Source organism: Homo sapiens, chromosome 6, assembly GCF_000001405.40.
Source record: "Homo sapiens chromosome 6, GRCh38.p14 Primary Assembly".
Classification (NCBI taxonomy): Eukaryota; Metazoa; Chordata; class Mammalia; order Primates; family Hominidae; genus Homo; species Homo sapiens.
In genome coordinates, this window is record NC_000006.12 from 137563756 (window position 1) to 137685651 (window position 121896).

General features: G+C 39.0%; 2 long non-coding RNA genes across 2 annotated transcripts, besides 15 other annotated features; one reads left to right on the forward strand and one right to left on the reverse strand.

The window, feature by feature from the left end:
- Nucleotides 17599-17788: an enhancer, noted in NCBI's record as "active region_25141". NCBI's record gives its function as "activates an Ori minimal core promoter by ATAC-STARR-seq in GM12878 lymphoblastoid cells {active_cell/tissue: GM12878}" and the evidence as "EXISTENCE:reporter gene assay evidence [ECO:0000049][PMID:35858748]".
- Nucleotides 25367-25994: an enhancer, noted in NCBI's record as "H3K27ac-H3K4me1 hESC enhancer chr6:137910259-137910886 (GRCh37/hg19 assembly coordinates)". NCBI's record gives its function as "activates a minimal SCP1, AML or CMV promoter by ChIP-STARR-seq in naive H9 embryonic stem cells {active_cell/tissue: H9 hESC(naive)}" and the evidence as "EXISTENCE:reporter gene assay evidence [ECO:0000049][PMID:30033119]".
- Nucleotides 25367-26011: a biological region, named in NCBI's record as "Sharpr-MPRA regulatory region 13388".
- Nucleotides 25717-26011: an enhancer, noted in NCBI's record as "tiled region #13388; HepG2 Activating DNase unmatched - State 8:EnhW, and K562 Activating DNase matched - State 12:CtcfO". NCBI's record gives its function as "activates a minimal TATA promoter and a strong SV40 promoter by Sharpr-MPRA in HepG2 and K562 cells {active_cell/tissue: HepG2 | K562}" and the evidence as "EXISTENCE:reporter gene assay evidence [ECO:0000049][PMID:27701403]".
- Nucleotides 50494-51713: an enhancer, noted in NCBI's record as "POU3F2 HCT in OLIG3-TNFAIP3 intergenic region, chr6:137977079-137978298 amplified region (NCBI36/hg18 genome assembly coordinates)". NCBI's record gives its function as "activates a mouse minimal Fos promoter in transgenic zebrafish G0 embryos {active_cell/tissue: midbrain}" and the evidence as "EXISTENCE:transgenic organism evidence [ECO:0001131][PMID:20363979]".
- Nucleotides 50746-50961: a conserved region, noted in NCBI's record as "conserved region; HCT with multiple POU3F2 binding motifs". NCBI's record gives the evidence for it as "EXISTENCE:sequence alignment evidence [ECO:0000200][PMID:20363979]".
- Nucleotides 62260-62429: an enhancer, noted in NCBI's record as "experimental_90427 CRE fragment used in MPRA reporter constructs". NCBI's record gives its function as "activates a minimal promoter by MPRAs in K562 erythroleukemia cells, with activity observed for both the introgressed and non-introgressed 6:137947237 variant alleles {active_cell/tissue: K562}" and the evidence as "EXISTENCE:reporter gene assay evidence [ECO:0000049][PMID:34662402]".
- Nucleotides 70645-70754: an enhancer, noted in NCBI's record as "active region_25142". NCBI's record gives its function as "activates an Ori minimal core promoter by ATAC-STARR-seq in GM12878 lymphoblastoid cells {active_cell/tissue: GM12878}" and the evidence as "EXISTENCE:reporter gene assay evidence [ECO:0000049][PMID:35858748]".
- Nucleotides 73569-73628: a silencer, noted in NCBI's record as "silent region_17583". NCBI's record gives its function as "represses an Ori minimal core promoter by ATAC-STARR-seq in GM12878 lymphoblastoid cells {active_cell/tissue: GM12878}" and the evidence as "EXISTENCE:reporter gene assay evidence [ECO:0000049][PMID:35858748]".
- Nucleotides 77817-77866: an enhancer, noted in NCBI's record as "active region_25143". NCBI's record gives its function as "activates an Ori minimal core promoter by ATAC-STARR-seq in GM12878 lymphoblastoid cells {active_cell/tissue: GM12878}" and the evidence as "EXISTENCE:reporter gene assay evidence [ECO:0000049][PMID:35858748]".
- Nucleotides 84358-84407: a silencer, noted in NCBI's record as "silent region_17584". NCBI's record gives its function as "represses an Ori minimal core promoter by ATAC-STARR-seq in GM12878 lymphoblastoid cells {active_cell/tissue: GM12878}" and the evidence as "EXISTENCE:reporter gene assay evidence [ECO:0000049][PMID:35858748]".
- Nucleotides 84428-84517: a silencer, noted in NCBI's record as "silent region_17585". NCBI's record gives its function as "represses an Ori minimal core promoter by ATAC-STARR-seq in GM12878 lymphoblastoid cells {active_cell/tissue: GM12878}" and the evidence as "EXISTENCE:reporter gene assay evidence [ECO:0000049][PMID:35858748]".
- Nucleotides 86971-87140: an enhancer, noted in NCBI's record as "experimental_90442 CRE fragment used in MPRA reporter constructs". NCBI's record gives its function as "activates a minimal promoter by MPRAs in K562 erythroleukemia cells, with activity observed for the introgressed 6:137971948 variant allele {active_cell/tissue: K562}" and the evidence as "EXISTENCE:reporter gene assay evidence [ECO:0000049][PMID:34662402]".
- Nucleotides 89190-89706: an enhancer, noted in NCBI's record as "NANOG hESC enhancer chr6:137974082-137974598 (GRCh37/hg19 assembly coordinates)". NCBI's record gives its function as "activates a minimal SCP1, AML or CMV promoter by ChIP-STARR-seq in primed H9 embryonic stem cells {active_cell/tissue: H9 hESC(primed)}" and the evidence as "EXISTENCE:reporter gene assay evidence [ECO:0000049][PMID:30033119]".
- Nucleotides 101891-110799, forward strand: LINC03004 (long intergenic non-protein coding RNA 3004). Its single transcript, NR_125867.1, has 4 exons — nucleotides 101891-101984; nucleotides 108265-108343; nucleotides 110190-110369; nucleotides 110633-110799. It is a non-coding gene; the product is annotated as a long intergenic non-protein coding RNA 3004 (long non-coding RNA).
- On the reverse strand, nucleotides 107937-109526 carry LOC105378018 (uncharacterized). Its single transcript, XR_943058.3, has 2 exons — nucleotides 109400-109526; nucleotides 107937-108554 (listed from the first exon to the last, which is right to left on the reverse strand). It is a non-coding gene; the product is annotated as an uncharacterized LOC105378018 (long non-coding RNA).
- Nucleotides 117238-118437: an enhancer, noted in NCBI's record as "MED14-independent group 3 enhancer chr6:138002130-138003329 (GRCh37/hg19 assembly coordinates)". NCBI's record gives its function as "activates an origin of replication core promoter dependent on BRD2, BRD4, P300/CBP and CDK7 cofactors, and independent of MED14, by STARR-seq in HCT116 cells {active_cell/tissue: HCT116}" and the evidence as "EXISTENCE:reporter gene assay evidence [ECO:0000049][PMID:35650434]".

Here is a 121896-nt window from a genome sequence, read left to right on the forward strand (position 1 = left end):
GTCAGGAGTTCAAGACCAACCTGGCCAACATAGTGAAAACCCGTCTCTACTAAAAAAAAAAAAAAAAAAAAAAAAAAGGACTTAAATGTAAGGCCTCAAACTATAAGACTCCTACAGGAAAACCTAGGAAACTCCATTCTGGACTTGGGGAAGAATTTGTGACTAAGTCTTCAAAAGCAATTGCAACAAAAACATAAATTGACAAGTAGGACCTAATTAAACTGAAGAGTTTCTGCAGAGCAAAAGAAACTATCAACAGAGTAAACAACCTACAGAATGGGAGAAAATATTAGCAAACTATGCACACAACAAAGGTCTAATATTCAGAATCTATAAGAAACTTAAACAATTGAATAAGCAAAAACCACACAATCCCATTACAAATGAGCAAAAGAAATGAATAGACATTTCTCAAAAGAAGGCATATAAGCAGCTAATAAACATAAAAAAAGATCAACATCACTAATCATCAGAGAAATGCATATCAAAACCACAGTGAGATACCATCTCACACCAGTCAGAATGGCTATTATTAAAAAGTCAAAAAATGACTTGTGCTGAAGAGGCTGTGGAGAAAAGGGAACACTTACACACTGTTGGTGGGAATGTAAATTAGTTCAGCCACTGTGGAAAGCCATTTGGAGATTTCTCAAATAATTTAAAATGGAACTACCATTTGACCCAGCAGTCTTATTACTGGATATATGTCCCAAAGAAAATAAATCATTCTACCAAAAAGACACATGCACTCACGTGTTTATCACAGCACTATTCACAATAGCGAAGATGTGAAATCAACCCAGGTGCCCATCAACAGTGGATTGGATAAAGAAAATGTAGTGAATATATACACCATGGAATACTATACAGCCATAAAAAGTAATTAAATCTTGTCCTTTTACAGCAACATGGATGCAGCTGGAGACCATTATCCTAAGCAAATTAATGCAGGAACAGAAAATCAAATATCACATGTTCTCACTTCCAAGTAGGAGCTTAACATTGGGTACTCATGGACATAAAGATGGCAATAATAGACACTGGGGCTTAGTAGAGTGGGGAGGGAAGGGGAAAAGGGTTGAAAAACTAACTGCTGAGTGATATACTCACTATGTGGGTGACAGGATCATTCATATTCCAAACCTCAGCATCATGCAATATATCCATGTAATAAACCTACACATGTAACCCCTTAATCTAAAACAAAAGTTGATTTTTTTTTATTTTAATTTTTTTTTTTTTGAGACAGAGTTTTGCTTTCATTGCCCAGGCTGGAGTGCAATGGCGTGATCTCGGCTCACAGGATCCTTGGCCTCCCAAGTTCAAGCGATTCTTCTGCCTCAGCCTTCCGAGTAGCTGGGATTACAGGCATGCGCCACCACGCCAGGCTAATTTTTTTTTTTTTTTTTTTTTTTTTGAGACGGAGTCTTGCTCTGTCACCCAGGCTGGAGTGCAGTGGCGCAATCTCGGCTCACTGCAAGCTCCGCCTCCCGGGTTCACACCATTCTCCTTCCTCAGCCTCTGAGTAGCTGGGACCACAGGGGCCCACCACCACGCGCGGCTAATTTTTTTGTATTTTTAGTAGAGACGGGGTTTCACTATGTTAGCCAGGATGGTCTTGGTCTCCTGACCTCATGATCTGCCTGCGGTGGCCTCCCAAAGTGCTGGGATTACAGGTGTGAGCCACTGCACCCAGCCTAATTTTTGTATTTTTAGTAGACACGGGATTTCTCCATGTTGGTCAGACTGGTCTCGAAATTCCAACCTCAGGCGATCCACCCACCTTGGCCTCCCAAAGTGTTGGGATTACAGGCGTGAGCCACCGCACCCGGCCAAAGTTGAATTTTTTTTAAAAAAGAATGCGTTTGTCCAAATCTCATCTGGGGAGGATTTATGATTATTGGGAGCATCATCATACAGTCTATCTGGAATAAGGGTTTCTTCATTACCATTAGGTAATTGGACTTTGTCTTTGAAAAGCTTTGTAATTTGTTCTCTGTTTAATTTTTCTGGTGAAATTTACATCTATTAATCGCTACTCAATTTATAACTCATGAATTTTCTATGAGTAGACAGAATGTGTGGGAGAAGTTGCTCTTTTTTTCCCAGGTACTATTCCCATCCACTGATTGTATTTCACCCATTTTGTATCAGCAGGTGATTCACCAGATCTACATTCATTTATTTAAATTTTTAATTTGATTTTATTTTCCTTTAAGTTCTGGGATACATGTGCAGGACATGCAGGTTTGTTACACAGGTAAACGTATGCAATGGTGGTTTGCTGCACCTATCAACTCATTACCTAGGTATTAAGCCCTGCGTGCATTAGCTATTTATCTTGATGCTCTCCTTCCCCCACCCCCCCTACAGGCCCCAGTGTGTGTTGGTCCCCTCCCTATGTCCGTGTGTTCTCATTGTTCAGCTCCCACTTATAAGTGAGAACATGTGGTATTTGGTTTTCTGTTCATGTGTTAGATTGCTGAGGATAATGGCCTCCAGCTCCATCCATGTCCCTGCAAAGGACATGATCTCGTTCCTTTTTATGGCTACATGGTATTCCATGCTGTATATGTACCATATTTTCTTTATCCAGTCTATCATTGATGGGCATTTGGGTTGATTCCATGTCTTTGCTATTGTGAATAGTGCGGCGATGAACATACACCTGCGTCTATCTTTATAATAGGATGGTTTATATTCCTTTGGGTATATACCCAATAATGGATTGCTGGATCAAATGGTATTTCTGGTTCTATAGGTCTTCTATAGTGGCTGAACTAATTTACATTCCCACCAACAGTGTAAAGCGTTCCTGTTCTCCACAGCCTCACCAGCATCTGTTGTTTCTTGACTTTTTAATAATTGCCATTCTGACTGGCATGAGATGGTATCTCATTGTGCTTTTGATTTGTATTTCTCTAATGATCAGTGATGTTGAGCTTTTTTCATATGTTTCATATGTTTGTTGGCCACATAAATGTCTTCTTTTGAGAAGTGTCTGTCCATATCCTTTGCCCACTTTTTAATGAGGTTTTTTTTTCTTGTAAATTTCTTTAAGTTCCTTGTAGATTCTGGATATTAGACCTCTCTGTTAAATTGATAGATTACACAAACTTTTCCCCATTCTGTAGGTTGTCTGTTCACTCTGATGATAGCTTCTGTTGCTGTGTAGAAGCTCTTTAGTTTAATTTCATCCCATTTGTCAGTTTTTGCTTTTGTTGCAATTGCTTTTGACATTTTTGTCATGAAATCTTTGCCCATGCCTATGTCCCCAATGGTATTGCCTAGATTTTCTTCATCCATTTATTTGGCAAATATTTGTGGAGTGCTCACTATGTGCTGACTCTGTGCTAGGTGTTAAAGAAAACCATGTAAAGGTTGTCAGATTTAGCACATAAAAATATTGCACAGGACATAATTATACTAAAAAGGTATTTGTTGTTTCTTTGAAATGCAAATCGATCTGGGCATCTGCTTCTTATCTGGCATCTCTAAATCATGGTCTTTGTCTTCCCATGGTTTTCACTGAGTCAATAAAGGACACAGTCAAGTATCCTTCAGGTGATCACAACACACTGGTGAGAGCCATAAGTGAGTCCAAAGTGGAGAAATGTATCCCAGAAAAGTGGTGTCTAAGCTGAGATGTGCAGGTGAGTAGGAGTTAGCCAAGCAAATATTCTGCCTGTGAAAGGTTTCAGGCAAAAGGATCAGTCTTTAGGAAGGTTCTGAGGTAGAAAATGGTTTGGCAATTTTGTTAGATTGCTGCAAAATTGAACAATTTACATAAGGGTGAGGGGAGGGTACCTCAGGAGGCTCGGCTGCATACCAGTCCCTGATTCCTTCTGTTTCTGCCTTATTCTCCCAGCCCTCTCCTTCTTTGACTTAAGCCAGCCTGAGTGCCTTTTAATGATTTATAAGTAGAAACAATCCTAATCAATAAAAGTTACCACTTAGTAAATAATGCAGTGAGCATAAGTGGTGGAGATTCTGCTCTTCTGGAGAGAGGAGTGGTCAGATTATAGAGTTAATTTACAATGAGAAAAATCTCCCATTGTTAAAGTTTTCTTTGAACAATCTCTTGGATGATCTGCCAAGGCATCCACTGAGAGGCATTCAGGAGGGAGACAGCCTGGAGAAGAGAGGCCTAGCTCCCTGTCCTGCTCACCCCAGGGCGCAGATTGTGGTTGGAATGTCAGGGGACTGACAGTTTACATTTGTGCTTCTTCCATTAGCCAATGGTATATTGCTGAATTTGTGTCGAATGTATTTATGTAAGTTGAATGGGAATTCATTGATAGTGAATAGATGGAGACTGTTGTGGTTAGAGACAGAGTGGACACACACACACACACACAAATTTGGTTTGGATGGCAAGACTGCTGATGCCACACATGTACCAGAGGGAATGAAAAGGTTATGACTTACAGAATGAGGCTTTCTGGGGAGAGTGGGTAGGCTCCCAAGCAGGTCCACAAATGGCTTGAGAGAGCAGTGAAAGCAAATGACTTGGCTTTTCTTGTGGTTAGGGGATGGGGTTGGCATAACGGATCTTGGGTGCAGCTGAAGCTTGTGTGATTTGAACCAAAAGAGAGATCACCCAGGCTTTCTTACCAGCTTGTCCAGATATGGGGCAAGAGGGGAAGGGGGAAGACTGGGGATTGAAAGTTGTTTGCAAACATCAAAAATGGAGTCAGACTCTTTATTACAAAGAGATTTTCTGATATTTTATTTTTCTGCTTCTGATTGATGATATTTTCAAGGATCCTGTACATTAGTGTGCAACTTTGCACTAATGTATACATTAGATCTATCAAACACGGTCTGGCAGGAAAGCGTTAGCATACGAAAATGGGGTAGTTTGAAGAGAGTTTAACAAAGGGGCAATTAGCAAAAGTGTGGGTAAAGTATCAGAAAACAACAAGGGATACTGCAATGTCCAAGGATGAATAATAACATCTGGGGCTCCATTAAATACTCACTTTTGATGGAGAAGGCAAAGGAGAGGTTGCCAAAACCCGGACAGTTGTCAGAACCCAGAAAAGGAGGAGGAGAAGGAGGGGAGGGGGAGGAGGGGGGAGAGAGAGAGAGATCGGTATGGAGAGGGCTACCTAACAGGGGCTGTGCCCTTAGGAAATCAGCCACCTACAAAGATCCCCTCCAGAAAGGTCACAAGGAGCCCATAATACCCCAACTTCACTTTCTTTCCTCCCTCTGATCTGCCATTACCCCCCAGTGGCCAACTCAACCAGAAGTCAGAGGGCAAGGCTGCCGGCTGAAGCAGTTTGTAAAGTCTACCTTTCAGGATACAGAGAGGTCTCGAGAGGGATTTGCAGGGGCAGGAGAAGATTTCCAGTTTAGGAAGCTTCACTGGGTTTTACCCTTTGGCGATAGGATGGAAGCCTGAGTCTACCCATAGACAATTTGGTGAAAGTAACTGTTCCCCTGTTCTCCACTCTTCTGGGAAGGTTAATAGGTCTTAGCATATAACATACAAAAGTTCTTGTATTTTAAATGGGTGGTTTTCATTACACATGGAGTGGTAATTTGGGATATGTAAAGAAATATGTTTTGTGCCTTCTTTCTCTTGCTTTCTTTTAAATAAATGTTAGAAGTTCAGAGAAAAGAAGAGCCAGGACAGGACAGCATAGAAAGTATATGGTAATGTGCACCAAAGCCTTGGGCATAGTGATAGGTCAAGTGCTTACTCATCAAGCTATCTGCAAAATCCTATCAGAAAACCTCCCATGAGAAATGTGACGAACAAGATTGACTTTGCAGGGACTGTCTTACGATGAGTACTTCATCTTGTCTATCTCGTCTGTATCAAAGTTTAATTCCTTTATCCAAGTTCTTAATAAAGGAATTAATTCTTTTATCCCATCTGTGTGCCACACACCCTATGCTAATTAATTAAAGTATATGGGAGTTCGTACACACAGCACAGGAGTACTGAGGCTAGCTGAGCCATAAAGCAGTTGTTTGGTGTTCTCTGCTTCTATTCCTACCCTTTTCCTATGGAGTCAAAATTTAACGCCAGCACACATTGATAACAACACAGCAGCTTTTCTGAAATTTATTTTCCATTCTAAAATGCATTTGCATTTCAAGTACTTATTTTGGCCTTCATTTTCATGCAATTTTGTTTATAGCACTAGAAATAGGGCAGTGTGACTTTTTGTTCCTTTTATTACTCCAATCTGATACCCAAAGAGATGAAGTCAAAATCATTAAGCAAATGGTAGGAAGCAATCAATGTTTCTAAATAAAAGGTCACACAATAAGGAAAGATGAAAGTGAAATACAGAAAATAACTCACTGATTTGGCTCAAAAATCTTTACATTTTTATCGATCTACAAGTAAAACATTGAAATGAAAAATAAAGCTTCATTTGGCATTCCTTGGTAACTATGACATTTCTATTGAGCAATGGACTGAGTCGATACATAGCCATTTTTGGAAACTCCTTTGGGTTAAAAAAAAATAAGAATAGGAAAAAACTGAGATCAGGCATGAGCTTTCCTTATAGGTTGACTAGCAAGGCTTCCCAAACTATGAATGCTTCAGGCGTTTATTCTAGCACATGTTCAGGGTAGCTACAATCGGTGCAAAAAGGAAAAATTTTTTAAATAGACAGTGGAGATGTGTTCTGGGAACAGAAATGAATATGTCCTAAGGTGTGGCCCTGGAGCCAGGAGCCATCCTGCAATGTCAGGGAAATGCAGTTAACGACCTCCAAGCTTAGTTGTTAAGACGATGATCACGGGCATGTTTGGTATATTTTTCCCCCCAAGTTTGGCAAGCAGCCTAACTAAATGAAACCTCTCAGTGTGCTGATGTTTATAGTACTCGATTAGTGTCAGCTCAGAATGAAATAAATACACGTAGCAATGCCTTTTGCAGAGGCAGCTTCACTTGAACGTGTTGACACAAAATGTTTGCTTTCTGTTACATACATATTGGACTCTTTAAAATGCTCTTAAGTAAAACGATACACCGAGTAGAAAAACTGCACACACACACCTCAAATACTAACTTAGTCTGGGAAATCATATATGATAAACAATTCTATGTGGTGGCTGCCAGCGTACAGTCCTCTGAGACAGAACATTGGAAATAATCGTAACACCAATTGCAGCCTCTATTTGACTGTCTCTAGTAATTTTTTTAAGTTTTTGTTAGTAGGGATAATGTGATGGAAAGTCTAGAAATGTGGGTTCCCAAGCTCTAAGTTTTGAAAGCATTCTCTTCTTTCTACCTTACAAAAACACATTTTTATTTAAAAATACATAGTCATTGTTTAAAGCATATTGGAAACACAAATAACAAAGACACTTGATGCTTTTCATTCATATATTCTTTTTATTCTTTTTTGAAAGGAAGATTAAAATCCCTTATATTTTGTGAACTTAAAAAAAATAGCTCTCTTTTCTCCTCCTCCTGCTCTACACACACACACACACACACACACACACACACAGCCCATAAGCAGGGGATATTTAGTATTGTTTTTCATAGGTGAATGAAGCTAATGTCTGATAAGAGATGACTTCAGGTTGTTCTCCACTGCAGTTGATTGTTGGCTTCTGTGGAACAAAGGCCCATAAAAAATTAACTCCCCATAGGCAGAGACTAAACTTTAAGCAAGTAAATTTCTTCTGCAAATTTACTGGGTTTAGATCAAGGAGATACTATGCAGTGCTCATGGATTATAAGAGTTTCTTGTAACGCTTTTACTGTAGTCTCCTAAGAGGTTTTCTGAATTCTCTTCTTTCTACTCCATCTGATCCTACAGAAATTTTACCCTGAATGAAGGAATCTGTTACAAGATTTGGACTATATTTATGCAGAAAAGGGAGAGAAACTGGTCTACTTTATCTTTTGTCATCTGACATTTAGGAGGAAAAACCTAAAAGTTATCTGAAAGAATCAGGAAAAAGCGGGATACAGAGAACCCAAAAGACAGTGACATATGCTTAGAGCATCATAATGTCTCCTCTAGTGGAAAAGATAACTAGAGATAAAGGAAGTGTTGATAGATACCAGTTGATTATAGAGGATGGGGCATACATTTTTGTGTAACTGGTCTTTTTTTTCTTATATTATTCTGATAAGATGTTTTAAGTAGAGGTAATATGTAAAAAGGTTAATTAGTATTTTCCAAATATTAATACTGTTCTGCAAATTACCATATTTTTGTTTAAAAATTGAAAATTAGTCTGGATATAATTTTAATCTTCTGAGTTGTTCATGCCTGAACCTACAGATGACCTGAAAAGTTTCCACTGCACCTGCTGGTGGACTCTGGAATTGCAGAAAGAGTGGCTAAGGTGCTGCTACCTCTCCTGGAAGACATGCAAATTCTAATTCACTTCAATAAGCACAATTACTGTAAGTCCATTTCACACTTTGGGCTTCCACAACATATGGGATTTACCAAGCAGTAATTATATTTTTATTAAGGATATGCAACTAGTTGTTTTCAATACTTTTTCACCATGTAACCTGTGCCACAACTAGATGCTAGAGATATAGAGATAAAATCTCTTATTATTAGAGTATTAGATGCCAGGAATGCAGACATAAAGCATATAATGAAAGAACTCATATTCTCTGATGTAGAAGACACAGATGACTATAGCACAATGTGTTCTTTCTTGGGATAGAGGTAAGTCTGAACTGATCCTTTAAATTAATTCAATGAACAAATGCTTGCTAAATGCCCATTGGTGCCTTGCACTGCTCTAGGAGCTGCTGAATGAACAGTGTCCCTTCGTATGTAATAAATACTGGGAAGGGAAACATTGAGAGTTTGCTGGGAGCATTTAAAAATGAATATTTTATCCAGATTTACAGAATCAGGAAATCTGGCTGGCAAAGGTGATGTGTAAGCTAATACTTGAAGATGAACAAAGGTTAGGTCTGGGGATAAGGCACAGAGAGAGGAGCATATGCAAAGATCTTGAAGTATGGATCTCTGGGGAGCTGAGAGAAGTTCTGTGAATGGAGATAGAGCAAAGGTTGGTAAACTTGTTCTGTTGGGTTTGTAGGCTAAGAGTCCTAACCTCTTCAAGCAGCTGTTCTTGCTGAATGGCATATTGTCTTGCTTTTTGTTTGTTTTCATATTTATATTTAAAAAAGTAAAGACTATTCTTAGCTTGCAAGCCATACAAAAATAGTCAGTGGGTTGGATTTGGCCAACAGGCCATAGTTTGCTGACCTTGAGCACAGAGTGAAAGGAACCTTAAGAGTCTGGGCTTAGGGCAGATGTGAGGGAATAAGACAAATGGTCTCTAGATGCTATTAGGCTTTAAACTCAGTCTTGAAGGCAGTGAAGGATCATTAAAAAGGCTTATATGGGAGTGCTGGTATTTTTTATTTTGGCTTTGGAAGATCACTCAGTACACTCAGGCAATGTACTATATGGGCAAAGAATTGAATGAGGTCAGGAGATATGCTATGGGACTATTGCAGGGACCTAGGCACAATAAAAGCTTGATTTAGGGAACTCAAAGTTGATATATGAAATATATTTGAAAGGAAGCACAGTTTGTAAGACTTAGTGATTGATCGAATGTGTGGACTAAAGGAGGAGAAATGATTTATTTCTGGTTTGAATAAATAATATTGAGGGTTTCTTTGAGCTAGGAGACCCAGCGAAAGCAGAAAAGTTAAGGGGAAAGCAGTAAATTCCATTTTTCAGTATACTGAGTTTCAGGCTCTTATGAAGCATCCACAAAAGATTCCCTGTGATAATAATTATTATTGTTATCGTGGTAGAAAACATTGAGTGAACCTTAACAAGTACCAAGTACTGTTCTAAGTACTCATTTGAATTAACTAATTTATTCCTAACAGTAAACCCAAGGATAGGTACTATGTTCAGTCCCATTTTATAGATAAGAAAACTGAGGCACAAGGAAGTTAAGTAACTTGCCCAATTTGGAAAATTATGTGTGTGACTGAGAAGATATTTGCTTGGGAATTATCAGCATATAGACCTCGTATAAAGCTATGCGAGGTAATGAGAACACCCTGGGGCAGCTATAGAGTCAGAAAAGATGAGAGGTCCTGGAACTACATCCAGAGGGACAGCAACACTTCAGGGAAGAAAGAGGAAGGACAACCCCGAAGACTGAACAGCAGGAGAATCAGGAGGCACAGAGGCAGGGCCACAGGAGGAGGAGATTGGGAAGGGGGAGGGTCCAAGAGGAGCAACGCTGCTAAGCAGGTGAGGAAGAGATGGGAATGTTTCCTTTGGAGTTAGCAACATGCAGTTTGTGAATGTCCTTGGCAAAAGGAGTTTCTGTTAAGGTGGTAGGGTTAGAGTGCTACACAATGTTAAGAAGGAAGTTAAGCCAGGAAGGGCTGCTAGGTGGGGAGAAATCAGATAGAATCAGGTGGGGCAGAGGAATACAGGTCCTGATGAAACCATAGCTCAGGAAACAAGTCAGAGAGTGTAACTAGAGGGTGGACTTTCTGAATTATTAATTCAGAGATGCAGACATTCCTGGAAATTACAGGGTCTATTTTGCATCCACGGGAGTGTGACTTTGAAGTCTGCAAATGGAGGGTGCGAGTCATGAGAGCTTAAGAGGACAACATACTGGACTTTAGGGTTTTAGATGAGCCTTCTTCATTAACAGAGTGGTAGAGAAGAAAGCTTTGAACCAAGTGCTAAAGTCTTCAGTGAAAAGGGGAAGAAAGAGTAGATGTTAGCAAAAAGGATGAGTGAGAAAGAGTGGTATAGACAGCTCCTCCAAGCAAGGATTTTCACACCAAAATGGAAGATCCAAGGTCTAGAGGGGCTGTGCTGAGTGAGATAGATGAACAGCCTCTCGTTGCCCTTGCAGCATGTGAAATGGGGAGAAATGAGCAGCTTTTTTGAGAGGTTGCAGCATTATTTCCTGGGGTGAGCCAGGGTTCTTTCAAGGCAAGGGTGCCAGAGTGAGCATTCAGTGACAACCTCGAGGACATATATAAATCTGCTACTTATGGAGCAAGAGTTCCACAGAGCAGAATGGGAAATTTTGGGAAAGAAGAGTGAAAAAGGAAGTCGATTCAGGAGAAAGGAAGGGGATATATTCAAGAGGAGCTTGGATCTTGGGTAGCGATCAAGGAATATAGAGATATATATAAAGTATGGCAAATTTGGCTGCATATAATTTTTTTAAATAATTAGTATTTCAGTCTTCTGATGAAAGTCTTGGAGTCAGAAGTAGAGGACCACCATGCCTCATGGGAGTCAGCCTTGACCTGGTTGGTTACACATCCAAGGAGATCTCATGTCTTGGCTGGGTAGAAGAAGTCGGTCGGTGATGGGTGGATCAAGGCTTTGGCTCAGGCTAAAGTACTGCCAGTGAGTTGCTGGTGAAAGCCTGCAAGGCTGCTTAGCAACAGGTGCCCAAGGCCAGAACAGGGCATCTAACTTGGTCAAGGAGGCAAAAACAAAGGATCTGCATCCTCAAATGCATTTCTTTCTTCTAACAGTGTACGGTTATGACTTAGTATGGTCTGAGAAACAGCACACCGCAATTGGAAGTTACTGGAGAAATTGTGTCCACTAGGTCTTTCAGCCTTTAATCTGCACCTTCCGTCTCTGTCTCAAAGATAACAAGCTGTCAACTTTTCTGCATCATCCAGCCATGGGGGTTTAAAAATTTTGTTGTTGATGGTCTAAGCAGTCCTTTTGCAGAGATTTATTAGCCAGCCTGGCTAACTCTTTAGCCAGAAACCCCTTAGAAGACTTCTTCTGAAAGACCCACCTTCCCCAGCCTCCTTGATCTACAGGTACTTGACCCTGGCAGGGTCCTCAAAGCCGGAAACACAATAGTGGATGCTTTCCTAGTGCATCTCTCAAGCTCTCATTTGTATCCTTCTGGGGGCCCCCTTAAAGGCACACAAACATCTGCATTCTCCACACTATGGAGGCAACACAATGCTTTAAAGCCTCTCAGAAAACCTACAGGACAGTTAATATGATTTAAGCCTATATTTAAATTTTATGAGACTCATTTTCAAGGCTAATAACCCAGTTTACTGTGCACAATATCAAATGCAAATTTTATTACTGACGTGGTAAAAACCAAGACGATCATCATTAGCATATCTCCCTGCATCACCCTTTTTAGCCAAAAGGTGCACCAGGAGTAACAGTGGGGATTTTTATATGTGTTGTAAATTATAGTTACTATCTCATTAGATAAACACATTTAAAATCATGTTATCATTCACTTATATATCAGAAAGTTGTTTGTTCAATTGCAGCTAGTCTCATATTCTAACATATGGTGCATGAAATTCTTAGACTAATAAAATTTCAAGGTACAGGGAGCTGGTGTCTTGGATAAAACTGTTTCTGCTCCACGAATGGCTCGATATAATCTGTAATTGCTTTGAAACAATTATGCAGCAGGCTGTTTTGTACTTAATAGTATTTACATTCTTGGTTTTATTAGCAACAAAATGTGAGTGGAACTTGTGAAAGAGAAATTAATTTTTCCACTAAAAGATGTAAACTTTTAAATAGAGGCTCTAGCAGATTGGAGAAACTACAAACACGGGGGGTGGTCAGGTCCCAATTTCTTCATTTTCTTTTTATTATGTCACTTCCTATTTCTCATTAACACACCAGACCATTTATGCAATTATATATATATATAATTGCATATATATATAGCATATAATTATATATATATATATAGCATATAATTATATATATATATATTTCACAAACTCTAGGCTTCTAGCTTGAACTTATATTTTTAAAGATGTGCTGCCTTCTAAAGCTTGTAGTGTGCTCTTCATATTGTCAGAACTGGATTGGCCCTGGAAGGCTTACTGCAGGAGGATTTTGTATACTTTTATCTAAGAAGAAAAGCACAGGTAATGTCTAAATGTGGATATTCTTCTATGTGAACTCAACTCCCATCTCAAAACAGACAAAAATCCTCACTATTTTTTTAACCTATGGAGCTATTATTATGGACATTATGTAAAGATAATTTCTTCTTGTTAAATCATTGTCATGATGTTTTATGAATCTTAGAACTATCCTGGCAATGCTGGGTGTTAGAAAGCACTATGAACTTCAGCTCATTTATCTGTAAAATAAGGACATGCATACTAACCTCACTGGATTTTTGTGAGAATTCAATTGATTGCAATTAAAAGCAAAGAGCTTTCTAAGTGCTAAAGCAGTACACAAATGGTGGTCATCACAAATGATTCCTGGTAAGTTTTGTTTGAAGTCATGTCCAGGTTTCAAAGCAAGTGCAGGATACTTACAGGTGTTTCTATTTCACCTGGTCTTTCCAGATAGATTTTTATCTTTGTCATGATCCACTTCTAGACATCTACTGATTTGAAACAAGATTGCCTTTTGATTTTCCATTTGTGTTACGTGTTTGTCAAATGATACATTCTCTAACATTCATACTGAAGTAGAAAAAAAAATTGATAGCTTTTATTTTTTTCCTTAAGTATATAGTGTATGTTTGTTATAGAAAACAAAAAGAAAAAATTCAAGAATTTGATGTATTTTCTTTCTTAATTTATATATGTATAAATATATCTGTTGTACATGTGTAAAACATATGTTCCTTTTTATATGATTAAAATCACATTATACTTAATTATAGAGCTTGCCTTTTCACTTAACATTATATAATGAACATTTTGATATGCTGTCTGAAATTATTTGAAAAGATTCGTTTTGGTGACTGTGGACAATGAACAAAGTGCAAAACTTTGTCACAAATGAGAGTATTTTAAAACTGAATTTTAATTGTGAGAGATTTAAACATCCAAAACATAGAAAGTATAATACAATGAACACCAACATACCCACCACTCAGATGGAAGAGTTGACATAATCTGGTAGCTGTGTCTACATAGAGAGAAAGAGAACCACTGTGAGATCGGAACATTTTCCGAGATGCCTGCTCTACTGATAGGACAATCATTTCACATGTTTGTTAAAAGAATAATCCAGTTACATTTGGAAGCTGGACTTCCCTCCATTCCACCCCCACCCAGCCGAGGGCCTTGAGAGCTCTTTTGTAGAGAATGCAGCTCTTCTGTTACTCCTGACCTGACACCAGACCACCTCTACCCAGGAAGGGGTATTTTCAATGGGGCCATACAGTTTTGCGAGGGCCTAATTTGGAGGGTGATGAATAGAGAGGCACACTAACTGAGCCAGTAAATTTAACTAAACCCATCTCTCCTGTCCATGGGATGTATGACAGGTGTGGCTGTAAAGCCACTTGAGCCTCCTTATCATGCTCTGTGTCTTTGGGAAGACTCAAGGCCCCTGGTTTTCATTTCATCACTTTTACACAGCAATTGTTTCACTAGGACTGAATTTTTCAATTTGAAATGACACTGAGGCTATTATTAAGAAACTTGGATAGAACTATTTTATTGCCTAAACACATGCAGTAAAAACCAAAAATGTTTTATCATTTATCTGCATTTCAATGTAAAAGCACAGAATTCTGTTGATCACATGTTGTGCAAAGACACACACCACTTCATTCTTAATTATTAGGAAATCATTTTCATTTTTCTAATTGTAATGTCAGACACTATTTAAAACAGAAAACAATTGCAAAATGGCAAGTAAAATCAATGTTAAGGGACACCAAAGATCCCCAAAGTTAACTGAAGACTAATTTCTAGACATCCATTCCTGTCCTAGGTCTTTTAGAAGGATTTGTGCTTTGAATTTTTAAAAATGATGTCAATTTCCTCCTAGTACAGTTCTTCTCAGTGTCTTTGTTGCTCCTTGCATGTAACTTAAACATCTTTAGAAGTTCTACTGAGTCCTTAATGCCACTAGTCTATCACTTGGTATATTACCACTTATATTCTACCATGAAGCACCTATATGTGTATGTATATGAAAACAACTATCAGTTAATGACCTGTAAAACTTAGAGCAATTCCCAGGGGGGAGAACTTAAATAAAAAACTAATTAATAGAACTCAACTTAGGTTAACCTAGTTTTAAATAGTATCCAGTTAACATTTTTACAAAGATGCCAAATAGTATAAAATCTTTTTGTCAATTCTTCTGTTGTGATATGGTTCACCACAGTAACCCTGCAAATATATTTCACTATTTTTGCGCGGAAAGAACATTTAATATTAACAAAACAGTTCTGTTTATATTATGGCAGTGACATGCCAGTAAATATTTAACAACCATCTCTGGAGGCCCAGAGATTTTTAGTGGGTGCTGATTTCTGCAGTTTAACACTTCCAACCATGGATGATTTCAAAGCAATGAATCTAACTTCACTAAGGCTAAATTGAAAATACATACACACAATCAGCTCTTGCAAAGCATTTCAAGCCAGCTCCAGAACACCCCTGCATTATAAGTTTTACTTAGCCTGCACAAGCCAACAACAAACAAAAATCCCCTCAATTTTGGGTTCATTTACATTAACTCCATTACTTGGACCCAGGATAAACTATTTTTTAATCTAATAATCCCACATCTGTTTTAAAACTTTCATAAAAAGTATTTCATCTGAAAGGCTTTTTTACATCGCCAAAAGCATCCTTAATGATGAGTAAGGTAGAGAGTTTCAGCAGAGTGTGAGCCTATAGCATATGGGATTTCTAGATTTCACCATTTGCAAAATGAGACAGAATCATCCTCCTAATTCAAATACAATGTGAAGATTAATAGAAAAACATGTTGTGTTCTTCTATTGTGTCTGTGATTTAAAAAACAAAGTTCTTCCAGTTGGTTTTCTATTATTAACAAAATGACATTTTGTACAGGACAAGGAAAAAGAGTTTTGGTGGGTGGGAACAAGTGCATGGTCACCAAGGGAAGCAACAACTGCGTTGAATCTGCAGCTCAATCTCCTTTGGGCAGCTCTTCCCTTGAGAAAGGGAAGAGGCTGCAGTTCCTTGTCTGTGTCAGTAATGTGAGCTTTCCAGAGGAGCATGGTCAGTTCCTTGGACAGTGTGATCAGTACCCAGGTACTGCTGTGATCTGTCCTGAGCAATGTCGTAGTGTGGGTATGTGCATGTGTGTTTGTGTGTGTGTCTATTCACATTTTTGGCTAGGAGCCAATATATGTGACTTAGGTATAAACAGATACAATGTTTATATGCATATAATCATATATGCATACATATATACAATTCTATATAATATATAACATTTTCATATGTATACATTTCTACAATTCTCATACACAATTTTAATACAGTTTTGTATAAATTTTTATACAATTTTCATACACAGGCATATATATGTATAATATACATGCATACTTGACAGAAAGACATTTTATTCTCATTTGTTTCCATATTTGAAGAAGAAGAAGAGAAAACTATCTGAACTAGATACTCTGAAATTTAAGCTCATCCATAATGGCTAACCCTTTTTCCAGATGGTCTTTTGGGAGGTTTTCTGTGACCCAGTGATGCTATGCAGCCTGGACCCCTGTGCCCTGCAAACCAGTTCTTTGCCAATTTTCGTGGAGAAGCCTCAGGCCCTGCATCTAGCCTGCCAGTGCCTGCGGGAGGAGGGCTCCATACTGCCTGGCTCCCAGATGAGACAGAGGCCTTTTTCTAGGAAGAGGCTGACAATCCCTTGAGATCTTAGTCTCTTCCCACTTCTTGCCATTCTGTCTTTACTTTTTTTCCTCTTTATAATATTCTTAATATTTACCTTTTGTAATCTCGGTGCTTTTGGTTCTTCTTTTCTTTTAAAAATAGTTTTTTTAATCTTCTTAATTCTTGTAGATTTATAATTTTTATTCCTACACTACCAGTACTTAATTTTTATCTTTAACCTTTAATCTCGTTTACTTTAAATTTTAAAATGTTTATCGTATTTGGGCCTTTTAGCTTAAATCTTTCATCATTTTATACTTTTAACCTTTTATCTCATTGGCTTTTTATATTTGCTTTTACATCTCATCAATTTTACCTTATTTTTAAGGTCAACTTTTATCTTAGAGAGATTTTAACAAAAACTTTATTCTTGTCTATTTTGCAATTTGTATTTATAGAAACAGTAAAGAGGTATAGCTGAGGGCATTTTGGAAATGGAGAGCATCATTCTCTAAATAGTGGAGGCTCAGACCTTCCCTGAGGATGCCCCTGCAACCAGCTACTTAGCCAGGTGAAGCAGACTGGTCAGACTGAGAGACATGTATGGATTAAATATGTTCAAGATTATAATGATTTCTGTAGACAGAACATAACAGATTCATTGGAGTAGTATTGCTTCCTTATATCTTAAACCAGAGGTTTGCAAACTAGGGCCCCTGGGCCAAATCCAGCCCACTATCCACTTTTGTATAGAAAGTTTATTGGAACACAGCCATGTCCATGTCCATGGCCATGACCTCTTCCCTAGGTCAGCCTTCTTGCTTCAATGATTGTTGTTAGCTCAGTGTTGTCTGTGTTAGCCTCCAGAAACAGAAACTTAACAGTTGTGGTCTCTGAATTTGAGGAACTCACTGTCAAGTAGGACATAGGCATGTAAAATAGAGTCTCAAGTGAAAAGAACTATCAGCCTTTGGGTCAGGAAAGGCATTTTTGGAAATGTAGTACCTAGATTGGAAGCTAAAGATAATTAGAGTTTAGTCAGGCAGAAATATGGGGAGTAGGGTGGGAAGAGGTGATGGCTGAGATAGAGCCTTCTAGGCACAGAAAACACGTGTGCGTTGGCCCAGAAACAACAAGAACTGAGATGCTCAGTTCTGCAGCAGCACAAGTGTGGGGAGAGAAGAAAGAGAATAAAGCCAGACAGCAGCACTGGCCTGAATAACAATGACCTTGAAAGCTTCAGGGAGGAATCTAGATTTTATTCTGAGGGTAATGCGGAGCAATTAAAGGTATTTAAACAGGAGTGACACAATCAGATGTTCACTTTTGATATTACTTGAGTTGGGAAGGAATGTTTAGTATATATTAAAATTTGACCCAAGAGAAGGATATTAAGAGAAGGAAGTGCCTTTGCCTATAAAACTACCTTGATAAATGCTTCATGAGAAGGTGTCACTCTGAGCATGGAGTGGTCAGTTGCCAACCTCCAGAGAAGAGATTTTTAAAAATAGTTTGGCATAAGATCAAAGATTCATGTGTTGCTTTGGGTGATGCAGGGATTGTGGGGAGTAGTGAGAGCAGGGAAAGATGAAGGGAGTAGAAGGGCTTGAGGCTGAAGGACTAGATAAGCCTGTCAGAGTAAGACAGTAATCAGGCACTACTTTCTTATTGGAAAGCTGAATTAAAAGGTAAATAAAGAATACTTGTGACCATTACTTCTGTCACTATTATCACCACTAAAAAATGTAAGCATCACTTGGAATGGAGTTCTCCCACCTTTATTAATTTGTTCATTTCATTACTTGTAAGTGAACATATAGTCCTGCAGTTTGTATCTGCAGTGTAGTTTCTCCCATTTTTTTTTTGTTTGTTTTTGTTTTTGTTTTTAGAGATGGAGTCTCGCTCTGTCGCCCAGGCTGGAGTGCAGTGGCGTGATCTCAGCTCACTGGTTCATGTGATTCTCCTGCCTCAGCCTCCCGAGTAGCTAGGATTACAGGTACGTGCCACCACACCCGGCTGATTTTTGTATTTTTAGTAGTGACGGGGGTCTCACCATGTTGCCCAGGCTGGTCTCGAACTCCTGACCTTAGGTGATCCACCCACCTCAGCCTCCCAAAGTGTTGGGATTGCAGGCATGAGCCACTGCCCCTGGCCTAGTTTCTCCCATTTTTAAAGGTAGCTCTTTATTTTAAAACAGGTGCTCTGATATATTCCTAGTGCTAATATGAACTCTAGAAAGCAATTTAACAAAAACAAAAACAAAAAGGCCCTCACCTAGTAATTTACTTTTAGAATTCTTTGGACTCTATCGTAAAGAAATAATCAGAAAAACGGTTATATATTTACATACAAAGATAACCAAAGCATTATAATAGTAGTGATACCTGGAAACAAAAGTAAGTTTTTAAGAGTGGAGAATGGCAAAATAAACTATAGCCTGTGTCTGTGTTGGATTATTTGGTACATATTAAAAATGCTTCCAAAAATAATAATTACTTAGAGAAAGGCATGTAATATGCTTGGTGAAAAAGATGTTAAACATAACCACATAACATATGCACCACATTTTACAGACTCCAAAATGTCATTGAAGGTGAGAACAGACAGGGAAGGACTCTAGGAACTTGGACTTTGAGTCTTAGTCTCCACTCTTGAGAGAATAAAATGGTCACTAGCTCATCCATTTTTTTTGACTCTTAGCTCTGTCCTATTACAGTCTGTCGTTAACTTCTCCAGCAAAGTCTTCTCTATTTTTTGCCTGCTCTCTAGATCTTCTTTTAAACACTTCAGGGACTGCTTGAGCCTTTTGGCTGAACATCTTGTGGCATTCCATGGTAACATAACCGCACCTTCATTAAACAGTGCTTAATGCGCACCATACTCCAGACACTGTTCTAGGCTAAAACTGTAGCTAATACCATGTAGAAGACTGAGTGGTCTCTTCCCTCACCTTAAAAGCTAGGCAAATATAGGGAAAGGAAGTCTTGCTCTCTGATGTTGATCATTTCAATGAGAAGACAAATAAAAAAACAGCTAGGCTACAATGCAATCACAATGTGATTAAGAAACAACAAATGGGCTGGGCGCAGTGGCTCACACCTGTAATCCCAGCACTTTGGGAGGCCGAGGTGGGTGGATCACTTGAGGTCAGGAGTTTGAGACCAGCGTGGCCCACATGGCGAAACCCTGTCTCTATTAAAAGTACAAAAAAATTAGCCAGGCGTGGTGGTGGGTGCCTATAATCCCAGCTACTCAGGAGGCTGAGCCAGGAGAATTGCTTGAACCCGGGAGGCAGAGGTTGCAATGAGCTGAGATCGCACCTCTGCACTCTACCCTGGGTGACAGAGCAAGACTCCATCTCAAAAAAAAAAAAAAAGAAAAAGAAGAAACAACAAATGTACAGTAAACAGAAGTGTCACCGGAGTTCAAATAAAGGGAAAGTTAATATGGATCAAAACCGCCTGAGATGGGGGTCATCAACTTAGTAACATTTAAGTGAATCATAAAGGATACAGAGATGGTCTTATTTAGAGAGAGGAAAAGAAAAGGGCATTCCAGTTTGCCGGGAACAACAAAAAGAAGGACTTAAATCAGAAACTTTGTATGTCGTCACCCTTCAGCTCTGCTCCTTTACGTCTTGCTTTGTCCCTAGTTGGCTGTAACACCTGTGGAATATTACCAACTAAGCCCTTGCTTAGTTGCAAGTGGGATTACAGGTGCACGCCTGTAATCCCAGCTACTAGGGAGGCTGAGGCAGGAGAATTGCTTGAACCCGGGAGGCGGAGGTTGCAGTGAGCCGAGATCTCACCATTGCACTCAAGCCCGGGAGACAGAGTGAGACTGCATCTCTTCAAAAGCAGCATGAATTCCCAACTTTTCAAACAAACTTTTCTCTATACAGTGGAATTCGAGACTCTAGAAAATGGTCTGCATCATCTTTGAGATTTGCTCAAGGATATCTTCCTTCCCCATCCTTAACTGTGCCCCCAGGGAGAAGCTCTGCAGGGAGGCAGAGCAGTGAAATTATCATGTTGCTAATGTGAATTGAGTGTTTTCATTCTCACAACAGCTCTCCCAGGTGGGTTGCTTCACATCTGAGGAAACCGAGATCAGAAAAAGTAAGTTGTTAACCCCTACACGGTGGAGCCGGGTCTCAAACGTGGTCTGGCTAACTGTAGAGCCAGGCTCTTCAAGATTCTGTACATGAGGCAACCACTCTAACTATCCTGGGCCGCTCTTTTCTGCATGATGAATTCTTTTTTGATTTTAACTTTTTTTACATACTTATAAAAATACCTTTTTATATTTATACAGTTAATTTAAACTTTTAATATACATATAGAAAAGTACATTACCATATGTGAACTGATCAATTAATTTTTAGAAATTGAGTACAGATGTAACACAGGGAACCAGCATTCAGATAAAGGAACAGAAAACGGCCAGGCACATTGGCTCACACCTGTAATTCTAACACTTTGGGAGGCTGAGGCAGGTGGATCATTTGAGGTCAGGAGTTCGAGGCCAGCCTGGCCAACATGGTGAAAGCTCGTCTCTACTAAAAATGCAAAAAACAAACAAACAAACAAACAAAAACCTAGCCAGGCATGGTGGTGCACGCCTGTAATCCCAGCTACTAGGGAGGCTGAGGCAGGAGAATTGCTTGAACCTGGGAGGCGGAGGTTGCAGTGAGCCGAGATCTCACCATTGCACTCAAGCCCGGGCGACAGAGTGAGACTGCATCTCTAAAAAAGAAAAAAGAAACAGAAAACAACCAGTACTCCAGAAGCTGTCCTTATGTGTCAATTATGACTGGACTGTCTCTCTCAAAGTTGTATGTTGAAGACCCCATTCTCAGTGTGACTGTATTTGGAGACAGGGCCTTTAAAAAGGTAATTAAGGTTAATGAGCTCATAAGGATGGGATCCTAATCCAATAGCACTGGTGTCCTAATAAGAAGAGAAAGAGACACCAAGGATGTGTGTCAACAGGTCACAGGCCATGTGAAGATGGAGCAAGAAGGCAGACATCTGAAGCAAAGGAGGGAGGCCAGAAATAACCAACCCTACCTGCACCTTGATCTTAGAGTTTCAGCCTCCAGAACCGGGAGAAAATACATGTCTGTTATTTAAGCCACCTAGATTAATATTTTGTTATTGCAGTGCTAGCAGACTAATATAACGTCCTTAAAAGGGCTACACCTGCCCCAGGGGAACCACTATCCTGACTTCCAAGAGCATTTGTTTTTTGTCTGTTTTTGTACTTTACATCTATTGGAATCCCACAATATATCGCCTTGTGTCTGACTTCTTTTGCCCTATAATAGCTATAAATTTCCCTTTAAGCATGGCTTTAGCTGCATTCCACAAATTTTAAGATGCTATCAGCCTTTAATTCAAAATATTTTAAAATTTTCCTTGACCTGTGAGTTATTTAGTAGTATGTCCCTTAATTTGTAAATACTTGGGCTTTTTTCCAACTATCTTTTGGTTATTGATCTTTAATTCTATTGTGGTCAGAAAACATACACTGTAAGATTTAAATCTTTTTAAATTTATTGAGATTTGTTTTATGGGCCAGAATATGGTCTATCTTGGTGAATGTTCCATCTGCAACTGAAAAGAATGTTTCTACAGCAGCCATTGAGGTAGTGTTCTAAAGATGCTAATTAGGGAAAATTGGTTGAGAGTTGTTCAAATCTTTTATATCCTTCCTTACTGGTTTTTTTTGCCTACTTGTTCAAGTAATTACTGAGAAAAATGTAAATTTGCACTGTAACTGAAGATATGTCTGTTTCTTTTTTTTAAGTCTCTTTGGTTTTTGCTTCATATATTTTGAAGCTCTTTTATTAGATGTATACACATTTAGGATTACTGTCTTCTTGATGAACTAGATGTCTTTCATTGTTAAATATCCCTCATTATTGCCACTAATCTTCCTTGCTTTGAAATCTACTATAGCCACTCCAGCTTTTAAATTATTAGTGTTTGCGTGGCATACCTTTTGCTTTTAATCTATCTGTGTCTTTATATTTAAATATCTCCTACAAGCAACATATAATTGGGTCTTGTACTTTAGGCACTGTTAATCAATGCCTACAAATAGTCATTTCATACCTTCTGTCTGTTTTTATAGCTATTTACTATGGGATAAGTACAATGCTCATCATTCCATTACAGATGGAACCAAAGCTATAATTTCTTCTTTTTTGAGTACGTTTTTCTTTTGTGTGTGTGTGTGTGGTGGCTGTATGAGAGAGAGACAGAGAGAGAGAAAGAAAGAGAGAGAGAGAGAATCACCCTTTTTCTCTTAAGTAGCTGGTGAAGGAATGAGAGGGTGTCCTTTTCTTTTACAGGCAGTATGGATTAGAGGACACCTGCATCAGAATCCTTAAGCTCTACTCTGTTCTGCTGAATCAAACTCTCTGGGGGATGGAGCCTAAGAATCTGCATTTTAACAACTCTCCATGTAATTTATGTTCTATAAAACTGGAGAGCCACTGCCTTGTAGAAAAAACTCTTTCTTATCTTCCCTGAGTTTCAGCAGTCAGACTGGTAACTTGGAGGGCCAGGAATATAACGTGGGTGGCGCGCGAGTGGGTAGGGAGGGGGCATAAATGGGAAAGGCCCTGAGAAAGTCCTCACCCACTCTCTGGTGCTTTTGCTTCCATGTGATCCAGCTCAGCTCACCAAGTAGGAAGAGAACAGAGAGAAATTTGGAATCAAAGCCATAGCAAGTACGGGGCTTTTATCCTGGAGTTACAAGTGACGTATATGATAAAATAACTGGTATATTGTGTAGTCATTTAATAATTCTAGCATTTAAGCCGGGCACGGTGGTTCACGCCTGTAATCCCAGCATTTTGGGAGGCTGAGGCAGGTGGATCACCTGAGGTTGAGAGTTCATGACAAGCCTGACCAACATGGAGAAACCCCATCTCTACTAAAAATACAAAATTACCTGGGCATGGAGGTGCACGCTTGTAATCCCAGCTACTCGCGAGGGTGAGGCAGGAGAATCGCTTGAACCCGGGAGGCGGAGGTTGTGGTGAGCCGAGATCGCGCCATTGCCCTCCAGCCTAGGCAACAAGAGCGAACCTCTCTCTCTCAAAAAAAGAGAAGTAATTCTAGTATTAATAATCATATTCTTCACTTTCACCCTGTATTCATAACAAACAATAAATACCACAAACAGCTACATTCTCAGTATAATATGGATAAGTGTCACACTACATATAGGTCTATAAAACTTTTAGCATGCGAATTTTAGAAAATACTGTGCATTTGTTTGTTTGCTTAATTTAAGAGCTAGCATAAATATCATTTACTATGGGGTAAACAGATAACAGGGAATGGTTAAATATTTACATAACATGTACTTAATTACCTCTGTTTCCCCAGTGTCTAGCACAGTGCCTACTCCATAATAGACAATTCAATAATATTTGTTGAACAAACAACTAAATTAAGGTGACATTATGAAATATTCTATAAGTGGGGCTGCTCATATTGCTTGCTTACCCTGGGCACCAGAACTGACTCCCTAGTTATCTTGATTCAATTGTAGAGTCCAGCTGGTATCAATCTGGCTATAACAGCATGTACAAGTATATTTGATCATAGAATTCCATAGAATTATAATAGTATGAACACCAGTAGGAACTCATGTTGTACAATGTGTGCTTAGAGTAGACATTAGAATGTCTCAAAAGTAGATTGTCGTTGGAAATGACAAAAATTGTTCCACATGCCTTTAAAAATGTATAAGAAGAAAGACAAGTAGCATGTTTGAGAAATTAAAGCACTTGTATTTCATCAAAGCAAAATGTGTTTAAAGTATTGAAATTAGAGGGTTAGATACACAACCCAGCAAACACCTGAGATGGTTTGTTGGTAAATGCTAACTATGCATCAATGGAAAAGTGGTAAGCTTTCATGAAGCAGGTTATCTGCTGTGTAACTAAGACAAGGACTGGCCCCTAGATCAGACCCAAAGAAAGGGTGAGTAAAGGAACCCCAGAGCACCATATTCCCATGGTGGACCTTTGAGATCCTAGCTAGAAGACTTCTCATGACCCCCAAGCAGACCTTCAGAATGGTAGGGAGAGCTGTGTGGAGAATACATACAGGCACTGCTTAAACCTGAGTGGATCCCAAAATGCTTCAGTGTGCTGGGCAGCTGCAGCAAAGTGTGACTCTGGGAACCACCTTCCCCCATCCCCAACAAAGCTCTGCATCCTTCCCTAAGCAGCTGCAGTTTCTGCTATCTGCCTGCAGGAGAGAGCAAAGTCCACGCATGCTCATGCACCCAAGACAGGCCCCGCTGCCATGTGTGCATCCGAACCACATGCCCTCATGCCTGCTGGTCCCTCCCAAGACTGCCTGCCTGGCCATTCTTGCAGGGGAAGCCCAATGCATAGCCACCATCGCCCAGCCTGAGTGGTTTCTTGGTAACCTGGGAGTAGTCCACCTCTGTATCACAGCTGGTGCTTGATCCCAAGGGGCCAAAGGATAAATCTGCTGGCCTGGGTCCAGTTCTCCAGGACTGGAGCACACTGCCCAGGGGTAGGGAGATGAGATCTGTGGCCTGACCTTGAGTTGGGGAGGAAACTCAACTGTCAGAACACAGAGAAGAGTGTGAAGTGGGTTAGTGTGATGGTGTGGGGAGCTGGGCGTCCCTCCCTTCATGAGGCCAGACAGGAAAGGGTGGGGTCTCTTAGTGGCAGTTTCTACTCCACGGGTTCTAGCAGACCTGAACGCCAGGAACGGTTTGGCAATCTGGGCACAGATAGCTTGGGACTAGACTAACCAGTCAAGCCTGTTGCCCTAGCCATTTGCTGCAGGGAGAGCAAATCAGTGTGTGAGAGCTGTGCAGGCCTGCAGCCGCCTTCTAGGCTGAAAATCCCTGGCAGCCCCTGGTCCCCTGAGCTGGCTCTGTGGGGGCAGGGTAGGGGCCTGAAAGCTTCCCCTAGACCCCTGCTAAGGTCAGCACTTGTACCTGCCTTAAGAGCCTGGTTCTGGGTTCAGCTGACCCAGGCCCTACCCAGCTTTGCTCCCTATAGCCACTTTGGTAGCAGAACGTGAGATGGGATCCCTGAAAGCCCCATGCCCTGCCCATTACCAGGGACACATACCCCGTTAACAAAGGTCAAGTAAAAATTCCACTGCCGTCACTGTAACTGCCTCTTATCTGCAGTTGCCACCTACTGGCAAGGAGGTCAAACTGCACAGTGTTTCACAACTACTGACATCATTGTATAGCAGTCAGCAGGCTTTTGCCCGCAAGTGCTATCTACTGGCCTGTAGGGTGAACTGCACAACCCAATATACTTCCTGCTAACAGATGTGCACAGTGCTAAGGAAGGAGATAAGCTTCCCCAGACCTCAACTTACTCATCTCTGTAGGTGACAGACAGCCTGACCACATGTACAGTACTCCACTACTACAACCTACAAATAACTACCATTTGAGAAAACCACACTAAGGCTATCTATAACCAAGGAATTCGTAAGGAGCCTTGGGCCCCTAAAAGCATGCAGAAACAAATCCTACCCAACACACACAGCTGTAACACCCTCAAGGAGAGAAGAAAAAATCCCACTCCAAAAGAGTAACTTCAAAAATAAAAAGTGGCAGCTTCCACGGATGAGAAGAACTAGCACAAGAAACCAGCATGAAGAAACAGAATTTTGTGACACCCTCAAAGGACCACACTAGGTCTGTAGCAATGGATCCTAACCAAAATGAAAACTTTGAAATGACAGATAAAGAATTCAAAGTATGAATTGTAAGGAAGCTCAATGAGATCCAAGAGAAAGTTGAAAACCAACACAAAGAAATCGGGAAAACAATTCAGGATAGGAAAGACAAGATAGATGTATTTTAAATACAAAAAAAAAAAAAAAAACAAAAAAAAAAAACAAAGGAGAAAAAACCCTTCAGGAAATAAAAAATTCACTGAAGGAATTTTCAAAACACAATTTAAAGCTTTAACAAGAGACTACATGAAACAAAATAAAGAATTTCAGAGCTTGAAGACTGATCTTCCAAATTAACCCAGTCAGACAAAAACAAAGAATTTTTTTAATGAAAAACACGTTTGAGAAATATGTGGTTCCATATGGTGACCAGACCTGTAATTTATAGGCATTCCTGAGGGAGAAGAAGAAAAAGTAAGAAATTTGGGAAAAGTATTTGAGGGATAATTCAGAAAAATTTCCCTGGAGACATAGACATCCAGATACAAGAAATTTAGAGAACATCAGGAAGATATTCTACAAGATAAACATCACCAAGGCATATCATCATCAGACTATCCAAGGTCAAAGTGTAAGAGCAATCTTAAAAGTAGTTAGAAAGAAGCATCAAATCACCTATAAAGGAAATCCCATGAGACTAACATCAGACTTCTCAGCATAAGCCTTGTGAAAGAAGAGATTGGGGGCCTATTTATTTTTCACCTCATTAAAGAAAAAAAAAAGTCAGCCAAGAATTTTATATCCTGCCAAACTAAGCTTCATAAATTAAAGAGAAATAGTCTTTCCTAGACAAGCAAATGCTAAGGGAGTTTATTACCACTAGACCAGTCCTACAAGAAATGCTCAAAGGAGTTCTAAACATGGAAATGAAAGGACAATACTAGTCATCATAAAAGTACATGTAAGTAGAAAGCTCACAGAACCTATACAGCAATTATACAATTGAGACTCCAAGGCAACTAGCTAACAAAATTCTAACAAGAACAAAACCTCACATGTCAATACTAACCTTGAATGTAAATGGCCTGAATACACCTCTTAAAAGACATAGCTGGCAAAACAAAACCCAACCATCTGGTGCCTACAAGAGACCAACCTAATAGCTAAAGGCACCTGCAGACTCAAAATAAAGGAATGAAAAAAAGACATATGTGAATAGAAAACAAAACCGAGCAGGAGTAGCCATTCTTATATCAGATAAAACAGACTTTAAACCAATGACAGTACAAAAAGACCAAAAAAAGAAAAGCATTATATAATGATAAAGGGTTCAATATAACAAGAAATTTAACTGTCTTAAATATATATGCACCCAACACCAGAGCACCCAGATTCATACTACTAGATCTAAGAAACTGCTAAACCTAAGAAAACAGAGTGACAACAATACAATAATAGTGAGGAACTTTGACACCCCGCTGACAACACTAAGCAGTTCATCAAAGCAGAAGATCAACAAAGAAACTCTGGACTTAGACTAGACTCTAGACCAAAAGAACCTAATAGACATTTACAGATCATTCTTTCCAACAACCACATGATATACATTTTCTCATCTGTGCACAGAACATTCTCCAAAACTGACCATGTGCTTGGCCATAATGCAAATCTTAATAAATTTTTAAAAATTTAAGTCATATCAAGTTTCTTCTCAGAAATAGTGGAATAAAATTAGGAATCAATACCAAGAGAAACTCTCAAAACTACATAAGTACACAAAAACTAAGCAACTTTGAGTAAACAATGAAGTTAAGGCAGACATAAAAAATTTTTGAAATGAATGAAAATTGAGACACAACATATCAAAACTTCTGGGATACAGCAAAAACAGTGCTAAAAGGAAACTTTATAGTGTTAAATGGCTACATCAAAAAAAATCTCCAATTACCAATCTAATGTTATACCTCAAGGAACTAGAAAAGCAAGAACAAACCAAACCCAAAGAAGCAAATAACAAGAAATAACAACATGTTATTTCTTTCTTTTGCTGGCTTTGTGCTTGGTTTATTCTCAGAGCAGAGCTAAATGAGATTGAGACCAAAAAAAATGATGTAAAGGATCAATGAAGTGAAAAGGTGGTTGATGGACAAAATTGATAGACAGCTAGGTAATTAGTCTAACCAAGAAAAAAAGAGAGGAGATTCAAATTAAGTACAATCAAAAATTATAAAGTTGGCATTACAACTGATACCACAGAAATGCATAAGATCATCAGAGATTATTATAAATCTCTCTATATATACAAACTAGAAAACCTAGAGGAAATGAATAAATTCCTGGAAATGTACAACCTCCCAACATTTAATCAAGAAGGAATTGAAATCCTGAACAAACTAATAATGAGCAGTGAAAGTGAATAAGTAATTAAGAAAAAAAAGAAAAAAAAACAACAAACTTTCAACAAAAAAAGCCCAGGACCAGAGATTCACAGACAAATATTATGAGATATACAAGGAAGAGATGTGTATTAGTCTGTTCTCATGCCGCTAATAAAGACATACCTGAGACTGGGTAATTTATAAATGAAAACAGTTTAACTGACTAACAGTTCCACATGGCTGGGGAGGCCTCACAATCATGGCAGAAGGCAAATGAGAAGCAAAGTCATGTCTTACATGGCAGCAGGCAAGAGGAGCATGTACAGGGGAACTGCCCTTTCTAAAACCATCAGATCTCATGGGACTTATTCACTATCCTGAGAACAGCATGGGAAAAACCTGCCCTTATGATTCAATTCCCTCCCACCAGGTCCCTCTCATGACATGTAAGGATTATTACAATTCAAGGTGAGATTTGGGTGAGGACACAGAGCCAAACCATATCATTCTGCTCCTGGCTCTTCCCAAATCTCATGTGCTCACATTTCAAAAACCAATCATGCCTTCCCAACAGTGCCCCAGAGTCTTAACTCATTTCAGCATTAATTCAAAAGTCCACAGTCTAAAGTCTCATCTGAAATAAGGCTGGTTCCTTCCATCTATGAGCCTGTAAAATCAAAAGCAAATTAGTTACTTTCTAGACACGACAGAATTACAGATATTGAGTAAATACACCCATTCCAAATGCGAGAAATTGGCCAAAACAAATGGGCTACAGGCCCCACGCAAGTCTGAAATCCAGCAGGGCAGCCAAATCTTAAAGCTCCGAAATGACCTCTTTTGACTCCATATCTCACATCTAGGTCACACTATTGCAAGAGGTCAGTTCCCATGGCCTTGGGAAGCTCTGTCCCTGTGGCTTTGCAGGGTACAGCTTCCCTCCCAGCTGCTTTCACGAGCTGGTGTTGAGTGTGGCTTTTCTAGGTGCATGGTGCAAGATGTCCATGGAGCTACCATTCTGGGTTCTGGAGGATAGCGGCTCTCTTCTCACAGCTCCACTAGGAAGTGTCCCAGTGGTGACTCAGTGTGGGGGTTCCCAATCCACATTTCCCTTCTGCACTGCCCTAGCAGAGGTTCTCCATGAGGGCTCTGCCTCTGCAGCATACCTCTGCCTGACCATCCAAGTGTTTCCATATATCCTCTGAAATCCCTCTGAAATCCAAGTTCCCAAATCTTGATTCTTGACTTCTGTGCACCCACAGGCCCAACACCATGTGTAAGTTGCCAAGACTTGGGGCTTGCACCCTCTGAAGCAACAGCCTGAGCAGTATGTTGGCCCCTTTTAGCCACAGCTGAAATGGCTGAGACACAGGGCACCAAATCCCTAGGCTGCACACAATAGGGGGGCTCTGGGCCTGGCCCACAAAACATATTTTCCCTTCTAGGCCTCCAGTCCTGTGATGGGAGGGGCTACTGGGAAGGTCTCTGCTATACCCTGGAGACATTTTCCCCACTGGCTTGGCAATTAACATTTGGATCCTCATTACCTATGCAAATTTCTGCAGCCAGCTTTAATTTCTCCTCAGAAAGTGGGGTTTTCTTTTCTATCGCATTATCAGGCTGCAAATTTTCCAAATTTTATGCTCTGCTTCCCTTTTAAATGTAAATTCCAATTCCAAACCATATCTTTGTAAATACATAAAACGGAATGCTTTTAGCAGCACCCAAGTCATGTCTTGAACACTTTGCTGCTTAGAAATTTCTTCTGCCAGATGCCCTAGATTATCTCTCTCAAGTTCAAAGTTCCACAGATTTCTAGGGCAGGGGCAAAATGCTGCTAGTCTCTCTGCTAAAACATAGCAAGAGTCACATTTATTCCAGTTTCCAACAAGTTCCTCATCTCCATCTAAGACCACCTCAGCCTGAACTTTATTGTCCATATCACTATCAGCATTTTGGTTAAAGCCATTCAACAAGTCTCTAAGAAGTTCCAAACTTTTCCACATCTTCCTGTCTTTTGAGCCCTCCAAACTGTTCCACCCTCAGCCTGTTACCCAGTTCCAGAATCACTTCCATATTTTCAGGTATCTTTGCAGTAGCACCCTACTCTACTGGTATTAGTCTATTCTCACACTGCTAATGAAGACATACCTGAGACTGGGTAATTTATAAACGAAAGAGGCTTTCTTGACTCACAGTTCCACATGGCTTGGGAGGCCTCACAATCATGGCAGAAGGCAAATGAGGAGCAAAGTCATGTTTTATATGGTGGCAGGCAAGAGGAACATGTGTAGGGGAACTTCCCTTTATAAAACATCAGATCTTGTGAGACTTATTCACTATCATGAGAACAGCATGGGAAAAACCCATCCCCATGATTCAATTACCCCCACTGGGTCCCTTCCATAACACATGGGGATTATTACAATTGAAGGTGAGATTTGGGTGGGGACACAGAGCCAAACCATATCAATCTGTTACCAATCTTATGGAAACTCTTCCAAAAAATTGAAAAGAAAGAATTCTGCCTAACTCATTCTACATGCAAGTGTCACTGATACCAAAATCATGCAAGGACACAACAAAAAAAAGAAAACTACAGGCTAACATTCCTGAATAACATAGATGCCAAAGTCCTCAACAAAATATTAGCAAACCAAACCACAGCACATCAAAAATAATTCATTATGATTAAGTGAGTTTTATTCCAGAGTTACAAGGATGGTTTGACACTCACAAATCAATAAATGTTATTCACCATCTAAATAGAATTAAAAACAAAAAAAATATGATCATCTCAATAGACGCATACAAAGCATTTGATAAAATCCAACATCCCTTCATGATAAAAATCCTCAACAAACTAGACATTGAAGGAACATACCACAAAATAATAAGAGGCATATATGACAAACCCACAGGCAACATCATACTGAATTGGGAAGAGTTGAAAGCATTTCCACTAAGAACTGGAACAAGACAGGGATGTCCACTCTAACCACTCCTATTCAACGTAGTACAGAAAGTCCTAGCCAGAGCAACCAGACAAGAGAAAGAAATAAAAGGCATTCAAACTGGAAAAGAAGAAGTCAAATTATCTCTGTTTGCTGATGACATGATCCTGGAGACTCCTTCAAAAGACTCCTAAACTTGATAGCTCCAGTGAAATTTCAGGATAAAAAAATCAATGTACAAAAATCAGTAGTATTTCTATACACCAATAATGTTCCAGCTGAGAACCACATAAAGAATTCAGTCTCATTTACAATAGCTACAAAAAATTAAATACCTAGGAATAAATTTAATCAAAGTGGTGAAAGATCTCTACAAGGAGAACTACAAAATGCTAATGAAAGAAGTCATTGACGACACAAATGGAAAAACATCCCATACGCACGGATTGGAAGAATGAATATTATCAAAATGATCATATTGCCCAAAGAAATCTACAGAGTCAATGCAATTCCTGTCAAAGTGCCAATGTCTTATTCACAGAATTAGAAAAAAAAATCCTACAGTTCATATGAAACCAAAAAAAAGCCCAAATAGCCAAAGCAATCTTAAGCAAAACCAAAACAAACCAAAACAAAAAAACAAAATCAAAGCCAGAGGCAACACATAACCTGACCTCAAATTAAATAAAACTATAGTAACTAAAACAGCCTGAGACTAGTAAAAAAATAGACATGTAGATCAATGGAATAGAATAAAGAATCCACAAATTAAGCCACATAGCTACAACCAATTGATCTTTGACAAAGTCGACAAAAATAAATGGGAAAGGATACCCTATTCAATAAATAGTGCTGGAAAAATTGGCTAGCCATATGCAAAATAATAAAACTGGACTGCTATCTCTCACCATATACAAAACTTAACTCAAGATGGTTTAAAGAGCTAAACGTAAAACCTGAAACTATAAAAGTTTTAGAACAAAAACCTAGGAAAAACTCTTCTGGACATTGGCCTAGGCAAAAAATTTATAATGAAGACCCCAAAAGCAAATGCGACAAAAATAAAAATAGACAAATGGGACTTAATTAAACTAAAAAGCTTCTGCACAGCAAAAGAAATAACAGAGTAAACAGATAATCTACAAAATAGGAGAAAATATTTGCAAATTATTCCTCCAACAAGGGACTAATATCTAGAATCTACAACGAACTCAAACAACTCAACAACTTTTTAATGAGTTTTTAAAAAGTGGGCAAAGGACATTAACAAATATTTCTCAAAAGAAGACATACAAGAAGCCAATAAAATATGAAAAGATGCTCAAAATCACTAATCATCAGAGAAATGCAAATTAAAACCACAGCAAGATATCTTACATAGGTCACAATGACTATTATTAATAAGAGAAAAACAAATGTTGGCATGGGAGTGAAGAAAAGAGAATCCTTATATACTGTTGGTGGGAATGTAAATTAGTACAGCCTTTATGGAAAACAGTATGAGATTTCTCCATAAACTGAAAATAGAACTACCATTTGATCCAGCAATCTACTACTTGGCATCTACCCAAAGGAAAAGAAATCATTATATTAAAAAGACACTTGCACTGTATGTTTATTGCAGGATTATTCACAATAGCAAAGTCATGGAATCAACCTAAGTGTCCATCAACAGTTGATTGAATAAAGAAAATGTAGTTCAGCTGGGCGCGGTGGCTCATGTCTGTAATCTCAGCACTTTGAGAGGCCGAGGCGGGTGGATCATGAGGTCAGGAGTTCAAGACAAGCCTGGCTAAGATGGTGAAACCCCATCTCTACTAAACATACAAAAATTAGCTGGGCATGGTGGTGGGCGACTATAATTCCAGCTACTCAGGAGGCTGAGGCAGGAGAATCGCTAGATCCCGGGAGGCAGAGTTGCAGTGAGCCGATATCATGCCACTGCACTCCAGCCTGGGTGACAGAGTGAGACTCCACCAAAAAAAAAAAAAAGAAAGAAAGAAAGAAAGAAAGAAAGAAAGAAAGAAAGAAAGAAAGAAAGAAAGAAAGAAAGAAAGAAAGAAAGAAAGAAAGAAAATGTAGTATATATGCACCATGGAATACTATGCAGCTTTCAAAAAGAATGAAATCATGTCCTGTGCAGCAACGTGGATGGAGTTGGAGGCCATTATTCTAAGTGAAATAACTCAGAAACAGAAAATCAAATACTGCATGCTCTTATATGTAGGACCTTATAAGAAAATTATGTGAATACATGAACATAAAGATGGAAATAACGGACATTGGAAACTCTAAAAGTGGGAAGGGAGGAAGGGGGTTGAAAGTTCAAGGAACTACCTATTTGTTACAATGTTCACTATTTGGCTGATGGATAACTAGAGACCCAACCTTACCATTATGCAATATATCCAAGTAACAAACTTGCACATGTAACCCCTGAATCTGAAATAAAATTTTTAAAAAGAAGATAATAAAAAAAGTTAGAAAGAAATGTTTTCTCATTACCTGGGCTTTTCCACACAGTAATATATCTAGGCCAACAGGATCATAAGTGACACAGCATTATCACTGATACAGTGCTTCTCTGGAATTTTTTTCTAAGTCAACAATATCCACTGATGCTGATTTTTAAAAAAGCAAAATCTTGTCAGAAGTTATCGATAGAAATTTTCCCAACAATAATCAGGTAGTCATTAACAATGGCTCAACTTATGTAGTACCAACCAGGCACATGACTCGATTGAAGTGACAATGATATAAGCATCTATGAACAAACCTGGGCATTGCAGCTAATAACAACCACTTTACTGACACCAACAGCAAATGGGGATGCATTTAATTATAACACAGAGGCTGATATCAGTGATGTTAAAATATATTTTTTAAATGTACACCTGAGATGATTTGGCTCTATGTCCCCACCCAAATCTCATGTTGAATTGTAATTCCCAATGTTGGGGGAGGGGCCTGGTAGGAGGTGATTGAATTATGGGGGCAGATTTTCCCCTTGTTGTTCTCATGATACTGAGTGAGTTCTCACTACATCTGATAGTTTAAAAGTGTGTGGTACTTTCCACTTCGCTCTCTCTTCCTCCTGCTCTGGTCACGTGAAGACGTGTCTTGCTTCCCCTTCGCCCTTCTGCCATGATTGTAAGTTTCCTGAGGCCTTCCAGCTGTGCTTCCTGTACAGCCTGTGGAACTGTGAGTCAATTAAACTGCTTTTCTTCACAAATTACCCAGTATCCAGTGGTTCTTTATAACAGGGTGAGAACGGACTAATACAATACCTTAGAAGCAAAAGAAAGGTATATTGCAAAAAAGACTTTGCAGCCCTATAATACACCCAACAAAATGTTTGTGATGAGTTCCCCGTTAACAGGGCAATTATTTTTTCTATGATGTTAGACTCAGTTTGTCTCTCACTCTAATCTAACTGAGCATTTTGTGTCCTTTTAGGCTCTGCCCCCATCAGCATTCTGCATGCCCTGTGGAGGAAGGCAGAAGTAATGTTCTACGTTTATGCCTTCTGGCATGGAAGGAGAGCACTCTTCAGTTAGAGTCTAAGCTGGAGCATGTTATAGTATGGTTCTCTTCATCAGCTTGGGGTGCAAATGAAGTCACGTTCTTTAGTGTGGTTTTTTTTTCAATTAGTAACCCAAGCAGGAAGTCTTCTGCTTGAGACCGCCCCACTCCTGAATTGTCTGATGGCACCAAGGGTAAATTACTTCATTCAAGTCATTCTGCTTCTAAGTGCCAGTTGGAGGGTTGAATAGGAAAATTTGGAAGCTGGTGGTGGTCCTGCACAATGCTCAAAAACACTTTCCCACTGAAGTGATGCTTACAGGCCAGGATCCCTGAAGGGCTAGTGTTGCCCATCTTTGGGGCTTCCTGCTTCCACTCCTGCAGGCCACACCCACTTGTGAACCAAATCCACTGTGGGAAGTGGTTCCAAAGTCAGCTGCCAGTCCCAATTCCACATGGTGCCTATACACTTGGCCCCTAGTGTTGGGCTGGGTTGACTTCTCCTTCCAATACAGTGAGTTCCACTTCAGGGACTTTGGAGTCCTTTCTGACCCATGGACCTCAGCTGGGACCATCCTAACCTCTCAGTTTGATTCTAATCAAGTTGATTCTGAAAACGAAAGTCACCAGCATCTCAATCCCTTTCATTCCAAAACATTCCTGATTCCTCCACAGCATCATTCTTCTTCTACAATGTGATCACCTGTGCACACCAAATGATGTCTTCATGAAGCAGTCTTCATCAACCACAAATTTTCCATTTTATTCCTTCCTTAGGATACTTGGTACCTCCTCATCCTAGAATATGTAATTTAGAGGCATCTTCCCAGTGATTCCTCAAAGGTCTGCCAAAGTGAATTCTTGGCCCACCTTTTTGAAAAAGAATTGCTGGAAAATGTTCTTACTAAAAATATTAAGTTCTTGGGCTGGGTGCAGTGGCTCATGCCTGCAATCCCAGCACTTTGCGAGGCCGAGGCAGGAAGATCACTTGAGGCCAAGAGTTTGACACCAGTTTGGGCAACATAGCGAGACACTATCTCTGCAAAAAAAAAAAAAAAAAAGAAAGAAATTAACTGGACATGGTGGCACATACCTGTAGTCCTAGCTACTCAGGAGGTTGAGGCAGGATAATAACTTAAGCCCAGGAGTTTGAGGCTGCAGTGAGCCATGATCATGCCACTGCACTCCAGCCTGAGTGACAGAGACTCTGTTTCTAAAAAGTATTTTGAAAGAAACAAAAGTATTACGTTATCTTTCACCAGGGACCCTCTGACACACACACACACACACACAAACATACACACACACACACACACAATGTTTTGTCCCTACCTTTGGCTTACACAGGGGTGACATGACACTTCTTGGTTAACTGCAAACCTCATTAACCATCCTTCCCTGATCATTGCAGCTTTGAGGTTTTCCAATTTTGTTTTTACTTAATGTTTTATATAGCTTATACTTAGTAATTATAATGCATGTGTTAGTAGTTACCCTAAAATTGAGGCAAAATTTTTAAAATAAGCAACTTTAAAAAATTTACCATAAAATTTAAGAATCAAGGCCAGTCGCGGTGGCTCATGCCTGTAATCCCCACACTTTGGGAGGCCAAGGCGGGCAGATCACCCGAGGTCAGGAGTTCCAGACCAGCCTGACCAACATGGTGAAATCCCGTCTCTACTAAAAATGCAAAAAGTTAGCTGGGCATGATGGCATGTGCCTGTAATCCTAGCTACTTGGGAGGCTGAGGCAGGAGAATTGCTTGAACCCGGGAGGTGGAAGTTGCAGTGAGCCGAGATTGCGCCATTGCACTCCAGCCTGGGTGACACAGCAAGACTCTGTCTCAAAAAAAAAAAAAAATCAAATAAATCATACTATATATATATATATATAAATGTATAAAATATACACACACAATTAGCTTTGAAGGATAGATTTTCCTCATTTTGACACTGATAAAACAATTAAATACTATAAAAATTCATCTTAGTATAGCCAACCTGTGAAAAAACTTGGAGGAAACTTAAAGTCATATTGCTAAGTGAAAGAAACTGATCTGAAAAGGTTGCATACTGTCATATGATTCTAACTATATGACATTCCAGAAAAGGCAAAGCTATGGAGATAGTTAAAAAGATCAGTGATTTCCAGAAGGAGGAAAGAACAGGCAGAGCACAGGGTATATTCAGGGCAGTGACAATAGTCTGTATGATACTATAATGGTGAACACATCTCGTTATACATCTGTCTAGACCCATGGAATGCGCAACACCAAGAGTGAACTCTAATGCAAACTAGGGCTTTTTGTTCATCATAATCTATCAGTATTGGTTCCTTATTTGTAACAAGTGTACTACAATACTGCAAGATATTAACAACAGAAGAAACTGTAGGGGAAGGTAAGGGCTAAATGGAAACTCTCTGTACTTTCTGCTCAACTTTTCTGTAAACTTAAAGCTGCTCTAAAGATAACATTTATTAGTTAAAAAATTTTAAAAGATCAGTTGACTATACAAGCACATCTTTAGGGTTCTGAACAAAAACCTATTTCTGAAATACTGAATTTGTACGGGGAAAAAAGCAATATTCAATTAAATATGATTGACTTACTAAAACATTACGTTAGGAACAAAAATGTAACATTTATTCCAAGAATATCTTCTGGGATCAGCTCCATTCTACTTCCACCATGCCTACATTTTCTAATTCTACTCTAGTTATGAATAAACATGAAGCTTGATACTCAGGAGTGAATACGCCCACGGCTTAAGCTGATTCTAGGTTCTAATAGAAACAACTCGTAGCTTGAAAGAGGTGTTGTTCTTTTACAATAAAGCAGAATCTGGTTCAATAATGTAAAAGCAGAGGTAGTCCTGCAGGAATTAGACTGTGTCATTTGATTTTTATGGGAGTTATTGTCTAATGAGAGTTAATGATTAAGCACATTTGGTTGTATTGTCTTTTGGTTGTTAACCTATTCTACAAAGTTTATTACAAAAAAAAAAAAACAAGAAAAGCATTTCACTTTCAACATTTTAAGTGATGCTATGTTGGAGTCTGTTTCTAATTATTTTAAGTTAAAAATTTTACATTTTAACAGATTTTTTTAAAAATCAGCGTTATTTTTTATAAATAGAAATCTATGAACTAATAGTATTGAAAATGTTTTGTACTAAATAAAGGGAGGCAAAAGCAAAAGTAACTCAGAAAACACCAGGAAGCTACTTTCCTTTCACTCCGCTTTGTGAATCAAAGTTGAAAAGAAAACCAATAACATCATTGATAAATTTAAAATGAGAATTTTTTAATTTTATTTTTGTCATGATAGAATCGCTAAATCAACTCTGAGCCTGCTCCTTTAACGTGGAAATGACTGCAACCAGTAGTACAAAATTATGGAAAAAAAATTCACCAAATGGGATTTCATTTTAAAATGCAGATCCCATTTGAAGAGCTTCACAAAGGAACACTGCCTCTGACAAGTGGAGAAAAATCTACCCTTCAAAGCTAATTGTGGTATTAAAGTATGTATGAAAGAAAGAAAAATGGCATATAGCTATTAAAACTAGTTTTGTAATGCAGACACACTTTTTCATGGAAACAGTAACAACAGCCTCCAGGGTATGGGGGGCGGGGAGGGGCGTGTGTGCAGAATGAGCAAGAGGGAGATTCTTCCAGATGAATGAACAAATGAATGAATGCTTAAAAAAAAAATCCAAACCCAAAATTGTTTAAGGTGACTAATTAAGACCCCCTCTTAGAAAAGCTGTTGCTAGGTAAACAAAACTGTTTAAAACATGTTCATCATTAAAGTGTCCCCTGACAGAAGGATGAGGCGGCAGACTTGGTGACAGAAGGGAGAAGAAGAGCGGCATATGGCCCCCAGTTCTGTCCCCTGCTGACAAGCTGCCTCTCTGCAAGCCCCTTTAGCTCTGTATTCCATGCACACAGCAGATTGCTATGCCCCAACTTTCCCATCTGTACCCCAGACTCGTGTCCCCACAACGTGGCTGCCATGCAGTCTTTGGCCCTGGGCTGCAGGGAGGGGGCAGGAAGAAGGGCTTCCACAGGATCTTGGGGGAGGATGGAAAGGGAGATTAACAACCAATCATCACAATGCTATCCATAATGTATTGTCTCTGCAGCATTACATGGTACATTTCCAGTGGGGATTAGCCCATCCATCACGGGTCTTTATTGGCCCCCTTTTCTGTTGTTGCATAAAGCGCAAACACAGTCGTAAAATTCTAAACTGCTTAATTGCTGTGCTGTAAAAATTTGCATATCAGAGATATGTCATTCCATCATTAAATTGCACTAGGTATTTGCTACAAGGTCCCAACAATCACGCCAGCGCACCCCTGAAGAAAGGTCATTTACTGGTATTATGCAAAATTTGTGGCAGAATTCAAATCAGTAGCAATTAGGGGTTTGGATACTGTTGGATTCAGTGTGTTTTGATGTCCTCTGGTTCAAGGCTCAGGGCGTGCTGACCCCCTTCCTACATGATCAAAATAGTTAAGCAACATCTTCTGCCAGCTTGGTTTCTGGGCTATGAGTCCTTACAAACTTCTCACCTTCACCATCTGATAGGCGTTAGGAAAGTAAGCTGACTTTTGCACCTCGATTTTGTCTTTGATCAGATTATTGAAATAGCATTACCTAGGTAGCTTGCAGTGCCATACTCAGGCATTTGTGCACCCAATTTTATCCATGTAAGATGTAAGATAGAGGGAGAACTTGGGCAGGGCTAAGCCAGGGTGTTCAGTAGAAACACCTGTACTCAATGCTAGATAGAGATCCTGTAGCAGAGAGATGCCTTTGCAGTGGTGCCCCACCTCCGCAAGTCCCCCAGGGAAGGATGTGCCTGTGGGTGGAGGCAGCAGGAGGCTCCATGACCCGCTACTACTTCCCAGAACTTTTGATACTAACAGAGCTTGTCCTCTCCGTTGGGATGATTTACAGAGCCCCCTCAGCAGGGCTCCCTTCACTTAAAAGCAGCAACTCTTGATTTACCCATGCCTGCACCCCTCTACCCAGGGTCAGAAGAATAACTAATGGGTAACTAATCCAATTGAAGCTACAACGGAGACCCTGAAACCATCAGGGCTTCAGCTGGAATCCAGCCAGGACCCTCAAACAAATGCTGCATCTACTTGCAGCCTGACAACTTTCTGAAACCCAATGATCACGCTGGCATCTGAATGTCTGAAGTCAGCTGTGCTGACCCACAGAAATGGGGTCAAACTCCAGGCAGAATGGGGAGATGATACTCTTTGCCCACCGTCTCCACAGAGGAAGAAATCAAAGATAAACAAACCATAAATATTCATACAGTGGGTGTATCTTGGTTATACAGGATTTTTACTTTCTTTATACAGTTTTGTTTTTTCCCCAAAATCTGTGCAAGGTGCATGTATTAATTCTATAATCAAGGGGGAAAGTTGTTTTGTAAAAGCAGCGGAGGCACCATACATATGCTTTCCTTATTGTGCCCTGGGGTAGAGTGTTAGTGTGGGCTCTGTGAGAAACAAGGGCAATTGAGCTTCCACAGCAGGCTACTCTAGGGACTCTTCAAGCTAGCAATAAGCACCACTCATTTCAGGGTATGTATGTTTTTTGAAAAAGGCAAAATGCATAAAAAATACAGGCCACTCTGGAACTTCTCATGAACTGTGAAAACTAAGATTTTTACCCAGGATGAGTGGCAGAAGGAAGGAAGGAGGGTTTGAGGAGGCAGTTAAAGAATCAACCTATTGGGGATATCTTGTCAAAGGCAATAATAGTAATAATAATTAAAAACAACAGCTAATACCTTTATATAGTGCCAGACATGGCTCTAAGAAGCTTTCATATATTAAGCCATTTAATACTTGTGACAACCCTATTAAGTAGATACTATTTGTATTCCTATTTTACAGATGAAGAAGCTGATGCGCAGAGAGGCTAATTAACTTTCCTGAGCTCACACAGCTAGTGGGTTGTACATGCCAAATCTAAATCCTTAGTTCAGAACTCCTTTCTAATCCATGTATAAATTGGCTCCCTAAGCAGCTTCACCTGGATATTCCAAGGGTACTTCATATTCAAAATGTTCAAATGGAAATCACCATATATTTCTGTGTCTGCATAACCCCCTTTACGTGCTCGACTTCAGTGAATGCCGTTGTTGACATTGTGTCACCCAGGACACAAACCTCAGGGTCTTTTTTGGATCTTCTTTTGTTTGCATTCACTTGCCTGTCGATGGTACCCTCCTAACACCTCTTTGGTGAGATTCTCTGTCTGTCACTGTCACTGCCATAGATCAAGCCCTCACCGCACCATCGTTCAGAAGATTATCAATTTCTCTTGTCCTGAATGGCCCATCTCTTCAGTCTTGATTCCTTCTAATCCATTTTGCACCCTGCCGAGTTTGTTTTCCAGAACATCAATCTTATCACGTCATATCCTCCCTACATTTTAAATGGCTTCCAAACTTCTTATAATAAAATAAAGTTTCTTATCATTCTCTAGATTCATTCTCACTGTTCTGTGTTGTAGAATCCGTATGCTGCAATGTTTCATACACTTTGCTCTTTACAAGTGTTTTCTCCTGCCAGGAATGCGCTCTGCTCTGCTGGAAGAATTCTGCTTAATCTCTAAGATGTGCTTCCACTGTGAAGCCTCCCCTGACACCACCCCGCCCAGACCAAGGCAAAATTAATACCTGTTCTCTATATTTCTGCTATCCCATGTACATCTAGGTTACACCTGCTATTCCCTGTTCATCCCATGTATATCTAAGTGGCATCTGCTGTCCCTGTACATCCCAAGTACATCTAAGTGACATCTGCTATCCCCTGTATAGCCACATAGATCTAAGTTACAGCTGCTATTCCCTGTTCATCCTAGTTACATCTAGGTGACATCTCTATGCCCTGTATAGCCACATACATCTAAGTTACATCTGCTTTTAACTCTGTGTGCCATGTACATCTAAATTCCTCTCAGGTAGTGTCCAAGGAGACAGAGCTGTATCAAATGTACTAAGGAACTAAGGGGACCAAGAGGAATCAATTCCAAGAGAAAGGAATCTTAATGGAGAAATCTGTGAGCCCTGAAGGGAGAACTGTCACCAGTGTCCAGCAGACTTCCAGGGAGATAGACTTTCCTGGGTGGTAAGTCAAGACACCTTGGTCAGACTTGCAAAAAGAAGACTGTAGAAAGCCGAAGGAAGACAGGAACAGACCAGCAACACCCAGCAGTGCATGGCTGGTCACACCACTGGGGCAGGCAGGGGGTCACGATGGTGGGGTGAGTGGTCCATACTAATTGTAAGTCACATCAGGAGACTGCCGATTGAGCATCCTGCTTGGTGACTATAGAGAGACTGTGAAACTTTAGGTTAACTACTTCTGTCTGTTGCTGAAAATACGTTCATTTGAGCTATCCTATCTTTTCATTCTTTTTGAGATTTACTTGAAATTTAGGAATTTGTATCAGCCTATTTCATTCTGTAGTGCAGATATTAACCTAGGATTCCATCAAGGGCTGGAGCCAAGAAAAGTGTCACCCACTATGAAATCCTCCCCACACCCAGTATCATGGTTGTCCCTGACGCAGCAGTTACAAGTGCGACTTGAGGAACTGGAATGCCTGTGCCTCCCAGCATCTCCCTCATCAGCCTCATATAGTGACTTGAAGTCCTACAAACTTATACTCTACTCTAAAATTAAAAAATAGTCTCCAAAAATCTCTTTTGCTAAAATTAAAATGTTATCTGAGTGTAATAACAGATTGACATTTCAAAATACACTTGCTAAATGAAGTTTAGCCTAAAGCTTCCTCCTTACATATTTTAAGTTTGGCCTAAAGATTTTTCTGTACATCAGGAGCTATAATCTAAATAGAGCTGTAAACAGACTGTAGCCTACTCTTCTACCAGTCATTGAATTTTGGCCAATCAAAGTGGTCAACTGTTCAATCCATGTTCAAATAAGACAGACGCCAAGCTGTAAATAATCTGGCTATTTCTGTACCTCACTTCCATTTTCTGTACATCCTTTTCCTTTTTCTGTTCATAAATCTTCCACCACGTGGCTGCACTGGAGTCCCTCAGCCCAGTCTGGCTGAGGAGGCTGCCCAAATTGCTAATCGTTATTTGCTCAACTAAACTCTGTTAAACTTAATTCAGCTAAGGTTTTTCTTCTAACATACTCAACCTGCTAATTCTTCAGTTCCACTTTAAAAACATTTGGGCTGGGCACGGTGGCTCGCGCCTGTAATCCCAGCACTTTGGGAGGCCGAGGCGGGTGGATCACAAGGTCAGGAGATTGAGAACATCCTGGCTAACGTGGTGAAACCCCATCTGTACTAAAAATTAAAAAAAAAAAAAAGAAAAATTAGCTGGGCTTGGTGGCACACTCCTGTAGTCCCAGCTACTCAGGAGGCTGAGGCAGGAGAATCGCTCGAACCCAGGAGATGAAGGTTGCAGTGAGCTGAGATTGCACCACTGCACTCCAGCCTGGGCAACAGAGCAAGCCTCCATCTGAAAATAAATAAATAAATAAATAAATATTAAAAAAATTAAAAATAATTAAAAATAAATAAAAACATTTATTTCACATCTACCTTGTGCCAGGAACTGTGGTAGGTGCCAAGTATACAAAGACATGTCCCCATTCACTGAACCAAAGTAGCTTAAAACGTAAGAAGATATGCTTAACATATACTGAGTAATAAAATGGAAATTTGCACAAGATACATCAAATAAGTTGATTTCAGCCCAAACTTCTGAAAGACAGCTTGCTAGAGATTTCTCCAGAGCTGAACACTTATAAATTGATCAAACTAATGAGTCAGAAAAAGGAAGTGTAATTGGAAGGGGTCTGGGGAGGTAAGGTGGGCAGCAAGATGTACTTACTGTCTGCAAAGTCTGTGAACAGCCTGGAAACTGAGAAAACCAGTCACCTCTCATAAATAAGTGCTATGTCCCCATATTTGAATAAAAGTCACCCAAAAGAAGGTGGAAAAGATCACTGATACCAATTTTTCTGAATACTTTTAGCTGCTGGCATGACATCTGGTCCCACCAGGGTGGCCCTCTTGGCAGAGGGAATGACCAGTAGTCATCATGGTTCACAATGGGTATTATTGGTGTGAAATAGTGAAAACTCTCAGTTTTGGTTCTAGTATTGTAGGTCTTCTACAAGTGGATACTCACAATTCTTCTTTTTAGTTATTTTCTATCTTGATAAAGCATTTGTCATTTTGCACATAATGCTTCTCTTATCTACATAGCTGATTTTAATTCTGAAACTTTTCCATGAGATCATCAAACTAAGGGAAGTTGGAGGTGGGGAGTGGGCAAAGGCCCTTCCCATATTCCTCACATTATGCTTAGGATCACTGACAGTTGGTGTTTGAATGACCACAGTGTAGAAGTTCTCTATCAGTTAGGCTTATTGGTTGCAAGCAACAGAAACTGACTCTGGCCATGTTGGGGGAAAAGGAATTAACTGGTAGGATATCAGCATACGAAATGATGAGAAGCTGGAGACAAAACATAAGACATGGAAAGTGAATAGGAACTAAGGCATCTCTGGGAAAGAGCAGCTAACATATCTTCTGCCTTTTAGTGGACACAATCAGTCTTGTCAGAACACCAGGAGCTATTCCTGGTTTTGCATAGTGCAGCTGACACCTCTGAACACAACCCAGTATGTCCAAAGGGATCACAATTATTTCTCCCAACTTTGTAGATGTCCCCTGGATTTAGAGTCCTGGATGGTTGAATTTGAGTCACAGGTACATTCACTGATTTCCTGGGGACATGGTAAGGGAGGCTTTCTCCCTTTCTTTCCACCTCAGTCCTGGGGGGCAGAACACTGTATCCCTCCAGTAGAGCACAATATTATGAGGATCCTCCCAACCAATAAGGGGTTGGGATATTGGGAAACCTACCCCCTCCAGTTATTTTTTGTTCACTGGAAATTTTTTTATTGTACTTGCACTAGGCAGGCAATCATTAAAACATGATGTTCTATTTTTTTCTTTCTATTTTAAGAAGTGTAAACTTAAGAAATTGGAGGACTAGGAGAAACCAAACATAAAGCAAATATTATCTATGATGGAAAGTTAAAGAAGTTGTATCTTTTATTCTAGAAAGAGAAGAGATTTAGAACAGGCATTGAAATCACTAACAATGGCTGAACATTGGCAAAAGCCATCTAAAACTTGGAGGATCTTTTCTCCAAAGATCCTTTGGGACACGTCTTCCTTGACATAGTTCCACATCAAATCAAGGACTGAATAAAATCACTTCGAGATACTATAAGTCTTAGAAAACCCACTATTTCTTTCATCAGAATTTCCCACAACATAATAAATTTTCCTAATCAATTAGTGGTAATTATAAAATATTTAGTATGTGCTTACCATTTTCTAAGTATTTTAGAGAGTGTGGGAAGAAAGAAAAGGTCCTCTACTCCCATGGAGCAGAAATGATGAGCGTAGAGGATATTACGGATTGGTTCACAGTAACTCCATCCTTTTCTCCTCTCTGATGTTTTCTTGTACCACAGAAGCTGGAAGGCTAAAAATTACATTTTTTAGACTCCCTTTTTTTTAGAATTAGGATTCTGGGTACGAATTAAATTCTGTCAATTAGAAATATTCACATGAAGTTTGGAAATGAGTCCAAGGTCATCTCTATGCCTTTTGACTATTTTTCAGCTGACAAGAGAGGGTAGGAAGGGTAGAAGTTTCTGCTGCAGTATTCCAGTATTTCTTCTTTAGCCTCCAGGGTGTCCAGAGGCAGCCACAACCATGGCTGCTTCCTAACTGCAGCTTCCTCATCCCCAGATTGAAGCTACAGTGGTACCTTCTTGGACTCAATGGTTCCAGAGTCTGTCTTTCCTGCAAGGTCAGATCTGTAGTGTTGTTGGAGTCATTCCTGGAGATTTGGCCTAAAAGTCCACTTCTTCAGCTTTCCTAACTTATATTGTTGGATAGGAGAAGGGAATTTTTTTAGTACACTGTGAAGGTGGTTACTGAAACTTTCCTAAGCCCTGGTGGCTAGCTCTGCTGAGATACAAGCAACACTACTTTAGAATTCCTCAGCCTAACTTCATATCAGAACCATCCATGAAGCTATTGTTGGGAAAGGCAATCTGCCATGGGTCCTGGGCATCCTTGTACATTCTGATTGGGTTGTGTTCATAGCAAGTGGCCTTGATGAATAAGGTAACATCTCCCTCTGGGACAAAACTTTCCTTACAGACTTGCCTACTGCTTACTACAAAATTAGTGAATTCCTCAAGTTCAATATTCCTTAGCTGTGATGCAAGCCTACTGCATGTGCTCCATTTACCTGAGCCCCTCCACATTGCCCTGCTGGGAGTTGAGGGCAAGGGGAATGGACACTGAACATGATGCTCATGCTACTTGCTGTACTGTGAATAATAGTAGCAGTCTGTTGTCTCTGACCCAGGAGTCTTATGTCTTCTGCCAGAATCTGTGAAACAGTAACTGGCTAGCTTGATAGCTTGCACATAGAGTATAATCCCAGACTTTGACAGCTTCGAAAATCCATAATTCCCTGGTATCCTTTGCCCATCTACTGAATAATAATCTCTAATGATAGGCCCTCAGGAATCTGTATTTTTAGAGGCTCAGCCAGATTTGAGAATCACTGGTGAAAGATAAAGGAGAAAGTGTCAGGATCCCTTGTTTCCACACACACACACATACACAGAGCTATACATCGAATTCACTAAGGACTATAAGTCTTGAAGGTACTACTGACCAATGAACTGTGATGACAGCAGTGAAATGTAGTGCCCCTCAGAGTAGCAAGGAAAGAGCAGAAAAGTAGCAACAGTGCCAGGTGGGAGCAAACCTTTGAAAGGCACAAAAAACCCAATTCCGTTCCAAATTGCTACTGCACAAAATCTGTACCAATCAATGCAGCATTCACTATAAGAAACAGAAACTCACTATAAGAAACAGAAACCACTCTAGTTATTTTAAGCAGAAAGGTATTTAATACAGGGCATTAAATGCTTATATATTACTTTCAACTAATTTGCATCACAGCAAGAAAAACTGAGCTTGGGGAATTCATTACTTTACTAGTAAGTGCTAAGCGAGCCTGCAAGTCCTTTTAAAGTCATCTCATCTATCAAGGCTGCCTCCTATAAACACAACCCTGGGAAGTGTCCTGGATAAAGAAAAATCAGGGCCTTGTATTCTGAACATACCCAGTCAATGTGCAGGGATGCCCAGTACTCATGGTGGATTGCCTCTTCCAACAATAGCTTCATAGGTTGTTCTGATATGAAGTCAGTTTGAAGGACTCTAAAGTACTATCACTGTACCTCGATCAATCCAGGCATCTGGACTCAGGGTAGTTTGAATAACCACCTTCACAGAGTCACTCCTTTCATCCAACGGGAGACCGATTATTAGGTCAAACTCGTAGTCCAGGCTTTTTTCATTAGGAAAATATCTTTGTTAGGAGGCTCATCAGATTCCATCAGAAAAACTCTGGTTAGGTCACCCATCAGCTCACTGGCCATGCCCAAATATGACTGAACAGCTGGAGAGATGCCTGCAGTCTAAGTTCAAGTTGGGATCCTAACATATATCTATTTTATACAATTGAGATCACAATGTCTTTAATTTTTTATTCCTCAATTTTTACTAAACTTTATTTTCTATGGTATGAATGTTTGTGCCTCCCACTAGCTCATATTTTGAAATCCAAACCCCCACGGTGATGGTATTAAGAGGTGGGGATCTTTAGGAGGTGATTAGTTCATAATAATGGCGTTCTCATGCCCTTATACAAGAAGCCTAAGGTAGCTTGTTTGCCTCTTCTGCTACGTGAAGACACAGCAGGAAGTCATCATCTATGAGGAATGGACCTTTCAAACACTGGATCTGCTGGCACCTTGATCTTGAACTTTCCATCCTATAGAACTGTGGGAAATAAACGTTTGCTGTTTAAAAGCCACTCAGCCTATAGTATTTTGTTGTAACATTACAAACAGACTAAGACATTATTAAATTAGATTGCCCCTAGATAATTGAATATTTTTCTAAAACATGTTTTTTTGTTTTTTGTTTGTTTGTTTGTTTTTTCAGAGAGGGAGTCTCATTCTGTCTCCCATGCTGGAGTGCAGTGGCGCAATCTCGGCTCACTGCTAGCTCTGCCTCCCGGGTTCACGCCATTCTCCTGCCTCAGCCTCCCGAGTATCTGGGACTACAGGTGCCCGCTAAAACATGATTTTTAATGGCTACGTGATAAGCATCTCAACATAATAATGCAGGTAAGATAATACAAGCTATTACAATATAACACTGTCTCACTGTCAAAAATACAACACTGAGGCAGCATGGTATTGTGGAAGGAATATGGGTCATGGATTTGAAAAAGCTGAAAACTGAGAACTGGTTCTCATTTATTAGTTATGACTTTAGGTAGGACACATATTTTCCCTAAGTCTCAGTATTCTTGTCTTTAATGTAAGAAAAAAATCTATCTCATAAAGTTGTTGTAAAATAGTAAATGAGATCATGTATGCAAAGTGTTTTGCATGGGCCTGGCACAAAGGTAGTGGCTCCATAACTATGGGTTATTATTAACAACTGCAGTATCAGTACTGGATGGGTATTTTACTTCATTCCTCCTATGTGTGTTCATTAGAGTTTAAAGTGAGCACAGAGGTACTAACAAAATCTCAAGTGACTCTCTGACTCACAGTTTGTATGAAATCATAATTCCCAAATAGGACAATGGATTTGGTGTCAGGAGTTTATACTGCTGTACAAATGCAGCCAAATACTTAGGCCACGCTTTGTCATCAAATTATCAGGGCTCAAATAAATTAGATATTTTTGACATCCTTGTGACAGCAGTTAGAAGTGGCCAAACTCTATTTAACTACAAGACAAATCATTGGCTGTCCAATTTATTTGAGGCATAAATTTTAGCCACAAGGTAGATGATTGTTTGAGGAGCATCATTCATTTGTTCATTAATTCGTTCACCTATTTTTGGCAAAATTCTATATATTAGACTATGGGTTGGCAAACTTTTTCTGTAAAGAGCCAGATAGTGAATATTTTAGGCTTTGTGGGCCAATATGGTCTTTGTTATAATCACTCAGTTGTGCCATTATGGAGCAAAAGCAGCCATAGACAAATGGCATAGTAAATGAACGGACATAGCTGTGTTCCATATGAACTTTATTTACAAAGAAACCCACAACAGGTGGCAGACCAAATTTGACCCATTTGTCAACTTCTGTACTGACACAAGCTCTTGACCTTGTGGAACTTATAGACTGTAGAGGGGACAGCATGGTTATCAACCAGAAGATAATAGATTATGTCAGAAGTATGTATAGTATAGAAGTGGCACCACAGTTGACCACTTTGTAAAATGGGAGGGATGATATTGGCTAAAAGAGAGCTCAGAAACTCACAATTAAGCTTCTTGGAGGGAGGAATTCAGTCACTCACCATCAATCAAAATAACCAGTATTGTTTTACCTTATGGCAGTAGTGTTAAACCTGAAGTATGTTAGACTAAAAAAAATTGCTTTCTTTTAAATACAATAACGCTTGACCATGTTTCTGGAATGTTGGAATCTCTTCAGGAGATTTGTACCACAATCTATATTCATTATGCTGTCATTATCTCAATAATTTCTTTTCATGTGTAAGCATTTTTTTAACCAAAAGGATCTCTTATTAAATTAAGATAAAATGGCAATTAATCTAGAGGATTATCAAAGACAGGAACATGCATTTATCTGGATCTCTCTTTTTAAACATCAATGGCCTGTTAATGTCCTAATATTTAGGAGGGTAACATGATAAAAGGCTTCCTGCCTCTGTCAGCTCATTTTGTATTAACATATTCCTGTCACCAGTTAGGCAATTAACAGAGACTAAAGGAACACTAATTCCTTTTCTGCCAGTGTGCTGGATCAACTTTATTCCTATGAGCTTGCTTCGTGAATGATTCTTTTTGAAAAACAAACATCTTGATATTTCTGTGGAGATGGAGATTAGAGAAAGTTCTTTTTGTATATGACACTGTTGCAAAATAAGTCCTTTAGGGAGATGGAGGGATAGGTAAACTCAAATTTCAGAAAGAGGAATGCTATGAAGGCAAGATGGTTCCTAGGTGGTATCAAATTCTTCATAGATGATTATCATTCTGGAGAAAATAGCTGCAACACAGCTCCCCACTTCATGAATTTATACAGGTCACATGCCAGTCCCCCACATACTACTATGTGGAGTAAAGCTCTTAGAGGTTGATTAAATTCAGTGCTAGTCTTATCCCCTCACATCAGTGTTCAGGAGGGTCTTCTACACTTTCTTTGCCTATTTTGATTTGGTACAATCCTAAAAGTGATTTGGTAAAATCACTTTTACCAAAAGCAAACTGACATTGAACCCATTAGGTAAAACAGGGAAGAATGGAAATGAGAAATTTCCTAAGACCTCAGGAAGGAGAATAGGAAGAACCTAGAGCAAGTCAAATGTCAGGGAGAGTGAGGAGCTGGGATATGATAACAGCACCAAGGTACAGAAAAAAGTTGCACAACTGTCCTATTAACATACCAGATTTGATTTGACTCCATTATATTTCATAAAATAGTTTAGAAAACCCCCAGCATAAAACACCATCATAATTGTAATCATATATTTGGAGATTTAATGTGCACACCATAATGTACCATTAGTTACACAAATAACTAATAATTTGCTAATGACAATATTATGTTAAGTCAGTTTAGGGGCAATTAAAGTGAGTGATATTTACATATGCCTAATGAATCACAGTCGATGGCAGATTAAGAGATTCTAATGAATATTCATCCAGACATTCGCAACCAGCTTCACAGTTTATAAACTGAATTATGGTTGATTTGCCCTTTTAAAAATGAATATGTGAGTATCTTCTGCATGGTGAGAATGAACAATTGGGCCTGACTGTAAAATTTTTTTTAAAGCAATGTACTGGTCAGAACACAAAACATTTTTATGCACTCTCATACCCTCCGCTTCGCTGTTCTTTTTTATATCACAGATCAGTGTTGACGAACTATCTCCATTTTCATTCTAATCTATGACATGAAATATAGAAATTGTTTAGTATAAGATTAAATGGAATACAAGTTTTATGCAGCCCCACTGAGGAAATAATTACAGGTAGTCTTTGCTATTGAAACAGCGAATACACACTCTTTTTTTATGCAACTCAGAAGGCTGTTTTTGTAGCTATACTTTGTCATGATAAAATTGGGGTAGATTTACTATTCTTGCAACTTGGTCATTTAAAACAATAACAAAGCAAACAAAAACACCTTGCTTTGGCCCCGTTAACACAAATTAAGACCAAACAAGGTTATGGTTTGAACATTTACTTTTTCCTCAAAACTATAGCCCTTTCTGCCTTTACTAGCTGTTCCTCATAAATATTGTGAGTTTTATCCCTGTTGCAAAAACAAAGGCCAAACTCTTTTTGTCTCCCTCAAGGCCCCACAATAGGTTTATGACAGACTTGATGCCTATAGCCCCCATTTCTGTTTTACCTTAAATCAGACAATGTTGTTTCTCTGCTATTCAGATTAGAAAGGTATTCATGATTGCCCTTATTATTTCTTTACATGAGGAGATAGAGGCTAGAACCAGAGCATTTGGATGATGGGAGTTACTAAGACAATTGAGTAAGCTTGTGCTTGATGTTTGTTCCATATAAGATGTCAACCTCATATTAACACAATATTAAGTGAAATCTTAAGCATTTTAAAGGCCTACGAGATTAACTTCGAAGCTGACATTTCCATTCAGCATGTTTTCACAATGTACTTTCATAATTTCATTGCATGTTATTAAAACTTTTAAAGGTCAAATAGTATGACACTTGTCAGAATTGATGACTTTTTGCTTTCCAAAAATCATGCCAATTGAGTATATTGCCAGTAGGGTTAAAGAAGGACTTTGTCCACCCAATCTCTCTGTGGCCACCTAAAAGCTCATTGTGATTTCTTTGCGCTGATATTCTATTCATAGAACTTTGAATGTGAATGTCTGATTCCTGGAGATCTGGTGTTCCTGGGTGAGCTTAGTTGGGCAAATTTCTGCCTGCAGCACCTTCAGGGAGGTTTCTAGCAGTGCTTTTGTCATCAGTGAGTCGGCACGCCATTCAGCTCCATAAACCATGCATGCTCTAGGAAGGCAGCACATTCACTGTCTCCATCACACTTTTGCTTTAAAATCTTTTGCTGTTTTTTCTCAGGTGCACGAAATTTGATACATTCAGTCCTCCTCCTCATATCATGCTCTTTTGGACTATGGAAGAATTAGGATTCTTGCTTTCATTCCCAGATGCCCTCACGTGAAATAGATTTTGAAGGCCTTGCTAAGCCCTGAATACAGATGCCCTGATACCAGTTTGTCCTTGTGCTGCTGGAAGCAAGACTAGTCCCATCTCGACTACCCCTCCTCACCCCTGGGTCTTTTGAAGGTTGGGCTGGAAACTACAGATGAGTTTTGAACTATGATCCCTAGGGCTCTGGGACTCTAGTGAATGTCTCACGGGTTTCTGCAGAGAACAGGGTGGTGCCCCACAGGCACTGCCTCAGGCCTCATACTCCAGCTTTCATCTGGGCTTCCTTGGTTCTCTCTGTTTTAATTATTTTACTAGAAAGGAAGTATACTTCTGCTAGAACTTGTTTGGGAAATCACTGATACAGTGAGGAACAAGTGCAGGGATTTTGTAGTCAGGCAGACCACAGTTCAAATCTGTGCTCTACTGTTCGCATGACATTTGGTAAATTACTACTTCGAGCATCCATTTCCTTATCTGTTAAACTGGAATAGGATAACTACCTCTCAGATTTGTGGCAAAGATGAAATGGATTTGCATATTGATTGTACTGCTGGGTACTTTCTAAGTGCTTTAGAAATGTTGGTCTTCTCTTTCTTCTCTTACTGGTTATGCTAGTAATCTAAACTCAAAAAAATTCAATTGAGGTAGAGTGATCATGTGTCCTAGTTTGCCTAGAATAGTTTTGGCTTCTCCCTGTTCTCCCAGCATAATTTTTCAGTGTCTTGCATGTTTAGCAGTGTCCCAGTTTGGATGACAGAGTAAGAGATTACCCCCAATTCTGCTGGCAGTTTATAAATTAACTTGATCTTCTTAGGTACAAGCTTGCTGCTGCCATTTTCAGGCAGTACAGCAATTGCATTTGACATTAAGCCCTGAAACTCATGCCCCCCTTGTCCCCCGCCAGGAACTGTTGAAAATCTGAAGTCAAAAAGGAGAATCTATTCATGACAGTAGCAAATGATGAATGATCACATACCAAGTGCTTGTGTGGATTCAACACAGAACCAGATGCTTTATGAATGAAATTACACTCTCTGAGGAAGATATTAGTGTCCCCATTCTGCGGATAAGGAACTGAGGCTCAAAACAGTTACATAGACAACAAATAGGCAGAGGAGTTTGAATTTAATCCCAATAATCTGCCTTTTTGTATACAGCAAATAGAATACTTCAAAAGTTACCTTATATATTTTTATTATATTTACAGCTCTACAAGTCTCTCTCTCTCTGTATTTGCCAGATGTTCATTTATTTATTTATTTATTGTTGTATTTGTTTATTTTTTTGAGACAGGGTCTCACTCTGTCGCCCAGGCTGGAGTGCAGTGGCACGATCTTGACTCACTGCAACTTCCACCTCCAGGGTTCAAGAGATTCTCATGCCTCAGCCTCCTGAGTAGCTGGGACTACAGGTGCACATCACCACACCTGGCTGGTTTTTGTTTTGGTGGAGACAGGGTTTCACCATGTTAGGCTGGTCCCAAACTCCTGACTTCAAATGATTGACCTGCCTCAGCCTCCCAAAGTACTGGGATTGCAGGCATGAGCCACTGTGCCCCAGATGTTCAGTTTTTTAAAATGCAGGGTTGGCATTTTCAAAATTTGTATAAGTATTTCCTTAGTCTTGTAAGGCTTTTTCTGTAAGTCTTATATAAGTATTTTTCAGGGGAAATCATTAATGTAGCATTTATATCTTTAGACTTTCATATCATGAGGTAGGAATCAGTGTCTTAGAGTCAACCTGGAGTCCCACTGGGTAGAGTGTGAGACACTTGGAAGATGCGATAGGCAGGATCAACCCCTCACTTCTAGGAATACCTTCTTCACTGGCCTCCACTTGGAGAGATAGGTCAGGGCCTAGATGGTGGCCATTTAAGACAGAATAAACATTATATAATCTAAGGGAAATCACACATTGATAAGCTCATATGTTACCATGGGCTAGGATATTGGATTGATTGACCTGGTCTTACCTTTTACCAGTTACAGGGGCAGGCCTTGAAGGATGGCATGGAGCACTGGGAGGTGCATTGGTGGCAATCATGAACCGGGCTTGCTGTTTTGGACCTTGGAGCTCTGCAGGCAAGGACTCTGGTGACTGTGCCAGGTGACTGGGCACCAGAATTATGTTGTTGCCATGTCTTCTCTAGGTGCAGGGTTCCATAGGAGGTTTCATTTTGGAAACAGTGTGTAACTACTTAGAGGGGGTTAAAAAAAAATAAAAGCAAACACCACCACCAACAAAAGTGCACAGAGGTTTGAAAATTCCTAGGGTAAAAGAACACTAAGAAAAGAAAGATATGCATTCAAGGAAAACTTCAAAACTTGTCCTACTTGGAAGAAGTGGTCCAACCATAGGTATGAAGGAAATGTGTACTTCATTCTCCATTACTGTAAGACATCTCTAGTAACCCTCGGAGAACTGGAGCCTCTTCCCAGCTTTGCCTTCATGCTCTCTTTCAGGGAGGGACACAGGGCTTTCATTGTTATTATCAACACCCCCCACCCCCAACACACACACACACAAACACACACACACACACACACACACACACACACACCACACACACACACGTGCTGTAACAACTCTGGAGCAATCTTCCTCATTTTCATACCCTCCTTCTTACTCTTCATTGACCTACTGTGTACTGTGTGGGCTGAGCTTTCAAATCTCATCTCAGCATTCGAGAAGCAGCCTGGTTAAATCTACTTCCTAGACAATTTATACTTTCATATTACTCCATTTTCATACAGCATAGCAAGGCCGTCCTGAGTGAGCACTGCTTTGCTGCTTGTAGTCAGAACTTGCTCAATGGTCTTGTTTTAAAATGGGAAGGATGGTAAAGGGCATGTTAAGGAGTGAGAATGACTCGGTCCACTCAAAATAGGGTTTGTATGAGTAAATCCAGGACATCTTTATGAATTTGTGCAGATTTATGTGCAAAATGACTCGAATTTTAAATAAGCATATGCTTATTTGTATGTATGCTTTTTCTGTCATTGAATTATTTGGCTATTTGATCTTAGTAAAGCCACAGCCTCTGTGTTCTGTGGGATAACCATTTTCTCTGTAGTTTTTAAGGTTAGGATTCATTCACAAATTATTGTACATTTCTTGCATATTAGACTCACTAGACTTATTGTTGTGTTTTGGTATTTTCTGGAAGGACTGAATTTTATAGATGAGGAAAATGAGCCACATGAAACCCGAGTTTTTCCGAGCTTTTCAATGTAGTTTCCAATTTTTGCCTCAAAGACAAGTTAGGGTCCTACTCTTGTTCAGAAATTCACATGAATTCATATAGGATGTTTATTGTTTTAGAATATGGTCACCAAATAACCAGACTGAACTTTTTTACTACACCGTCTCCAAAGATCTTTATCTGGACGCTGTTAAACACCCGATTACCTCTCTTCACCTGACCCAGTTTTACTGTGTGGCCTGGGCTGTTGCATACATAGGCTGGTGGCAACTCCTGTGCCATACTCTGAGCTGCCACACCCAGTGTGGACCTGGACAGAAGAAAAGCTGAGTCTTTCATTCCTAATGGAGCAGAGAACAAAGTGAGTGGTTTGTGGGCTCAGAAGTTCTTTAAGCTGGGAATAGTAGGAAAAGTATAAAAATGGCCTTCAACTATCCTCCCAAAGCAAATGAAGTTCTCAGATATAAAAAGCGATTACATCACTCTTTTTAATGAAAAAACTAGGTGAGAGTAAAGGTATCAATATTTCCCAGATCAATCTGCAGATTTAAAGCAACTCCAGGCAAATTCTTAACAGGATTTTTGAAGATTTAGATAAGCGAACACTAACATTACATGGAAAGAAAGGCAAAGAATCAGAAAAGTTCAAACACTTTTGAAAACAGAATAAAGTTAGAGGAACCACACACACTATGCAATTTTAAGCAATTATCAACACATTGTGGTATTGAAAACAAACAGATATGTAGATTAATAGAACAGAATAGAGAATTTAAAACTAGGTTCCCCATATAAATATGACCAACTGGTTTTTGACAAAGATACAAAGGAAATTTAATGGAGAATAGTATTTCAATAAATAGTGTTAAAATAATTGGACATCCATAGGCCAAAAGAAATTAGCCTTGACTTATTCCTCATTCCTTATACAAAGATTAACTCAAAATGAATAATAGTTCTAAATAGAAAATGAAAAACTATAAGACTATTAGAAGAAAACATGAGTAGAAATCTTCAAGACCTGGGGTTGGGCAAATAATTCTCAGATATGACACCCACAACACGATCCATAAAATGAAAAATTGATAAGTTGAACTCCATCAAAATTTGAAACTTGCTTCAGGAAAGATAAACTACAAACCAGGAGAAAACATTTGCAAATCACTCATCTAACAAATGAATTGTATCCGGAGTATACGCTGAACTCTCAAGACTCATCAGTAAGAAAACAAATTACCTATTATAAAAATAAGCAAAATACTTGAACAGACACTTCACTAAAGAGATTATATGGAAGCAAATGAACATATGAAAAAATGTTCAACCTGATTAGCCCATGGTAAATGCAAATTAAAACCACAATAAGATACAATTATATACTTTTTCATGGCTAAAATAAAAAATAATAGCAATACCAAGTTTTGATGAAAACATAGAGCAACTGGAATTCTCACACATTTTTGGTGGGAATGCAAAGTGGTATAGCCACTCTGAACATGTTTGGCAGTTTCTTACAAAGTTAAATATACACTTACCATACGACCCACAAATCTCACTCCTGGGTATATACCCTAGAGAACATAAACATTTGTATACAGATGTTTACAGTAGCTCTATCTATAATCACCAAAAACTGGAACTAACCCAAACAGCCTAATTAATGGGTGAGTATGATGGAATCCTGCTTGTCCAGGAATAGACGGTTGGTAACAACTTCGAAGACTCTCAAAATCTTTAAGTTGAGTGAAAGAAATCAGCCTCGAAAGGTTCCGTACAGTAGAATTCCATTTACATGACACTCTCAAAAAGACAAGCTACAGTGAGGGAGAACATATCAGTGGTTGCCAGAGGTTAGAGATGGGAGAAAGTTGTGACTACGAAGGGATAGCACAGGGAGGATTTTTGGAGTGATGGAATTGTTATGTATCCATTCGTGGTATTAGATACGAAGAATGCACGTGTTAAAATTCGTAGAACCACACAAACACAAAATGTCAATTTTTTAGCATGTTAATTAAAAACACAAAATAAAAATCATTTAGTAGAATTCTGTTTCCTACCCCATCCAATCTAAGCCCTCCTCTCTTCCTGTGTATGAGACCCTCCATAATCTGCCTCCCCACTTTGTGATGTTCCTAGGTTTAGTCTCTCACTGTTCTGTGAGCAAGTGATGCCCTGACACCATCCATCTGCTATCCTTTTATGAACAAACATTATTGCTCCCCTGTAAAATGCTAGACACAGTGTTAACCTTGGCCTTGGGGGTGCAAGCTTTCTTAAGCTATAGTCTCACTTCTCCTTTTCTTTTTTTTTTTTTTTTGAGACGGAGTCTTGCTGTCTCACCCAGGCTGGAGTGCTGCGGTGTGATCTCCGCTCACTGCAAGCTCCGCCTCCTGGGTTCACGCCATTCTCCTGCCTCAGCCTCCCAAGTAGCTGGGACTACAGTCTCCCACCACCACGCCTGGATAAGTTTTTTGTGTTTTTAGTAGAGACGGGGTTTCACCGTGTTAGCCAGGATGGTCTGGATCTCCCGACCTCCAGATCTGCCTGCCTTGGTCTCTCAAAGTGCTGGGATTACAGGCGGGAGCCAAAGCGCCCGGCCCTCCTTTTCTTTTTATTCTAATCAAGTCCCACCTCCTTCGCCATGCCTGCCCTGCTCATTCCCACAACCGCTGCATATGATCTTCTCCCAACATTGTACATTTCTTGCATATTAGAAAAGAATGACAGAGCATTCATATACTCTGTCATCCACACCACCAAACTAATGCTATACTATTGTACTGTTTGTGTTGCATTTTTCCAACCAGATTTTGGGTTCCTTGAAAACAGAAACTTGGTTTTTTTGTTTTGTTTTTTTCAGTCAGACCTCAAATGATCAAAATAGCTCTTAACAGAGTAAGTGCCCAATAAACACCTCACTATTTAAAACCTGCATGGGCATTGTAATGAATGATGTTCATCCTAGGAAAGTATGAACTTAGTCCTGAATTTGAAGTAGCTCCATTTCCCATATTTCTCATTCCTCTTCCCTTGCTGCTCTTAAAAAGACTATAAACTCATCTTTCTTGATACTTCTCAGCAAGAGCTATGTGGCTTTATTCACACTTCACTTCACTTCACATTCTATCATGTCCCCCTGACCTTTCGTCCTTCAGGAACCAAAACATTTCTTGTTTATTATTCTCTGACTTGCAGAATACTTAGATTCTTAATTTAATTGTACCACCTTTCCAGGACTTTCTCAGTACCAGATGGCTTATACCTCACCTATGCCTCTTCCCTCATGATATTTTTTTTTGCATTTTAAAATCTGCATTTGTCATTTTTACTTCTCACATGTTTACAGTCGGATGGTAAGAACAGTCTCAGGGTATAGAGCATCATTGTCTGTTCACGCCCTTCTTCAGGTCATGTGTGGGTATCCAGCTCTCCTGGATTCCTCCATGCACTGCTGTCCTTCTGATCCTGCCTCTGGTCTTACTCTCTGTGCTCTTCCTCATCACCCTGCTGGGAACTGAAGCTGCTGGAAGCCCACTGCAACCCCAGTGTCCTGAAGGAGAGGAAATGCCCCTTTTTAGAACAGCTTGGAAAGCACCAGGAATTTGGACTTGGGGTTCTCGGTTTTATTTTTAACCTTCATCCTGAACAGCAACCCAGAGGCTCCTCGCCATTTTCATGTATAAAATGGCCTGGATTTAAGCAGCATCTTGTCAGCCACACATGGCCATTTTTGTTTTATGGAAGTGAGGCAGGAGAATAGGGTATGGAGGCAGGGAGCCTAAGGACGATTCATGCTGACTTCCTAGAACTAAATCAAAAGGACAAACCCAACTATCCACACCTAAGTAACAAAACGACCAGAGGCTACCCCCTTTGCAACCCCCACCTTTTTTCTGCGTGGCAGATGGAAAATTGAAAGTACCTCTGATTGGTTGCAGAAAGCAATTTGCATAGGAGTGTAACTCTGTAACTTCACTTCAGCCTCTGATTGGTTGCTTTCTGCAGGAAAACTTGCTTCCTGCAACCATTCAGACTAATTGCAGTCCACTACTTCATTTGCATGGAGTGTATACGAAGTAGCCAATGAGAAACCTCTAGAGGGTATTTAAAATCCAGAAAATTCTGTAACTGGGCTCTTGAGCCCCTATGCTCAGCTCAGTCCCACTCTGTGGGGTGTATTGTCGTTTTCAATAAATCTCTGCTTTTGTTGCTTCATTCTTTCCTTGCTTTGTTTGTGTGTCTTATCTAAGTCTTTGTTCAAGACACCAATAACCTGGATAACCTCCACCGGTAGCAAAAGGGGTTTGACCAAAGGGAAGCACCAGACAGAGGAAAGCAGAGACCAAAAGAATATAGAATCCAGGCCTCCTGCCACCAGGCAAGCACAAAATGTCTGTCTCCTGAGCAGAAACTTATTTATCTGCGTATTCATCACAGTCAGCTGCTTCAGCAACGCCGGCAGCAAAACCAGCAAAAACGTCTCCACATTTCATGCTATCAGAATATGCTCACTTCCTAACATCCACCTCAGAGTAAAAATAATAAAAATACAAAAATACTAGAATACAGCCACGTTTGCATCTCTGGGAGCTGAAAGCCACATCTGATGGCCACATCAACACTGAAAGAGAACATCCCTAATTCACTGCAAGAACAGAACGCTAGTAAGTGAGCCAAGTGGCAAACAAGGAACGCCCCTTTATTAGCATGGGCATATTACAGTGGGAGAGAAAGGAAGGACAGGTACACACCAAATGTTAATGAGTAGCATGGTGGAATGGTTTTTTTCTTTAGTTTGCTTGTGTGTACTGAATACATTTTCTACCACTATTGCATATTATTATTTTCAATAAGAAAAATGTATTATGTTTGACTCGATTGCAGTGCAGGTCTCCATTATATATCCTCTTAGAATTACATATTACTTTTAGAATAAAACAATAATAATTCAAACAGTTCTGAATACATGATATGAAGCAGCACCTGGAGCCAAGACTCTTGTAAGATAAGTTGAGCCATCACTGATTTGGGTTGGGAGGAGCAAGCAGCTGCCTGACCTCTTGGAGTGACATCATCAGAACTGAGTGAGGAAATTAAAAAGCGTCTCAAATAAGGAATGGAATTGGGCCTGCATTCATTTATTCATTTTTTATTCATTCAATAAACATTTTTAAGTGTGTGCTATTAGGAAGGATATAAAGTCAAATAATATATAACACTATTATTAAAGAATTTAAAATCTGGAAGGGAGATTAGATAGGTCTCACAATTCCTGCTTAAGTTGATTGAATGAATACGTGTGGAAATTCACACCCCTTTCTCTTCAAGCAGAGAAGATAATAAGTAAATTTTTTGGCTGGGTGCAGTGAGTCATGCCTGTAATCCCAGCACTTTGGGAGGCCAAGGCAGGAGGATTACTTGAGCCCAGGCATTCAAGATCAGCCTGGACAACATAGGGAGAACTCATCTCTACAAAAAATAACAAAATTAACCAAGCATAGTGGCACACACCTGTATTCCCAGCTACTTGGGAAGCTGAGGCAGGAAGATTGCTTGAGCCTAGGATTTCGAAGTTACAGTGAGCTATGATCGTGCCACTGCACTCCAGTCTGGGCAACAGACTGAGATCCTGTCTCTCTTTTTTTTTTTTTAAAGTAAATTTTTTAAAAATTAAAAATACATAAAAACTCTCAAAAAGAAGAGAACATCTGTATGGTCTAGAAACAGAACCATGAGGGATGGCAGAGGCTCAGCTTTCTGGACTTGAGAATAGAAACCATCTGCGGGTACCAGGAGTTAGTGGGCTCGGTGGAACAGGCCCCGAGGCTTCCAGTGCTGGCCTCAGGGTTGGACTGGCTGTTTGACACAAAGGGCCAGGACAAGGTGCTTTTTTAAGGAACAGGCCCTAGAAAAACTGCAGCTCTAGCCTGGGGCTGTGCCCAATAACCAGCGACTGCCTAGGGTGGCAGGAGAGAGAAGCTGGGGTTCCTCCGTCAGAGCCTGCACCCAGTAGCACACACTGGCCGAGAGGCTGGATCAGCAATTTTCCCAGGTACATGAACCCCAAACTGCCCACACGAAACTTGGTTCTGAATGGTGACCCAGGCTGGATGAGGGCCGCTGCCAGCAAGAGAAGAGGGGCAAAAAACACTAACAAAAGGAAATTTGTGCTCAAAATGATATTGCAATTACAATTGTAAAACACGGAAAAGAAACTTATGTCATACATGCTAGCCAAACTACTCAACACATCAGGGAATTCATTTCTCGAAAGTAGAAATAATACAGCAATCTGAAAAACAAGCTATGTTGTTCATACCCCAATTAGCACAAACCCTGAGATGCTGAAGAAAAAAAAAACTCCAAAGTAATAAAAAAAAAAAAAGGAGGGGATTATGAAACGAAAGCAGGTGGATATGAAAAAGAACCAGGAGAGTAACTGAAAAACAGACTGCCACCCGCAGCCACAAGGGGACCTGTTTCCCTGGACCCTGCTGCAGCACACGTGTTTTTGCGTGGAGTTTATGCCAAGCATCAAGCAGCAACATTTAAATCTCTTGTTCTCTCTTTACTGGCTGAAGGTTATAAATGTTTTATGAGCCGCTGAGCTTGCAGCATTACTATTTTATTAGAAGGTGGAATATCTTTTCCTCACAGCTGTATTCCTAGCGAAATTATTCTTTCTCTTAAAAATGTTAACCTGATGCTCGTTAGGAAGTGGCAACTGGCAGGATGGAAGGAACTGTTCAGAAATGGTCTGGCCCATTGGAAAGCGAGTCTGGATGGCACTTGGATGTCTTTCTTTTGGTTTCTTTTGGATTGAGCTACAAATAATTTAGGGAAGAACAGGAATTTTTTGATAGTCTAGCAACTTGATTTGATACAGTCCTTTTGGAGTCCATCTGGGATTGCTGAGTTGTATATGTTGGTGAAAAGTAAAAACCGCAATTACTTTTGCACCAACCTAATATTATTTTCAAACTCTGGCAACAATCCAAAGAATCAGTTACAAATTTCCAGGGACACACATCAGGCTGAAGCAGGCAAGGCAGGGAATGAAGTTACTAAGGTGATCCTGGATGAGCCACTTAACATCAGTTTCCTCATCTGTCCTGTTTCCCACATTTCTTACTTCACTTTTCTCCAAAACTGAGAACCAAGTAAGCTAAGGAAATTTTAAAAAGCAGGGGAGCGGGGAGAAATTACCCTATCTTGAGAGCTGAAACAAGACTAGCCTTCTGGTCCTCCATGGTGAAAGAATACTGTAACAATGAGAAATCATTTCTTCTCCACTAGCACAGCCAGTTTGTCCCCAGCTTCCCCAAGGGAGCCACGGGGAGCTGTGTTCTTTCACTCTCCCATGTCTATTCGCTCTGCCTCCTCTTGACTATGCTATTCATCTCCCCTTCTCTACCTTAAGAGCTTCTTCTCATCTTCAAACCCAAGTTCAACTGTCATCTCCAATTTGCAGTCTTTCAAGACTAAGCCCTTTCTCCCTCACACATAAATCAAATGAGAATTATTCCCTTATTACTGCTGTCTTTTAAGTCTTAATTCCTCTATCCATGTATCCATTCATCTGACAACCTTCAACCAGCTATCTGCCATGGCATTGGAGATAAAAAGATGAACAAAATACAATCTGCATCCTTAGGGTCACATACTTTTATTTCCACATTATATTTGAGTTTCCTCCTTACTGAAACCATTTTTATATCTCAGTACTTATCATTGTCTAGCACACAGTAGTTATTCAAAAGATATTTCCTAAACTGAATTGAAAGGAAGAAGCTAAGGAGTAAGATCCGCATCATAAAGATGATACCCCATGGGCAATATATTAGAAGGCATCCAAAGATTTGAGTCCTAAACGACAAATAGAGTGAGACCCAGACTCTCCCTCTCTTTTATTTTAAAGCCCTTCATGTGCTAGGGATTCTTTTAGTCTTCAAATCAAATAACATTTCTTTAGCTTATTAACTCAGGAAATATTTATTGAGATTTTGCCCTATGCCAAGTTATGTATTAGAAATCGAGGAAAAGATAACTATATATATATATTTTTTATATATACACATACACAAACACACACACACACATACACATACACACACACATATACACACAGATATGTGTCTATACAGACACATAGAAATATATCTGCATACAAGTTATAGATTTTTCATGCAATAATAATAATACTTGATATTACTATGTAAATACATATACATATGTGCACACATTAGTATACTATACTTGTCATTACTACATATACATATATATTCTTATACATGTATGTAGACATGTATATCCTTATATATGTATACATAGTAATGTTACAGTATATGTAAGAAAATATGTGACTATGTAGTAATGTCAAATATGGTATACTAATGTGTGTATATATGTATCTTTATATATGTATATATAGTTTTATTTGTGTATGTATATATAGTAATGTTAGAGTATATACAAGGATATATATGCATATGTAGTAATGTCAAGTATAGTATACTAATGTATGTATGGATATATATGTATTTATATAGTAATATAGAGTATTATTATTATTATTGCATGAAAAATCCATAGTTTGTCCTGCCCCTAGGCTCTAGAGTTTTGGCAGGAGTCTATTCTGTTACAAGTGAAGAGCTCAATCATCTTCCTCTTCCACTAGACCAAACACTACGAGGGACTGTGCCTTCTTTCATATTGTCACCCCAGCATAATGTTGGGAATAGTAGCTATTCAGTAAGAATCTGAATAAATGCGTTTTACTGCCATTATTTTGAGTTCCTAACTCTAGAAAGATACTTGCTTATGTCTAAAATAAAAAGGACCCAGTTATTTTTCCATGAAATGGCACATGTTAAAGTGGAATTCATTTTGGATTAGGCAGACCTAAAGCTTTAGATTTGTTTTTACATTTTTGAAAATTTCAGGATTTTCTCTAATTAAAAAAATTTTACACTAGGTATGGTCCTAGGATTAAGAGTAAAGAAGGTCAGCCAGGCGCGGTGGCTCATGCCTGTAATCCCAGCACTTTGGGAGGCCGAGGCGCGCGGATCATGAGGTCAGGAGATCGAGACCATCCTGGCTAATACGGTGAAACCCCGTCTCTACTAAAAATACAAAAAAAATTAACCGGGCGTGGTGGCGGGCACCTGTAGTCCCAGCTACTTGGGAGGCTGAGGCAGGAGAATGGTGTGAACCCGGGAGGCGGAGCTTGCAGTGAGCCAAGACTGCGCCACTGTACTCCAGCCTGGGCAATAGAGTGAGACTCCGCCTCAAAAAAAAAAAAAAGTAAAGAAGATCTTTAGAAAGTTTCTCTTGTATAAGGAAAATGTAAATAGGCTCATTGTAGAGAGAACCATAGCTTTGGGCTTGTCCATGTCATGGAGTTTAAATGTCTCTATAAATAAATTACACTGTCACTATATATATATAGTAATGTGTACGTGTGTGTGTACACATTATATACACACACATATACATATATGGTCTGTGGCCTGTCAGTATGTGTGTGTATATATATGTATGTGTATGTGTATATATATATGTATGTGTATGTGTATATATATATATATACACACACACATATATACACACACACACACATATATATATATGGTCTGTGGCCTGTCAGTATGTGTGTATATATATATGTATGTGTATGTGTATATATATATATGTATGTGTATGTGTGTATATATATATATACACACACATATATACACACACACAGGCTTTATATGATAAGGCTTTATATACAAAGCTTCATTATTATTATACATATATACAGGTATCATTATACACGTATGTATGATTGTGTGTGTGTGTGTATATATATATATGTATAAAGCCTCATTATCAAGAGATATAGCAAGAACACTGGATATAATAAGACTGAGCTCACTAAAGCAAAAGGAGTCAACTGCTTAACTAGGCAAATTTTGAAAATTTCCTTCCAAATCAGTAAAAAGAGGCCCAAGACTCCATAACCAGAAATTCTGATGTTGTATTGCTTGCAACAATTAGAATAAGACGAGATCTCAAATGTATGCTACAGAGCAAGGGTCCTCAACCCCCGGGACCATGGATCCATACTGGTCTGTGGCCTGTCAGGAACAGGCCTCACAGCAAGAGGTGAGCCGTGGGTGGGTGAGCATTACCGCCTGTGCTCCACGCCTCCAGTCAGATCAGTGGGGCCATTGGATTCTCATAGGAGCATGAACCCTATTGTGAACGGCGGATCTAGGTTGCCGGCTACTTATAAGAATCTAGTGCCTGGCGATCTGAGGTGGGAACAGTTTCACCCCAAAACCATCCCCTCCCCAAACCCACTTCCACGGAAAAATTGTCTTCCACGATACTACTCCCTGGTGCCAAAAAGGTTGGGAGCCACTGCTATAGAGGGTTCTCCAAAAGACAGAAAATATTTGTATCAAAAAAAATGACTTTGCCCATGCAGGAGTAGAAAGTACTTAAAATATTGCCTCATTTTAATTCTGAAATCATTTGTTTGAGGTAGCACTTCTAGGCCTCATCTTTTTTTGCCAGAACAATGTCCAAAACCATCAGCGAGATTGAGCTAATGGGCCAGGTGCGGTACCTTATGCCTAGCACTTTGGGAGGCTGAGGCGGGCAGATCACTTGGGGTCAGGAGTTTGAGACCAGCCTGGCCAACATGGTGAAACCCTGTCTCTACCAAAATTACAAAAGCAAATGTATCCAGGCACGGCAGTGCACACCTGTAGTCCCAGCTACTCGGGAGGCTAGGCAGGAGAATCACTTGAACCCGGGAGGCAGAGGCTGCAGTGAGCTGAGACCGCACCACTGCACACCAGCCTGGGCAACAGAGCAAGGCTACATCTCAAAAAAAAAAATTGAGCTAATGAGTGTGAAAGTACTTTGCAAATTCCAAATTACTTTGTATAAGTTAGTTAGTCCTATTTCTCTTGTGCTTTGAGATTCTGACATCGTATCCTGTGGTTCATAATAACTAGATAGCTCTAGTAATTCAAAGCTACATAAAACGTGGTTATTAAGTGAAATCATTAGAAATGTGTCCAGAAAAAAATTGCATTTTCTGAAGGACAGAAAATACACGTATATCTCTCTTGGAGAGTTTCAAGTAAGGGCTGCCTTAGGGTCCCCTATTAATGAGGCCATCTCTGACCCCTTAGGTGTGGATGTTCAGTTGTTACAATGTTTCTAACACTACTCTATTAAAAAGGCCAAAAACTAACTGCACAACAGATGGGCAAGTGCCCATTATGGGCCTGCCCTGTCAGTGCACTCTGCTGCAGCTGTGGTTGGACTTGCTCCCTTGGCAATTCCTGGGCTCACAGTGGTCAGTGAAATACTTAGGCAGGACGTGGAAGGTCCTAAGGTGCTGTGACAATGCTCCAGCCTCTACTCTTGTGTCTGGATGTGAGAGGATATGGCATAGACAGCTGAAAGCCTCAGAAGACAGGTGGAGTCCAGGAAATTCCATTTGCAGCTATCTTTATCAGGGTGAGCTGCAATTGTTTGCTGTGATAGTGAGCTGAAAGCAACAGTTCTATCAGATTATTTTTTAGAGATGACTAAAGTACACTATAGAAAGGAAGTGCTCAAGATCTGTTTGCTGATGTATTGCTTGCTTCATAAAGCTACCTATTAAGAAAGACACAAAATAACGAAATAATAGCCTAAACAATGTTAAAATAGGAAGATAGAAATAGGACTTTCTCTTTCTCATTTCTAAAGTGTGTATAGAGTTCTCTTATTCTCTCTATAGCATTCAGATACCCACTGGGAAGAAAACAAAAACAAAACCAGAAACCATCATAGATATTTCACAATGAGAAAGTTTGTTACAGGGAATTGGTTTCACCAATAATGGGAAAGCTGAGAAGCCAAATAAGGAGCAGCGAGAAACAACCCAGTGCTTAGCAATACAATAGCAGCAAGCTGCTACCACCTTAGGGCTGGAAGGAAGCTGGAGTTGCAGGGTCTGATGAGCCAGAGCTGTACAGCAGGAGTTACCATAGTCAGTACTTCTGGCAGCAACTGGAGCCAGAAGTTTAATTTCCTTATATGGTAAAGCAGAGGTTGTATTGTGCGATTACCTTGACTAAGAACTATCCTCTGACAGAGTTTCCAGGTTACCTCTCTCTCTTTCTGGATGTTCTTGATAGAGACAGAATCCAGTTATATTTTCTCCACTTTGCTAGATGATGTTATGGCCATCTATCTTTTACAAATAAATGCTAGTTAATTATTTAAGCTTTAGCAGTAAGCCTGTTCTCAGATCTAATTAAACATAAGTGAAAAATAAAAGACACACAGGCATGTACTCTACAGTTTAAAGCATGAAACTTTCCCTTTTTCTGTTAGGGAAAAAGTCAATTCTCCTTGAAGTGTATGGTGGTCTACTGCAAGTTCACTTTCAGCTCTGCTCCCACTCCTCCCCTAGTCTGCTCTGAATCAGAGGGGACTCTGAAAATAAAACATAAGTATTGTTTCCTCACCCAGATACAGTGCAGGTCTTAATACCATTTCTGAAATGTGCTAACTTTGGCCCTTGCCTAGATTACTCTTAAACTCTGTAATAGAAACCAACTGGGCTGGTTTCATGGAAGACAAATTTCCATGGATGGAGGGTGGCGGGGGATGGTTTCAGGATGAAACTGTTCCACCTCAGATCATCAGGCACTAGATTCTTATAAAGAGTTGGCAACCTAGATCCCTCACATGCAGTTCACTGTAGGGCTCATGCTCCTGTGAGAATCTGATGCCCCTGCTGATCTGACAGAGCAACACAGACCAACACAGCCTAGGCCAGGGATGCCTTAGGAAGTACTTGGTTTCTTCCTGTGTCTTTCTATCTTTTTCCACTAATTCACCGGCCAAGTGAGAAAGAGTCAAGGGAGACTGGGAATTTAGTCCTCCCTGATTCATATCTGCTCCATGGCAGAGCTCTTCCCGCTCCTTCTCCCAGCAGGACACCTGCTCTATTATGTCTTTGGCTTTCCTTTTCGTAGATCAAGTCCTGAGAATTGGATGAAACAAGCTGACCAAACACGTAACCATTCATTGGAAAGTATATTAGTCCATTTTCATACTGCTGATAAAGACATACCCGAGACAGGATAATTTATAAAGAGAAGAGGTAATGGATTCACAGTTCCGTATGGCTGGGGAGGCCTCACAATCATGGTGGAAGGTGAAAGGCATGTCTTACATTGCAGCAGCCAAGAAAGAATGAGAGCCAAGTGAAAGGAGTTTCCCCTTATCAAACCATCAGATCTTGTGAGACTTATTCACTACCATGAGAACAGTATGGGGGAACTGACCCCACAATTCAATTATCTCCCACTGGGTCCCTCCCACAACACATGGGAATTATGGGAGCCACAATTCAAGATGAGATTTGGGTGGGACACAGCCAAACCATATCAGAAAGTAAGTGGCAAGCTATAACATTTCCTCATTTTTGTTATTGCCAAAGACTTATGCCAGCCACAAAATTCTTTCTGACAGTACGACTGATCTAGAGCTCAAAATTGAGTCCAGATCAGCTGCCAAGAGATGTGGAAGAGATGAAAATGAAATAGAAGTATTGTTTCCTTACCTAGATAAGTGCAGGTCTTAAGCACATTCCTGAAATGAGCTATCTTTGGCCCTTGTCTAGATTACTCTTTTTTTGTTTGTTTGTTATTTGAGACGGAGTCTCGCTCTGTCGCCAGGCTAGAGTGGAATGGTGCAATCTCAACTCCTGCAACCTCTGCCTCCTGGGTTCAAGTGATTCCCCTGCCTCAGCCTCCCAAGAAGCTGGAATTACAGGCAAGTACCACCACACCTGGCTAATTTTTGTATTTTTAGTAAAGACTAGTTTTCACCATGTTGGTCAGGCAGGTGTCGAAATCCTGACCTCGTGATCTGCCTGCCTTGGTCTCCCAAAGTGCTGGGATTGCTGGCATGAGCCACCGCGCCCGGCCTAGATTACTCTTATCCTCTGTAATAGTCCATCATCAGATGCCCAGGGACTCCCTGGTACATTTGCTCTGGTCTCCCATCTCAGCAGCCCAAACCATGCTTAAAAACTACCTACCTTCTCTCCCTCCTTTTGAAAAAAAAAAAAAAAAAAACAATGACAACCAAGCCAAAAAGTATACATAATACCCTTTTCTTCATTGTGGTTTATAATAGTAATTAATGATTATTTATTTATTTTTATTTGTACAAATGTATAGAGTGCATGAGAAATTGTGTTATGTGTATATATTGTGTAGTGATGAAGTCAGGGCATTCAGAGAGTCCACCACTTGAGTACAATACTTTCTTGTTAAGTATAGTCACCCTGCTCTGACCAAACATTGAATTGATTCCATCTTACTGTATGTTTGTATCTTTTAACCTATCTCTCTTTATATTCCCCTCTCCCCGCTACTCATCTTTCCCAGTCTCTGTTATCCATTATTCCACTCTCTACTTCCAGGTGATCAAATTTTTAGCTCCCACATATAACTGAGAACACGTGATATTTTTCTTTCTGTGCCTGGTTTATTTCACTTAAGATAATGACCTCCAGTTCCATCCGTGTTGCTGCAAGTGATACAATTTTATTCTTTTTATGGCTGAATGGTATTCCATTGTGTATATACATATACCACATTTACTTTATCCATTTATCCATTGACGAACACTTAGGTTGATTCTATACCTTTACTATAGTGCATAGTGCTGCCATAAACATGCAAGTGCAGGCATCCCTTTGATTTTTTTTTTTTTTTTTGAGACAGTCTCACTTTGTCACCCAGGCTGGAATGCAGTGACTCGATCACTGCAACCTCTGCCTCCGGGGTTCAAGCAATTCTCATATCTCAGCCACCCACGTAGCCGGAATTACAGGTGCGTGCCACCACGCCTGACTAATTTTTTTGTATTTTTAGTACAGACGGGGTTTCACCATGTTGGCCAGGCTGGTCTCAAACTCCAGGCTTCAAATGTCCTGCTTACCTCGGCCTCTCAAAGTGCTGGGATTACAGGTGTGAGCCACTGCACCCGGCCAATATATTATTTTTTATTGAGTGCTTACTATGACCAATTTCTGTTCTAAATACTTTTGAATAAATTCATCCAATCCAGACAGTAATTCCAGGTGATAAATTCTACCATAATATCCATTTTACAGATGGGAAAACTGAGTTAGAGAGGTTAGATGGTTTGCCCAGGGTTACATAGCCACTAAATGATAGAGAAGATTTTAAGAGCCCAACTCTAGTTAATGATCTTAGATACTACACTAGATTCCACGCGGCTTAGGCAAGAGCTAACAGTTAAAGCAACCAGATTTAACCAATTCACACTTACGTGTGAGTGATTGATAGTCATTAACCTTCCCTGAGAAATTTGCGCTTGTAGTTTTTAAATTATTTCTTTTTTCTTTTGACAATTTTGTTTTTTAAATGTTTAACATTTTAAAATTATTCTTTTTGTAGAAATTTAGCACTTTAAAATGATGTCTGTGAACCAGAGGAATCTCAATCAAAGCATTTTTATGAAGCACCTACTATGTACTGGCCTTATGCTAGGTAATGGGCATCCAAAGATGAACCAATCACAAGCCTGATTGCTGCTTTGGTTATAGGCACAGGTCTTTGGTCATAATTGTGTTTGAATCCCAGTCCTGCCACTTATAAGCAACCTATTTTACATGGCCTTTTTCTTCCGCCTGCAAAATGGGATAAAACAATAACTTTTTTGGGTGGATTTGATTAAATAATGTCTGTAACGTATTTAGCCAGCAAGCCAGCACACAGTAAATACTCAATATATGGTAGCTATTATTTTGAACTTTCTTCCTGCAGACATGCAAACAAAAATTACAAAGTAAGATAATGACCTCCTCTATAAATGCTGTAGTGGGAGTGTCCAGTGAAAAGTGGTGGTATGCTAGGGTGCTCTTCAAACTGTGCCTTACAGAGTTTTGAGGCACAGGCAGTCACAGGCATGCCTCTAGGGCCCAGGGTGGGCTCGGGGTGTGGAGAGGGGAAATGACACCCCACCGTTCCTGCCACCTCTGCTTTCCTTTCAACAAAAATAGAGCCAGTTTTGTCCCGTGTGTTTGTTAATATTGGTCTTTCCTGTCATGTCTCATTCAAGAATGGATTCTGCCTAAAATCCCCCTTGAGACTGAGAATCCTAAACTCAACTTTCTAATCATTTCTCTGGAGGTCCTTGCGTAAGTAAGTCTCTTACCTTCCTTCACTTCACTTTCCTCTTATGAAATGAGGTAATATATTTCTTCTGACTGATTATTATTGTTCCTTCCAGGTATAAAATTCTGCAAGTTTTGGGGCATGTCGGGAAAAAAGATATGTGGATATGCTACCCCAAGTTAACGTTGTCCCCTAGAGACACCTCCCCGAGTCAAACACATTTGCTGGTGTGTTGATTTGTTTCTTTATTTGTGCCATCTTTCTCCACATCTGAACTTAGAGACTCTCAGAAGATTCCTGGCTTTCCACAATAGCTTTCGAGGCAGTGGGGCAGCCCAGTAGGGTTCTGGGATGTAGGTTCTGGCAGGCATTCTACACATTGGTCAACTCCAATGCAAGTAATTTTAGCTGGAAAGTAGCTTTCTCCAATCAGAATTACCTCACTAAGGTCCTCTGCAGACCAGCTGCTGAGTTCATTACAACCCCTGAGTTCAAGGTAAGGGGACACTAGAAGTTACCATTGACCCTTGACAACTTCCCTTGCAGTGGAAAATTCATGTATGACTTTTGACTTCCCCCAGAACTTAACTACTAATAGCCTACTATTGTCCAGATGTCCTACCTATAACAGTCAATTGACACATATTTTGTGTTTTATGACTTATATACTGTATTCTTACAATAAAGTAAGCTAGAGAAAAAAAATATTGTTAAGAAAATCATAAGGAAGAGAAAATATATTTACTATGTATTAAGTGCCATGTCGATCATCATAAAGGTCTTCATACTCATCATTTTCATGTTGAGTGGACTGAGGAGGAGGAGAAAGAGGAGGGGTTGTTCTGGTTGCCTCAAAGGTGGCAGAGGTGGAAGAAAATCTGAGTATAAGTGCACCCATGCAGTTTAAATCTGTGTTATTTGAAGGTCAACTGTATTTTTTAAAATTGTGGTAAAAACACATAACATAAAATTTATCATCCTAACCATTTTAAATGTACAATTTAGTAGTGTAAAGTATATTCACATTGTTATACAACAGGTCTCCAGAACCTTTCCATCTTGCAAAACTGAAACTACACTCATTGAACACCAACTGTCCATTTCCCCCTCCCCCAGCCTCTGGCAACCACCATTCTCCTTTCCTAATGTTCATCCATGTTGCAGCATATAACAGAATTTCCTTCTTTTTTAAGGCTGAATAATGTGCTATTGTGTGTATATACCATATTTTTTTTTATCCATTCATCTGTTGATGGACATTTGGGTTGTTTCCACATCTTGACTATTGTGAATAGTGCTGCAATGAACACGGGTGTGCAAATATCTCTTTGAGATCCAGCTTTGCATTCTTTTGAATATATACCTGGGATTGCTGGATCACATGGTAATTCTATTGCATCTATTTTCAGTGCTCTTCTGCCACAGGCTGCCAAGAAAACTTAGGAAAAACTCACAGGTCACATTTGAGAGCTTTCATGCTGCTTAGAGCTTCCTGGTTTGATTCCATCCGAGTCTATGAGGAAATGGCTGCTCTGGGAAGAAGCAGGAGTTAATTCAAGTCTGGAGAATGCCTGCTTTTTTGAAATCCCCAGCATGCTACATGTGATATGGGCTTATAAGAACCACATGCTTTCTCATGCTCCTTTGGCTCAACCTCAGAGGCATTCTAGAGTTGGCCCTTGCAGCTAGAAACCACAAGAATGTCAATGATGCAATTTAAAATATGCCAGTTCCCACTCCACTGGTCTGTAAACTAAATAAATTGCACAAAAACCCCTACAGTCTCACCTCCTTTATCAGAGGAAATTATTGAGAAGGTTTCAGTGATTTAGAAAATATTCAAGCATAGCTTCTTAAACATCAAGTAGCAGCATTATATGGAGTTGGTTTTGTTTAATAGTTTATTCACAACACTCAGTAATTGAACCACTAGGTACCATGGTGACAGAAATGAAGGTAGATGGATGGGAGTTATAGAAAGACAATGGGTCCCCTGTCTTTAATGTTAATTAGTTGGCCCCTGCCATATATTCCATCTGTTCACATACTGTGACCTCAACATACATGCTGCATGAAGAAAAAAAACTCAAAATATATATTAAACAATTATTAAGTTGGAAGTTTTAGAAATTGACCTAGGAGGTTGATATTTATAAAATATTTTTCCTGCCTTTTGAAAATTAAATGAAGATATAAAATTTACCATTAAAGAGAGGATATTTCAATTTCTTTGCTGTTAACTAACTATCATTTGCACTTTACAGGAGAATCAATTATGGACAATTACCAGTCAGTTGTTGGCCAATCAGATATTTTGATCCATGATTTGCTCCAGGCACCATTGTGGATTTAGATGTGAAGACAGTCCTGGGATTTCAATTTCTTCAGATGCTAGTGGTGTTTCTTGTAATTGTCAAAGCAGTGAACCAATCAAAGCACCTGAATTGAGTTAGGTTACTGTATAGGGTATGGGTTTTAAAATTGACCTTTTACCTCTATAAAGTCAAGGTCTTGCAATTAAGGAGACTTTTAAATATAGTTCCAGTTTGGGTAAGTATCTAAGCCCAAAGGAAGAGAGGAGTTAGAAGTTTGTAAGTATCAGCTTCAAAAATTTTTATACCGAAAAACTGGCCAAGAGGGGAAATGAGAAACACAAACATTTATCTCAAGAAAACAAGATAAACAACAGCAAAACACAAAAAATTTTGGAAAGGAAGACAGTTCACAATGAAAATTTTCTCTATTTCTATTTGCAAACCCTAAATAACTATTTTATGCTGATTGTGGAAGAGTTCAGTGAAAATTTGTGACTTCCTTTCATGGAGAAGACAGACTTGAGTGCCTATTGCCCCTCCAATGGGAAAGCAGTGTAAAGCTTGCTGCTTTCCTTGCACTGGAGGTTAGGCCTAATTGAACAAATGTATAACTGAATTGCATGTGTGTGGTGGCAGAGAGAGAAAGAGAGAGTGAGAGCCAGAGAGAGAGATGGAGAGAGAGAGAGAAATCCTTCAACGACTGGAGAGCTGAGAGAATGCCCGAGCCAGAGTCGCAGATCCCCTCAAAACAGAAGATATAAGAATAGTACCATTACTACCTGGGGCCATTGTTTTGAAAAAATAATGTCTGTATATCAGAGGAGCATATAAGTTAGTACACAGGCTCTGCAACAAGACTGCTTGAGTGTAGATCCTGACTCTACCACCGTGGGCTCTGAGACAAGCAACTCATCATCCAGGGCCTCAGTTTCATCTAAAATAGGCAGAATAACATTCCTGTACTCCTTCAGGTTGTTGGGAGGATTAAATGGATTTCTATCTGAAACCCTTCTAGAACAGCAGCAGGCACATGTATGCAGTTGGTGTGAGCTATGTGTGCTAGTGGCCAAGGGGGGACCTCTGCTGAGCAACCTACAGAGTAGATCTGAAACATACATAAAATTTGCCATGAGGTTTTAAGAGCACTAGCTCATGGGCTTCTTGTTTAAAACTTCAATAAGGCTGTTACCTCATTGTGCCACTCTAGCCTGAAGGAGTTGGGTCTTTTCTTGCCAGGGTCTTATAAAGACCAGAAGATAAAAGACAAAAATGGAATTTGACTGCAAATTTTCATTACTAAAAGACTCCCATTTTTGCTTATATTAAGAAACAAGGTTTTCAAAGGTTTCCTCTAACCACACTATCTTGGGTTAGTCAGAATGAACACGTATTTATGGGATCACGGTCTACAGGATTTGCCTGCAATGTTAAATAAAACCACAATTTGTGTTTCTAAAGTCATCATCTGGTTAGAAAATGACCACTGTCCTAAATGTAGAAATGAAAGAGAAAGTATAACACGGGAAAGGAACATTTTAGGGGGACACACCTTAGAGGTATACAGTGGCTCATTATTTCCTAGAAGTCTCAGGCAAGGGTTCTGAACCTAGGCCTACTGAGTTTCAAGGCTGAGAAATTCCTCTGAAAATGAAGGTGACATGATAGACTGCATGTTTTTCTGCAGATAGGTTCTCAGGCTTGGTTAAATCATTATAAGTATCTGTCACTGAAATTACCAAGATCCATTGGACTAATAACATATTCAAAAACTATGGGAGAGGAACAAATGTAGTTTCTTTTTATACATTTTTTCATATTATATGTAACCTTGGATACCTCCAACATTCTATTTCAATTCCCAGACGATTTTCCAGCTAAAATACATTAGCGCCACCAAAGCGTGGGCAAAATTTTTATCTTCTCATGTTTTCCCGACAGCATTTATCTGAGTCCCAAACCAAATAATTCTGCCTATATATCATGTGAATAACACAAGGAAGTTTATTTTTAGGGGAAAAATGTCTTATCATTCATAATAATCTAATATTTCTGAAATGAATATTGATACCGAATACAATACCAGAAGGTTAGAACAGAACATACATATTTCACTGGAAGAAACTGATTTCCACCTAGTGTCTGTGAAACAGCAGAAGCGAAATTAATGTCTTCTTGCATTGGTGCTGCTGTGCATGGCAATCTCGCCAATGCCGCCAACTCCTAATAAAGGGCTCTCTTGGAACAAAGCTGCCTCTTGTCTGCTTGCTCACAGTATCTATGACACTAATATTCTAATTAGCTATCGCCATTCTCATTATCTTTGTCAGAGAGCTACGTGCTCGTGGATGCAGCCACCTAGCCACGAGATCAGATCTGCATAGTCACACACAAAACACATACACATATGCATGCACATAAAACCTAGACATATCTGCTCTGCAATATCCCATCTCCCCTTGGTTTACAGAATGCATTCCCAGTCTTTTGGGGACTTGTTGGAGGATAAACAGTAAGCCCATGAACGTGTAGTCCAAATTCATTAACGCGGCATTCAAGGCTCTCCAGGTGCCACATCCCTCTTCTCTCTATTCCCTTTGTCCCTTCCCCACCGGAACGCCACTCCTTCTCCATTCTCTCCCTATCCCATGCCTTGTCCTCTGGGCATTGGAGATGGATTCTCACTATCACGCCAAACATACCCCACACCTCCACCTCTGTGTTTCCTCTACCTGAAATTCCCCTCATACTTGTCAAATCTCTATCCCACCTTCTGCCGCCATCAAAATCCCATAAGGTCCATCTCGATCACTCCTCAATTCTCCAACACCCTAAGGCAGAAGCAATGTCTTTTTTTGCTGGACATTTTATGTATTCCTTTTATTATATAACTTATACAACTTTGTCACCACCTTTGGACATTTCATCCCACTGCCTCCCCTGCTCCTGTGCCTCCCACAGGCTCTGCCATATTCCCCTGCTCAGCGTAGAGGGTCCTCAGTAGATGCTGGGGACATGAACTAAGTTGAATGGTAGGATTATAGGAATAGAAAATACTGCAGTTAATAATAAGATCATTTTTAATAAAATTTTTCTCTAGATTCATGAGCATATTTTCTTCTAGCCCTTGACAGAACGAACAATGGAAATGTATTGTTCATAGGTATGTACTATATCGGGTATGCATGAACACTGGCATGTTTGCCATTCTCTTTCAACCTGGGGGCTTAAATTTTCCTTTGCACCAGGCCACTGCCATCTAAGCCCTGCAGGATTTGGGGACCAGATGAGTCCTTGTATGACATCTGATAGTAAGTATTTATTTTATTAACAAACGAGGCCACAAAGAATGTGACCAGTTGAAAACAGAGTTTGGTTTCTTCATGTCTCTCCTTCACCATAGGGATTTTGTCTCTTTCATTGTAGCACTTAGCATAGAGTCCATATCCAACAAGTATTTGAAAATATTTTCTTCCTACTCTTTCATGTTATCTTCATTCAATAGTGAGGGTTTATAATTTTTCCTCCCTTCTTTCCTTCCTTCCTTCCTTTGGAGTTTATTGTGTTGACTTTTTTTTTGCTATCGTTGCGAACATTGGAATATGAGATGACACCCAGGCAGTGCCAGGGCCGAGCAGTGTGTTAAGTATGGCTTCTATTTTGTGAGCTCACACTGCCCTCTCCTGGCCTCTGGGTAGATCTTAAAACTTCACTCGGATTGCAGCACAAAACACATTCCAGCAGGCAGAGAAAGAATGATAATAAATGGGACACAAAATCCTTCCAATATTAATAATCTAATCATTTCAAATTTTAAAAACTATTTGGCTCTACTCTCTATGCTTTTGGTAATTCCAAGCACTTGAAAATATCTATAAAATTCAAAATTCTTAACATTGTCTTTCCATTTTATTTATTTATTTATTTTTTGGTGGAAAGCTTGTTATAATATCTTGAATAAAATGTGGTCCTGGGCCGGGCAAGGTGGCTCACATCTGAAATCTCAGCACTTTGGGAGGCCAAGGCAGGAGAATCACGAGGTCAGGAGTTTGAGACCAGCCTGGCCAACATGGTGAAACCCCGTCTCTACTAAAAATACAAAAAATTATCTGGGCATGGTGGTGGGCACCTGTAATCGCAGCTACTCTGGAGGCTGAGGCAGGAGAATCTCTTGAACCCAGGAGGCGGAGGTTGCGGTGAGCCGAGATTGCACCACTGCACTCCAGCCGGGCAGCAATGCGAGACTCCGTCTCAAAAAAAAAAAAAAAAAAAAAAAAGAAGGTGGTCATGATATTTGATATTTTAGTAAGATGTTTTTGTTTTTGCTTACTTTCTAGTTCTACTTAAGGCTTTTGGTGGTGGTGGTTTGTTTTGTTAGCAAGTGATGTGCAGTCATGTCCAGGCTCTGCCACTCACTAATTAGGTGATCAGGATCTAGGACAAGTCATTTCAACCCTCAGCCTTAGTTCCTTCATCCAGATGTGGCTGTAGAAATACCTACCCTATCTTCCTCACTAGAAATGATAGAAAGATCAAATGAAATATTTTATGTGAAGGCATTTGGAAAACTCTAAGATGCCATACTCATATGAACTATGATGATTATTTCTAGATTTTACAAAAAGACAACTTAACAAAAGATACTAGGTGTTATAATGCCAGGTGAAGTGCAATTGTATTAAAAAGACTTCACTTTTAAACATTAAAAAATTTTAAAGATATATGAATCTAGAAAATATTCTTTGTTTCCTTCCCAAAAACTTCTTAGAATAATATAGAAAATGACACTTTCCTGAGGAATTTTTTTGTATATTATTAGCAAAGGGCAGAATATTGGATTAAAAATCCAGAAAGCCCTGTAATTCTATGTTTTTAAAGCATAGGAATAATCTATCTAATGACAGTATATAGTCTTTAAATAGGTCTTATATCTTCAAAATAAAAATAATAAAACCTCCATTAATACAAAAATAACAAAATTATACAAAAATTAACTCAAGATGGATGAAAGACTTAAATGCAAAACCCAAAACTATAAAATTCTAGAAGAAAATCTAGGCAATACCATTCAGGACATAGGCAGGGGCAAAGATTTCATGATGAAAACGCCAAAAGCAATTGCAACAAAAGCAAAAATTGACAAATGAGATCTAAATAAACTAAATAGCTTCAGCACAGCAACAGAAGCTATCATCAGAGTGAACAGACAACGTACAGAAGAGGAGAAAATTTTTGCAATCAATCCATCTGACAAAGGTCTAATATCCAGAGTCTACAAGGAACTTAAACAAATTTACAACCTCATTAAAAAGTGAGCAAAGACCATGAACAGACATTTCTCAAAAGAAGACATTCATGCGGCCAACAAACATGAAAAAAGATCAACATCACTGATCATTAGAGAAATGCAAATCAAAACCACCACAATGAGATACCATCTCACGCCAGTCAGAATGGTGATTATTAAAAATATACAGAAACAACAGATGCCGGTGAGGTTGTGGAGAAAAAGGAACATTTTACATTGTTGGTGGGAGTGTAAATTAGTTCAACCATTGTGGAAGACTGTGTGATGATTTCTCAGACCTGGAACCAGAAGTATCATTTGACCCAGCAATCCCATTACTGGGTATATACCCAAAGGAATATAAATCATTCTATTATAAAGATACATGCATGCGTAGGTTTATTGCAGCACTATTCACAATAGTAAAGACCTGGAATCAACCCAAATGCCCATCAATGATAGACTGGATAAAGAAAATGTGGTACATATATACCACTGAATACTATGCAGCCATAAAAAGGAATGACATCATGTCCTTTGCAGGGACATGGATGGAGGTGGAAGCCATTATCCTCAGCAAACCAACACTGCATGTTCTCACTTATGAGTGGTAGCTGAATGCTGAGAACACATGGACACATGGCGGGGAAAAACAAACACCAGGGTCTGTCAGAGGGCTTTGCAGGGAGGGAGAGCATCAGAAAGAATAGCTAATGGATGCTGGGCTTAATACCTAGGTGATGGGTTGATCTGTGCAACAAACCACCATGGCACACGTTTACCTATGTAACAAACCTGCACATCCTGCACATGTACCCAGGAACTTAAAATAAAAATTGAAGAAAAAAAAGAGAGAGAAAAGATATTATCTCCAAAAATAAAGTAAATGACAGGGAGAAAAAAATAAATTAAAAAAGGGAATGTGTTTAATCAACATTTGTCTATTTTATGCTCCATGGGAAAAAAAAATGTCAAAGGGAAAGTGAAATCTGTAGAGGAGTTAAACAACACTGGACTTTTAAGTAATTATTCTACTTCTCTCTCTTTCATTGTGCTAATATATTCTTGACCAAGAATTGACATAAAAAAATTTGTACAAACGTATAGGGTACATGAGAAATTTTGTTACAGGTGTATAATGTGTAGTGACTGACTCAAGGTATTCAGAGAGTCCATTACCTAAGTACAATACATGTTTGTTAAGCATAGTCACCCTACTCTGCTACTGAACGTGGAATTTGTTCCATCTTACTGTATGCTTGTTTGTTTAAACCCATTTCTCTTCATCTCCCCCCACTCACACTTCCCAGTCCCTGTTAGCTATCTTTCCACTCTCTACGTCCAAGCAATCAAAATTTTAGTTCCCACATCTAAGTGAGAACTTGTGATATTTGCCTTTTTGTGATTGGCTTAGTTCATTTAAGATGATGACCTCCAGTTCCATCCATGTTGACATGATTTCATTCTTTTTTATGGCTGAATAGTATTTCATTGTGTATATCCATATACCACATTTTCTTTGTCCATTTATCCATTGATTAACACTTAGGTTGATTCCATATCTTCGCTATTGTGAATAGTGCTGCAATAAACATGTGAGTGCAGGTATACCTTTGATATATTGATTTTTTTTTTCTTTTGAGTAGATACCCAATACTGGGATTGCTGGATTCAATGGTCATTCTAGTTTTCATTTTTTGAGAAATTGCCATACTGTTTCTCAGTAGGTGTACTAGTTTATTTACATTCCCACCTACACAGTGTACAAGACTTTCTTTTTCTCCACATCCTTACCTGAATTTGTTACTTTTTTTTTTTTTTTTTTTTTTTTTGAGACGGAGTCTCAATCTGTCACCCAGGCTGGAGTGCAGTGGCTTGATCTCGGCTCACTGCAACCTCCGCCTGCTGGGTTCAAGAGATTCTCCTGCCTCAGCATCCTGAGTAGCTGGGACTACAGGCGCTCGCCACCACGCCCAGCTAATTTTTTGTATTTTTAGTAGAGACGGGATTTCACCGTGTTAACCAGGATGGTTTCCATCTCCTGACTTTGTGATCCGCTCGCCTTGGCCTCCCAAAGTGCTGGGATTACAGGCGTGAACCACCGCGCCCGGCCTCTGTTACTTTTTGTCTTTTTAATAACAGCCATTTTGACCGGAGTAAGATAACATCTCATTGTGGCTTTGATGTGCATTTCTCTGACGATTAATGATGTTGAGCATTTCTTCATATGCCTTTTGGCCATTTGAAGCCTGTCTTCAAATTTGAAGCATTTGGCCATTTGAAGCATGTCTTCTTTTGAGAAATGTTCATTGTTTTACTTCGTCCACTTTTTAGTGGAATCATTTGTATTTCCTGTTGAGTTGTTTGGGTTCCTTGTTTATTCTGGACATTAGTGCCCTTTTGGATGAATAGTTTGCAACTATTTTCTCCTATTCAATGAGTTGTCTCTTCAACTGTTTACTGTTTCCTTTGCTGTGAAGAAGCTTTTAGGTTTAATATAGTCCCATTTGTATGTTTTTGTTTTTGTTGCTCATGCTTGAAATTTTAGTCATAAATTCTTTGCGTAGACCAATCCAGGAAAGTTTTCCTAAGGTTTCCATTGATGTGGAGTTGCGCGGACTGTTGGACCCCAGAGCAGGATGCAGTCTACTGGGAGTTGGGCTCCCAAAGCGGCACTGTGCTGCAGCTGCTTAGTGTGGACTCGGGGTGTGTGGGACCCAGCGGGAGCGCCCTCTTTGGAGCAATGCCATCGCACGGATTCCAGGCAGTTCCCTATGTTAGTCTCGGGGTCTCTGTGGGTCCAGGGGCTCTTCCGTGGCTAGGACTGCGGGAGTCCTCAGTGGGAATGTGGACCACTGGGGGTCAGTCACTTACCCTTCCCCTACTCTGGGGAGCCTGCCTGGGTTTTCAGCCAATCCCAGCCAAGTAGGCTACTTTGCTTCCCTCTCGTTTCTTGGCCTAGGTGTTTCCTGTCACTTTTCTGTTGAATTTTAGTGTTCTCTCTGAGGCAATCTATCCGAAGTATGGCTATCTCCTTGCTGTTTTGGTTCTTCTTTGTAAAGCGGGGTGAGTACTGAATGCCTCTAGTCAGCTGTCTTGAAGCTCCCTACATTGATCTTTTTTTTGTGTTGGGAACATTATCATTCTCTTCTAGCTATTTGGAAATATTTAATAAATTATTGCTGACTATAATTTTCTTCCTGTACTATTGAATACTAGAACTTATTTCTTTTATCTAACTGTATTTTTATACCCCTTAACCAACCTCTCTTTATTCCCTCCTCCCCTTCCCAGCCTCTGGTCACCACGATTCTACTTTCTACCTCCAGGAAATCCACTCTTTTAGCTCCTCCTTATGAGTAAGAACATGCAGTATTTGTCTTTCTGTGCCTGGCTTATTTCCATTAACATAATGACTTCCAGTTCCAGCCATGTTGCTACAAATAACAGGGTTTCTTTTTCTTATGTCTGAATAATATTCCATTGTGTGTGTGTGTGTGTGTGTGTGTGTGTGTGTCACACACAACATTTTCTTTATCTATTTATCCATTGATGGACATTTGGGTTGGTTCCATTCTTGGCTATTACAAATAATGCTTCAATAAACATGTGAGTGCAGATATTTCTTTAATGTACTTATATCCTTTCTTTCAGATATATACCCAGAAATAGGATTGCTAGATCATAGGGTAGTCCTATTTTTAGTTTTTTGAGGGACTTCCGTACTATTTTCCACAATGACTCTACTAATTTACATTCTCACAAACAGTGTACAAGCATTCCCCTTTCTCTGCATCTTCACCAGCATCTGTTGTTTTTGTCTTTTTGATAATAGCCATTCTAACAGGGGAAAGATGACTTTTCATCGTGGTTTGATTTGCATTTTCGTGATGATTAGTGATGTTGAGCATTTTTCAAAGACCCATTGCTCATGTCATGTGTATGTCTTCTTTCGGGAAACATCTATTCAGATCTTTTTGACCATTTTTAAATTGCATTATTGTTTTATTGCAATTGAGTTGTTTGAGTTGTAGTGTGTAGTGGTGATGAGTGAGGTCTTTGCAGTCCTGGACTTGGGGCCCGTTAGTCCAGAGGTCTGCCCCTAATTTGGCCACTTAGTTATTTCAGGTCTGGACAAGGAACGAAACCTGCTCCCATTTCCTCACTTGCAAAGTGAGAATAATATTAACGTTTACCTCACAAGGGGCAGTTGTGAGGATCAGATGAGATAATCCCTGCAAAATATATGATATGGTACCTAGGATGTAGCGCTATACCCAGCACATAACAAGTACTTAAAACTGTGGGCTATCATGTCTGAAGTGAAGCAGGAAAATTTGTAAAATCCCTTTTACAACCTCCAGAAAGAATATAAGAAGGAAAAAGAAAGACATTAGGAAGTGGGAAGAAGAGGGAGAGAAAAATGAGGAAGAAAAAATGATGGAATATTGTGTCACATTCCTTAAAAGATTCTGGCAGCAGAAATTTTTCAGGACACACACATTAAAGGAAAATACATCCCATTGAAACCACCCATTCACAGGGCTGAAAAAGAGCAAGTAGAAACCCTTCAAGTTTGACCTTTGAGCCACTGGAGAGAAACTGAGAAGGCTCTGCAGTCTGTATGTGTGCTGTGCTGCGACACGGACAGGACATGCCATCCTTCAAAAGGCAGTAAGGGCAGGACAGTGGGAGGTAAGAGTGAAGACTCCCACCTACTAACTGTGCAACCCAGGGCAGTGCCCTTAACCTTTGTGTGATCCAGTCTCATCCTATGTAAGATGGGATAGTAGCATCACTTTTTTTCCATAAGGTTACTGTGGTGGTCACATGATTTAATACATGCAGAAGGCTTAGAATGTTCCTGACACATAGTAAGTGCTCTACCATCGTGTTACTGTTGTTAAAGTTATTGGCGTGAGTAAAGGGTGACTGTGAGACCTGAAGTGAGTCACAGAGCTGTAGAGAGAGAACTGGAACGATTTGAAAGTCAAAGTATGTCTTTCTCTTTCTAAAAGTGTTTCTCTCTCTACACATGGATACCTGTCTTTCTATCTATAGAAGTGAGCATATATCTCTATCTATCCATCTATGTTGATGTATCTGTTTGTCTGTCTCTCTGTCTACTGAGAGATGTTACTTCTTTAGTGGTAACGTTGCCACCTAAGGACAAACAGGGGAGCACCTACAGGAAGGAGGAAGAAGAGGAGGAGGTAGAGGGGAATAAGAAATTGGATTTATTTTTCTTGCTGCAGTAAGGGAAAATACATGCCAAAGGACCAACGGAGTATCTCTGCAAGAGGGAGTTTGGGAATTCTGAGGAGGGATCCTGGAAGAGGGGGCTCCTCAGAGGTGGTCCAGAAGGTGGTCATTTCAGCTGTCTCCGTGATCTTAGTTCAGCAGTCAGGAGGAACAAAGTGGAGAATCATTGGTTAGAAAGTGGCCAGCACCTGGAAGATAACAGTGATGGTTTTTGCAGCTGTGGTATGGCCTCTGAGAAACACTGTGTACTTGGGTCTTTTCCATGTCCCATTGGAAGTGCTGCTTATGTTCTGTTAGAAACATCACGGAAAGACTGCTGATGGGGCTATTTACTTTCTCATTAAGGGAATTGTGTGTGTGTGTGTGTGTGTGTGTGTGTGTGTGTGTGTGTGTGATTCCACCTAAAAATAGGGGCCACATAAAGTTTTTACACCTGCTAAGCTAAACAATTCATATACTTTAGCTGCCAGGCAATTCTCTCAGCAAGATAAGATTGTTTTCGTTCCACAGATATAAAGTGCAAAGTTCAAGAACACACAGCTAATAAGCAGTTTGCCCTGATTCTAAACCAGAAAGGCCACATTCTCCCCTCTTCACTCTAGTTTGGCCTCTGCCAAGGTGTCTCCTTGGCCCAAGCTCAGTCACCTTTTTTTTTTTTTTTTTTTTTTTTTTTTTTTTTTTTTTTTTTATTGAGACAGGGTCTTACTCTGTCATCCAGGCTGAAGTGCAGTGGTGTGATCTAGGCTTATTGCAACCTTTGCCTCCCAGGCTCAAGCGATCCTCCCATCCCAGCCTCCCAAGCAGCTGAGACTGCCTCTGAGTGCCACCATGCCTGGCAAATTTTTGTATTTTTTGTAGAAATGGGGTTTTGCCATGTTGCCCAGGCTGGTCTTGAATTCCTAGGCTCAAGCAATCCAACCCACCTCGGCCTTCAGTCAATTTCATAGGGCTCCTTTGTGGTTATTAAACTATTCTAATAACTGCTCTCACTCTTGTGCTCTCTCTCTCTGTTCTCCCACCTTTCACATGTTTTAATAATGTGTACTCACTGGGACTGTACTCTAATATTTTTTAAAACTTGAAAAAAATTGCCATTTAAAAGTTATAAACCATTTCTGCCTGAGTTGAATTTACTTCCAGGGCAGACTCTCCCTTACCCCTTTTCATTTCCCCAAGATAGCCTCACAGCATAGATAAGTAAAAGTTCACCCACTGGGTATGAGTATGGGAACTGAAATGATCGCTAACCTGAACACAGGTGCCTTTGGGAAGTTACACTTCCTTACTGATGTCTCTGAGATGCCTGCCTGCCAGCCTCGGTGTTAAGCATTTTACATGTATTATATATTACTATCCTCATAGGTAACCTGTGATGTTGGAATTATTATTAATCTAAATGTACAGATAAGAAAAGGGAGAAAACAGCAGTTGACTGACTTGCTCAAGGTCACTCAGTAACAAAGAATGGAAGGAGGATTCAAACTCAGAGCCTCTTGATGCCTATCTATCTATCTATCTATACATATATATATATACACATATATATATGCACACAAACACATATACATAACTTAGTATATGTTATAATATATAGATATATATTATACCTATTATCTATCTCTCTACCTATGTGTGTTTACATATGCATATATACACGTGTATATATACACATATATAATTTAGTATATGTAATATATAGATTATATATTCTATCTATGTGTGTATACATAGGTATATATACATATATAACTTAGTACATATTCTAGTATAATATATAGATATATATTCTATCTACCTATCTAGGTGTGTATACATAAGTGTATATATACATGTGTATATATACACATATATAACAGTATATATAATTTATAGATTATATATTCTATCTATCTATCTATCTATCTATCTATCTATCTATCTATCTACCTGTCTATCTATCATCTCTGTCTCTCTCTCTCTATCCATCTATCTTTTAGCAGAATTTTGTCTCTGCAAAGTTCAGGATCAGCAATAGAGACCCTTAAGCTAACATGAAATATGTACAAGGCTGATGGCCACTTTACCCTGCAGGATGAGAGAGTGAAAAGGAGCTGGCCTTTTCAAAACGGCAGGAGAATAGCCTGAGGCTGGCTAATTTCGGCAATCAAGCTGGTGGCAGTTTATCTATAAACATGAGGCTATGAGGCCAGCATGCATGGGTTTTTTTTGTTGTTGTTGTTGTCAAAAAGATGCTTAAGGAAGAAAAGGGAGAAGGAGGAGGAGAAAGAAGTGAAAAAACAAACAATATTTACTAAAGCTGAACTTATGCATAGCCTATGACCTAGCAATTCTATTCCTAGGTGCTCACCCAACAGAAATAGGAACATGTGATCACCTAAAAAGAGGAGTATTTATTTATAGCAGTGCTATTTGTAATAGACCTGAACTGGAAGCTTCCCATTGACATTAATAGTGGAAGGAATAAAGTAATCAGAAATATTAATCAAATGGAATATGATCCAGCAATGAGAATAAACAATTTACTACTGTATGCAACAGATGGATAAATCTCACAATCATATTGTTGAAAAAAGAAGCAAGACACAAAAACATGTAAGCTGTCTGAGTCCATTTATACAAAGTTCAAAAGCAGATCAAACAAATCTGTGCTGGGAGAAGTCCAGGTGTGATACCCTACCTTGTTTTAACCTGATTGACTCTCTCTTATCTGAGAGAGCAGGACAGACTCCACTTTGGTTTCTTCGCTTGCAGCCCCTCGTTCCCCCTGCTTAAGGACATAACTGGTGCAAGCTAACTCCAAGTACATCCAGGAATTGCTTACTGATAAGATACTGAGGCAAGCTGTACTACCCACTCCTGGAAACGTGCTTGGTTGATGGTACCCAAAGCCCCTGCGTTTATCACTTTGTGATAGCTTAAGCCCCTGCACCTGGAACTTTTTATTTTCCTGTAACAGTTTCTGTAACCATTTATCTTTTACTTTTTGCCTGTTCTGCTTTTGTAAAAATTGCTTCAGCTAGACTCCCCCTCCCCTATTTAGACCAAGGTATAAAAAGAAATCTAGCCCCTTCTTCGGGGCTGAGAGAATTTTTGAGCTCTAGTCGTCTCTCGGTCCCCGGCAATAAAGGACTCCTGAATTAGTCTCAAAGTGTGGTGTTTCTCTATAACTCGCTCGGTTACAACACAGGTAGTGCTGACCTTTGTTGCGGGGGTGGGGAAGGTTTGAAAGAGCAGGTAGGGAGTTGCCAGGTACAGGTAATTGTCTATTGCTTAATCAGGTGATGGGTCAGTTGATTAAAATTTGTTGAGTGGTATGCAACGAATATGTGCAACTTTCTGCACTTCAATAAAAAAAAATTCTTAAATGAAAAAAAAAGGACACCTCAACTGAAGATGAGAATGTCTTAGCAGGCATTATCCCCTTGTCACTCCCTGAATCCATGGACAGCAGACCAGATTCTGGGGCCCAAAGTAGAAGGACAGGAACCTGAATGAAGCTTACTCCTTCTCTGGGTGATCACATAATGCCTTAGAAAACAAATGAAAAGGGAGACTGTCTGCATGCCACATGCAAAGTCCTGTAGGGGAGAATAGGCCAAGGATGATGTGGCGTGGTGTGGGATGGCAGAGAGATAGGGACAGGAATTCTGTGGGCAATGCTGGCACTGACTGACAGTGTGTTTTACCTAGAAGGGGCTTTGTTCATCATGCCATATGACCCTCTAACCTTATATTTGGAGAGCAGAAGCCACAATCTACTGAAATAATCTGCCTGAAGCTTTATATTTACTATCTCAAGTCTTTGTATTGATTGAAGACCTTTCAGTTATTTGGCCTACAAAGTGACTCACCAAGACAGCCAAGTATAAAGGGGTCCCCGGAGAAATTCCAACTGGCCTGTGCACTGTGAGGAGTGTGCACTGGGGCGGAGCCTCAGGAAGTTTGCGCCATTTGCAGGGGAGGAAGAGCCTGGCTGGCCTCTCCTGATCCAGTGTGATAACCTGGGGACTCAGTCTGTGAGATGGGGAGCCTCTCTCACTTTGCTGAGTTTTTTTCCTTTTCACCCAATAAAACACTACCCTCCTCACCCTTCAAACTGTCTGTGAGATTAATTTTTCTTGGTCATGTGGCAAGGACGCTGTCTTTAGCTCAACTAAGGAAAAAGTCCTACAACAGCTTTGGTGCCCAGAACATAGGGCTTGAGAAGGGGTGAGTGAAATGGGGACTCAAAACCTCTCACATTCGCTTCTGAGCCTTTTGGTCCTATGGCATTCCTCTTCTTTTTTTCAGGACATTAATGACATGAAAACTTTTTTTTTTTTTACAATACTGGAGGTGGTTCACACACACCCCAATGGCCACAGGCATGTGTATGGGACAGTTGGGTGGGGCAGCTCCCTGCTCCCCATTCTCTACTGTCTGGGGTGCATGGCTGAGTCTGCCGCATGTATGCACAGTGTCCAACAGCCATTAACAATGGAATGAGCCAAGGGTGGGAATGAGCCACAGCAGCTGCCTGAGCCCCAAGGGATCCCATGCAGCTGGCGGTATTCCCTGCCAGGCACCCATGGAGTCTCCCCCTCCCCCAGCCAGGGAGTCCAACCCCATCAGACAGCAATTAAGCTTCTCTCTAGGGTGGAGGAACTATTTGCATAAGAATAAGAGGTTTTTCCCCCAGGCATCCCTTTTTCTTCTCCACTCCATCAGCAGTTAACTTTTAAATGAGTTTATTTTTCCTTTTAGAAGACATTTTCTTAGGCTAGGAATGATAAGGATCATTATCATAATTTAGTCCACCTATTTATGTGGACTAATTATGTTTATATTCTCTGTAAAGTTTTAATTGTGAAAAAGGATTTGTGAGGTTGGTCTTAAGCTGTAGCCAATGTGGTATGCTTTGCATGTCTGTGTGGTCAGTAGCAAACTTTGCTGCACACCTCCATCTTGTTTTATGTCCTGAGGGCATATGTCCTGAGGGTGTGGCCTGTAACCACATGGCAAGGCTTTGTTTAGCAATCCTGCCTAGGGAATGAGTCCTTTCTGGTTTGATATCTGCACATTTTCCTAGCCCTGTCTCTTAAAGGGCTCCACCCAGCGACTGGGTTTTCTTCTGCCTGTCTGTGTAGCTATATATGTGTTATGTATATGATGTCTGTAAAAAGAGCTCTAATTAATTTGGCCTAAAGGAAGACAAGCACTTGAATCAAGTATTTTTTTAAGGGAAGATAAAAGCTGTGGTAACTTTCAGTTCAAGCGACTTTAATCTTTGAGAAATAAGGCAGTCGTAAAGGTTATTGGTAAAATGCAGATGTCATCAAAATATAAATAGGTGGACTAAATTATGCAGGTTAGATACTAGAGTTGCTAAATGTTTTAAGGTTATAAACTGCCTTTTTGGTTTTTGAGAATGTTTCAATTTGTCAGCTTCACAATTGGTAATGCCAGGGGACATATGAAACTAACCACACCCTTAATTACGCTGGAAGAAGTCAAACCTTGGCTGCACCTAGCACACAATTAAAACAACTTACCAGGTTTTACATTAAAGTTAAAAACTGCTAGGAGTTACCATTATAACATATAATTGAAACTATTGGAAATAGATTTACATGCAAAGTGTGTGAAAACAGTAAAATGTGTTTTTAGTAAAAGATTATAAAAAGGCACGAAATTGTAAATTTTTGCCTAGGAGTAAAGGATTGTTTTGAATTAGACAAGATAAAGCTAAAGGTTAAAACAAGTGGTGGAAGGATTGTGGACATTAATCTTACAGAATAGTTTCTCTGTGTGAACATATTGACTAAATTCAAAAAAGTTATTCTGTAAATTGAGCATTGAAATAAAAGCACAACAAGGTATTCTTAAGGTGCTAATCTGCTCTTTAGCAAAATTTGTAAAGGTTTATAAAAGGCTTTTGCCTCTTTAAAATTTCTGAGTCATCATTTTGGCAAAATAAATAATTTATGGTGACCTGGAATACTGTTTTATAACATCAAGTGTTTTAAACCTCTAACAAATTTAACAGGCTTCCCAAAAATCAAACTTTGGTTCCGAAATTGTCTTTCCTGACTCCTGGCTTTTCAGATACTTCAGAGGGCCCCTGGAGTGTCCAGAAAAGAGAGGTAAACATGTTTAGGTACATGGGACTGCCAAAATGATGTTCAATATACTTTAGGTAATATTTTTGTGAGTAATGCTAGCATATGCTCAAAATTATATGGGATTTCTACAATTCTAATGTCTGAGTATATGCTATCAATCATAATTAAGGTTGGTATGTTAGGTTATTGTAAATCACAGAGATAACCAAACTTCTTTGTCAATTGTGTTTCTAACTGTAACTACCCTGGACATTTTGTTATTCACAGACAATGGTTGTCTTGTTTTAATGCTTTTCAAAAGATGGTTTATACTGAGCTATAGAACTTTGACAGGTCCTCTCAAATACAGGTTTCTGATAACTTTGGAGATTGTAACATTGGAATAAAGGAAAAATGTACATGACTCATGAAGAGCTGAAGTGTTCATGAATATCAAGCAAAACTAGAACTAATGGACTGAACTCAAAACTGAAACAATCTTTTTAACTTTTGTTGGAATATTGCTGATCCCCGTTTTGTTTTTCAGGGTTAAGAAAACTTATTTTGAAGTATTTACAGCCTTTAATAACTGAGTAAGCTATACTCCTGTGAACAAAATTTGGAGCCTATTTGTCTCTCTCTCTCTCTGCCTGGTTCCTCTAGAATTTGGAAACTATCTGTGAGTATTCTTAACTTATGGCAATATAGTTGTTTGCATCAGTGCAGTAAGAATCCATTTTTCTTTTGCAACAGGATGCAAGTGGAGAAACCAGTTGTTTTACCAAGGGTTTGATTATAAGGGTATGCTTCTCTTTGAGGAGTCAAGCTTGACTTGCAGAGCTGATAAAACCCCGCAGGAAAAACTGTCCTCATACCCTTGTCTACGCAGTCCCTGTACAGGGTTCCTGACCTGTGATCAGTAAAGAATGTCACTTTCTAACTGGCCAAGGATCTCCAAGTTTATCTTGGGACCTTAAGAGGAATGGATCACCCAACTCACAGTTATTTGTGGATATAAAACCATGGTTGGGCTTGGCTTTAAAAGATATCATCTGAGATTCCTTGTGGAACAGAATTCCATCAAAGCCAATCTAAAAGGTCTATGTAGAAATAGTTATTCTTGCTGCAATTTATGCAAATAATCAGGCCATATATAAAACTAAAGTCTATTTTTGCAAACAACTCAGTCCTATCAGACACAGTGCAGGTGAGCATGGCTAATTCCTGCCGATTAAGCCAAGCCTTCCATTTCATGGATAAGGATCATGCTAGTATCCATGGTATAAATGGGGTCTAGTGAATTCCAAGGCTGCTGATGTAGGGGAAAAAGAGACATAGATAAAAGCAGATAATTCCTATTCTCTAGGCCTTCCCTTCTTCATGAGTGTAAGCTGCTTTGGCACCAATGGGCAGCACCTGCCAAGGTTGCTGGGACTTGGGGATGCAAGGATGGAGGAGGGAAAGAGGATGTTCTTCTTTTTCTCCCTCATGTATCCTGGTATTTGCTAGGAAAAGAAGGGAACCAGGGACACCTGTTCTGCTCTTTCTAGGTGGGTAGCCATTCATCTTCAGTCTGTATCCCTTTCAAATGCATCTTGAATCCGTGGGACTCCTTTGGAAAAAAATGCTTTCTTCTTTCCTTTTTCCTCCTCTGTCCTCTCCTCATTGATGGGTAATTGTGTCTCTGTACTATGGGACACTCCCCTCAAATGCATTCTCCAAACTGGGGAAAGTTAATTTCCCAAACCTCAAACTGGTTGGCTTAGGACAGGGCTCAGGTGAAGGGAACCCAGAAGCCCAACATGCTGGCAAAAGGGTAAAGTTTTTTTCACCAGTTGGGCTTTTGGCCTCCCGCTCCCTGTGCAAACTGGTAAAAGGCCTCAGAATTTTTAAGTTGTCCTTAACCCGCCCCCCGGCCCCGGCCTTGTTTTATTTTGATACATATTTTCTAATAATCCAGTTTTTCTCTTCTCCCCTTCAGTCCATCAAACTCCAAATGGTCATGCAACTGGAGCCTTGGACAATGGCCCATTCTGCCAGGCTCCCTTAGATAGGCCTCTGAGGGAGCTCTGATGGCCATTTTCCCCAAAACAATGTCCCTTGTCAGTAGAAAGCAGTTAAGATTGGTCTTTGATCTTATCCTTCTTTTAAAGGCAGTTAGATGTACTTCTTCAGAGGGGGAATGAGACAGCCAAATAGGAGAGGGACCCAGAAAAACTCCAACCGGTCTGCACACTGGGAGGAGTGCGCACTGGCATGGAGCTTCAGGAAGTTCACGCTGTTTGCAAGAGGGGAGCCTGGCCTCTCCTCATCCGGTGTGGCAACCTGGGTATTCAATCTGAGATGGGGCCTGTTAACAGGAACCTCTCTCTCTTTGCTGAGTTTTTTTCCTTTCCACCAAAAAAACCCTGCCCTCCTCAAATTGTCTGCAAGCCTAATTTTTTGTGTTCATGTGACAAGGACCCTGTCTTTAGCTGAACTAAGGAAAAATTCCTACAACAGCGCCATCCCCAAATTCCTGGGTTTGGCTGGTGATAAGAGGACATCAGAAAGGACATCAGAAACATAAGTGATAGCAATATAACTTTCTGGAATAAAACACTTTCCAGTACAATAAGTAGGCTTTCCCAAGTCTTTGTTATACCACAGTGGCCTATAAGGTTTCTTGTTGTTGCCCTCAGCTCCTGGAAGAACAGAATCATTCTTGTCAGCTTTGCTTGTAATTCTTTCTCATTATGTCAGTTAGAAAGACAGGTGCTGTTTTAGTCAGTTGCTGGATGTGGCTGGATGTGGCTGAGAATCAGCTGAGATGGTTGCAAAGAGCCCTCAACTCAAAAATATATGCAGGTGACTCATGACCCTGGTCACTCTCTAGCTTCTGGAAGAATTTGGTGGATCTGTTTCTTTGCATGTAAAACAAAGAAAAATGATACTTGCATACTTCTCTGAACTTTCTCAGAAAGTTCTGAGAAAAGTGACTTCATAGTAAGATATTTTGAATTTGGTATGGAGGTGGTCCACCTGTTCATAAAAGAAGAAAGATTGTACAGATAACACATTTCGTCTTGATGTTGGAATTTCTATCTGACTCATTATTTAGCTTTGTATTCATAGTTTTGGTTCAAATGTTTACTTAGCATGCAATTATGAGCTTAAGGTGTCAGGAAGGCTACCACCCAGAATAAGCTAAGACTTGAAAAGGATACAAAACTCAATATTAGGAAAATGTGAAGGGAAATTACAATGGGGGTTTTAAGTTTTATTTGAGCAAGAAGAACAAGGAAGCAATTTGCCTACTGCCTGGAGCAAGTGAGGTAATGTTGACAGATATCAGACAGAAAGCAGATCATCCCCAGTTCAGTATTTTCTGTAGAGAAGGCTGTTCAGAGAGAGAAAGGTAAGTCAATGGAAATCCAAGATTTGTTGGGAATTTTTGGAAAATATAACACTAATCAAATGGAGCCTATCAAATGTAGTCAGTTCTCTGTGGCTCAGGCACATTAGAGTGAAAACAGAGAGAAGTGGTTTCTTAACTGCCAAAAATGATCTTTTAGTAGCACATAGAGCAAGGGAGATACTCAAAAAAGAAAAAAAGTAGCACATAACATATTGATTTGGACTCTGCAGACTATAGATCAGCAAGACTGATATTGGTATTAGATAAAATTCTAGGGAAATGTATTAAAAGGATGGTCTGTGATGTAATGACATGGTGACCCTGGGGAGACATAATGATTTCTGGGAGGGAGCATCTGGTTCATTAGAGCACGTGCATCTGGACAGTGCTCATTGCCTTGACTGATGGGTTTACTGGAGAAGTAACAGCAGTGAATAGAGATTTAGCATGGCATTGACCTAGAGTCCCATGACATCCTTGCAGACAGTGGGGAAAATATGCCTATGTTGATGGGTATGAGTTGCTTGCACTGATGTAGCTCTAACATGCAGGTTAAAGGATCCTGGTTGGAGGTCTCTCATGGTCAGACTCAGCACTGAGACTCCCTCCTGTTCCACATTTTCACAGCTAACTGAAGGGGATTTATATGGTACAGAGATCACATCTGTGGGTGCTGATGAAAAGCTGACATTTGCGGTAGGAAGGAGGCTATACATATAGAAAAAATTTTACACCAGTGTGACAGAATTAGAATCCTCAAAGGGCTTTTACAGACTAGCGTGACGGACCCAATCTAATCTGTTGTCTAGGTCTCAGTTTTCTCAGCTGTGAAATGGGGGATCGTGAGATTATCATTCCCATAGGATTGCTGTGGAGATTCAATAAAATAATGGATTAAATGACAATGCATTTAGCCCCACACATAGGCCATGTTTAGCGCTCAGCTATTATTTTCTTTGATACAACTACTAATATAGTTACAGGCAATAAGTAAAACCAAACAAAAGGAAAAACCAAAAAACTCCAGACTTAGAGTCAAAGATCAGCTTCACATATACAAAACCAGGAAGGTGTAACTTAATGGAAATTCATGGGACAAATATCTAAGTGTTTGGACTGACCTTAAGCTCCATGTGAGCCAGAGTGTATCTAACTGTCACTAACATTGCATGTGTGACTTGGATTGCCTACCAGAATTTGTGTCTAGAACAAGAAAAGTAGCAATTTCATTTGCCTATTTGAAGCTCTTTCCAAGGGACCTCTCACCAGAGGGTCCAAGTCCAGAGCTGGGCCACTAACCTTCAGGGAGTCTCATCCCTGGCTGCAAATTAGAATCACCTGGGGAGCTTAGATGACTACCAATGTCTCTGAGCCCTAACCCAAAACAACTAAATCAGAACCCTAGCCACTGCTTTAAATTAAATATTGACCATTAGGAGCTTTTCCTTTAGAAATGTATCCAGGACAGTGATGGGATTTGAAACTCAGCTATCTAAAAAGTGATTATGCAAATATCCAGGATTTATTTAAGAAAGGTGGATGTGTGCCATTAAACAACTGAAGGGCTGAGATGTAGAAGCTAAGATTTACTTTTCCTGTTTTGAAAGGGCAGAACTTGGACACTGCATGAATTAAAGGAAAATAGATAGGTATTAATTTAAAAATAATATTCCAAACTACTAAATTTGCTAGAAAATTAAACGAGTTGTTTTGAGAAATAATTAAATTCCTATGATTGCTGGTGTTCAATGTTTTCCTGACTACTTTCCAGGTATGTTATAGAAGGAAATTGTATGCATAAAAGGAGGCCTTTATGTTTCAATCAGTTAATACCTTTATGATTTTATTAAAAATTCTTATTCTTTTAGCTGATGAAATTGACCACATTCACCAAGCTGTCGAGGGGCAGGCATTGGTAGTTTTTAAAGGCTCGTCAGGTGCCTTGCCACCTCCCAGCAATGTTCTGGTTCCTGACTCCACCTGATTCCCAGAACCCTAGTGATAAGAATGCTGTATGATTAACCAGGGGGTTGTGGAAAACAATCCTCTATGCTCCATTCACACTGTACCTGGGAAAGACTTTAAACAGTTAAGGTAACAAAACCTAGAGATCTAGACAACAGTGTGTGACACAGAATCCTGGAATCCTTGGGAATTTTCTTTGTTTTGACTATTCCAATCTCTAACAGGCCGATTGAATTCTGTTAAAAAAAAAAAACTTTGTGGTAAAAGTCTTCAACATATCACAAAAGATTTTTGATCCTCAGTCAATTACCCATTTATTTGAAAACAGTCAATACAATTGAATTCCAGTGAAATAAAAGGAGTTGGATAGTCCCTTGGAGGTTGTGACAATAGAGGGTTAAATTTTTACTCTGGGGCTCAAAGTCCAGAATACCATCTGCTTAGTCCACCTCTTTCTGTTCCTATTTTTAATGCATTGTTCTTTCTGAACATGAATAACATTTCTGTGCTAATAAATCTGCATTGCTGCAGGTAAATGATTATTAGTTCATCAAAAGGGAGAAAAAGCACCTTAGCAAAGAAGAGAGTTTTATTTCATCCAGGTTATTCATTATTGATCAGAAAACAAGAGCTATCCCATTAATTCTGTGAAATTCCAACTGATCTCTTTGTTTCACCGCCAAAGACTGAGAGGGAGAAGGGCCTTTCCTTTCAACCTTAATCTCAGTCTCAAGTCAATTTGTTTTTAAATTTTAGGAAAAGCCTTTTCAGTCATTAATTGATCTAGTGAATTGGCGGGGGGTGGGGTGGGGCTCTGTTTCCACCTCATTACTCAACATCTTTGTTTTTCTATGTGTTTTCTTTCATTAAACATAACTGTGAAAAGAATTGACTGGTTTTGACCAATGTGGTATGCTATAAAGAATATTAAAATATACCTTCATTATTTGGTTTAGGTTAGATCATTTTGAATCAAAATGGATCCAGAGAAGAGTTTTTAGACCTATAACATTTTGGGTGTTTAACAAATATTTGTTGGGTTAGTGAATAATTCCCATAACATTAAACACAATATAAAAAATTACTGGAGGCAGGGTCTCACTCTGTTGCCCAGGCTGGAGTGCACAAGCACAATCATAGCTCACTACAGACTTGAACTCCTGGGCTCGAGTGATCCTCCCACCTCAGCCTCCCAAGTAGCTAGAACTACAGGCTCACACCACCATGCCCGGCTAACTTTTATTGTTTTGTGGAGATGGTGTCTTGATATGTTGCCCAAGCTGTTCTCAAACCCCTGGCCTCCCAAAGGACTGGGCAAAAAATTATCGTTATTATTATTATTATTATTATTTTGAGGCAGAGTCTCGCTCTGTCGCCAGGCTGAAGTGCAGTGGCACGATCTTGGCTCACTGCAACCTCTGCCTCCCAGGTTCCAGCGATTCTCCTGCCTCAGCCTCATGAGCAGCTGGGACAACAGGCCCGCACCACCACGCCCAGCTAATTTTTGTGTTTTTAGTAGAGGCGGGGTTTCACCATTTTGGCCAGGATGATCTCGATCTCTTGACCTTGTGATCAACCCACCTTGGCCTCCCAAAATGCTGGGATTACAGGAGTGAGCCACCTCGCCTGGCCAAAAAATTATTTTTATATCCACATTTGTCTATGTGATTCACTTTATCCAAGATGAGTTCTACGATTTTGTGGTCTATGCTGTTAGTTGCCTTCCCTTGATCCCTTCTCTCATTTCTCAGGTGCTAACAAAACCCCAATTTTGTTAGGGCAGGGATGTCCCCAGGAAAACATGCTAGCCACTAGGTGGAGCCGGGAGATACAGGTCTAGCCAATGAGAAGAAACCTTAACCTGCTGAAAGCTTCAGAGAAAGCTTTCGGATTTCTTATTAAAGGGGAATTGATAAGGCGCCACCTGTCCCATTTTTCCTGTCTTGAACCCACAACTCAAGCATTCATGTTGTGAAGATGGGGAAAGGGTAAGCAAACTGCAGAGACATTGGCCCTGCCGTGGAAGATCTGCTATTTAGAAAAAAAGTCACAACCCATGATACATGCAGCAGATATGTAGTCTCTAGTAGGCTTGAGGTACTGTTTTGTCCAGAGGCAGGTAACCAAGAAGCTGATGCTTAAATTGTGTTTTCAGTCAAATGAAAGAAGAACATCTTGAATTTATACAATGACTGGGAGAAGGCTTAATGTGTTCTTAGAATTGTAACTCCTATTTGGAGAGATTGCAAAAAGGAGCACCAGGGACAGAACCCTTGGAAGGGCCACAGGTAAGGGGAAGCTAATAATGAAATGAAAACCAAATGCATGCCCCCGTTCTATGCAACTACTGACTTTCTTCCTACAAATGTTAGTTCAAGCCTAAAAGAAATGTGATTAAACTCGAGAAAAAGAAATAACAAAAATTAAATATTTTACTTCTTTATCCTTTTTTCAATTAATAATGTATGAAATGGCCAAGTGCGGTGGCTCACACCTGCAATCCCAGCACTTTGTAAGGCCAAGGTGGGCAGATCACCTGAGGTCAGGAGCTCAAGACCAGCCTGGCCAACATGGTGAAACCCCATCTCTACTAAAAATACAAAGATTAGCCAGGCGTGGTGGTGTGCACCTGTAATCCCAGCTACTTGGGAGGCTGAGGCAGGAGAATCACTTGAACCCAGGAGGTGGAAGTTGCAGTGAGCCAAGATCATACACCACTGCACTCCAACCTGGGTGATAAAGTGAGACTCCATCTCAAGTACTACTACTAATAATATTAATAATGATAATAATAACGTATGAAGCAATATTCAACTGGCAGTAAAGATTGTAGCTGGGTTCTCATCTGGTTGACTCAATGCTTCTATTTCTCTTGATTTCCTTTTCTGATCATTCTATAATCTTTTAGTAGGGAGATGAAATAAGTTCTTTGTTATTGATGATTCATTTAAAGAATCACATTTAATTTCTCTAAAGCAGCAGTGAGCAAACTTTTTCTGCAAAGGATAAATATTTTAGGCTTTGTGGGACACAAGCTCTCGTTGCAACTATTCCACTTTACCGATGTACTGGGAAAGCAGCTCTAGACAATGTATAAATGACTAGGTGTGGTTGTTTTAATAAAATTTTATTTACCAAAACAGGCAAAGAACTAAACATGACCCATGAGTCCAGTTTGTTAACCGCTACTCTAAAGTAACATTAATGTGAAGTTCCAACTATCTGTGTTGGATTAAGCTACTTAGTCCACACTTAAGACATGAGAATCAGTAATTATAGACTCTTAAATTTTTCAAGTTGGAGGGAAACTGACTCAGTAAGAATAAGAAACACACCCTCATTGACAGCAGAGCCAGGCGTGGAATCTGGGGATTTGGGAATCCCAACTGAGTTGCCTCTTCACAGCCATCATTCATTCTACTATTAAAAAAAAATTGTAATGTATAGAAAAATGAGCATGTGATGCCTAATTTCAAAATTCCTTAGGGCTTTTTAAGGAAATATCTTTGTTATATTAAATAGTAAATATTTATGCATGATATTAATGTTAGAAGTTTTTATTGTGATCTTTGTTTTTGTGTTCTAAGAGATTTTATAGGTTAAACACACACAATGTTGTTTAATTGATGCCATCTTTCATTAGGCAGAGCTTACTACCATTTGCAAATTTAATGCTTCTTTCATGACTGAACTGAAGCCTAAAGTTGTAAATAGTGATGTGCAAGGGCCAGCACAGTTCCCATCCTGTCTTCCAGAGAACCTTACATGCATCCCAAAGCCCGGGAGAGAGCAGTCACATCGAGGGTGCATTGCTCATCAGAGTCTTGGGGCCTTCTGGGCAGCGGTTAACCTGGATCTCAAAGAGAAAACTCCTATTTCCAGTATAAAAAGAAGGCAGTATAGGTGGGTGGCTAAGCTGATGAGTGAAAAGCAAGAAAAGAGTGGTATTGAACCTCTGGGTACTGAACAAAACAATGTGGCTATTTGGTTCTAGGCAAAAAGAAAGAGCCAAATGACATTTATGCTCATTTCCTGCTTCCAAACTTACCATGCCCATCCTCAGTACTCAGTCCTTCAGGGCGACATCCCTTCCAAGCTAACAGTTTTACCACTGCCGTCTGTTGGATAGAAACTAAATTTCATCATGATATCTTCTTACAGGACAATTTAAGTAAATCAGAAAGGTTGGAACTAAGCTCTAGTCCCAGTGGGCTCCCAACCACCCATTCAAAGCCAAAGTTCTTGAGAATGACATTTTTTCCCCACATGGGCAATTGGGAACATTGATGGTTACTGTGATTCTAAAATCAGTGTGTCCTGCTTATGTAATAGATGATATAAAAACAGTGCTACGTCAGTGATTTCCAAACTTTCTTTTTTGGTAGCGAGTCATATTCAAACAAAATCTTGAATACGCTGTTCAGTTTGAAGTCAGGACCCATTTCAGCCCCACAGCAGTTCCTGCAGCCTCTCCACAGAAACAAAGCACCGAACAAAGGCCAGTGTGGAAAAACGTACTCAATGGAATTTCTGTGTTTAGAGAAACCCTAGAGAGGATACTTTGTGAATTTCTTTTTCTGTTTAAAAACTTTTTTTTATAAATTGATCTCCAAATCATGAAGCACTTTTCTCCCTCCAAATTTTCGTGTCAATTTTATCATTTCCACAGACAAAAGTTCTGCCAAATTTCTGCAGCTCAGTGAGCCACAATATTATCAGTATTTAGTGTTCCTATCATTCTGGAAGGTGTAGAAGTTAGAGGAATATATACTTGTCCACACAAGGTGGTCTCTGGGGCTGTCTTCTAAAGCCTACCAAGTGCTCATTCATTACTTATTTAAAGATATAGTGTTTTGACACCTGATGGGCTTAAAATTAAATGATTTTCTTGTTTCCCAATAGGGTGTCTATCTCTTGGGGGCAGACCTACTATAAGCAAGAATCAACATTTTTTAAAAGTTAAAAGAATTAACTTATAATGAGAAACATGACAATCACACAGAGCATTCTCTACTATGGTAGATCTACAAGATGTCCTAGCCCATCAGCCTAGAACCAAAAGGAACAGACCTGAAGTCTGAAAAATTAAGTTTATAGAACCATTTCCAAACAAGGAAAAAGCTGAGTTATTATAGAATTTGAAGGAAGGGTGGAATTAAGGTGAACATTAAATGAAGCAGTGCTTTGATAGGCTCAAAACAAAACAAGACTTTGAGTAGAGGATCAATATCAAGTCTGGACCATGACATGGACTTCAGGCCCTGTTTCCTTAAAAACTACTAAGTTAAGATTGATGTTGAATATTGTGTCTAGACACCCCTTATCTGAAGCTCTATAACTGGCTTGGAAATGGAGGCTGCTTCACTGGGTCAAGGTGACTGAGATCCTCCGGGCAAGAATGGAATATTTCATCCTTAATGATACTATTTCAAATGTGACATTTTGATAGTCTATGATGTTAGATAAACTTGTTTCTTCATGAGTAAGAAGGCAGTAATCCTTCAAAGAAGAAGGAAGGTTGCGTGACACTTTATAGCTGTGGTCCTTAGGAGAAACATTGTTTCCCATAAATATTGTTGCTGGCTTTATAATCATGTCTGTTATTCTAAACTGATGGATGACTGGAGGAATGTTTACTTTCTCAGGGGATGGCAAATGGCTCTCTCAGTTAGCTGGCTGAGCATGTGAGCAGTCCGTACGACCAAGATCATTGTTGTCTCCAGCAGTGGAGAGCACCAGGTGAGGATGGCAGCCACACTCACCTCCCATTGACCTTGACCCTTCCGTCTCTCCTGTGCCTCCCTTATTCCTTAAACCCTTCCCTATTTTCCCTGGTGGTGAGATGGGGAAGACGGAGGTGGCAAAAACTTTCTTTTGATACATCCCTCCTTTACATGTGCTAATATTTTCAGTCAAACTTTTCATCTTTTTGTCTTGGTCCCTTTTGCATTATCTTCATAGCTTAATTCTGAGAGGGTAATGGACATCACATCACATTTCTAAATTATTAGGGGACATATCTCATCATTTCCCCTAAAAATTATTTTTAAAAACTGTATATTAGTTCAATACAAGGAAACATAGACCAAATTATCCTTAGTAAATAATTATAGTTTTGGTTGAAGTCACAATTTGGTTGAATTGTAATTTTAGAAAGCAGTAAGATAATCTCATCCAACACATTTGTTTTAGAAATGACATAATGGAAGCCCAGAGAAGCATAATAATGTGTCAAATTTTGAGGGGGCCGCAGAGCCTGGCCAGATATAGAACAGATGTGTTGATTTCTTTATTGTTAGGGTGAAGGTTGCTAGCCAAATATCTAGCTTCCCCTTCAGCTGAATTAAAATAAAATATTGAAAACAACTTCTAAGTAAAACTGACTATCTTATGTTTACTTGGTAACATGGTAGTTTGTTTATTGTGGGTTAACTCTTTGCCTGACTAAATGAAAGTGAAAATGATATTTTCAGCCCTCCAGCACTTTTTTTTAAAAAAGGAGATGCTTCTACATACACACTTTCCTTTTTAAAAATGTATAGAAAAGTTAATAAATGAGTTCACTTTCAAATCAAAGGTTTCTTGATGTGACTTCTACATAATTTTCTGAATTTTCCAAATGAGGTAGATCTGAAATCCCCAGGGCAATTTCTGTTCATGGATAAGCCGGATAAGCCTGGACTTCCCAAGTGATGTCACAGTGAGACTTGAGCTTCGATAACCAAGAACTTCAAGACCAAACCATCATTTCAAGAGATTATCGAGAAAATGAATGTGAGAAGAGCTTGGTGAGATGTTCAACTGAAATAATATAGTCCTGTTTTCCTTAAGTACTTATAATTACATGTTGAAAATGAACTCTAAAAATTTATTGCTATCCAGTGTCTGAATAACCTGAAGAGAACATTGTAAAAACTGTCTAGCAAGATGTTTACAGCAAAATATTTTTAAGTGATGAAAACAATTTGCAAGACAATCTAGATACTACAATTCAAGTTTGGGTAAAAAACAAAAAAAAGAAAAAGAAAAGAAAAGGAAAGAATGGAAAAAAAAATTACCTGTTGGTAGTTGTGAGTATGTGGAAAAAAATATTTTCAAGGCATCAAAACTATCTGGATGGAAACTCCCCGAACTGTTAGATGTAGTTGCCTCTTGGACTATATGACTGAGAAGGCAGGAGATTTTTATTTTTCACTTTATGATCTTTTGTGTTTATATTGGTTGTACTTAGCATTGCCATATTTATAATTTAAAAATTCAATTAGGAAAAGGTTATTCAAGTTTGAAAACATCACGTCTCACTTGATTTATGACTTATTTAGGTTTGAATATAATTAATATTTAGCAAGAATGTGAATGTGAATTGCTTTTAATTTCAGTATCAATGGCTTAGTAAAGCTCTTTCTGATGCATTAAGATGTAAAGAAATTATACTGAACTCTCTAATATTATTATGTAATATATAATATTATATATGATGTTAATATGTGATATGAGTATTAGAAGCTCTGAATTTGTCAGAAATTTTGTCTATTTGTGAACTCATTGATTCATTTAATAAATGTTTAAGTACTTTCTATGCAGAAGGCTCTGTCTGAGTTAGATATTAGAAACGAACATGAAAAGTTATAGTCCTTACCCCTAAAGGGCTTGTGCTCTGTTGGAATAGACCAGCACACAGAAAATAATTGATACACCGTGAGAAGTGGTATAATAGATAAGTCTCAATGGGATGTGGGGATTCATAGCATTTTCTTTGGAAAATGCTCCCAGGCACACTGAGTTGGTTCCCTGGTAACTGTGCTTATATTGGGTGACACTATTCCTATTGGAATTAAATTAGAACATTAAATTAGAACAGATATATCCTTTTACAACAATATTTTAAATATATAAGTGCATGAAGCTATAATTTTTATGTAATTGAGTGTTGGCTAAATATGAAAGACAATGTAATTGAATTTTTTTTTTTTTTTTGAGACGGAGTCTTGCTATGGCGCCAGGCCAGAGTGCAGTGACATGATCTCAGCTCACTGCAACCTCTGCCTCCCGGGTTCAAGTGATTCTCCTGTCTCAGCCTCCTGAGTAGCTGGGATTACAGGCACATGCCACCATGCCCAGCTAATTTTTGTATTTTTAGTAGAGGCGGGGTTTCACCATGTTGGCCAGGCTGGTCTCCATCTCCTGACTTTGTGATCCGCCTGCCTCGGCTTCCCTGGAATTGAATTCTTATTATGCATGTCAAAGCTTCCAGTTGATAGGCCAGCAGTATTTGAATGAATAATAAAATAATGACATGTACATTCGTAAACTATCATCTATTTATTTAATGAAATATATTTTTATTTCTTTCTATTAATATTTTAGTTGAATTAATATTTATGTCATTATGATTCAGATTTTCACCAAATTTGTATTCTATCAACAGTAAGGCCAATTAAGCCATGTTTTTTGAATCATTATACCTCTCAGTTCTTGTTCCTTTCAGTTTGGGTCAACTTTACTCTCCTGAGGCAGCAGTGGAAATTGTCAATAAAATTCTTAAAGCAATACTGATATTCACAATGAACAACGAAATTTACATACAATGTTTAATCATTGTCATGGAGCTACCTATAATAAATTGTCATGATCATAGAATCTATTATAAGCTATTTTAATTGCATATGTCACTATCACAAAACTTTCATGGTCTCTTAGCAATATCCATAGAATACTTCTTAAGTTTTTCTTCTTTCAAAAATTCAATGTTGTAATATTATAAAAATGAAAAAGCAATAAAATATTGCTCAATGTATTGAAATTTCTCTTTATTTAAGACTATATCTGGACCTATAATATGTTCAGAAAATAAACTCTATAGAAATTCCTTTAGAGATTATGGGTACATGACTCCTCTCCTTCACAGATATGCAGACATTCTTATTTCCCCTTTCTTTATTGGAATGCACTTTTGTTATTTCACCTGCTGTTTCTTTCAATTTAGAAAAAAAACCTCATTTCTAACATTTTATTACACTTTCAGTTTTTTAAAAGTTAACCGAAAGTAATTTGAGTTTGTTTTAAGCTTTTGCTAACATAACTAGTAACAGGTATCAGTTTACACCAAATAACTAAATTCAAGATTAATTCATTTTCTGTCAAATAATGAATTTTCTCTTACTTTGGGATTTTCTACTACTTTGCTTTCTTCTAGTTGTTTCATATATTTTACTTAAATAAAATTTAATTGCTATAGCAGCATTTAGTTGCCATTCTCATTGTGTGTCTGAGTATAGTGGTAAAGTTATATTTGATGAGCATATTCAGAAAACATCTAATATAATAATGAATTGCTCCACAAAATGTCATTGCTGTTGAACTATTGACACAGTGGAGGGTTTGTCTCATGTGACAAATCCAAACCATGCACTATGTGGTACAAAGAATGCTTTTTAAATTTTAGCCCAAATTCTGTCTTGTACATTTGTTTTTAAAGCAACTGTGTTGATGCCATTATCATAGCTCCGCCTAGATAACCTTTCAAATTAATGCCTACCACTGAAAATTGTGTTTTTTAAATGTCTTCATTTTAATCAAAACCCAAGCTTTTACCAACATGTATAAAACAAACTAAACACTCTTAAATTTTCATTTTTGGGGGTTGGTTCAAACATTTGAATAATAAAAGTTATTTTCAACATGAATTTTGTTTCTGGTACAATATAGTTGAACTTAGTATTTTTAGATTTTTATTTTGTGGATGATTTATTTTCTCACTTTATTACACATAAAATTTTCAAATCTTGTTTTGGGTTATTTTTACATAGTAATAACTAGTTTCTTTCTTTTTAAAATTAAGTTAAATTTAATTTTAAGTTCTGGGCTACATGTGCAGAACGTTTGCTACATACATTTGTGCAGGTTTGTTATATGGGTAAACATGTGCCATGGTGGTTTGCTGCACCTATCAACCCATCACCTCGGTGTTAAGCCCCACATGCATTAGCTATTTATCCTGATGCTCTACCTCCCACAGCTCCCCCAACAGACCCCAATGTGTGTTGTTCCCTTCCCTGTGTCCATGTGTTCTCATTGTTCAGCTCCCACTTATAAGTGAGAACATGCAGTGTTTGGTTTTCTGTTCCCATGTTAGTTTGCTGAGGATAATGCCTTCCAGATCCATCCATATCCCTGCAAAGGACATGATCTTGTTCCTTTTATTGCTGCATAGTATTCCACGGTGTATATGTACCACATTTTCTTTATCCAGTCTATCACTGATGGGCATTTGGGTTGATTCCATGTCTTTGCTATTGTGAATAATGCTGCAATGAAAATACGCATGCATGCATGCATCTTTATAATAAAATGATTTATATTCCTTTGGGTATATACTCAGTAATGGGATTGCCGAGTCAAATGTTATTTTTGGTTCTGTAGGTCTTTGAGGAATCACCACACTGTCTTCCACAGTGGTTGAACTAATTTACATTCCCTTTAACAGTATAAAAGCATTCCTATTTCTCCACAGCCTCACCAGCACCTGTTGTTCCTTGACTTTTTAATAATCGCCATTCTGACTGGCTTGAGATAGTATCTCATTGTGGTGGTTTTGATTTGCATTCTCTAATGATCAGTGATGTTGAGCTTTTTGCATATGTTTCTTGGCCACATAAATGCCTTCTTTTGAGCAGGGGCTGTTCATGTCTTTTGCCCAATTTTTAATGGGGTTGCTTGTTTTTTTCTTGTAAATTTGTTTAAGTTCCTTGTAGATTCTGGCTATTAGACCTTTGTCAGATGGATAGATTGCAAAAATTTTCTTCCATTCTGTAGGATCTCTGTTCACTCTGATGATAGTTTCTGTTGCTGCACAGAAGCTCTTTAGTTTAATTGGGTCCCATTTGTCAATTTTTGCTTTTGTTGCAATTGCTTTTGGTGATTTTGTTGTGAAATCTTTGACTGTGCCTATGTGCGGAATGGTATTGCCTAGATTTTCTTCTAGGATTTTTACAGTTTTGGATTTTACATTTAAGTCTTCAGTCCATCTTGAGTTGAGTTTTGTATGAGGTGTAAGGAAGGGGTCCAGATTCAATTTTCTGCATGTGGCTAGCCAGTGTTCCCAACACCGTTTATTAAATAGGGAATCCTTTCAATGGAATAGAATAGAGATCTTAGAAATAAGACCACAAATCTACAACTTTCTGATCTTTGACATTTGTTTATTTTTATTCAGCTTACATGTTCAAACATCATAGCATAACTTTTCTCAATAATTTCTATTTAAACTAAAAATTTTCCAGTGTTTTCTGAAAATGTTTGTTGTTTGTGTTATGAAAAGCTTGGGATAAATATGAAATACATAACATTTTAAAAAAATATATCATGCTAATATCCTATGTCTTTCTTTACAGAGTACTGTCAATTTTTGCTATTTAAATTTTTAAAAAGTTCTAGTAATTGCACATTTTGTTTTGTGTGTTTATGTATATATGCACAACTGATATATTTGTGTTCTTTTAATTGAGATCCTAAGTGTTGTTAGCAACAAATACCTTCATTTTGAAGATTAGTTGTGAAGCATTTGACAGTAGTAACACAGTATTTTGTTTTTGACATTAAAACGTAAGTCAGTTTTAACATTTTTCTCTCCATTTGAGAGAATTTTGATATAAAATGGAGTATAACATTTTCTGCAATGTTCAGGCAATGAAAAATCAAAATCGTTTATTTGCTGCAGAGTGTATTTTGCAAGAAACATTCTCACACTGTCAGAAAGTTCACATGGACTGTTTTCTAGGATCATCATCTAATAAACAGTAAAGTTCCAGAGGTTCTGTCTTTCTCATTCAACTTATAATGCATGAATGTCATTTTTTTTGCATCTTTTAAAGGGAAATGCAGAGATGCATTTGATGTTTTTGGGTTGTGATTTTGATATGAATATCTTTTCAAATCTTCTTTGTTTTGATAAGTAATTAAATCTTCATTTGATAAGAAATATTCATATTTTAAAATGTGAATTATTGAATTTTCTTAGTTGCAGGAATTTCATCAGGGGCATACAAGTCGTGGATTTGACTGGGACAATTTCTTGTACATTTCCATTGTTTTTAACAGTAAGTAAAACCTCAGTGTATATAGAATTTGTAATATCTTATTCATAAATCTTATGTAGATTATGCTTAACATACATTTGTTCAATTTAGTTGTGAGTTTAAACAATTTAAGAAAACATCCTCTTTGAAGATTATTTCTTCTTTCTATTTTGGGGTTACTTTTACATTTTCTACTTCTTTTGTGATTTTGACTGTAGTCATTCCTAAGGATCTAAAAGATTAAAAAATTAAATGTAATTTTACCACGTGTTCATTCAAAATTGCAACTTAGAATATATATACAATTTTAAAAATTAAATGTAGTTTTCCAAAGGAAGTGTTTTCTTCTAAAATATTTAAAATCATTTCTTACAATTAAGCAGTAAAACACAAATTGTAATTGATGGATTGTATAATTTTATTCAAAATTAGTTAAATCAAGCTGAATTTTAAAATTTTTATAATTTTAATAAAATTTTGTTGTTTCATAAAAACAATACTGTTTGTAATTTTACCATTTAATGTCCAACTAGTTGACAATGAAAAGAATTAACACTATGTTTAAGTGATATTATAGACCTATATATATACAAATTTCAAAGCAATCTGAATTGCTTAACATTCCAAAATGTTTCTCAGCTGCTACATGTTAACTATTATGAATGCCACCCTAAAATCATAAGTGCCTCTGGAGCTGCAAATGGTAACAAGAAGAGAAATAAATGAATAGATGTTCAGCGCTATTGGGAAACAGACTTTCATTATAAGGGAATCTATTCCATTTATGGTATCTGATAACATGGATTTTACAAGTTAATTTATTTGCCTTTATTCTTTTCTATGTGCAAGAGCTACTCAAATCTCCCCTGCACTCTAAAGCACTGTTTGCCTCAAGCATCCACAGCAGCACAATCCAGAAAGTCTCATGGAATCCAAATGTGGTTGCCTTGTACTTAAGAGCCTAAGACAAGATACATAGAGAAATGTTTCCCTGAGGATTTAGAATTACCGCTTGTGTTGCACCAAGAACTACATGCAGAATCCCAGTGATAAAGAGACCCATCTGTTTTTTAATACCTTTTTTTTCATAGTTTTGTCATACCCAGGGCCCTCTGAAGTGTGGAGCCCAGGGCCCTCTGAAGTGTGGAGCCCAGGGCCCTCTGAAGTGTGGAGCCCAGGGCAGGGACCAGCCTTGCCTGAGTCTGAAAGAAAATATTGGCTGGGTCATTTGGATTTTTCTTCTTATGATTTTGGAATTTAGAACTAAGGTTGCTGGGAGCTGAGCCATGTTCATGGCAGAGGAACGGAACTTCCCTTTGTGGAAGTTCCTGGATCTTCCAGAGCCTGGGGAGTTTTCCTCTTCCTTGGATTCCAGGAGATATGTTAATATTCTTTTAATAAATGCCTTTTTTGTGTAGAAATGCTTGTTTGGTTTCTGATAGTTGTAACCTAAAAAATCTTTAGTAAGCCATTGGTCTGCTGTGGGGAGCGTCGAGATGAAACTGGAACGTTGTTTGAACCTAGATCATAAAGTGACTCCAACATCTTCATACCAGGGGTAGGAAACATGCTTGGGAAACATACTGTCTCTTTAGCTTGTCAAATTACCTTAGAATAATTGTATAAAGGTCTCTATTCAGCACTTTCCATTGTTTCACATATGATTATATGATGTCATTGGATGAGGAGGATTTTCCTTTCAATAGGCGGCTTTGGGTGTGGGCTGTGTGTCAGGGAAATAGGAGCTGTAATTGTCTCCTCTTATCGTTCTATCAGACTCTCTCAGCTTCTAGCAGGTAGGGGAGGACTGAGATTTTAGATACTAATTTATCTCAATCTTGTTCGAATCAAGTCTTTCTTGTTTCAGAGAGGAGGAAGCTGTGCTGTGAAGGATCCTTTTTCATCATGATTATTGCATCCACAGAAGCAGTGATAAATTCTAACAGATAATGCAACTCAGTCTACTTGGATGTTCACACCTGAGACTGGAGAAGACCTGCTGCCTTCTGCAGAGCCAAACATTCCTCACATGCTCCTCCACAATGCTGTGAGCCATATTTATTCATTTAAAAGCTAGTACCTCGCTATTTCTTGTACATTAATTCTTTTAAAACGTTTACAAAACAAACTAAATTTAAAGAGGAAATTATTTACTGATAGAACTAATAGCCTGAAAATAGTTGCCCAACATAGCATCGCACATAGCAACAGGAAGTAGTTTATATACTAGGAAGTCTCTTTAAAATGTGCTTGGATATTGCCAAAATTCTCTGCCTTATAAACTAAGGAGTTCTTTTTTTTATTTTTTAGAGTTAATGCAGCAAGAATAGTCTTATATAGACTATAAACTCCTGGTACACTGTGTCTACATTGCTCACTGCAGTATCCCAACATCTAAGACCATGGTCTTAGATGTCTGGTACAGGACTGGTGCTCAGTATGCATTGAATGAATAAATGAATGAATATAGCAAAGCATTCCATGATGTTCTCTTGAATTCATTTATTCTTTGGAATTTGGTTATTTTTTTTTGTTTTTTTGGTGCAGTGGTTATGTACTACTAGGGGTATGATATGGGTTCTTCAATAAATCTCTTCAAATTATAATAAAGATTTAGCGCTAACCTTCTGCTCACTATCTCCCTCTAAGTACTACAGATGGATGTGATTAGCATGCAATTTATCATCTTGATGGAATTCATGTCTTACAGGCCTATGGCTTTCAAAATTGAAGTATCTAGATTTATGTTATTTTGTCAAATAGGAAATGGTTTTACTCTATTGAGATTCCTACACTTAAAAATTTATATAGACCTTAAAAAAATCCTAAAGAAGAGTTTGAAAAGTATGGTTAGGCATTCTTCTAGCCATATAGACTATAGAGGAGAATAAGTTTAAGGAAATCATCAAGTAAAGTCAAGAACATAGTAAAAATGGTAACATACCACCTTCATGTAAGATAAAACCAGATAAGATTTTAAAAAGAAGCATTTATGCTATGCTTAGGAAGCCAATCCTGTTGAAAAAACTGATATTGCAGCCATATCTGTCTGTGAGTAGTTGTAACAATGCTGTAGGTAACATTTCTGAGAGCATGATACAGTGTAGGGGGAATCGATCTGTGGTCTTGGGGTCCTTGGGGAAAAGGGTATATGAAGAGTTCTTCCAAAGTGGCCTCTAAATCCACCTGTGTAGTAAACAGTGTCTGACAACTAAATAAATAATTTCCATGTGTACTTACGGCTGTGTTTTAAATGGATGCAAGGGCTGGAGTGATAACTACAGTTCAATTTGTGAAAAGATTTATAGATTTTGTAGCACTTGCAGATTTTATGGACTTTCTCTGCAATTAAATATTTATAGTTCAGTGCTATGGTTTGAGTGTGTTTTCCAAAAGTTCATGTGTTAGAACCTTGGTCCTCAGGATGGCAGTGTCGGCAGGTGGGCCTAGTTGACGGTGTTTGGTCATGGGGGCTCTGCCCTTATGAAGAGATTAACGCAGTTCTCATGGAACTTGGTTAGTTCTTAAAGAGTGGGTTGTAAAGCAGGTTGGCACACTGTCTCCCCTCTCCTGCTTCTCCACAATGCTATGAAGCAGCACAAGGCCCTCACCAGATGCAACCCCACAATCTTGGACTTCCCAGACTCCAGAATCATGAGCTAAATCAACTACTTTCCTTTCAAGTTATCCAGTTTCAGGTGTTCTATTATAGCAATAAAAAACAAACTAAGACATTCAGCTAGCACAGAAGGGTCAGCCTGCTGAAATGCATTGGGAGCAAGTGCAATGAAACTGAAAGATGGTCAGGGAAGTCCGCCTCCCTCTGGCTCCATCAACTCAGAATAAGCAAGAATGTTTGATACCACTAGGATAATATTTTTTGGGCATGTGTAGCGTATACTATTAAGAGGCTCATAATTTTGAACCTTTGAGAGAATTTTGGCAAGATCTGGGCTGAAGCTTATCTTTGCCCTCTTTATGATGTTTTGAAAATTAAAAATGTGTTACCATTGAAGTAGATAAATTTAAGAAAAATAATGACTACATTACAGCATACGATTAATAACTAATTATAGGTCATTTTATTGAAACAATACATTCTATTAGGAGGTATTTTGTTTTACTAGATCAAGTTATCATATGCACTAAGTAAAAGATATATTGCAAAAATACTTTGTAAACTCTGAAGTACTAAAAATGCTGAGGTTACATACTTACAAGCAATAAAATTAGTTATATTTTAAAATACTTTAATAATTGCAAAAATAAAAAATCAATAGCTTTCATATACACAAAAATAACCAGTTAGAAAATATAAAGCAAAAAAACCCATTTATAATAGCAATAGGAAAAATAAAATATTTAGGAATAAGCTTAAAAAGTGTTCAAAGCCTAAATGAAGAAAATTATAAACATTCCTGAAAGACACAAAGGTAGAGGTGACCTAACAGAAATACATCTTGAGGTCTTGGTTAGGATGTCTCAATGGTATTTGGATGTCAGTTTTCTCAAAGGTAATTCATAAATTTGATAAAATTCCAATAAAACAGAAATCCCTTTTCTTTCTGTAGCTAGCCAAATTAATACTAAAGTTCATATGGAGAAATAAACATGGTAGGGAAATACTGAAAAGGAATAAATATAGCGTGTCGATGGGGGGGTGAGGTGAAGTAACAGAGACCAGCCATACTCACATTAAAACATACTATAAAGTCTCTGCTTTAAGAACAGTGTGGTACTGGCACATGAACAGATAGAACAGAATAGAAAGTCCAGAAACAGACCCAACAACATATGGAAATCTAGACTATGACAGAGGTGGTATTATCTCAAATCTTAGGGAACAAATGGGCTTTTAAACAAAGATGGTGGGGCAACTGGACAGACAGTTGAGGAAAAGATAAAATTATGTCCACTTCTCACACACATAAGAATACGTGCTAAATGGATTCAAGGTCTGAATGTAACTATACAAGTGCCAGAATGAAACCGAAATGAATCTCTCTAAAATTTGATTGTAGGTAGATTTCTGACTATACCTCAAAAGCCACAGGAAAGAGAAGAAATGCTTAACAGATCTGACTACAAAAAAAGCAAGTGGCAAAAACAATAAACAAAGTTAAAAGACAAATAACAAATTGGAAGAAAATATTTTAAGTATTTAATCACAGATACAGAGTTAATATCCCTATTATGTAAGAATTTGTAAAATTGAGGAAACACTGACAGTACTATCTTAAAGTGGGCACAAGACATGAAAATTTCCCAAAAAGAGATATAAACATGGCCCTTAAACATAGAAAAACATGTACAATTTCACTCGTGAAATTAAAATTGAAACTACACAGAGACTCTTCTCATTCACCAGATTAGCAACTATTCAAAAGCTTGATAATACATTCCATTGAAGAGACTCTAGGGAAATACACACTCTCAAACACTGATCATGGAAATGCAAAATGGTATAGCCTCATGAAGGGGGATTTGTCAATATCTAACAAAACCACACAGACATTTACTCTTCAATTAAGGAGTCCTAATTCCAGGAATATATCATGAAGATACATCTTCAAAATACCAAAATATGGGTCAGTTGTAGTGGCTCATGCCTGTAACCCCAGCAATTTGGTAGACTGAGGCAGGCAGTTACAGACCAGCCCGGCCAACATGGCAAAGACCCATCTCTACTAAGAATACAAAAAAATTTAGCCAGGCGTGGTAGCATGTTCCTGTAATCCCAGCTACGCAGGAGGCTGAGGCACGAGAATTGTTTGAACCTGGGAGGTGGAAGTTACAGTGAGCCAAGATTGCGCCACTGCACTTCAGCCTGGAAGATAGAGCCAGACTCTGTCAAAAAAAAAAAAAAAAAAAAAAAAAAAAGGAAGTACATACATACAAGGTTCTTAACTGCAGCATTATTTGTAATAGCAAAATATTGGGAACTATCTGAATACCTTGGAGTACTTCACACAACAGAGTACTACACAATTTCACTAAAAAGTATTTCTATGAACTTCAGGAGATAAGTTTTTTTTTAAAGCCAATTGTAGAAGAGCATCTACAATATGCTACCTTTTGTGTAAGCAAGGAGAAATAAGAAAATACACAAGTCTGCTCTTTTTTGGAAAAAGAAACACAGGAAAAATAAACCAGAAGACAATGAAATCACTTACCTACAAAAGGTGAGGGAAAATCAGACAGAAGTGATAGAGAAGGCAGTGATACTTCTCTGCATAAACCTCTACGAAATGGATAACATTACTACATTGAAGTGGGGGTTGCAGGGGCAAAGAACTAATTCAGGTAACTTTAAAGACAACACTTTGATAATATACTTTTACTCTAGGGAAAAAAATAAAGAACTTCAAATGCATCTTAATTTCTTTTTACTTGATTTGATTTGATATGCATGGTGATTTGGGTATAGCAATTCTGAAACGATTTTATGTGTGTTTTAGAACTGGGAAAATGAGTCAGTGTTCTGATGCTGTTGAAAGGCAGAATTCTCATTGTGGAAGAAGGGAGATTCAAAGATGGAGTGGGTGGGGGGAAGGCAAAAAAGAAACTCGTGGAGTGGGATTGATATTGAAAGTATCAGTATAACTGCAGAATTTCTATGACATGTATAGACAAGCCTTTGTGTGTGTGTATGTGTGTATGCATCTCTGTGTGTGTAGCTTTCTTAGCTCTATCCTCAAAAAGGGCCTGGAGGCAGACCCCCTCAGTAACAATGAAAACATCTAGTGCTAAGATTTTGGTTTCTAAATACCATTCCCCATGATAAGTAAAGAGAGGTCCTTTGAGAAATGGCTGATTCCTGCGCTGGAACAGGGATGCTACTTGATGGGTCTGAAATATCTTGTTGAACCAGAAAGCAAGAAAGTGTTGTTTTAAACAAAAATTATGGGAGCATATCAAAAGGGAGCCAGCTTAAAGGGGATCCAACTTTCCAAGTCTGTGACAATCTGAGCATTAAAAGTATTAATAACAAAGGCCGAGTATGGTGGCTCATGCCTGTAATCCCAGCACTTTGGGAGGCTGAGGTGGGCAGATCACAAGGTCAGGAGTTCGAGACCAGCCTGGCCAAAGTGGTGAAACCCCGTCTCTACTAAAAAATACAAAAATTAGCTGGGTATGGTGGTAAGCGCCTGTAATCCCAGCTATTCAGGAGGCTGAGGCAGGAAAATCACTTGAAACCAGAAGGTGGAGGTTGAAGTGAGCCAAGATTGTGCCAGTGCACTGTAGCCTGGGGGAAAAAATGAAACTCCTTCTCAAAAAAAAAAAGCATTAATAAGAAAAATGAAGTATAACCCATGGATAAAATTGGAATCTATATATTCATACTAATAATAGGGAAGAAGGGAGAGAGGAAGAGAGGCAAAGAGGAGAGAAGTGAGAGAGGGGAGAGAAGAAAGAGGAAAGGGAGAGAGAGAGAGAGGAAAGGGGAGGGAGAGAGACATTTCTTATAGAACAAAAGAACACCTACCAATAAATGTGGAGAGAGTGGGTAAACATGTAATATCAACAGTTTACAGCCATTATAGCAAACTTGAATTAGAGCAAGAATCAAGTTTAGGAAGAAAAGTGTGATGAGGAGTAGAATATTTGCATGGGCTTAAAGTGTCTTTCAACATATTGCTTACTAGTTGCAAGGGAGAAAATAGAAATTCTATAGTGAAGAAAATGAACAAGAGTTTGATCAGGTGATCAAAATTAATATAATGAATGAATGAGGAGCAGATGGATATTTTATGCCTGGGATACCTGAGGAGGACACAGAATTGTTTATGTAGTTTTGTGGCCAGGGAGGAAACATCAGCAAACCCAAATGGAGAAACATTCCATAAAACTACTGGCTTTTGCCATGAAAGGCAAAGGAAAGACTAAGGAACTGATCTAGGTTAAAAGAGACTAAAGAAACAGACAACTAAATGTAATCCATGGTCCTGTACTGGCTTCTGGACTGGAAAGGGTAAAAAAGTTATAGAGGACATTACTGAGATAATTGGAAAAAATATACATAAAACTATTGCATCAAAGTGTCCTGAATTTGATAACTGTACTATGGTTATGTAAGAGAATGCCAGGCTGGGCACAGTGGCTCACGCCTGTAATCCCAGCACTTTGTGAGGCCGAGGTGGGTGGATCATGAGGTCAAGAGTTCAAGACCAGCCTGACCAACATGGTGAAACCCCATCTCTACTAAAAATACAAAAATTATCTGGGCGTGGTGGCACACACCTGTAATCCCAGCTACTCAGGAGGCTGAGGCAGGAGAATTGCTTGAACCTGGGAGACTGAGGTTGCAATGAGCCAAGATCACAGCACTGTACTCCAGCCTAGGTGACAGAGTGAAATTCTGTCTCAAAAATAAATAAATAAATAAAGAATAAAGAATGTCCTTAGTCTTAGGCAATAATTAGAAAATATTAAGAGGTAAAAGAAAGTGTAAAAGGCTTACCCCTCAAATGATTCAAAAAATATAAAAGAGTACAGACATGGGCAAACAGAAAAACAATGATTTTTAAATTGTGGTTAAAATGTTAAAAATTTTAGAAATCTGGGTAAAGGATATATGAATATTTTATGTATTGTATAAAAAATTTTGTAAGTTTGAAATTATTGCAAGAAGTTTTTCTAAACATATGATTAAAAGATTTAAAAAATTCTGACTGCTCTTCACCCAAATAGATTGAAATTAGTAAGAAATGGCTCTAATTTGTAGTACCCTGGGAGCCTGTGAAAATTTCTATAATGATACCCACCTAGTCTCTATGAGTGAATCACACGCCAGAAACATCTGCCCTGTGATTCTATGGAGATTTCTGACATCTATAAATTTGAAGGAGTATGTTTGAGAAGAAAAGCAGAAGTTTCCTGCTACTTAAGTCTAGAATGAAACAGGATTCATAATCTCTATATTTCGGAGCTAATCAAGTGGCAATGTCAATGGGGGAAATCCAGGTCAACTTTAATTCCCATCATGACTAAGTGGCAGAAAGACTCAGAATACAATGACCTAGAACTGACCTCAGGGAGAAATCACAGTCAAATCAAGATCGCTAATTTCCAGGATTCTTGGTAAGGATGACTCAGCAATTCATAAATCTCAACATTTACAATAAACACAAACCTACGTCACATGTCTTTTACTCTCAAATAGGTAGTACAGTACCAAGCTGCTTCTCAGGACTACATATAGTGTTTATATATTCTTTAAAAAGATAAGTTCAGATAGAGACATAGTTTACCAAGTATAAAGGAAATGTATATAACCGTCTTAAATGTATTAGACATTAAAAATCTAGTATGCTCATTACCCACCTTGAATTTCTTAGCTCTGGAAGATAGCATATTCTTCAAAAGCTATCAGTTTCATTACCTAAGAAATAGAGACAATATTGATTTTCTTCAAATGTGTTCAACCCTTTTGTTCAAAAAGTAGTCATGTTTTCATTTGAAAGAGAAATCCTAGAAACTGTGTGGTCTGATTGCTTATCCGTTGGTGTATTCTCATAGCATCTCTGGCTTCCCTGTTGATTTATAATACAGCATCATTCAAGGTAAAAAAGAAATTGCTACACTGTGAGTCAATTCATTGCAAATAAGGAATACAAGTTTCAGCTCTGATGTTGATTGTATGATTTAGAGCAAATAATTTATCTCTTTTGGCCTTAGGTTTGTTTGGTTGGTTGGTTGTTTTTGTTTGTTAGTTCTTTGAGACAGGGTCTCACCCAGTCACCCAATTTGGAGTGCAGTGGCGCAATCACGGCTCACTGCAGCCTTGACCTCCTGGCCCAAGTGATCTGCCACCTCAGCCTCCCAAGTAGCTGGGAGTACAGATGCATGCCAACGTGCCTGGCTATTTTTTTTTTATAGAGACAGTGTTTTGCCATCTTGCCCATGCTGGTCTCAAACTGCTGGGGTCAAGTGATCCACCCACCTTGGACTCTCAAAGTCCTAGGATTACAGGTGTGAGCCATAATGCCCAGCCCAGGCCTTAGTGTTTTGTTTTTGTTTTTGTTTTTTATAAAGTAAAGCTTCACAAGAAGGGCAAGCAAAACAGTGAGGGTTCTAGAAACCATATGACTTAGAGAATGGTTACCAGAACTGGAGAGATGTCAAGTTTAGACTTGAGGGTTGGATTTGGCTTATGACAGCTGCCTTTCCATGGTGATGAAGGAGAAGAGTGAGACTTGGTATATGGCTCAATGAGCAGGATGAAGCTGTGAGGTGGAAGCGCCAGCAAAGTGGATGGTAGAAAAAAGTTTAAAATGCTAGAGAATTTCCTAACAATTGAGCTGTGCTACAAGGAGGGAACTGTTTCAGGGGTCACTAGTGGAGCCAAAGGAGACCTTAGATAATTTGGAATAGCAAAAGTTCAGCATCATGCAAGATACTGAACTTCTAGATAACCAAAACACCCAATTCTTTTTATTTATTTATTTATTTGTTATACTTTAAGTTCTAGGATACATGTGCACAATGTGCAGGTTTGTTACATATGTATACATGTGCCATGTCGGTTTGCTGCACCCATTATCTTGTCATTTACATTAGGTATTTCTCCTAATGCTATCCCTTCCCCCTCCCCCGACCCCATGACAGGCCCCTGTGTGTGATGTTCCCCGCCCTGTTTCCAAGTGTTCTCATTGTTCAATTCCCACCTATGAGTGAGAACATGCGGTATTTAGTTTTCTGTCCTTGTGATAGTTTGCTCAGAGTAATGGTTTCCAGCTTCATCCATGTCCCTACAAAGGACACGAACTCATCCTTTTTTATGGCTGCATAGTATTCCATGGTGTATATGTGCCACATTTTCTTAATCCAGTCTATCATTGATGGAAATTTGGGTTGGTTCCAAGTTTTTGCTTTTGTGAATAGTGCCACAATAAACATATGTGTGCATGTGTCTTTATATTAAAATGATTTATAATCCTTTGGGTATATACCCAGTAATGGGATCGCTGGGTCAAATGGTATTTCTAGTTCTAGATCCTTGAGGAATTGCCACACTGTCTTCCACAATGGTTGAACTAGTTTACAGTCCTACTAACAGTGTAAAAGTGTTCCTATTTCTCCACATCCTCTCCAGCACCTGTTGTTTCCTGCCTTTTTAATGATCGCCATTCTAACTGGTGTGAGATGGTATCTCATTGTGGTTTTGATTCGCATTTCTCTGATGGCCAGTGATGATGAGCATTTTTTCATGTGTCTGTTGGCTGCATAAACGTCTTCTTTTGAAAAGTGTCCGTTCCTATCCTTTGTCCACTTTTTGAGGGGGTTGTTTGATTTTTTCTTGTAAATTTGTTTAAGTTCTTTGTAGATTCTGGATATTAGCCCTTAGTCAGATGGGTAGATTGCAACAATTTTCTCCCATTCTGTAGGTTGCCTGTTCACTCTGATGGTAGTTTCTTTTGCTGTGCAGAAGCTCTTTAGTTTAATTAGATCTTATTTGTGTATTTTGGCTTTTGTTGCCATTGCTTTTGGTGTTTCAGTCATGAAGTCCTTGCCCATGCCTATGTCCTGAATGGTATTACCTAGGTTTTCTTTTAGGGTTTTTATGATTTTAGGTCTAACATGTTAAGTCTTTAATCCATCTTGAATTAATTTTTGTATAAGGTGTAAGGAAGGGATCCAGTTTCAGCTTTCTACATATGACTAGCCAGTTTTCCCAGCACCATTTACTAAATAGGGAATCCTTTCCCCATTTCTTTTTTTTGTCCTGTTTGTCAAAGATCAGATGGTTGTAGATGTGTGGTGTTATTTCTGAGGCTTCTGTTCTGTTCCATTGGTCTATATCTCTGTTTTGGTACCAGTAGCAGGCTGCCCAAACACCCAATTCTAAGTTAAGGTGATTCTTCATCTAATTTGGCCTAAGATTGAATTAGCGTGTTTAAGAAATTAAAGCAAGTTCTTGACTCATATTCAGCTTGGGATCGGTTAAAGCCCCTAGATCTTTTTCACGAGAATGCCTGCATAGTCAGACTTCCCAAACCTGTACTTGAACAGCAAGTTCTTTATTTTTATGGGTGATGTAAACGTGGAAAGTCTCAGCATAGATAATTGTCAGCACATGAAATTTCAGCAACTGAATAGACAAATTAGATACCATGCACCAGTGAGTCAACAACTAATTATATTTGTTAAGCTGGTAAAACATTCTGACTTCTTGAGGTGTCTAATCTAGGCTTGCCTACTCTTTTAGGGGATCTTTTAAAACTGTTTCTATGCTGGTATATAATCTCATATTCCTCCTACTGTTATTTTATTAAGTACCTCATTTTATTTTTATTTTCTACATGGTTCAGCCTAGTTGTTTCTATTAAAGCCAAGATAACTTCAATTGCTCAACAACAAGGTGAACTTGAACTGCTGAGCATGATCAATCTCATCAAATTGGCAAATGCTTATTGAGGGTCTATCTATCACATGCTGTGCTTGATGCAGTGAGAAATATGAAAGTATGGAATTGTGGCTTTAAATAATGTGTAATCTACTTGAGGGCTCTGGGAGTATAACTCACAATGCAATCAGTCTGTGATGAGTTAAGTGAGTGGAGGGGATAATAAGCACTTACAGGAATTGAAAAGATACCATCTCTTGGAGTGATGTGATCAGGGAAGTTTTTATAGAAATAGTAAAATTTGAAGGATGTTCAGAAAATGACAAGGTCTTTTTGTTTTGTTTTGTTTGTTTTGTTTTGTTTTGTTTTGTTTTACTTTCTCTTTCCATTATCAACCAAGGGAGATTAATTCAAGAAATAGAGGTGTGTCTTAAGAATTCCAAGAGGAGAAAGACAGCCAGACCTCAGGAAGCAATCATAATAAGGCTCGGAAAACCCCAAGCCTTTTCTTTCAGTATCTCCCTCTGCCTCCCTTGAGCCACCTGCTTTAGTCTGTCTCTTCCTGTACATAGATTTTTTTTCTACTTCTTTGGTTCATGGGGATAGAATTTTCATGTCATAATTTCAGCTACCTGCAGAGAGTGAACTTCATTTAAAATTTCTTTGTGAGGACAGTTGAAACTGTTAGCTCAGGCTAATCTAAAAGACGCAATTTAGAAACGACTGTCAAAAGAAAAATAACTTAAGATTTTCAGTTCATCACTCAATGTTCATCCTGAAGATTTCTCAAAGACTGCTACCTACCTCCCTGTTTTTCTTCGACTTTTTTTGTAGCAAGGTTTTGAGACATTGCTACGGCAGCGTAACATAGTAGGTGAAGTACCCATTGATAAATTATATTTTATCTGCTTCCATCTGTTAGCAGGTAACTTCTCCACTAAAAGGATATGGTTCTGTAGAACAATGGCATATGCAGACAGTGATCTGTTATTCCACTATTCTCTTAAGCTATCAATCAGATTGATGAGGCAAATTTATGCTTCTAGTCTGTATCTGTGGTTATAACCACGTAACATTTGCTTTAGATTGTTTGTAGGGAAAGTCAAAGTAGGATGGTTTGTTGGAGGTAAAATGGCCTAAGAAATAAATCAAAGCATTTCAATTATGATGTATAAGAAAATTTAGAGTTGGTTTGTACAAACCCATATCCAATCAAGGTCCAAGCATT